This window comes from Pseudophryne corroboree, chromosome 6 (assembly GCF_028390025.1).
Source record: "Pseudophryne corroboree isolate aPseCor3 chromosome 6, aPseCor3.hap2, whole genome shotgun sequence".
Classification (NCBI taxonomy): domain Eukaryota; kingdom Metazoa; phylum Chordata; class Amphibia; order Anura; family Myobatrachidae; genus Pseudophryne; species Pseudophryne corroboree.
In genome coordinates this window covers 76,475,735-76,610,975 of record NC_086449.1, presented here as the reverse complement: position 1 = coordinate 76,610,975, position 135,241 = coordinate 76,475,735, and the positions used below count along the sequence as shown (strand labels likewise).

The 135,241-nt window shown below is 46.4% G+C and overlaps 1 protein-coding gene across 4 annotated transcripts; it reads left to right on the top strand.

Moving 5' to 3' along the window:
- The first annotated feature begins 33,081 nt into the window (after positions 1-33,081).
- RGL3 (ral guanine nucleotide dissociation stimulator like 3) lies at positions 33,082-132,355 on the top strand. 4 transcript variants are annotated; one of them, XM_063931220.1, is made up of 19 exons: positions 33,082-33,147; positions 40,781-40,966; positions 52,368-52,466; positions 61,311-61,507; positions 62,063-62,137; positions 63,122-63,303; positions 63,380-63,495; positions 91,009-91,224; positions 95,853-95,956; positions 100,331-100,415; positions 102,322-102,405; positions 105,975-106,061; positions 106,167-106,199; positions 106,280-106,401; positions 113,170-113,259; positions 122,772-122,913; positions 126,913-127,101; positions 129,546-129,660; positions 131,038-132,355. In XM_063931220.1, exons 2-19 carry the CDS (start codon positions 40,847-40,849, stop codon positions 131,127-131,129), a joined length of 2,148 nt encoding a protein of 715 aa, XP_063787290.1. In that variant the 5' UTR covers positions 33,082-33,147; positions 40,781-40,846; the 3' UTR covers positions 131,130-132,355. The 4 variants fall into 4 exon arrangements, with proteins under 4 accessions (XP_063787290.1, XP_063787289.1, XP_063787292.1 ...); XM_063931219.1 differs by having other exon boundaries at positions 33,092-33,147; positions 40,828-40,966; XM_063931222.1 differs by lacking the exon at positions 126,913-127,101 and having other exon boundaries at positions 33,092-33,147; positions 40,828-40,966.
- Positions 132,356-135,241: the final 2,886 nt, after the last annotated feature.

Here is a 135,241-nt window from a genome sequence, read left to right as displayed (position 1 = left end):
TCCAGACCGTTGCGCTGGCGGGCCACGGCTGCGTGACGTCACACGCAGCCACTGCGATTCAGAGTGCGGTGGGTAGACGCTTGACAGCGCAGCTAGGCTGTGCAGGTAGGGGGATACTTAGCGGGTGCGAAAGCATTGCCGTCGTGCAATGCTTTCGCACCAGTGCAGGGGGTAGGGCCTGACATGCTGGGCGGACTAGCCCTGTACTGGGCGCTCCCCCCTCCCCACGCATGTCAGAGAATCTAATCGTAGATGTGCTAAATTTAGCACATCTACGATCAGGTCTGAGGGGCAGATGTATTAAGTCTGGAGAAGTGATAAAGCAGTGATAAGTGCAAGGTGATAACGCAACAGCCAATCAGCTTGTATCTGTCAATTTACATATTGGAGCTGATTGGCTGGTACGTTATCGCCGTGCACTTATTACTGCTTTATCACTTCTCCAGGCTTAATACATCTGCCCCTGAATCACCCCCAGAGTTAGGCTGTGGATATAGGGCCCGATTCAGACCTGACCGCTGTGCTGCAAATTACACTGTCCTGCGATCAGATAGTCGCTACCCAGGGGGAGTGAAAATTCGTCCCGTGCAAGTGTACGCTGTGGGAGAATTTCCCTCAGTCAGCGGACAGCTGCAAAACCGTTCGCAACTCACCATCGAATGTTTTTCCCATTCTGTGCAGTCTGCGTAGCTCAATACTTACTCCTCCAGTGCAAAGAAATCAGGCTGATCAGGGCCGTCACACACCCTCCCTAAAAACGCTTGGGAAACGCCTGCCACTCCCAGAAAACGCTCAGTTACCACCCACAAACGGCCTCTTCCTTTCAATCACCTTGCGGACACCCATGCGATCGAAATTTTTGCACCATCCTGTCGCCATTTAGCGACGTGTATCAGCATTGCGGTGCATACGCATGCGCAGTAGTTCGATAAATGCCCACTGTGCAAAAGCGCACAGCAGCGATCAGGTCTGCATCGGGCCCCTAGGTAGGATGTGATAAGGGTTAGGCTGCGGGTAGGGTTAGGCTGTTTTAAGGGTCAGGTTTAGATTAAGATTACTGTAGGTTGTGGTTAGAGTTAGGTTGCAGTTATGGATAGGCTGCACTTAGGTATTGGCTGAGATTAGGTTTGGGCTGTGATTATGGTTAGGTTGTGGTTGGGGTTACACTGCAGTTAGGGATAGGCTGTGATTAGGCCGTGGTTGAGGTCAAGCTGTGGTTAGGGATAGACTTCGGCTAGGGTCAGGTTGTGGTTAGGGTCAGGCTGCGGTTAGTGATAGTCTGTGGTTAGGAATAGGATGCATTTACGGTTAGTCTGCACTTAGGGTTAGGCTGCGATTAGGCTTCGGTAAGGTTAGGGTTAGTTTACAATTATTTCTTCATCAATGTTAAACTGACGACATCCTGGCAATGTTGACATAATATCGGCATTTGATATGTCGCCCTCCTGTCCAGCACACGCTTCAATCTACACTGAAGGCTGAGGAATCTGAATTGGGTAATAAGGTGTCCTCATGTAGGGAAAGTTCATGAGGGTGCATTCCTATGGTGACCTGGGTGTAGGTGCCAGTAGGCCTGTTTGCACCTAGCGTAGGGCAGGTAGAGGTTTGCACTGATCATGATGACTAATAGGAAACCAGTCACTCGTGCTGGTACAGTCATGAAGACCAAATCCCAAGAGAACATATGGCCAGGCTACAGCACATCTACACTGTCTGCTTCCTTCTGACAGTCTGACTTAAGGGCCCCATACACTAGAACGATTTTGCTCAATTTCAGCTCAATTCGGTCATTCGGGCCGATATATAGCAGGGAAATCGTGCATTTTTGCTGTGTATCCGATCCGATGCGCGGCCCGTGAGCGTCGGGTGGACTCCTCCAGGTCGTTGGTGCTGCACTCGTTATTTGTCGTGATCAAATGGAATTGTATGGAATCGAACGGAAAAAAAGTGTGTTTTTTGTGCTCGCGATATATCGCATGCAATCTATAGTAGGAAGTTTGAAGCACCCTAATCCAGCCCATCAGATGTATCTGATGGTACCTGTGAATGCATGCTATACATCCCATGCGATATGTAGGTGCTTGACATATCCTATGTGATGTATAGCATGCTCCAAAAAGTCACATTGTACCAAATCGTTTGGAATCGTGTGTAAACACTCCCGGGAAGCTCCCGGGAGAGTTCAAGGGAAATTGCCCCGACTTCAGCCTCTAGACATATCGTTCTAGTGTATGGGGCCCTTAAAATATTGCCCCCAAAACAATTCAGATCTGATCACAGCAGCACATTTGTTAGCTAATGGGCAAAACCATGTGCACTGCAGGGGAGTGGGGGGGGGGGGGGGGGTGCAGATATAACATGTGCAGAGAGAGTTAGATTTGGGCGGGGTGTATTCAAACTGAAATCTAAATTGCAGTGTAAAAATAAAGCAGAGAGTATTTACCCTGCACAGAAATAATATAACCCACTCAAGTCTAACTCTCTCTGCACATGTTATACAGTATCTGCCACACCTGCAGTGCACATTAGCTGACAAATTTCCTGCTGCGATCAGATCTAAATTACCCCCGAAGTCTCCTCTCCCACACAATAATATGGAAGATCCAGTCCTCATGCAGATCATAGGTACCACCTGCACTATTCTGTCTGACCTACCACTGTGTGTCATTTTGAGTGATAGAGGGAGCACAATGGTGCCAGGATCAGGTAAATGATGATTCTGCACCTTCCATTACCAAGTATACACTGAAGTGCCAAAAGTCATGGGATAGGTGCCTGGTATCGTGTAGGATTCCCCTCCAGCCTGGCAAATGCAGCAATTCGACATAGCATCAGTTCCACAAGTGAATGGAAGACCTCTGGAGAGATGACCCATGCCTTCTAGATAACGTCCCACAGTCCCCTGATATTTGTAGGTGCAGGACCTTGGGTGCGAATGGACCTCTTCACCACGTCCCATGAATGTTTGATTGGGTTCATGTTGGGCGAATGTGATGGCCACACAAATCATCTGAACTCTCCAGGATGATCCTCAAACTAATTCTGGACGACTTGGGACCGATGACATCGGATTACAACTGATGCAGGTCTGACCATTTCCAAAACATCATAGTACAGTGGCATCACATACCATTACCTTTACATACTGCTATCCCATGACTTTTGGCACTTCGGTGTATACTACAGACTGAACTAGGCACTGGGCAGTGGAGAAGGGCACATAGGTTAGGAGGAAAACAGTGTTTGAGCCCCCTATTATAACAACATTAACGTCACCCAATTTCTGTCTGATTACCCTTCTAACATCCTACAGTAACCCAGCTCCTGAGTGTCTTATTAGCCATGTAACATCTTATTACAGTAACCCAGCTCCTGAGTTCCTTATTACCCCTGTTCATCTTATTACAGTATCCCAGCTCCTGTGTGTCTTATTAGCCATGTAACATCTTATTACAGTAACCCAGCTCCTGTGTGTCTTATTAGCCATGTAACATCTTATTACAGTGACCCAGCTCCTGAGTGTCTTATTACCCCTGTAACATCTTATTACAGTAACCCAGCTCCTGAGTTCCTTATTACCCCTGTAACATCTTACAGTATCCCAGCTCCTGTGTGTCTTATTAGCCATGTAACATCTTATTACAGTAACCCAGCTCCTGAGTGTCTTATTATCCCTGTAACATCTAATTACAGTAACCCAGCTCCTGAATGTCTTATTACCCCTGTAACATCTTATTACAGTAACCCAGCTCCTGAGTGTCTTATTACCCCTGTAACATCCTATTACAGTAACCCAGCTCCTGAGTGTCTTATTACCCCTGTAACATCTTATTACAGTAACCCAGCTCCTGAGTATCTTATTACCCCTGTAACATCTTATTACAGTATCCCAGCTCCTGTGTCTTATTAGCCATGTAACATCTTATTACAGTAACCCAGCTCCTGAGTGTCTTATTACCCCTGTAACATCTAATTACAGTAACCAAGCTCCTGAATGTCTTATTACACCTGTAACATCTTATTACAGTAACCCAGCTCCTGAGTGTCTTATTACCCCTGTAACATCTAATTACAGTAACCAAGCTCCTGAATGTCTTATTACCCCAGTAACATCTTATTGCAGTAACCTAGCTCCTGAGTGTCTTATTACCCCAGTAACATCTTATTGCAGTAACCTAGCTCCTGAGTGTCTTATTACCCCAGTAACATCTTATTACAGTAACCCAGCCCCTGAGTGTCTTATTACCCCTGTAACATCTTATTACAGTAACCCAGCTCCTGAGTGTCTTATTACCCCTGTAACATCTTATTACAGTGACCCAGCTCCTGAGTGCCTTATTACCCCTGTAACGTCTTATTACAGTAACGCAGCTCCTGAGTGCCTTATTACCCCTGTAACACCTTATTACAGTAACCCAGCTCCTGAGTGTCTTATTACTCCTGTAACATCTTATTACAGTAACCCAGCTCCTGAGTGTCTTATTACCCATGTAACATCTTATTACAGTAACCCAGCTCCTGAGTGTCTTATTACCCCAGTAACATCTTATTACAGTAACCCAGCTCCTGAGTGTCTTATTACCCCTGTAATATCTTATTACAGTAACCCAGCTCCTGAGTGTCTTATTACCCCATTGACATCTTATTACAGTAACCCAGCTCCTGAGTGTCTTATTACCCCTGTAACATCTTATTACAGTAACCCAGCTCCTGAGTGTCTTATTACACCTGTAACATCTTATTACAGTAACCCAGCTCCTGAGTGTCTTATTACCCCAGTAACATCTTATTACAGTAACCCAGCTCCTGAGTGTCTTATTACCCCTGTAACATCTTATTACAGTGACCCAGCTCCTGAGTGTCTTATTACCCCTGTAACATCTTATTACAGTAACCCAGCTCCAGAGTGTCTTATTACCCCTGTAACATCTTATTACAGTGACCCAGCTCCTGAGTGTCTTATTACCCCTGTAACATCTTATTACAGTAACCCAGCTCCTGAGTGTCTTATTACCCCTGTAACATCTTATTACAGTATCCCAGCTCCTGTGTGTCTTATTAGCCATGTAACATCTTATTACAGTAACCCAGCTCCTGAGTGTCTTATTACCCCTGTAACATCTTATTACAGTAACCCAGCTCTTGAGAGTCTTATTACCCCAGTAACATCTTATTACAGTAACCCAGCTCCTGTGTGTCTTATTACCCCTGTAACATCTTATTACAGTATCCCAGCTCCTGTGTGTCTTATTAGCCATGTAACATCTTATTACAGTAACCCAGCTCCTGAGTGTCTTATTACCCCTGTAACATCTAATTACAGTAACCATGCTCCTGAATGTCTTATTACACCTGTAACATCTTATTACAGTAACCCAGCTCCTGAGTGTCTTATTACCCCTGTAACATCTAATTACAGTAACCAAGCTCCTGAATGTCTTATTACCCCAGTAACATCTTATTGCAGTAACCTAGCTCCTGAGTGTCTTATTACCCCAGTAACATCTTATTACAGTAACCCAGCTCCTGAGTGTCTTATTACCCCTGTAACATCTTATTACAGTAACCCAGCTCCTGAGTGTCTTATTACCCCTGTAACATCTTATTACAGTGACCCAGCTCCTGAGTGCCTTATTACCCCTGTAACGTCTTATTACAGTAACCCAGCTCCTGAGTGCCTTATTACCCCTGTAACACCTTATTACAGTAACCCAGCTCCTGAGTGTCTTATTACTCCTGTAACATCTTATTACAGTAACCCAGCTCCTGAGTGTCTTATTACCCCATTGACATCTTATTACAGTAACCCAGCTCCTGAGTGTCTTATTACCCCTGTAACATCTTATTACAGTAACCCAGCTCCTGAGTGTCTTATTACCCCTGTAACACCTTATTACAGTAACCCAGCTCCTGAGTGTCTTATTACCCCAGTAACATCTTATTACAGTAACCCAGCTCCTGAGTGTCTTATTACCCCTGTAATATCTTATTACAGTAACCCAGCTCCTGAGTGTCTTATTACCCCATTGACATCTTATTACAGTAACCCAGCTCCTGAGTGTCTTATTACCCCTGTAACATCTTATTACAGTAACCCAGCTCCTGAGTGTCTTATTACACCTGTAACATCTTATTACAGTAACCCAGCTCCTGAGTGTCTTATTACCCCAGTAACATCTTATTACAGTAACCCAGCTCCTGAGTGTCTTATTACCCCTGTAACATCTTATTACAGTGACCCAGCTCCTGAGTGTCTTATTACCCCTGTAACATCTTATTACAGTAACCCAGCTCCTGAGTGTCTTATTACCCCTGTAACATCTTATTACAGTGACCCAGCTCCTGAGTGTCTTATTACCCCTGTAACATCTTATTACAGTAACCCAGCTCCTGAGTGTCTTATTACCCCAGTAACATCTTATTACAGTAACCCAGCTCCTGAGTGTCTTATTACCCCAGTAACATCTTATTACAGTAACCCAGCTCCTGAGTGTCTTATTACCCCTGTAACATCTTATTACAGTAACCCAGCTCCTGAGTGTCTTATTACCCCTGTAACATCTTATTACAGTAACCCAGCTCCTGAGTGTCTTATTACACCTGTAACATCTTATTACAGTAACCCAGCTCCTGAGTGTCTTATTACCCCAGTAACATCTTATTACAGTAACCCAGCTCCTGAGTGTCTTATTACCCCTGTAACATCTTATTACAGTAACCCAGCTCCTGAGTGCCTTATTACCCCTGTGACATCTTATTACAGTAACCCAGCTCCTGAGTGCCTTATTACCCCTGTAACATCTTATTACAGTAACCCAGCTCCTGAGTGCCTTATTACCCCTGTAACACCTTATTACAGTAACCCAGCTCCTGGGTGTCTTATTACCCCTGTAACATCTTATTACAGTAACCCAGCTCCTGAGCGTCTTATTACCCCTGTAACATCTTTTCTCATACGTCCTAGAGGATGCTGGGGACGACATCAAGACAATGGGGTATAGACGGGATCCGAAGGAGACATGGGCACTCTAAAGACTTTTCATTGGGTGTGAACTGGCTCCTCCCTCTATGCCCCTCCTCCAGGCCTCAGTTTTAGAAATGTGCCCAGGTCGACTGGATGCACCCTGAGGAGCTCTACTGAGTTTCTCTGAAAAGACTTATGTTAGGTTATTTATTTTCAGGGAGATCTGCTGGCATCAGACTCCCTGCTTCGTGGGACTGAGGGGGCAGAAGTAGGAAGCAAGGCCCTCATTCCGAGTTGTTCGCTCGCTAGCTGCTTTTAGCAGCATTGCACACGCTAGGCCGCCGCCCTCTGGGAGTGTATCTTAGCATAGCAGAATTGCAAACGAAAGATTAGCAGAATTGCGAATAGAAAATTCTTAGCAGTTTCTGAGTATCCCGAGACTTACTCCTACACTGCGATCAGCTCAGCCCATTTCGTTCCTGGTTTGACGTCACAAACACGCCCTGCGTTCGGCCAGCCACTCCCCCGTTTCTCCAGACACTCCCGCGTTTTATCCTGGCACGCCTGCGTTTTTTCGCACACTCCCAGAAAACGGTCACTTTCCGCCCAGAAACACCCACTTCCTGTCGATCACACTCCGATCACTTCAACAATGAAAATTCTTCGTTCGGACGTGAGTAAATCTACTAAGTTTTGTGCTAAAATACTTAGCACATGCGCACTGCGTACCATGCGCATGCGCATTTTTTCCTTAATCGCTCCGTTGCGAAAATCGGCAACGAACGAACAACTCGGAATGACCCCCCAACTTCCTAAAGAGTTTCATGGCTCTGCTTCTGGCTGACAGGACACCATTAGCTACTGAAGGGAACTGAATGATAGCCGTGCCTAGATGCTCACTCCCACAGCACGCCGTCACCCCCCTCACAGAGTTAGAAGTCAGAAGACAGGTGAGTGATAGAAGACAGATGTTCAATCAAGAAAGTGACGGCTAAAGGTACCGTGCGGCTGGCGGGAGCACAGCGCGCCATGTTGCCCATACATACACAGGCACTGCAGGGTGCAGGGTGCGGGGGGGCGCCCTGGGCAGCATGAAACCTATGGAAACTGGCATAAATAAGGGGCATAAGTTGCTGAGGCACAGTCCTACCCCCACCAGTATAAAAAATTACCTCATAAAAGCTGAGGAGAAACACACCATTGAAGAGTGGAGCGTCCTCCTCAGTCAGCCAGCACACTGCTCAGCGCCATTTTCTCTCTCTCCTCAGACTGGTCCTCCTCCACTACTGAACAAGTATCAGGGTGCAAAACAGGGGGGGAACACAGTGAATTGGCTGCTATATAATTGTGTGATTAACATTATAAAAGCGCTGAATGTCTGTGGGCATTTTGTGTTCACAGACGTGTTACTGGCGCTGGGTTGTGAACTGGCAAAATCCTATCTGTGTCCCTCTGACAGATTTTACTGTGGGTCTGTCTCCTATAAATCCCGGAGTGTCTGTGGTGTGGTTCTGCACGTGTGTGACATGTCTGTGGCAGGGAACTCTGTGGAGACATGTTAGGGACACAGAGGTGTAATATGACACCAAGAGCCTGACTGGGTGAAAGGTTACATGATAGTGTGAATCATATCAGTAAAAGGTTGGACTGAATCTCATACAGAAAATGAAAATAATCTGTTGAAGATGTGATTTTTAATAGTTCTGCCTTTCATTTGCAGGGACCTTTCTGGGTCACATACAAATTTGCACAAGTAATACAAACTGATACCGACACGGACTCTGATTCCTGTGTCGACACTAGTGATTCCAGGGGAATAGGTCCTAAGTTAGCAAAAAAAGCATTCAAAACATGTTTTAGCGATAAAGGAGGTGTTAGAAGTTACGAAGCCGTCTCTTTTACCACAAGGAGAGGGTATACTTTAGTAAAGAAGTAATGTAATTTTCCCTCCACCTCAGGTCTGATTTAACCTGAAAAGAAATTTCAGATTCCCCAAAAAAATTCAGGCAGCTTACCTTTTTCCAAAAAAGGTGGGAGTCACCCCGCATTTTAGACAGGACCCTGTCATAAAAGAGAAAAGGTGTTTCTCCTGAGAAGTTCGATAGACTTCTTGGAAAGCAGCCACTAACCCCTATTGCACACTGTAACTGAAGCCGCTGCGGGCGCTGTAATAAATCTTTTACCTACGTACACTGTCCCCAGTTAGCGTACACAATCCCGTACTGTGCATGCACTTTGTGTACACACGCCGGAATAGCCGTGCAGCTTACACTCAGTGCATACACACAGACCGACACGCTGAGAGCACGAGGCAGCTCTAGGTGTGGCAATTACACTATACAAACGCTCAACAGAAACTGAATGCGACACCAGTATTTGATTGTAAGTTGTGGTCCAAAGCAGCAACAAGTAATAATATATTTGAAAATGGGGGTTACAATAAGTTACAATATAAATGGTACAACACAATACAATTCAATCACAGAGAGAGAGTCACACCCAATGATACGTACGCTTTGTCGCTTGCGCCACCCGGATCCGGTCCCCAGTCGTCTGGCAAGACGACCTATGAGTCTTTAAAAAAGCAGAGAGAGAGAGTGACCGGCCCAGGTGCAAGGTTTATATTGTTATGCACACCAGTGCCAGCAGGAAAGTACTGGTGTCAGAACTGTTATGCACTCCAGTGTCTGCAGGAATGTACTGGTGTTTGAACTGTTATGCAAAACAGATGGACTCACAGACAAACTGGGGGATATGACATAACGTACACAGAAGGTGATAGGGTAACAAAATACACACAAAGTGAACAGAGAAGCCCAGAGGCTAAGGAACTGGGTATCTCCCTTGTATTAGAACTGCTAAGATGGAAAAAGCAAGATGTTGTGTTTTAATACGTAGAGTACCCGAAATGCTGTTGCTAAGGGCAACAGCAAAACCCTAAAGGGTTACCAACGGGTGTGGCAGTAAACTCCTTGGTCAGAGATGGAATGATAGACACAAGGAGAATCTCCACAATCCAAATTCTCACTTGCAGTGCACAGGTTTTAGCTTACTGCCACTAAACTGACCCCTGACACCTAGCACAGTGAGACAGGATTAGACAGGCAAGTCTTAGAATACAGCCGCAAACTTGCTAAGTTCACAGAGTAGTAACAGAACCCCAGCAAGCTAAACGACTGACTCCAGTCTTACTGCTAGGTCTGGATTGGCAGAGTGTAATACCAAATTCCCAGGCCTATTTGCAGTAAGCAACAAACAAATACAAAGCTACACAGTACTGGCTAACATTCATGAACTGACTAACCAACAAAGATTCAGCAGCATCTGCTTACCCTGAAAAGAGGCCTTATAAAGCAGGTGCTGTCCACGCCCCACTCAGACCTCACAGACTGTGAGCACAAAAACCAGCACCGGATCCCCTGCCGTGCACAGAGCCTATAACCACTGCACAGCAAAAGACCCGAACCGGAGTATCAGCTGCGCTCAGGTTACTCCACTAGCACTTGTCTCCCGGTTGCCATGACGACGTGGCAGCACAGGGCAGGAGACCCTAACAGTACCCCCCCTCTGACGAGGGGTCAAAGAACCCCTACCACCGGGTTTATCGGGGAACTGCGAGAAGAAAGAGCGTATCAGTCTGGGGGCATGAAGATCACAACTGCGCACCCACGACCGCTCCTCCGGGCCATACCCCTTCCAGTGCACCAAAAATGACAGCCGACCCCGAACCACCTTGGAGTCAAGAATCCTTTCAACAACAAACTCCCTCTGGCCACGTATCAGAAGAGGGGAAGGTCTTCCACTGGTAGAAGGATTACTAATCGCCCGTTTTAAAAGGGAACAATGAAATGTTTTATTGATACCCAAAGAACGGGGCAGATCTAACTGAAATGCCACCGGATTGATAACCCTGGTGATCTTATAAGGGCCGATGAACCGGGGCCCTAACTTATGAGATGGCTGTCTCAACTTCAAATTCTTGGTAGACAACCAGACGAAGTCTCCTAATTTGAAGCTGCAGGGTCTTTTCCGCTTATCAAAAACCCTTTTGGTCACTAATGACACAGACACAAGGGCTTTCTTCACTTTCCGCCAAATACCTCTAAGGACCGAAACCACAGAGGAACCACCAGGCGTGGAGTCCACGGGGTCAAAAGAATTGGCCTTAGGATGATGCCCATACACACAAAGGAAGGGAGAGATCCCTGTAGCAGAGTGAGCCGCGTTGTTATAGGCAAACTCCGCCATGGACAGATGAGCAACCCAGTCAGTCTGACACTTGGAGACATAACACCTGAGGAACTGCTCCAAGGACTGGTTCACCCTTTCAGTCTGCCCATTAGACTGCGGATGGTAGCCTGACGACAAGCTGACAGAAATCTGGAGATCGGAACAAAATGCCCTCCAGAATTTGGCCACAAACTGGGATCCGCGGTCAGAGACCACATCAAGTGGCAACCCGTGGAGACGCACAACATGCAGCATAAATAATTCAGACAGGCGTCTGGCTGATGGCAGCCCAACCAGTGGAACGAAGTGCGCCATCTTCGAAAACCTGTCAACGACAACCCAGATGGCTGTCATCCCCGAGGATTTGGGCAAGTCCACCACAAAATCCATTGAAATGTGGGTCCATGGCTTAGATGGGATAGAGAGTGGATGTAATGGGCCAACAGGAACCCCTCTAGGAGTCTTATTTTGCGCACAGATGTCACATGCCCGAACCCACTGATCCACATCCTTAGCCACCGAGGGCCACCACACCGCCCTAGATAGCAACTCCCGAGTTCTGGCAATACCCGGGTGACCTGCCGACTTCTTGGCATGGAATTCCAGGAACACTCGCTGTCTTAACCTAGGAGGCACAAACAAAAGACCTACCGGAAGGTCTGGAGGAGCCTGCTCCTGTGCTCTAAGGACTAATGATAAGAGGTCCTGGGTAATGCCCACTTTAATACATGATGGGGAAACAATGGGCAACGGCTCCTCGGTGGTCTCCTGGATTGGAGCAAAACTCCGCGAGAGCGCATCAGCCTTGATGTTTTTTGACCCAGGGCGATATGTTATCAAAAAATTAAAGCGAGCAAAAAACAAAGCCCATCGTGCCTGCCTGGCATTGAGACGCTTCGCTGACTCTAAATATGCCAGATTCTTATGGTCAGTGAGAATTGAGACCACAAACTTAGCCCCCTCAAGCCAGTGTCTCCACTCCTCGAGTGCATCCTTAATAGCCAACAATTCCCGGTTACCCACGTCATAATTCATCTCGGCAGGCGAAAATTTACGGGAAAAGTAAGCACAGGGATGAAGGCGATTATCAGACACTCCCATCTGAGAAAGCACTGCCCCAATACCCATCTCAGAGGCATCCACCTCCACCACAAAAGGACGCTCTGGATCTGGGTGTCGCAGCACCTTGGCCGAAACAAATGCCCTTTTGAGACGGGCAAAAGCCGCTTTAGCCTCACAAGACCAGTGAGCAACATCCGCCCCTTTCTTAGTGAGTGCCACCAAGGGCGCCACTATAGACGAAAATCCAGCGATAAATCGTCTATAAAAATTCGCAAAGCCCAGGAAACGCTGAAGCGCCTTCAAACTAGTGGGCTGCACCCAATCCAGGACTGCCTGTACCTTGGAACCCTCCATTTGGAAACCTTCTGGGGAGATAATATATCCTAGAAATGCGATTTGCTGAACTTCAAATTCGCACTTCTCCAGCTTCGCCCCAAGCCGGTGGTCTCTGAGTTTCTGGAGGACTAAGCGTACATGCTTCCGATGTTCCTCCAGGGAATGGGAGAAGATTAGGATGTCATCTAAGTATACAACTAAGAATCTATCCAAATATTCCCTGAGCACATCATTCATGAAATCCTGGAAGACTGCCGGGGCATTACAGAGCCCAAAAGGCATCACCAAATATTCATAATGCCCTGAGTGGGTATTAAAGGCAGTCTTCCATTCATCCCCCTCTCTTATTCGGATTAGATTGTACGCACCGCGTAGGTCAATCTTAGAAAAAATGGTGGCAGTACGAAGCTGGTCAAACAAGACCGAAATGAGAGGCAGTGGATATGAGTTTTTAATCGTGATACGGTTCAATTCCCTGAAGTCGATGCAGGGTCGCAACGAACCGTCCTTTTTACCCACGAAGAAGAACCCCGACCCAACTGGAGACTGTGAAGGTCTGATAAATCCCTTAGCCAAGTTCTCCTGAATGTACTCTGCCATAGCCTGAGTCTCAGGACGTGACAGGGAGTACAACCTGCTCTTGGGAAGCTTAGCATTTGGCAACAAATCAATGGCACAGTCATAGGGGCGATGGGGAGGTAGTACCTCTGCAACTTTTTTGGAGAACACGTCCGCAAAATCTGCATAACACCCTGGCAATCCTGGCAAACTTAGCTGCGAGAGCCTGACTGGAAGGCTCAAGCAACTCCTGAAACAATCAGTACCCCAACTAAGAATCTCCCCAGAGACCCAGTCAAATTGAGGATTGTGGGCCCTTAACCAGGGTAACCCCAACACCAATGGGGCAAAAGTACAGACAGTCACATAAAAGGACAATTTTTCAGAGTGTGTGGCTCCAATAAACAAAGAAATCTGGCTAGTGCAAGAGGTAATTTTACCTTGGGATAATGGTTCCCCGTTTAACCCACAAATCTCAATTTCCGATGCCAAGGGTACTAAGGGAACAGAGTGTTTCAGGGCGAATTGGCGGTCCATAAAAACCCCGTCGGCCCCACTGTCCACAAAGGCCTCAGTCTTGACAGTTTGACCGAGGATCTTCAAGGTCACCGGAATGATAAAAGTCTTCTTGGGAAATTCTGACTTCTGGCCTGACAGGATATTTCCCATCACCCTCAGGCCCTGAAGTTTTCCGGCTTTTCTGGGCATGATACTACCACATGACCTTTATTCCCACAGTACAAACACAACCCCTGCTGTCTCCTCCGCGTCTTCTCACGCGAGGAGAGGCGGGTAGCCCCAATCTGCATGGGCTCCTCAGAAAATTCCTCAGAGTCTGAGGTTCCCTTGGGAAGGAAGGAAATCTCAGTCTCCCTTTCAAGCCTACGCTCTCTCAGCCGTCTATCCACCCGGATGGATAACTGCATGAGCTGATCCAAGCTATCAGGCAAGGGATATTGTACCAGTTGGTCCTTTATCTGGTTAGAAAGACCTCTTCGGTACTGGTGTCTCAGGGCTGGGTCATTCCACTGGGTATCATGGGCCAACCTCCGAAACTCCGTACAGTAAACCTCAACTGGCCTGCGCCCTTGCTTAAGGATCGAAATCTGAGCCTCGGCTGAGGCCGTCTTGTCAGGGTCATCATACAACATGCCCAGTGCCGTAAAAAAAGCATCAACACTTTTAAGCGACGGACAGTCAGGCTGCAACCCATATGCCCAGACCTGTGGGTCTCCTTGTAGCAAGGAAATCACTATGCCCACCCGCTGAATCTCCGACCCAGAAGACTGAGGCCTAATCCGGAAGTATAGCTTGCAGCTCTCCTTGAAACAAAAGAACTGCGAGTGATCTCCAGAAAAACGATCCGGGAGATTTACTTTCGGCTCCTTAACCCCTGCAGGTGCTGCTGCTGCGGGAGCTCCGCCAGCAGCCTGGGAGGTGTGCATTTTAATGGACAAATCATTAAATTGTCGAGTCAGGACCTGCACCTGATCGACCACCTGTTGCAACGTATTTTGAGGGGTATGCTCCATATTCCCACAAAATTTCAACAGGAGTATTAGGCTGCTGAATATGTTATGCACACCAGTGCCAGCAGGAAAGTACTGGTGTCAGAACTGTTATGCACTCCAGTGTCTGCAGGAATGTACTGGTGTTTGAACTGTTATGCAAAACAGATGGACTCACAGACAAACTGGGGGATATGACATAACGTACACAGAAGGTGATAGGGTAACAAAATACACACAAAGTGAACAGAGAAGCCCAGAGGCTAAGGAACTGGGTATCTCCCTTGTATTAGAACTGCTAAGATGGAAAAAGCAAGATGTTCTGTTTTAATACGTAGAGTACCCGAAATGCTGTTGCTAAGGGCAACAGCAAAACCCTAAAGGGTTACCAACGGGTGTGGCAGTAAACTCCTTGGTCAGAGATGGAATGATAGACACAAGGAGAATCTCCACAATCCAAATTCTCACTTGCAGTGCACAGGTTTTAGCTTACTGCCACTAAACTGACCCCTGACACCTAGCACAGTGAGACAGGATTAGACAGGCAAGTCTTAGAATACAGCCGCAAACTTGCTAAGTTCACAGAGTAGTAACAGAACCCCAGCAAGCTAAACGACTGACTCCAGTCTTACTGCTAGGTCTGGATTGGCAGAGTGTAATACCAAATTCCCAGGCCTATTTGCAGTAAGCAACAAACAAATACAAAGCTACACAGTACTGGCTAACATTCATGAACTGACTAACCAACAAAGATTCAGCAGCATCTGCTTACCCTGAAAAGAGGCCTTATAAAGCAGGTGCTGTCCACGCCCCACTCAGACCTCACAGACTGTGAGCACAAAAACCAGCACCGGATCCCCTGCCGTGCACAGAGCCTATAACCACTGCACAGCAAAAGACCCGAACCGGAGTATCAGCTGCGCTCAGGTTACTCCACTAGCACTTGTCTCCCGGTTGCCATGACGACGTGGCAGCACAGGGCAGGAGACCCTAACATATATACCCTTGCCCAAAATACAATACAATGGGGTTGTATGCTCTCCACTGATTGGTTGGAGGGATGGTCGTTTACAGTACAGGAGAGGTCATTGGTCGGTTTGAAGAGATGGGCGATGCCTTGATCCAGGGGTGTGTACAGCTGGTCAGCTCTGGATTCCCACCGCATACCAAGTACATTATAAACACAAATATACCTTTAATCTGCCTTTGCGGATAACTATTCGCAACGACATGCGATCTTCTCCAAACCAACACCGGATTATTACTCATAATTATCCGAACACGTAGATACCATGCATGATGCTCTGATCAGTTACTGTCCCCTCGCATACTGTAAAGGTGTATAATTCCCTTGTTGTGCCTTGTAAATAAGTCAAAGTTGCATGAGGGGAAAGGGGAGACTATGTGTAATGTGTGTACTAAGTTTGGGAAATATGTAATGTGTGACAGATATTTCCATGTTCATTAGGTTACTTTGTTATGTTATCTTCAGGCAACATGATCCTACACATGAAATGACCAACCATTCTCAAGATACACACAAATATATATATATATATATATATATATATATTTATTTATAAGTGTTTCCCTGCTATTAGTTCTATCTTTCAAAGGTTTTCTAGACTGCAGGCTGCCAGTAGTTAATAATTTGCAACCGCAGGCTTGTGTGTATCTATTGGGATATTTGTCTCCCATTGTTCTGGCCCCCACCAAACGATGTCTTGTTTGGTTTGTGTTTGTCTTTCTTCACAGACCAGGGGGTCTGTTCAAATATTGGAGTGAACAAGACATTGTGTTGGAAGGATGTGCATGTTTGGTTAGATGAGTGTGTGTGTGTGTGTGTGTGTGTGTGTGTGTGTGTGTGTGTGTGTGTGTGTGTGTGTGAACAGTGACTCGACACAGGCTGGGAACTGTGGCATGTGTCTGTAATCATTTTCCATTGCAAGTAAGAATCTTTCTGTAATTGCTCATACCATCCCCGTACGCGCACTCCCGTGGGAGGCGATTGTACGCAATTTGCGAGTATGTGCACGCACGGCAGACTGAGTACATGCATGGATGCCATCTGTGTGGTGTTTGCATGTGGTGTGTGTATTGCAATATTTTTCGACTTTGACAGTCCACCCTTTGGCAGTCAACAATAACTGCCACTAATATTAATAACAGAAAAAAATATTTACATTCTATACATTACAATGGGCGAGTATGTACCTTGGAAGAGGGAGAAAAGGTCATAGGTGAGAAATGGATGGCCTAGTGTGATAGGAAAAATGTGTATGTATGAGTAACTACCTGAGGGGGATGTATCATCGTGCAGCACTAGCTTCTAGGCTTTGCGAAGTATTCATTATATTCCTTCTCATCCCGTTTTAAGGGTCTGTACATGGTCCAACAAACTCCACCGAGCTATATGATAAATGGGGAGCACATATGTGTGAGCAATTATGTGTCCCTATTATCTAATGACTATGTGTGTTTCACTAACCTAGCCCTACAGAGATGAACAGAAGACATGTAACGGCACATACAACACTAAAATGACATTTTTGGTGATTGATGAGTTGGGTTCCGGTTTGTGGATTTCTTTTTTCTGATGCTAGCCTTGGCGAAAGTGATACGCTGATCCTGGGGTCCTACCAACCCGTACTCTCCATCAGAACTCACTCCAGATCCTTGCTCGACGTCTCGGGGGCCCTCACAAAAACAAATTGTCCTGCACAAAAACAAAACCACCAGAAAAAGCCGGAATACAGTCTCTTGGGATGGATCCATTTCGTTAGGGACAATAATAGGAAGATGAGGGGGAAAAACAAAGACAAAGAGAAAGTAGTGGGGAGGTGAAAAAAGAAAAACTGGTGCGACAACCTTCCTTGATCTTTGTTAACCGTCTCTGGCTGCACCAACCATCTTTGCTCTTTCCGCTCCCTACGCTCGGGTGCCGCTCAACAGTCTGGCCTTTTTAGTTCTCATGGAATAGCTGCTCCAGCGATACAAGGTTCTCTTCACCTTTCTCCTTATCACGAGCTGTCTCCGGGTCTGCAACTTTCTTGCAATGGGACGAGTGGACCCAAGTCTCTCTTTCGCCGACCTTTAGTGCTGTTGTACTGGTCAATAAAACTTGGTACGGTCCTTCCCACCTGTCAATGAGGCAACCTGAGCGTAGAAAATTTTGAATCATCACAAAGTCCCCAGGTTCAATGTCATGACAATTACTGTTTGGTAGGTCAGGAATCACCAGCTTTAGATTTCTTTGTTGATTTCTGAGCTGCTGGCTCATCCTAACCAAATATTGCACAGTCACTTCATTATTACATTTCAAATCATCCTGGGGGTCAATCATTACGTGAGGTTGTCGCCCAAAAAGAACTTCAAAGGGTGATAGGTTAAGTGGTGACCTGGGAGTGGTTCTGATGCTGTACAACACTAGTGGCAATGTCTCTGGCCACAACAATCCAGTTTCAACCATCACTTTGCTAAGCTTGTTCTTAATAGTGCTATTCATTCTCTCCACCTTTGCGCTCGCCTGTGGCCGGTACGGAGTATGTAGCTTGCTATTAATACCCATCACTTTGCACATGACCTGAAAGACTTTACCTGTAAAATGGGTACCCCTATCACTTTCAATTATTCTAGGGATACCATATCTACACACAAATTCCTGCACAATTTTCTTTGCAGTGAACGTAGCAGTATTTGTGGCAGCGGGGAATGCTTCTACCCAATTTGAAAAGACATCTGTACACACTAGGACATATTTCAGATTCCTACAGGGTGGTAACTGTATGAAGTCTATTTGTATTACCTGGAAGGGTCCGTCCGTAGGAGGGATATGGGATGGTTCCGTCGGTATTGTCTTCCCAACATTCTTTCTCATGCAGGTAATACAAGCCATTGCCCTCCTACCTGCATGAGATGAGAACCCTGGTGCATTTCAGTATGCCCTGACCAGTTTGCACATACCTTCCTTGCCCAAGTGGGTCAGGCCGTGAGCTGCTTCCGCTAGGGCTGGAAGATATGCCTTGGGGGCCACTGGCTTACCGTGCCCATCTGTCCAGAGGCCCGAAGACTCTCTTCCATATTCCTTCGCCTTCCAGATGGACTTCTCCTGCAGGGAACACAAATCTTGCATTTCAATGAGTTGTTGTGTGCTTATTGTGTTAAATGTCATCAGTGGTGTGATGTTGGTTAGTGTGGCTGAACTTGCTGCTGCCTTGGCAGCTTCGTCTGCCCGGCTGTTACCAAGTGCCACTGGGTCTTGACTGTAAGTGTGGGCTTTGCACTTGATAACAGCCACTCTGTCGGGGTCTTGTATTGCTGATAGCAATTTTTTGATGTGGGTCGCATGCGCCACGGGTGTGCCAGCTGCTGTCATGAAATTTCTGAGGCGCCATAGGGCCCCGAAATCATGTACCACTCCAAACGCATATCTAGAATCCGTGTATATATTAGCTGACTTACCCTTGGCCAATTCACACGCTCTGGTTAGGGCGACCAGCTCAGCAACTTGTGCTGAGTGCGGTGGGCCCAGGGGTTCAGCTTCTATGATATCTCTGTCGTCTACAACTGCATATCCAGTACACAGGTCTCCCGAGTCCGTCTGTCTGTGGCAACTACCGTCAGTGTAAAAGGTAAAATCTACGCCTTCCAGTGGGTTGTCACTGATGTCAGGTCTCGCAGTGAAAGTCTGATTCGGGTATTCCATACAATCATGCGTATCAGTATCTGCACTAAATCCTCCTTCACCATCATTCTCATCCTCCACCCTTTGTGCCTGTCCAGGCACACTTGGCAGATAATTTGCGTGATTCAGTGCGCTGCATCTCTTTATGGTGATGTTTACAGGGGCCATTAGTGCTAATTCCCACTTTGTAAACCGTGCCGATGAGACATGTCTGGTTTGGGCGGAGTTCAGTAAGGCTGATACTGCATGAGGTGTATGGATGGTCAGGTTGTGTCCTAACACTACGTCTTCGCTTTTACTTACTAGCAAAGCTATCACTGCAACACTTCGCAAGCATGTGGGGAGAGACCGCGCTACGGTGTCCAACTGTGCACTGTAGTAAGCTACCGGCCTGCTGGCATCACCATGTCTCTGAGTTAAAACTCCTGCTGCGCACCCTGCACTTTCTGTACCGTATAATTCAAAGGGTTTCTCATAATCTGGCATTCCCAATGCTGGCGCTTGTGACAAGCACTCTTTTAGTCTCTCAAACGCCATCTCGGAGTCCTCAGTGTGGGAGACCCGGTCTGGCTTGTTTGACGAGACCATTTCTTGCAAAGGTAGTGCCAAAATAGAGTATCCTGGAATCCAGTTCCGACAGTACCCGCACATTCCTAGAAAAGTACGGATTTGTTGTTGGGTTTGCGGCAGAGTCATGTTGTGAATCGCTTCTATCCTATCAGCAGTGAGGTGTCGTTGTCCTTGTGTCAAGCAATGCCCCAGATACCACACCCTTTTACTGCACAACTGTAATTTATCCTTTGAAACCTTGTGTCCTGTCTGGGAGAGGTGAAGCAGCAGCTGCTTCGTATCTGCCAAGGACGTTTCAAATTAGTCAGAGCACAACAATAAGTCATCAACATACTGTATTAGCACTGAGCCATTTTCAGGTTGAAAGGATTGCAAACAGTCATGCAGTGCTTGGGAGAAGATACTTGGGCTGTCACTGAAGCCTTGGGGAAGACGAGTCCAGGTGTACTGTACTCCCCTGTAAGAGAAGGCGAAAAGGTACTGACTGTCGGGGTGTAGAGGGACAGCAAAGAAGGCAGAACAGAGATCAATGACAGTGAAGTATGAAGAGGTTGCGGGGATCTGCATCAAGATGACAGCTGGATTGGGCACTACGGGGAATTGACTCTCAACTATTTTGTTCACCCCTCTTAAATCCTACACTAGCCGGTAACCCCTCCCCCCGCTCTTTTTGACAGGGAAAATTGGACTATTGGCTGTGCTGGACGTCCTGACTAGGATGCCCTGCTGTAGCAGCCGTTCTATGACAGGGAAAATTCCTAGTTCTACCTCTGGCTTCAGAGGGTATTGGGGGATTTTTGGAGCTATCCTGCCATCTTTTAATTGTGCCACTATTGGGGCTACATTCGCCATCAATCCAGTGTCTTGTCCATCTTTGGTCCATAGGGAACCCGGTATTTGTGAGATCATTTCCTCTACCTGCGGTGGACATGCGTCTAGGACAGTAGAGTGCAACATTAGCCGTTGTGGTGTGTCTAGAATATCTTGCACTTCCTGTGCGTGGTTTTCAGGGATATCTAAAAACACGCCTTCAGGTGTACAATATATGACACATCGCATTTTGCACAGTAGGTCTCTGCCTAGTAGATTAGTCGGAGCCGACGCAGCCAACAAAAATGAATGTCTGGTTTGCAAGGGCCCAATCGTAATCTCTGCAGGTCTAGACAAAGGATACTGCTGCACTCTTCCCGTCACTCCCATAGCCGAAATGGTTTTGCCCGTGGTCAGTAAATTGGTTGGAGCTTTGAGTACAGATCTGGCCGCCCCTGTATCTACAAGAAATGGTTGTAGTGTTCCTGCTACTTTGACCAATACCTCAGGTTCATTCCCAGGGCCAGCGATCAGCTTCACAGGCTGCAGACTACAGGTGTGGCCTAACCTCTATTGGGGCCGTGGACCCACCCTTTGGGCGTTGGCGGCTATGATATGTGAGGGGGATAACGGTAAGTCTTCGGGGGCTCGCCAGTCCTCCCGTGGTGGGTACCTCCTTGTTTCCCCTCTATGCGGCTCGTACTCTCTCCTGTATGATCCCTGATCTCCTCTATGTGTATAATTACTTTGCTCGTGTTCTTGTCTAGGGGGTCTGAATTTTTGTGTGCTGTTACAATTGCTGGCATAATGCCCTTCCCTTTTACACAGATAACAAACTCTTGACTTTTTCCATGTGTCAGGGGCCTGGGGTTTTGGTCGAGTTGGTGCTCCTTCGAGTGCTTGGATGCTCATCACCATCAACCGCTCCCCTTGTGCCTCCCTGGTTTTCTGGATATTACGGTCGTGCTCCAGTGCTGATTCCCTAAGTGCAGTCACCGTAATACCCCTCCAGTTTGGCAGAGAAGTTTGCACCCTGGTTTTCAGTGCCTCCTTCAATCCCTCCATTAATACAGAGACAGCTACTTCCCTGTGGTTGACATTGTCTCTAATATCCTCAACCCCAGTGAATTTAGCCATTTCCATCAAAGCTCTGTGGAAATATTCGGATGCCAGTTCATTCTCTTTCTGTCTTATGGAAAAAATCTTATTCCATCTAACTACGGCTGGGAAATACAAACCTAGTTGTATATTGATTTGCCTGACATTCTCCTGATTGTAAGCATCAGTGAGTGGCACTTCTGCATCTAGGTTGCAGTCTGTAATAAATTTTGGATGTCAATGTTAGAGGGGAGACTCACTTGCAACACCGTCCGCCAATCTTTGTTTGTGGGTTCTTGGGAAAGTCCTAAATCTTTTATATATTTCTGGCATCCGACTAAATCCTTTCTGGGGTCAGGGAATTCTGCCATAATTGACCTCAGCTCCATACGGGACCAGGGACAGTACATTGCAATGTTCCTGATTGGGGTCACCCCCTGAGTGTCAGTTCTCCCGTTAGGGACTGCAATCACCCTAACTGGATGCAACTCAACCACATCTTTCTTGTTTGTCTCTACAATACGGGGAGTCACTGTTTCTGCATAATGGATGGTACCGTACTTACCAGTCGCCACGATCTCATTTGCCCCCTCACTGGCTGATGCGGCCACTGCCCTTGGTGGTTGGGCAATGCCCACCCTTGTGTAGTGTATGGTGGCAGCCAGGGCAAGGGCTGAGATCATGCTAGGCTCATCCTCTACGTTGCTGTAATCTTGGGGAGAAGGTAAAACAGGGTACAAGGTACAAGCGTTAGTTTTAATACATTCGCTGCGCATTTCCCTGACCTCTACCTTTGTGTCATTGGTGGTGACACTCTTCTCTCCATCAACATATGGTGGTGGTGGTGCTGTCGCATTCACGCTTCTGCCTGGTTTAAAACTTGCTGTGCGAGCAAGCTCCCTTTGCACATCCCCCTCTTGTTGCCACAAGTTTAAACAATCTGTATGCCTTACCCTTTGCTTTCTGGATTTGAGCAGGCATATTCTAATCCTTACATTTTGTAGTACCTCTGGATCAAAACTACCTATCCCAGGAAATGATGCTTTATCCCCCACAGTCATTCGTGTCCATTCATCACAAAAGGTCTCAGTGTGGGGACCATACTTCCCCCACATTACCAACCGAGCTGACCCCCTGGGTCTCAATTCTGCTGTCTGAACCCTGACTAAGGAACGTCCCTGTGTTGTGCACTTGGCTCCCATTGTGGATCCTTTTAACACGGGAAAACTTCCTAAAATGCTCTAAACACAGTAGTCTAACGGTGGAAGTCCTCAAAGTTCTTCCACTAACTTCTACTGCTCCAAATACCACGGATCCGCCCTATTTAGCAGACACGCATAGCCAGTGCAGGCCCTATTTCGGCCTATATCCCCTGGGCCTTTTGGAGTAGCTTACCGTACCCAGTGAATATCTTCCTAAAAGACAATTTTTACACAAATCACGCTTGCATGTGCTTTACACAACACGCATGATGACGAGATTTACGCACAAATATGCAAAACTTCGTATCACGTTGCGCCACGTATCGCTCACACAACCGTGCGGTGCAATCGTACCGCTTATAGACACTTGCTATCTATAAGTTGTAGGATCACTGGAGTCTTCACACTGTTCTCCAAAACAGCCGGAGTGTAATACCAAGAAAAAAAAACATTTAAAACAACAACTTCACAAAGCTTTATCACACTCTGTTGCACGTGTTCACCTAGACCGTGCTCACCAAGTTCACCGAGTTTCACCGAGTTCACCAAGTCCACCAAGCGGGGTTCAATACATTCACACCTTTTTCAGTCCACAATAACACTCTATAGTTTTCTGATCTGAAAAATATCCTTTCCTGTAAACTGATAGCTTTCCCCAGAGGTAACACACTTTATCAATGTTATTCTAATCTGCGTTTGAAACCGGATAGTTATGTGCTATTTGTAGATAAACATCTACTACTCCGCTTTAAATTGAACTATTGTGTGGTTTGTCCTTGGCGTTAGCGATCTTACGCAACTTGCGTAATTACGCAACCGCACATGCCTTTTCACGCTTGTGCGCGTTCACGTACAAAAGTGCACCCGCACTAAAACAAATCACACAGTATAAATGTGAGCGATATAAACTATTGTCGCTCACGAACACACCCCACAATTGCTCTGTTTAACCTAAAGGACTAGGCCAGAGCTGCGTTTTGTGTTCTTACAACTATATCATTAACACAGTTACTTCAAATGTATATAGCAACACAGATGTATCCGGTTTCACACAAACCTGTAAATGACCGTTATAACCTATGGCAACAATATGTGGGATGGATGCAAAGTATGGGTACGCTGTGTGCGCCTTTACGCAAGGTTACATGTGCAAAAGAAAAAAAAGAAAAAACTTTTAAATGGCTTTTTTTTCCTTTTGTACTTGCGGTTCACGCCAGCATCCCTAACCAATGCAGTACAGGCACGGTTCAGCAGCACAAGATAGCTCAACACAATATAATAATGCTAATCCACCCTTTGCTGCTGGCAAGCGCCTGCAATGTTGTGCAAAAGCCGGGTATGAGACGAGCCGGACGATATCCCCAACTGAGAAGTTCGATAGACTTCTTGGAAAGCAACCACTAACCCCTATTGCACACTGTAACTGAAGCCGCTGCGGCCGCTGTAATAAATCCTTTACCTACATACTCTGTCCCCAGTTAGCGTACACAGTCCCGTAAAGTGCACGCACTTTGCGTACACACGCCGGAATAGCCGTGCAGCTTACACTCAGTGCATACACACAGACCGACACGCTGAGAGCACGAGGCAGCTCTAGGTGTGGCAATTACACTATACAAACGCTCAACAGAAACTGAATGCGACACCAGTATTTGATTGTAAGTCGTGGTCCAAAGCAGCAACAAGTAATAATATATTTGAAAAAGGGGGTTACAATAAGTTACAATATAAATGGTACAACACAATACAATTCAATCACAGAGAGAGAGTCACACCCAATGATACGTACGCTTTGTCGCTTGCGCCACCCGGATCCGGTCCCCAGTCGTCTGGCGAGACGACCAATGAGTCCTTAAAAAAGCAGAGAGAGAGAGTGACCGGCCCAGGTGCAAGGTTTATATACCCTTGCCCAAAATACAATACAATGGGGTTGTATGCTCTCCACTGATTGGTTGGAGGGATGGTCGTTTACAGTACAGGAGAGGTCATTGGTCGGTTTGAAGAGATGGGCGATGCCTTGATCCAGGGGTGTGTACAGCTGGTCAGCTCTGGATTCCCACCGCATACCAAGTACATTATAAACACAAATAAACCTTTAATCTGCCTTTGCGAATAACTATTCGCAACGACATGCGATCTTCTCCAAACCAACACCGGATTATTACTCATAATTATCCGAACATGTAGATACCATGCATGATGCTCTGATCAGTTACTGTCCCCTCACATACTGTAAAGGTGTATAATTCCCTTGTGCCTTGTAAATAAGTAAAAGTTGCATGAGGGGAAAGGGGAGACTATGTGTAATGGCCCTCATTCCGAGTTGTTCGCTCGGTAAAAATCTTCGCATCGCAGCGATTTTCCGCTTAATGCGCATGCGCAATGTTCGCACTGCGACTGCGCCAAGTAAATTTGCTATGCACTTAGTAATTTTACTCACGGCTTTTTCATCGTTCTGGCGATCGTAATGTGATTGACAGGAAATGGGTGTTACTGGGCGGAAACAGGCCGTTTATGGGCGTGTGGGAAAAAACGCTACCGTTTCCGGAAAAAACGCAGGAGTGGCCGGAGAAACGGAGGAGTGTCTGGGCGAACGCTGGGAGTGTTTGTGACGTCAAACCAGGAACGACAAGCACTGAACTGATCGCAGATGCCGAGTAAGTCTGAAGCTACTCAGAAACTGCTACGAGGTGTGTAATCGCAATATTGCGAATACATCGTTCGCATTTTTAAGATGCTAAGATTCACTCCCAGTAGGCGGCGGCTTAGCGTGAGCAACTCTGCTAAAATCGCTTTGCGAGCGAACAACTCGGAATGACCTCCAATGTGTGTACTAAGTTTGGGAAATATGTAATGTGTGACAGATATTTCCATGTTCATTAGGTTACTTTGTTATGTTATCTCCAGGCAACATGATCCTACACATGAAATGACCAACCATTCTCAAGATACACACAAATATATATATATCTATATATATATATCTATATATCTATATATATATATATATTTATAAGTGTTTCCCTGCTACGATATCTATCTTTCAAAGGTTTTCTAGACTGCAGGCTGACAGTAGTTAATAATTTGCAACCGCAGGCTTGTGTGTATCTATTGGGATATTTGTCTCCCATTGTTCTGGCCCCCACCAAACGATGTCTTGTTTGGTTTGTGTTTGTCTTTCTTCACAGACCAGGGGGTCTGTTCAAACATTGGAGTGAACAAGACATGGGCCCTCATTCCGAGTTGTTCGCTCGGTATTTTTCATCGCATCGCAGTGAAAATCCGCTTAGTACGCATGCGCAATGTTCGCACTGCGACTGCGCCAAGTAACTTTACTATGAAGAAAGTATTTTTACTCACGGCTTTTTCTTCGCTCCGGCGATCGTAATGTGATTGACAGGAAATGGGTGTTACTGGGCGGAAACACGGCGTTTCAGGGGCGTGTGGCTGAAAACGCTACCGTTTCCGGAAAAAACGCAGGAGTGGCCGGAGAAACGGTGGGAGTGCCTGGGCGAACGCTGGGTGTGTTTGTGACGTCAACCAGGAACGACAAGCACTGAAATGATCGCACAGGCAGAGTAAGTCTGGAGCTACTCTGAAACTGCTAAGTAGTTAGTAATCGCAATATTGCGAATACATCGGTCGCAATTTTAAGAAGCTAAGATTCACTCCCAGTAGGCGGCGGCTTAGCGTGTGTAACTCTGCTAAATTCGCCTTGCGACCGATCAACTCGGAATGAGGGCCATTGTGTTGGAAGGATGTGCATGTTTGGTTAGATTAGTGTGTGTGTGTGTGTGTGTGTGTGTGTGTGTGTGTGTGTGTGTGTGTGTGTGTGTGTGTGTGTGTGAACAGTGACTCATCACAGGCTGGGCACTGTGGCATGTGTCTGTAATCATTTTCCATTGCAAGTAAGAATCTTTCTGTAATTGCTCATACCATGCCCGTACGCGCACTCCCGTGGGAGGCGATTGTACGCAATTTGCGAGTATGCACACGCACGGCAGACCGAGTACATGCATGGATGCCATCTGTGTGGTGTTTGCATGTGATGTGTGTATTGCAATATTTTTCGACTTCGACACTCCCTGCGCCTGGAATGGCTTCACTTAAGGAGCCGACAGACCGCAAGTGAATGAGGTGATTTATTGATGTGGCCAATGGGACACTACTCAAGCCTATCATTGTCTGTGAGTGGGTGAGTAGTGCTATTAAAAAGTGGTCAGAAAACTTGTCATTAGACATTGACACAATAGATGGAGACGAGATACTCCTAACGTTAGGTCATATCAAAGACGCTGCTGCGTACGTACTAGAATCCATGAAATATATTGGTTTCTTGGGATCAAGAACCGCTACCATGGCAGTATCGGCTCGGAGAGTGTTGTGGATTCGCCAGTGGAATGCTGATGTAGATTCCAAAATAAAGTATGGAGGCTCTCCCGTATAAAGGTGAGGCCTTGTTTGGTGATGGGCTGGATGCGTTAGTCTCGGCGGCTACCGCAGGTAAGAAGACATCCTTGCCTTATGCTCCTACACCGGCAAAAAAGACACATCACTCTCACATACAGTCCTTTCAGCCCAACAAATAGAAAAAGGCCAAAGGTCTCCCCTTTTTTTGCAGGTAGGGGAAGGGGAAAAGGAAAGAAATCCGCAGCGTCTCCCGGATTGCAGGAGCAGGAGTCCACCCCTGCTTCTGCCTAATGTGCAGCATAACGCTGGGGCTCCCTTGCGGGAGTCCGCTCGGGTGGGAGCACGTCTGAAACTGTTCAGCCAAATCTGGATTCAATCTGGCCTGGACCAATGGGTCTTATAAATAGTGTCCCATGGGTACAAACTAGAGTTCCGGGAAGAGAGGCAGTAACAACGACAATTCAGAAATTATGTCAGGATCAGGTCATTGTCCTGGTACCCTTGGCACAGTAAGGAGAAGGTTTTTTTATTCAAGCCTCTTCGTAGTTCCGAAGCCGGACGGCTCGGTCAGACCGATTTTAAACCTGAAAATCTGAATCTCTACCTGAAAAGGTTCAAGTTCAAGATGGAATCCCTGAGGGTAATGATTTCCAGTCTGGAAGAGGGGGACTTTATGGTGTCAGTAGACATAAAAGATGCTTACTTGCATGTTCCCATTTATCCTCCTCACCAAGCTTATCTGAGATTCGCAGTACAGGATTGCCATTACCAGTTTCAGCCGTTGCCGTTCGGACTCTCCACGGCACCGAGGGTATTCACCAAGGTGATGGCGGAGATGATGGTCCTCCTTCGTTAAAAAGGAGTCAATATAATTCCTTATCTGGACGATCTCCTGATAAAAGCGAGATCCAGGGAACAGTTGGTGCAGAACATCGCACTCTCCCTGTCAATACTCCAACAACACGGTTGGATCATGAATTTTCCAAAGTCGCAGTTGGAACCGACGACAAGATTGTCCTTTTTAGGGATGATTCTGGACACAGAAGTACGGAGAGTATTTCTTCCTGTGGAAAAGGCTCTGGAAATCCAGAAAATGGTCAAACAAATATTGAAACCAACAAGCGTGTTGATCCATCAATGCATTTGGTTGTTGGGGAAAATGGTAGCGGTCTACGAGGCCATACAGTTTGGCCGATGTCATGCCAGAGTATTCCAGTGGGACCTGTTGGACAAGTGGTCCGGATGCCACCTACACATACACCGGAAAATAATCCTGTCCCCCAAAGCAAGGATTTTGCTCCTGTGGTGGCTACACAGTTCTCACCTACTAGAGGGACGCAGGTTTGGGATTCACGACTGAGTCCTAATAACCACGGATGCAAGTCTCCGAGGCTGGAGAGCTGTCACACAGGGGGAAAGCTTCCAAGGAAAATGGTCAAGTCAGGAAGCCTGCCTTCACATAAACGTTCTGGAATTGAGAGCCATTTACAACGGCCTTCTACAAGCGGTACATCTTCAAGATCCCGTGCAGATCCAGTTGGACAATGTAACAGCAGTCGCGTACATAAACAGGCAAGGCGGAACGAAAAGCAGAGCGGCAATGGCAGAGGTGACAAGGATTCACCTCTGGGCAGAAAGACATGTTAGAGCTCTGTCAGCAATTTTCATTCCGGGAGTGGACAACTGGGAAGAAGACTTCCTCAGCAGACACGATCTCCATCCAGGAGAGTGGGGCCTCCACCAAGAAGTCTTCGCAGAGGTGACGAGCCTTTGGGGAATTCCTCAAGTAGACATGATGGCATCTCGTCTAAACAAGAAGCTTCAGAGATATTGTTCCAGGTCGAGAGACCCTCAAGCAATGGCAGTGGATACACTGGTAACCCAGTGGGTGTTTCAGTCGGTATATGCTTTCCCTCCACTTCCACTGATTCCAAAAGTTCTCAAAATAATAAGAAGAACAAGAGTTTGAGCAATCTTCATTGCCCCAGACTGGCCAAGGAGGGCTTGGTATCCAAATCTTCAAGAGTTGCTCATAGAAGATCCTCGGCCTCTTCCTCCTTGAGAGGACCTACTACAGCAGGGGCCGTGTGTGTATCAAGACTTACCGCGGCTACGTTTGATGGCATGGCTGTTTAGTGTCGGATCCTAGTCCGAAAGGGTATTCCAAAGGAAGTCATCCCCACTCTTATTCAGGCCAGGAAAAGAGTAACGTCTAAACATTACCACCGTATTTGGAGAAAATATGTGTCTTTGTGTGAATCCAAGAAGGCTCCTACGGAAGAGTTTGAGTTGGAACATTTTCTCCATTTTCTGCAAGCTGGTGTGGATGCGGGCCTTAGATTGGGGTCAATCAAGGTCCAGATTTCGGCCTTATAAGTTTTCTTTCAAAAACAATTGGCCTCCTTTCCAGAAGTTCAGACGTTCGTGAAAGGGGTTCTGCACATCCAGCCTCCATTTGTGACTCCAGTGGCACCATGGGACCTTAATGTGGTGTTGCAGTTCCTTCAATCGGGTTGGTTTGAGCCTCTACAAGAAATAGAGTTGAAGTTTCTCACTTGGAAAGTGGTGATGCTTTTGGCGTTGGCATCCGCAAGGCAGGTGTCTGAATTGGGGGCCTTCTCCAACAAGAGCCTTTACCGGATCTTCCATGAAGATAGGGCAGAGTTGAGAACTCGTCAACATTTTCTTCCAAAGGTGGTTTCCTCTTTCCACATAAACCAACCTATTGTGGTGCCAGTTGCTACTGACACGTTCACTGAGTCAAAGTCTCTAGATGTGGTTAGAGCTTTGAAGATTTATGTCGCTAGAACAGCTCGAATACGGAAAACAGAGGTTTTGTTTGTCCTGTATGCTCCCAACAAGATTGGGTGTCTTGCTTCCAAGCAGACTATTGCGCGCTGGATCAGAGGTACGATTCAGCAAGCTCATTCTATGGCTGGATTTCCATTACCGATGTCGGCGGAGGCCCATTCTACTAGGAAGGTGGGCTCCTCCTGGGCGGCTTCCTGGGGGGTCTCGGCATTACAACTTTGCCGAGCAGCTTCTTGGTCAGGGTCAAACACATTTGCAAAATTCTACAAGTTTGACACCTTGGCCGATGAGGACCTAAAGTTTGGTCAATCGGTGCTGCAGGGTCATCCGCACTCTCCCGCCCGTACTGGAGCTTTGGTATAGACCCCATGGTCTTGATGTCGTCCCTAGCATCCTCTAGGACATATGAGAAAATAGGATTTTGATAACCTTCTGGTAAATCCTTTTCTCCTAGTCCGTAGAGGATGCTGGGTGCCCGTCCCAGTGCGTTCTTTACCTGCAGTTTAGTTATTACAGTTACACAAGTTGTGTTATCTTGGTTTCAGCATGTAGCTGCAATTAGTTCATGCCTGTTGGCGTGTGTTATGTTGAATGCCATGTGTGCGGCATGGTTGAGGGTGTGAGTTGGTAGATATCTCACCACTAGTTAAGTAATTCCTTTCCTCGAAATGTCAGTCTCCCTGGGCACAGTTCCTATACTGAGGTCTGGAGGAGGGGCATAGAGGGAGGAGCCAGTTCACACCCAATGAAAAGTCTTTAGAGTGCCCATGTCTCCTGCGGATCCCGTCTATACCCCATGGTCTTGATGTCGTCCCCAGCATCCTCTACGGACTAGGAGAAAAGGATTTACCGGTAGGTTATCAAAATCCTATTATTACAGTAACCCAGCTCCTTAGTGTCTTATTACCCCTGTAACATCTTATTACAGTAATCCAGCTCCTGGGTGCCTTATTACCCCTGTAACATCTTATTACAGTAACCCAGCTCCTGAGTGTCTTATTACCCCTGTAACATCTTATTACAGTAACCCAGCTCCTGAATGTCTTATTACCCTTGTTACATCTTATTACAGTAACCCAGCTCCTGAGTGTCTTATTACCACAGTAACATCTTATTACAGTAACCCAGCTCCTGAGTGCCTTATTACCCCTGTAACATCTTATTACAGTAACCCAGCTCCTGAGTGTCTTATTACCCCTGTAACATCTTATTACAGTAACCCAGCTCCTGAGTGTCTTATTACCCCTGTAACATCTTATTACAGTAACCCAGCTCCTGAGTGTCTTATTACCCCTGTAACATCTTATTACAGTAACCCAGCTCCTGAGTGTCTTATTACCCCTGTAACATCTTATTACAGTAACCCAGCTCCTGAGTGTCTTATTACCCCTGTAACATCTTATTACAGTAACGCAGCTTCTGAGTGCCTTATTACCCCTGTAACATCTTATTACAGTAACCCAGCTCCTGAGTGTCTTATTACCCCTGTAACATCTTATTACAGTAACTCAGCTTCTGAGTGTCTTATTACCCCTGTAACATCTTATTACAGTAACCCAGCTCCTGAATGTCTTATTACCCCTGTAACATCTTATTACAGTAACCCAGCTCCTGAGTGTTTTATTACCCCTGTAACATCTTATTACAGTAATCCAGCTCCTGAGTGTCTTATTACCCCTGTAACATCTTATTACAGTAATCCAGCTCCTGAATGACGTATTACCCCTGTAACATCTTATTACAGTAACCCAGCTCCTAAGTGCCTTATTACCCCTGTAACATCTTATTACAGTAACCCAGCTCCTGAGTGTCTTATTACCCCTGTAACATCTTATTACAGTAACCCAGCTCCTGAGTGTCTTATTACCCCTGTAACATCTTATTACAGTAACCCAGCTCCTGAGTGTCTTATTACCCCTGTAACATTTTATTACAGTAACCCAGCTCCTGAGTGTCTTATTACCCCTGTAACATCTTATTACAGTAACCCATCTCCTGAGTGCCTTATTCCCCCTGTAACATCTTATTACAGTACCCAGCTCCTGAGTGTCTTATTACCCCTGTAACATCTTATTACAGTAACCCATCTCCTGAGTGTCTTATTACCCCTGTAACATCTTATTACAGTAACCCAGCTCCTGAGTGTCTTATTACCCCTGTATCATCTTATTACAGTAACCCAGCTCCTGAGTGTCTTATTACCCCTGCAACATCTTATTACAGTAACCCAGCTCCTGAGTGTCTTATTACCCCTGTAACATATTATTACAGTAACGCAGCTCCTGAGTGTCTTATTACCCATGTAACATCTTATTACAGTAACGCAGCTCCTGAGCGTCTTATTACTCCCTGTAACATCTTATTACAGTAACCAAGCTCCTGAGTGTCTTATTACTCCTGTAACATCTTAGTACAGTAACGCAGCTCCTGAGTGTCTTATTACCCCTGTAACATCTTATTACAGTAACCCAGCTCCTGAGTGTCTTATTACCCATGTAACACCTTATTACAGTAACCCAGCTCCTGATTGTCTTATTACCCCTGTAACATCATATTACAGTAACCCAGCTCCCGAATGTCTTATTACCCCTGTAACATCTTATTATACTGTAGTATCCCAGCTTCTGAGTGTCTTACTGACCACATATTTCCAAGGATTTGTTTTTTAGATTTTCTTTCTAGTTAATAAACTCTCTGCTGTTGAAAACAGTCATTGTTTTTGTGGTCTGGGAAACCATCAGAGGGGTCAGAGGAAGTGACTGTCCTCCGTACTACACCACCCTCTTCTGAGTCTGCAAAAATCAAACGGGTGGGGGTGCAGGATGTTAGAGGAGAGATCCAAGTTCAGTGGGATAGCGGGAGGAAAGGAGAGAGAAGTGAGGCAAGAAGATCCAGGGATCAAAGGTAACGGGGAATCATCTACATTTCCTGTCTGCACACCGGCTGACACAGCTGTGGCTCTGTGGGGTGTAGGGGGTATAGACTCTGTAAGGACGAGAGTGAGAGAATTACGGTGTGTGCCAGTATTCCATGGCATCCAATTTTCTATTTACCAGGTGACGGTTATAAGACCCCACAGTCCCCTATTGTCTCCCTTTAGGGTGTAATGTATAGATCTGTAGGTATAAACTTCCCAGATGTAATTGTATAGGTCCTGAATGTATAGATCGCAGCCTGATTGTGTTTGTGAGGTGCTCTGTAATGCTTCCGCTGTCTATAGTGGACTGTGCTTTATAATAATAATAATATAGATTTAAGTATTTTTGTCATGTGTCAGAAATAGTTTTGGACTAAGGGGTTCATTCAGATCTGGTCGCTGCTGTGTGTTTTCGTGCAGCGGGCGATCAGATCTGAACTGCGCATGCGTATGCACCGCAATTCGCCGGCGTTTTGGACGGCTACAAAGGGCATCACCGGTCAGCGACGGGATAGTGCGAAGGATCCATTCGCACGGGCGTTCGCAAATCGATTGACAGGAAGAGGCCGTCTGTGGGTGGCAACTGACCGTTTTCAGGAAAAAAACGGAAAAACGCAGGCGGGCTCAAGCGTTTTCAGGGAGGGTGTCTGACGTCAGCTCCGGCCCCGATCAGCAGGATTCAATCGCACTGGAAGAGTAAGTCCTGGGCTGCGCAGAGACTGCTCAAACTGATTTTTGTGCAGCTCTGCAACACATGCGATCACACACTTGCACATCGATTTTACCCTCCCCCAGTAGGTGGCGACTATCTGATCACAGGGCAGCAAAGAACGCATCACAGCCATCAGATCTGAATTAGGCCCTAAGTGCAAATGGGTAATCCGTGGTTTGTGACCTCCTGCTTCTAGTGTTGCACTTCTGCCCCTGTTTTTCAGGGAGGTGAATGACTTTGTGGGTTGAGATTGCAGTATGTGCCGGAGGGACAGGTGGGGACATTTAGCGCCTTCTCACGGAATTAGTAGGGTGGATCTGAAGAGTTGGTCGCCACGTGCAGGCTCTGTTACCTTTTGTGGGATGTGATTTTTTAAATGAGATTCAAGATCTTGAGTTAGGAGCATTTAGTGGCGCAGTGTCCCAATGTCTCCTCACTATTGTCATTATATGATTGTAGAACATAACTCAGAATATTAAAGCATACAACTAGAGATGTGCGGCGGGCACTTTGCGTGTTTTGGTTTTGGATCTGGATCCTCGCTCGTATTTTGGATCTGGATTGGTTTTGCCAAAACCACCCTTTCGGGTTTCGGTTTTGGATCTGGATGATTGTTTGGATTAAATATTAATAACCCCTTTATTTAGAGTAAATAATGGCCCTCATTCCGAGTTGTTCGCTCGCTAGCTGCTTTTAGCAGCAGTGCACACGCTAATCCGCCGCCTACTGGGAGTGAATCTTAGCTTATCAAAATTGCAAACGAAAGATTCTCAAAATTGCGATTAGAAATTTCTTAGCAGTTTCTGAGTAGCTCCACACTTACTCGGCATCTGTGATCAGTTCAGTCAGTTTCGTTCCTGGTTTGACGTCACAAACACACCCAGCGTTCGCCCAGGCACTCCCCCGTTTCTCCAGCCACTCCCGCGTTTTTCCCAGAAACGGCAGCGTTTTTTCACACACTCCCATAAAACGTCCAGTTTCCGCCCAGAAACACCCACTTCCTGTCAATCACACAACGATCACCAGAACGAAGAAAAAACCTCGTAATGCCGTGAGTAAAATACCAAACTTCTTAGCAAATTTACTTGGCGCAGTCGCAGTGCGAACATTGCGCATGCGCAATTAGCGGAAAATCGCTGCGATGCGAAGAAAATTACCGAGCGAACAACTCGGAATGAGGGCCAATATACAGCCCAGGACAGCACCACTGGACTTATATGGCAGTATCACTGGACATATACGGCAGTACCACTGGACTGGACTTATACCGCAGTACCACTGGACTGTACTTATGTGGCAGTACCACTGGACATATACGGCAGTACCACTGGACATATACGGCAGTATCCCTGGACATATACGGCAGTATCACTGGACTTATACAGCAGTACCACTGGACTGGACTTATACGGCAGTACCACTGGAATTATACGGCAGTATCACTGGACTTATACGGCAGTATCACTGGACTTATAAGGCAGTACCACTGTACTGGACTTATACGGCGGTACCACTGGACTTATACGGCAGTATTACTGGACTTATATGGCAGTACCACTGGACTGGACTTATACGGCAGTACCACTGGACTTATATGGCAACATCACTGAACAAATACGGCAGTACCACTGGACATATACGGCAGTATCACTGGACGTACATGGCAGTACCACTGGACTGGACTTATACGGCAGTACCACTGAACATATACGCCAGTATCACTGGACTTATACGGCAGTACCACTGGACTGGACTTATACGGCAGTACCACTGGACTTATACGGCAGTACCACTGGATTGGGTTTATATGGCAGTACCACTGGACTTATACGGCAGTATCACTGGAATTATACGGCAGCACCACTGGACTGGACTTATGCGGCAGTACCACTGGACTTATACGGCCGTACCACTGGACATATACGGCAGTATCACTGAACTTATACGACAGTACCACTGGTCTGGACTTATACGGCAGTACCACTGGACATATATACGGCAGTATCACTTGACTTATTCAGCAGTATCACTGGACTTATACGGCAGTACCACTGAACTGGATTTATATGGCAGTATCACTGGATTTATACAGCAGTACCACTGGACATATACGTCAGTATCACTGGACTGGACTTATATGGCAGTACCACTGGACTGTACTTATACGGCCGTACCACTGGACTTATATGGCAATATCACTGGACTTATACGGCAGTACCACTGGACATATATGACAGTATCACTGGACTTATACAGCAGTATCACTGGACTGGACTTAAACGGCAGTACCACTGGACTTATACGGTAGTACCACTGGACTTATATGGCAGTACCACTGGACTGGACTTATACGGCAGTACCACTGGACTTATACGACAGTACCACTGGACTGGACTTATACGGCAGTACCACTGAACATATATGGCAGTATCACTGGACTTATACGGCAGTACCACTGGACTGGACTTATACGGCAGTACCACTGAACATATATGGCAGTATCACTGGACTTATATGGCAGTACCACTGGACTGGGCTTATACGCCAGTACCACTGGACTTATACTGCAGTATCAATGAACTTATACGGCAGTACCACTGGATTGGACTTATACGGCAGTACCACTGGACTGGACTTATACGGCAGTGCCACTGGACTGGACTTATACGGCAGTACCACTGAACATATATGGCAGTATCACTGGACTGGACTTATACGGCAGTACCACTGGATTGGATTTATATGGCAGTACCACTGGACTTATATGGCAGTACCACTGGACTTATATGGCATCACCACTGGACTTATACGGCAGTATCACTGGAATTATACGGCAGTATCACTGGAATTATACGGCAGCACCACTGGACTGTACTTATGCGGCAGCACCACTGGACATATACGGCAATATCACTGAACTTATACGACAGTACCACTGGTCTGGACTTATACGGCAGTACCACTGGACATATACGGCAGTATCATTGGACTTATTCGGCAGTATCACTGGACTTATTCGGCAGTACCACTGGACTGGACTTATATGGCAGTACCACTGGACATATACGTCAGTATCACTGGACTTATACTACCACTGGACTGGACTTATACGGCAGTACCACTGGACTGGACTTATATAGCAGTACCACTGGACTGTACTTATACGGCAGTACCACTGGACTTATACGGCAATATCACTGGACTTATACGGCAGTACCACTGGACATATATGGCAGTATCTCTGGACAAATGCGGCAGTATCACTGGACTTATACGGCAGTACCACTGTACTGGACTTATACGGCAGTACCACTGAACATATATGGCAGTATCACTGGACTTATATGGCAGTACCACTGGACTGGACTTATATGGCAGTACCACTGGACATATATGGCAGTATCACTGGACTTATACGGCAGTACCACTGGACTGGACTTATACGGCAGTACCACTGGACTGGACTTATACGGCAGTACCACTAGAATTATACGGCAGTATCAATAGACTTATACGGCAGTACCACTGGACTGGACTTATACGGCAGTACCACTGGACTTATATGGCAGTACCACTGGACTGGACTTATACGGCAGTACCACTGGACTTATACGGCAGTACCACTGTAGTGGACTTATACGGCAGTACAACTGAACATATATGGCAGTATCACTGGACTTATATGGCAGTACCACTGGACAGGACTTATATAGTAGTACCACTGGACTTATACGGCAGTACCACTGGACTGGACTTATACGGCAGTATCACTGAACATATATGGCAGTATCACTGGACTTATACGGCAGTACCACTAGACTGGACTTATACGGCAGTACCACTGGACTTATACGGCAGTACCACTGGACTGGACTTATACGGCAGTACCACTGGACTTATACGGCAGTATCAATGGACTTATACGGCAGTACCACTGGACTGGACTTATACGGCAGTACCACTGGACTGGACTTATACGGCAGTACCACTGGACTTATACGGCAGTATCAATGGACTTATACGGCAGTATCAATGGACTTATACGGCAGTACCACTGGACTTATACGGCAGTACCACTGGACTTATACGGCAGTACCACTGGACTTATACGGCAGTACCACTGTACTGGACTCATACGGCAGTACCACTGAACATATATGGCAGTATCACTGGACTTATACGGCAGTACCACTGGACTGGACTTATACGGCAGTATCACTGAACATATATGGCAGTATCACTGGACTTATACGGCAGTACCACTGGACTGGACTTATACGGCAGTACCACTGGACTTATACGGCAGTACCACTGGACTGGACTTATACGGCAGTACCACTGGACTTATACGGCAGTATCAATGGACTTATACGGCAGTACCACTGGATTGGACTTATACGGCAGTACCACTAGACTTATACGGCAGTACCACTAGACTTATACGGCAGTATCACTGGACTTATACGGCAGTACCACTGGACTTATACGGCAGTACCACTGGACTTATACGTCAGCACAGGGACACCACCACTGGACTGATGCAGTACAACACTGCACCACTGCAATGGACTGGACTTATACAGCAGCACTGGACACATTCTATAAATAAAATATAATAATAATAATAATAATAATAATAATAATATGGCAGCAGAGGACACCACCACTGTGACTGGACTGATGCAGCACAAGACACCACCACTGGACTGATGCAGCACAAGACACCACCACTGGACTGATGCAGCACAAGACACCACTGGAATGACACATAAGACAGAGCAGGTCGCCACACCACACGGACAATGAGGAGAGAGACACGTCCTCTCGCTACACTCTTCACTGGAGTGAAAATGGCTGCGACGCACGGCTCCTTATATGGAATACAAAACCCGCGAGAATCCGTTCTGGTTTTCGAGTCTGGCGGGAAGTCCCGAGCCGGGCTCGGATCTGGTCTTGGGACGTGAAGTTCGGGGGGGAAGGGGGGGGGGGGGGGTCGGTTCTCATACAACCATCCCTGCATACAACCAATTCTCTTTGAAAGTCCAAGGAGATCCTGAATTTACAGGGGTTCTCCCGGCCTCCAAACAGAGTTATCCCTTCTCCCAGTGCCGCCCACTTCTCACCTGAAGTGGGTGGGCCGGAGTTTGGATGACGCGGTTTGCATTGAATCACATCATTCTAGACTTGTCACATGAGTTGCAATTGCAGGGAGTGGGGTTTATTTTTTTTTTTACTTATTAACAGTTTCTTACTGTCTGGGTAGTAACAGACAGTCATAGAGGCAGGAAGGCCCTGCTCGCAAGCTTACAATCTATAGGTTATGATGACAGATAGCGCTGCCTCCGCTGTAAAAGGATGCACATTTTGGTTTTAAACAACAGGGGGCGAGGACACAAAGGCAAGAATGCTGCGCACTGATTGGACAGGGCTACTCCCTCAGGACTCTCCCAGAGGGGGATAATAGAAAGTCGGTAAGAATGCATTAAAGAGATGATGATACAGTGATCAGAGCCGGCCATTACCTCTCTCCACCATACACACTTCTATTTGGTCCATCACACCTGTTAATGCATGTGCAGATTGATTTATAGAGCACAGGGCCAAATTAAGAATTGGGCAGATGGGACTATAGTTCCGGGCCTCCACAGATTTATCAAGCCTTGGAGGGTGATAAATAGCACGGTGATAAAATACTAACCAACCAACCAGAACCTAACTGTCATGTTACAGGCTGTGTTTGAGAAATGACAGTTAGGAGCTGATTGGTTGGCACTTTATCACCGTGCTAAATATCACTCTCCAATGCTTGATAAATCTGGGCTTAAGGGAGCCATTGGGGTTGATAGAGTAGGTAATGTACATACCCACACGGCACTGGCCACACCCACACGGCACTAGCCACACCCACATGGCACTGGCCACACCCACACGTCACTGGCCACACCTACACAGCACTGGCCACTTCTCTGTTTCTCACAATAGGCCCTTAAACATATTCAGCCCCAGGCCCATGTGGCTCATATTCCGGCCCTGATAGAGCAGTTCCCAAAACAATGTAGACACACTGTACGCACCCGGTGCATTTGTCAGACACATTTACAGCAATGGGACACTTTTGAGCACCCACAATTTGCACTTTCCTGCAAGTCCTATGAAACTAGGAGGAAACGCGACATTCTACAACAGAACCTGCAAAGAGGGAGGAGGGGGACTTCAGCCTACTAGGACGGGTTCAGAAGGGGTGGTATTCAGGTTGCCGGCGGCCGGCCTCCCGGCAACCAACATACCGGCGCCAGAATCCCAACCGCCGGCATACCGACATCTTTTCTCCCTCTTGGGGGTCCACGACCCCCCTGGAGGGAGAATAGATAGCGTGGCGCACATAGCGCGGCGAGCCCGCAAGGGGCTCATTTGCACTCTCCCAGCTGTCGGTATGCCGGCGGTCGGGATTCCGTCGCCGGGACCCCGACCGCCGGCAAACCATACTACACCCGTTCAGAAGGTGTGTCACCATGGGCCCGTCCACACTGTGGTGTCATAATCGGTAACATTGTAACTGACCTCAATGTTTTACCTACTGTCATAAAATTTACTGACGGCTGACAGCCCTGTCCAGGCATGGTGTTGGTGAACCGGCCACACATAATCAGAACCGTTGGGAGTTACGCTCCCTGGGTGCCATTGTATCTAATGCAGAGAGCTCAGCACGGTTCCGTCGTATGCTGGGGGGTGGAAATAAACAGATGACACAAATACAAACCAGAATAACAAAAACAGATGGACGCTGCAAAGAAAAAGCAATGTATGTAGTAACAATTGCAGTGCAGGAGTAACTGTACTAACAAACAAAGTCGTCTGAAGGTGGAGAGTTGCTTTTCAGCTTACAGTATGAATGGACCTCTTACCAGATAAAAAAAGAGCGTCATCCTGACTCTGTGTACGCGGCGGCCCACAGGTCCAGGCAGAAAGCCACTATGTTTGGGGATCCCGGATCACGCAGCAGTCTTTCCGTGGACCTGGATATGAGTTGGGGGATTGTCTTACAAGCGTATCGCTGCCTCACAAGTGAAGGAGATGATGATTCCAGACACAAGGTGAGCCTCTTGTTTCCCTCTGATGAATCTACTCCACACTGTAACCTGATGATAATACACTGCAGCATGCACAATACACACAGCGCAGGACAAGGTGAATGCAGACATATAAACATCATATTCCATGTGAGATCCTTCATAGAGCACTGCCCACCCCTTTACCCAGCTGCATGTACCAGCTCTACAGGCTATTTTACTAACCGGTATATGGGGTAGGGGTCTGGACTGCACACACTAATTTAAACATTAGAGGTGCTACCATGCTAAGACCTGTCGTTCCACACAGAAAAAAAGAGAGAAAGTGCCTGTGCACACTCTAAACATTAAGAACTGACTATCAGGACAACTATAATAAACTCTGCAATTTAATATGGAGTAAAATTGAGGTTCTTAGCATAATTTTTGCCCAAAAAATAAGGGCCCATCTACGACGGCCAGAGAGAAAATTCAGTTGCAGGAGCTGAACCTTAGAAATGTTAGGGACTCACCTGATGAGGTCACCTGGCCATGGTAGGTTGGCACATATTTTTTGGCCAAAAGTATGCTAAGAACATAAATTTTGCTCCATGTTAAATTGCAATGTTTATTATAATTGTTCTGATTGTCAGTTCTTAGTGCACCAGCATTTTATCTTTTTTTTCTGTGTTAATTTACTAAAGGGCAATAGAGAACAGCAACCAATAAGCCATCAGATTTCATTACCATGTCGCCAGTGACAAACTGGCTTACACCGAGCTGGCCGCTATTTCCCCTGGTATCGCAGCCATAAAATGTGCTCAGAAAGCTGCGATTGTGGGCATATGTAAAGCTGCAGCTATTGTAATGTCTGTGCAGGTTGGCATCAGTAGCATATGGGCAGTTTTATATCAGGCATATAACACATACTGGGGGTCATTCCAAGTTGATCGCTCGCTAGCAGTTTTTAGCAGCTGTGCAAATGCATAGTCGCCGCCCATGGGGGAGTGTATTTTCGCTTTGCAAGAGTGCGAAAGCCTGTGCAGCAGAGCACCTGCAAACACATTTTGTGCAAAACAAGACCAGCCCTGTAGTTACTTATCCTGTGCGATGATTGCTGCGACGAGTGACACGGTAATGACGTCAGATACCCGCCCAGCAAACACCCGGCCACGCCTGCTTTTTTCCAAACACTCCAAGAAATGGTCAGTTGCCACCCATAAACGCCCTCTTTCTGTCAATCTCCTTGCGTACGGCTGTGCGTTTGGAATCGTCGCTAGAACCAGTGCAAAACCACAATGGACTTCGTACCCATACGACGCACGCGCGCATTGCGGTGCATTCGCAGTTTAGCTGTTTTTTTCACTGATCGCTACGCAGCGAACAACAGCAGCTAGCGATCAACTCGGAATGACCCCCACTGTACACTTACACCTATGTTTATAACCATTTGTTTTGCTTGCTAAATACAGATAACTATATTTATTATGCTCCAATAAATAAGAAAAACGTTGCTAAAGCAAGCACACAAAGGCTTATATATCATACGCCCGAGCAACGTAAAACCAAATCATTGTCGTATCCCCAATCAGCCAATCACAAGGAGGGCAGTGCTGGCCCGTGAGAGCTTGGTTGGAGATGTGAAGGCCTTAGGTGACACCGATGGGCTTTATACCATCCAGGGCTCTAATGGTCAGCAATGGCCTGCTTTGAGGGGATTATTATAATAAAGGCGCCATTGCCATTCTTTTTGGGTGGCTGCCAGAAGATTTGTCAGTCTGTGCAGCAGACACAGCCGGATTACTGCCAAACAAGCACATAATTATACAGCAGAGAGGATGCAGGCCAGCCGGGCAATACCAGCACCCTTTTCTTAGATGGAGAGATTAGGGAAAGTCTGGGATAGGAATGTGGGGGCATTTTCTGAGCAGTGAGGAGAGCGGGGTGCACCGTGCCCCTTCCTGTCACAGTACCAGCGCCATGCTCTCAGCTGGCTGGCTGACCAGATTCCCTGTCATTGCTGGTAGAATAATGCCCGGAAATAAGGAAATTCACTGTGAGAGCTGTAAATAGGAATAGTCAGCTTATAATAACACATAACCACCACTGCCTGACTATAGTCAGTGGTGGTTCTACATTTTCCTCAGCACTTCCTCCAGCTGTGTAGTACGCGTATATTCCGTCCACATACATCATGGGTCTTCAACCTGTGGCCCTCCAGCTGCTCTGGAACTACACATCCCAGCATGCCGGGACACATTTTTGCTATTAAGGCCTGCTTAAACGGAGGCAGGGCATGCTGGGATGCATAGTTCCACAACAGCTGGAGGGCCACAGGTTGAAGACCCATGACATACATGTTCCCCTGCTATAGTATTCTTGTATAATGTATCCTCTTTATACATTTTATTATAGCAAACTACCTGGTTACCCCTGTTATCTACCCACTTCCTGAGTGTCTTATTACCCCTATAACATCTTATTACAGTAACCCAGCTCCTGAGTGTCTTATTATCCCTGTAACTTCTTATTACAGTAACCCAGCTCCTGAGTGTCTTATTACCCCTGTAACGTCTTATTACAGTAACCCAGCTCCTGCGTGTCTTATTACCCATGTAACTTCTTATTACAGTAACCCAGCTCCTGAGTGTCTTATTATCCCTGTAACATCTTATTACAGTAACCCAGCTCCTGAGTGTCTTATTACCCCTGTAACATCTTATTACAGTATCCCAGCTCCTGAGTGTCTTATTACCCCTGTAATATCTTATTACAGTAACCTAGCTCCTGAGTGTCTTATTACCCCTGTAACATCTTATTACAGTAACCCAGCTCCTGAGTGTCTTATTACCCCTGTAACATCTTATTACAGTAACCCAGCTCCTGAGTGTCTTATTACCCCTGTAACATCTTATTACAGTAACCCAGCTCCTGAGTGTCTTATTACCCCTGTAACATCGTATTACAGTAACCCAGCTCCTGAGTGTCTTATTACCCCTGTAACATCTTATTACAGTATCCCAGCTCCTGAGTGTCTTATTATCCCTGTAACATCTTATTACAGTATCCCAGCTCCTGAGTGTCTTATTACCCCTGTAACATATTATTACAGTAACCCAGTTCCTGATTGTCCTATTACCCCTGTAACATCTTATTACAGTAACCCAGCTCCTGAGTGTCTTATTACCCCGTAACATCTTATTACAGTAACCCATCTCCTGAGTGTCCTATTACCCCTGTGCCATCTTATTACAGTAACCCAGCTCCTGCGTGTCTTATTACCCCTGTAACATCTTATAACAGTAATCTAGCTCCTGAGTGTCTTATTACCCCTGTGACATCTTATTATAGTAACCCAGCTCCTGAGTGTCTTATTACCCATGTAACATCTTATTACAGTAACCCAGCTCCTGAGTGTCTTATTACCCCTGTAACATCTTATAACAGTAATCCAGCTCCTGAGTGTCTTATTACCCCTGTAACATCTTATTATAGTAACCCAGCTCATAAATGTCTTATTACCCCTGTAACATCTTCTTACAGTAACCTGGCTCCTGAATGTCTTATTACTCCTGTAACTTCTTATTACAGTAACCCAGCTCCTGAGCGTCTTATTGCCCCTGTAACATCTTATTACAGTAACCCAGCTCCTGAGTGTCTTATTACCCCTGTAACATCTTATTACAGTAACCCAGCTCCTGAGTGTCCTATTACCCCTGTGCCATCTTATTACAGTAACCCAGCTCCTGCGTGTCTTATTACCCCTGTAACATCTTATAACAATAATCTAGCTCCTGAGTGTCTTATTACCCCTGTGACATCTTATTACAGTAACCCAGCTCCTGAGTGTCTTATTACCCCTGTAACATCTTATAACAGTAATCCAGCTCCTGAGTGTCTTATTACCCGCCACATCTTATTATAGTAACCCAGCTCCTGAGTGTCTTATTACCCCTGTGACATCTTATTATAGTAACCCAGCTCATAAATGTCTTATTACCCCTGTAACATCTTCTTACAGTAACCTGGCTCCTGAATGTCTTATTACTCCTGTAACTTCTTATTACAGTAACCCAGCTCCTGAGCGTCTTATTGCCCCTGTAACATCTTATTACAGTAACCCAGCTCCTGAGTGTCTTATTACCCCTGTAACATCTTATTACAGTAACCCAGCTCCTGAGTGTCCTATTACCCCTGTGCCATCTTATTACAGTAACCCAGCTCCTGCGTGTCTTATTACCCCTGTAACATCTTATAACAGTAATCTAGCTCCTGAGTGTCTTATTACCCCTGTGACATCTTATTACAGTAACCCAGCTCCTGAGTGTCTTATTACCCCTGTAACATCTTATAACAGTAATCCAGCTCCTGAGTGTCTTATTACCCGCCACATCTTATTATAGTAACCCAGCTCCTGAGTGTCTTATTACCCCTGTGACATCTTATTATAGTAACCCAGCTCATAAATGTCTTATTACCCCTGTAACATCTTCTTACAGTAACCTGGCTCCTGAATGTCTTATTACTCCTGTAACTTCTTATTACAGTAACCCAGCTCCCGAGCGTCTTATTGCCCCTGTAACATCTTATTACAGTAACCCAGCTCCTGAGTGTCCTATTACCCCTGTGCCATCTTATTACAGTAACCCAGCTCCTGAGTGTCTTATTACCCCTGTAACATCTTATTACAGTAACCCAGCTCCTGAGTGTCTTATTACTCCTGTAACATCTTATTACAGTAACCCAGCTCCTGAGCGTCTTATTACCCCTGTAACATCTTACTACAGTACCCCAGCTCCTGAATGTCTTATTACCCTTGTTACATCTTATTACAGTAACCCAGCTCCTGAGAGTCTTATTACCCCTGTAACATTTTATTATAATAACCCAGCTCCTGAGTGTCTTATTACCCCTGTAACATCTTATTACAGTAACCCAGCTCCTGAGAGTCTTATTACCCCTGTAACATTTTATTATAATAACCCAGCTCCTGAGTGTCTTATTACCCCTGTGACATCTTATTACAGTAACCCAGCTCCTGAGTGTCTTATTACCCCTGTCATATCTTATTACAGTAATCCAGCTCCTGAGTGTCTTATTACCCCTGTAACACCTTATTACAGTAACCCAGCTCCTGAGTGTCTTATTACCCCTGTAATATCTTATTACAGTAACCCAGCTCCTGTGTCTTATTACCCCTGTAACATCTTATTACAGTAACCCATCTCCTGAGTGTCCTATTACCCCTGTGCCATCTTATTACAGTAACCCAGCTCCTGATTGTCCTATTACCCCTGTGCCATCTTATTACAGTAACCCAGCTCCTGAGTGTCATATTACCCCTGTAACATCTTATTACAGGAATCCAGGTCCTGAGTGTCATATTACCCCTGTAACATCTTATTATTACCCCTGTAACATCATATGTCGAAGGCAATTAAGATGATTGAAGATAGGGGTCACCCCTGTAATATGTTTTTTTCCCTTTTGCCATCGGGGAGACATTATAGGTGTTTAAGATGTCGTACCACTAGGTTAAGGAATAGTTTCTTCCCTTCTGTGATTGTTAGCTTGAATTCTCAACTTTGCTAAATTTTATGTGATGTATTTTATCTGGTGTATATGATATGAGAACTGCATGTAATTTCGCTATACATGTTTATGCTATAGTGACAATAAATTATTCTTATCTTATCTTATTACAGTAACCCTGCTCCTGAGTGTCTTATTACTCCCTGTAGCATCGTATTACAGTAACCCAGCTCCTGAGTGTCTTATTACCCCTGTAACATCTTATTACAGTAACCCAGCTCCTGAGTGTCTTATTACTCCCTGTAGCATCGTAATACAGTAACCCAGCTCCTGAGTGTCTTATTACCCCTATAACATCTTATTACAGTAACCCAGCTCCTGAGTGTCTTATTACCCTATAACATATTATTACAGTAACCCAGCTCCTGAGTGCCTTATTACCCTTGTAACATCTTATTACAGTAACCCAGCTCCTGAGTGTCTTATTACCCCTATAACATCTTATTACAGTAACCCAGCTCCTGAGTGTCTTATTACCCTATAACATATTATTACAGTAACCCAGCTCCTGAGTGTCTTATTACTCCTGTAACATCTTATTACAGTAACCCAGCTCCTGAGTGTCTTATTACCCCTGTAACATCTTATTACAGTAACCCAGCTCCTGAGTGTCTTATTACTCCCTGTAGCATCGTATTACAGTAACCCAGCTCCTGAGTGTCTTATTACCCCTGTAACATCTTATTACAGTAACCCAGCTCCTGAGTGTCTTATTACCCCTGTAACGTCTTATTACAGTAACCCAGCTCCTGAGTATTTTATTACCCCTGTAACATCTTATTATGGTAACCCAGCTATGTAGTCGTTATTACCATAGTAACATATTATTACAATAATCCAGCTCCATAGTACCTTATTACCCTAGTAACAACTTATTACAGAGTAACCCAGCTGTTGAGTGTCTTATTACCCCCTGCAGCATCTTCTAGCAGGGTGTAGTAAGTCTTGCCTGACCTGTATATATGGTATTTATATTTGTTGAGAGTGTGACTCAGGTTTTGCTATGAATTGTTTTGGCAACACATAAGATAAGGTTTTGTGTATACAGCAATGCAGCAGTAGGACATCAGTATAATACTTTATGTTGAAGAAAGACACATCTCCTGATGTTATATATTATACCCCTTTCACACTGCCAATGCCGAATCCCACCCGGGAATTGGAAACGGGTCCTTCCCAAGTGGGATCCGGCATTGGCCACTGCTGCTGGCATCCCTGACCCGGCAATATGCCAGGCGGGGCCATAGCGGCGGAGGGCGGAGCTGGCAACGGGGACGGAGGCGGCGCTGGGAGATGAGATCATCTCCGCGCCGCCTCTCCCTGCTGTAGTAAACGGGTCCCGGGACGCATCGACCCGGGAGCCCATTTACGCAGCCACTGACCCGGTATTCAACCCGGGTATAACACTGCTTTATTCCCGGGTTGAATTCCCGGGTCAGGCGACCCGCGATTTCGGCTATGCCGATACCGGGTTATTTGTGTGGTGTGAAAGGGGTATTATTGTGGGGGAGTCTTGTGCTGCTAATAGGGGCCTCTCCCCATGCTGTCTGCCTATATCACCACAAGCACCTGTTATGCCCCTTACCTGCTGATGCTTCTTTGAATAGATTTAACATATTCTTTAAATATAATTTGACATCCGCTTCCTGAAATCCAAAGCAAATATTGTAACTAGCTTTAGTCCACCTGCAGCCCTTGGTGCACTGCAAGTACCAGCATGCACCACTAGTTCTTGGCACCGTATCTGCAGTGCCTTGCCCAGAGAATAAAACCATTCTAGACCTTGCACTGTAACCGGAGGAACATTAATAGAAATCACATCCACTCACAGGGCTGTGAATGCAAAGAAATGTTTTCCTCTGTACTATTTGTCCACTTGTTATTTCTTATTTTCTTTTTCATCCAGTCTGCTTAGTCCGCCCCAGGACCCCCGATAAACCTCATTTACCCCCCTCAGTCACAATTTGCTCTCCCAGAGCTGCCTATTCCCACAAGAACTCCGTAACCTTGTAGTGAACTTTGTCATATCAGCAAAGCACCCTCCTACTTTCACTCATTCCTTCCCCAATCCTCCTTTCTTCCCTTCCTCCATAACTTCATCTCCCTTCTGTATCCAGCTCGACAGTCTGCTCTCTCTGCCTTCACGGCCTCAGGATCCCCTATACTCTCTGCAGAATCCCTCACTCCCACTCACTGTCTCCTCTGCTTCTCCCTTTTCCTCCTTCTTCTGCTCCTCTCCCTCCTCCCTACTTCCCTAACCTCTCCCCCCCCCCTCCGTCCCTGCTCTCCTCCCCTCTCTCCCTCTCTGGAGGGCTGGGATCTAATCCCTTGATGATATCAGTCTGAGGATTTCAAAAGAAGGAAACTTTCCACAACAGTCTGTCCACAGAGGAGAGGAGACTGTCAAGGGCAGCAGGCAAAGAAGAAAAAGCCAGAGAGGGGAGGAATTGCCCTGGCATAGAGGAGAGGTGGGGGCAAGAAGTGTGGATGAGACCTGGATATAACCATTTGTTGGATGGTTGCGAAAGGTGGAACCCAGAAGATTACAGAGAACTTGGCGGGCACTAGGTAAGAAGAGAAGGAAGACATTGAGCAGTGGGGAAGAATAGACAATTGGTGATAGATAAGAGCTAAGAGTAATGTCAAGTGGGATACAAAAACCCTGGCAGTAATCCAGGATGGTTGCAGAATCTCTCTGTGTTATCCAAGGAATTACAACAGAAGGAACACCTGGAAGCTGTTACAGATTCGCTCCGGATTTATGGGCTAATTCCAGGATGATCTCAGGATCTGCCGGCGCAATGTGTGGAAAGAGAGACTGATCCTTAGCACCACATAGTCCAAGATACTGGAGAGGTATTGGAAGCGGGAATATCCGACAAAGGATAATTGCCTGGGATTACTTGAGGATAACAAGTGTCACCATCTCCCTTTGGGAATATCTGCACAAACACAAAGAATATTCTAAAGAAGCGCAGAGAGGACCCTGCGGGATCCACTTCCCAAACCCTCCTAGTCCCCACCTCTGTCATTCTGTTTGTGTGGTCTGTCTCTCCCGCTGCCTGTCATCTGCCACTGTCTCTTCTTTCTCTCTCCTTCACCTGTCTTCTCCCCCCATTCTTAGTCCTGTTCGTGTCAGGATGGTTCCACCGGAGCAGGTGAGACTGTGCTCCTGTCCCCTGGGTCTCTCCTTGTGACGTGGAGCCTACAGGGGCATTGACAATCCAAAACAACAGAAATGTCAGACGAGGAGCAGTCCCCTGGATCCAAACCCGCTCGTGCGATGGGAAAAGAAATCACTATGGTACTCATCTTTTCCTCTCATTCTTATGTATATACTGTACAGTCTGCCCTGCAGAGCTAGCACTCTAATACACAGGGGTGCGTGTACATATCTAGGATGAACGTGAGAGAACATTCAGAGTATAGAAACCTTCCAGTTGGAGATTCTACAGTAATTGTATACAGGGAGGGAAGGTAATCTTGACCTGCAGAGCTTACACTTTAAAGTGCAGAGGCACCAGCATTATACAGGGAGATGGGGGATTGCAGGAGCTAGTGGCATACAAATAACATGCTACAGTAGCAGGGAAATAAGACTTGTCCTGCTGGGCTGACTCTCTAAAATGCAGGCAGCACATATACAATATAGTAAATGTATCAGTATATATGGAAAATGCCCCAAATACTATTAGGAATATTAGTTCTCTCCTGCAGAGCTTGCACTCTAATGTCAACAGGAACTGCCGTTAATAATAAAGGTATAAAAGATTGCTACATTATATCACACCCATTGTTGATTGTACTTGGGCTTATTAATACTATTTATATTATTGTGCAGTATAGCGCAGTAGTTACCTGTTGTGTCCGTTTTTAATGTTGATCATTGAATGGATGCGGATTGCCCTGCAGAGCTTACACTTTAGTACCTCCATTTCCTAGAAGTGTAAATCGGATTGATGATTACAAATGCATTGCTAGTATAATAAACATTATCAGGGAATTATTTTCATTGGAGTTAATACTGCCCTTCCAGTCTGTCTCTGTATTGAAAAACAATAGTTTTTTTTATTTATTTCCATCAAATAGTTTCTTTAAGTATAATATCTATACGTTAAAATATTTAACGTGCACCCATCCCTCACACACAGTACAGTCAGTCATTTTGTGGTCTGAACCAATATTCAAGAATAATGCAGCCTATCCTCTCACTAGAAACTAATGATATAATGGAGGTATGAGGCATGGTATACCTCATGCCTCTATTATATCCCTAGTTTCTAGTGAAATGATAGGTTGGATATTGGTTTAGCCAATAAATTGGATGCCAGCACTGTCTATAGGGGAAGCACAGGGGTAACTGCAGGGGAAGAGGTTGCTACAGGGCCATGAGGTAAGGGCTGTCTGGAGGTGTGTAGTATGGTATACCGGCGGCCGGGCTCCCGGTGACCCGCATACCGGCGCTGGAATCCCGACCGCCGGCATACCGACAGCGTGGCGAGCGCAAATGAGCCCCTTGCGGGCTCGCTGCGCTCACCACGCTGCGGGCACGGTGGCGCACTACGGGGGGTCGTGGATCCCCAAGAGGGAGATAAAGTGTTGGTATGCCAGGCTGTCGGGATTTCCTGCGCCGGTATACTGTGCACCGGGATCCCGACAGCCGGCAAACTGAAGACCACCCGTCTGGAGATGCCATTAACATACTCTTCCACCCCAAGACCCTCACTTCTCACCTGCTGTCCTCTCAAAAGAGAAGAGCAGAGGTCTCTTATGATCATGAGCCAGTTCGGGAGGGTCCACTTTAAACTGTGGGACAGTATATTAATGAATTGACCTGGACGAGCCTTTACATTGTGATATAGAGATTTATCAAACCTTCTAAAAGGGACAAGTGGCGGTGTTGCCATAGGAACCAGACAAATGCTAGCTATCGTTTGTCTAGTGCATTCTATAAAATGGTAGCTAAAATCTGATTGGTTGCTATGGGCAACATCTCCAGCTGTCATCTTTCAAAGGGGTCTGTTTATGCAGCAGTGAAAAGAGTGGAGAAGTGAGTCAGTGAAGAAGTTGCCCATGGCAACCAATCAGCTGCTCTGTAGAATGTTATAGTATGCAAATTATACATGTTACATCAATGCTGATTGGTTGCCATGGGCAACTTCTCCACTGGCTCACTTCTCCACTCTTTTCACTGCTTCAAGAATAGACCCTAAAGTTTTGATTCAACTCCCCCTATAGTTGCCAACTGTCCTTACTTTGCAGTGATAGTCCCAGATTTGAAAGATTTGTGGAATTCCGTGTCCCGGTTATTACATTGCTCTGATTCTATTCCCCGAATACAATTGTTATTGTCTATTATTATGCTTTGGGCTTTCTAAGTTAAGATTTTTTTCCTTTAATCCGGACATTATGAGTCTTGTAGTGCTCCAAGGTGTGATCAAAGGCATCGGACCTGGGAAATTATGTTAAAGTGTTGGCAGCTCTGGTGGCAAAGGGTTATTTAGAGGAAAATAGGAGCTAAGAGGGGGCACAGAAAATGGGGGAAGGGACACAGTGAGGGGAAACGGAACAGGGCCGGAGAGAGTACATGGAGTCTGAAACGGTGCCAGCCTCTGTAATTCAGTATATGCAGGTGATCTAAGGGCGGCCTGGGAGGGGGGAAGGGGACCTGGCTAAACCGGACAAGTGACTTTAGATTTGGAAAGATGTGGAGAATTAACCACTTACTCACCTGGAAAAGATCTGATCCCTACAGTATATCAGGACAGACCCCTTCCGATCGGGGTGGAATGAAGCCTGAATTTTGATATTTGACCTGATCCATGTTTTTATATTTATCTTGTTCTCTTCCCAGAATCCCTTGCAGGAGTGGGGAGAGGAGGTGGAAGATGGGGGTGTGTATGGAGTGACCCTGAAAAGAGTGAGAACGGAAAGCCCCTCTGCAGACATCCCGGTAATGAGCCTGAAAGGGGCCCTGGGTCTCCCGTATTTAACTTCATTCAGTGTCTGTACTCCCCAAATCTTTTGCGGAACACCCTTCTTATACCCTTATACTTCAAACGTATCCTGTCTGTACCCCATTATTATTCAATTGCAGCTGCCTACTGCCCATTTCTAGTACACCCTGTCTGCACCCTTTCGTCTGTCAAGAGCATCCTGACAGTACCCCTTTTTTGTTCAATCTGCCTGCTAGTTTATCCTGCCTGCAGCCATTATTCATCAGATATATACTGCTTCTACTTCTTATTCTTCATATTCTTCACATCTGTACCCTGCTGTTCCTCAACTGTGTCCTACCTGTACCTCCTGCCTATGCCCTGCTGTTCCTCAACTGTGTCCTGCCTGTACCCCCTTATTCTTCCTACCTGTACCCTCCTGTTCCTCAACTGTGTCCTGCCTGTACCCCCTTATTCTTCCTACCTGTAACCTCCTGTTCCTCAACTGTGTCCTGCTTGCACCCCCTTATTTTTCATATACTTCACACCTATACTCTGTTGTTCCTCAACTTTGTCATGGCTGCACCCCCCTTATTCTTCATATCCTTTTCGCTTATACCCTGCTGTCCTCAACTGTGTCCTGCCTGCACCCCCTTATTCTTCATATACTTCCTGCCTATACCCTGCTGTTCCTCCACTGTGTCCTGCCTGTACATCCTGCCTATACACGTCTGTTCCTCAACTGTGTCCTTCCTGTACCCCCTTATTTTTCATATACTTCACACCTATACCTTGCTGTTCCTTAACTGTGTCCTGTCTGTACCCCGTCTATACCCTGCTATTCCTCGACTGTGTCCTACCTGCACTCAATTATTCTTCATACTTCCTGACTATACCCTGCTGTTCCCCAACTGTGTCCTGCCTGTACCCTCTTGTTCTTCATACACTTCCCACCTATACTCTGTTGTTCCTCAGCTCTGTCTTGGCTGTACCACCTTATTCTTCATATTCTTCTCGCCTGTAGTCTGCTGTCCTCAACTGTGTCCTACCCTCACCCCCTTATTCTTCATATACTTCCTCCCTATACGATGCTTTCTCAACTCTGTTCTGCCTGTACCCCCTTATTCTTCATATACTTCCTGCCTATACCCTGCTGTTTCCCAACTGTGTCCTGCCTGCACCCCCTTATTCTTCATATACTTCCTACCTATACCCTGCTGTTCCCCAACTGTGTCCTGCTTATACACTGCTGTTCCTGAACTGTGTCATGCCTATACCCTGCTGTTCCTCAACTCTGTTTTGCCTGTACCCCCTTATTCTTCATATACTTCCTTCCTATACCCTGCTGTTCCTCAACTCTGTTCTGCCTGTACCCCCTTATTCTTCATATAATTCCTGGCTATACTCTGCTGTTCCTCAACTCTGTTCTGCCTGTGCCCCCTTATTCTTCATATACTTCCTGCCTATACCCTGCTGTTCCTCAACTCTGTTCTGCCTGTACCCCCTTATTCTTCATATAATTCCTGGCTAAACCCTGCTGTTCCTAAACTTTGTTCTGCCTGTACCCCCTTATTCTTCATATACTACCTGCCTATACCCTGCTGTTCCTCAACTGTGTGCTGCGTATATACTGCTGTTCCTTAACTGTGTCCTGCCTGCACCCCCTTATTCTTCAAATACTTCCCAACTATACCCTGCTGTTCCTCAACTGTATCCTGTCTATACCCTGCTGTTCCTCAACTGTGTCCTATGTGTAACCCCTTATTCTTAATTTACTTACTGTCTTTACCCTGCTGTTCCCCAACTGTGTCCTGCGTATACCCTGCTGTTCCTTAACTGTGTCCTGCTTGTACCCCCTTATTCTTCATATACTTCCTACCTATACACTGCTGTTCCTCAACTGTGTACTCCCTGTACCCCCTTATTCTTCATATACTTCCCAACTGTACCCTGCTGTTTCTCAACTGTCTCCTGCCTATACACTGCTGTTCTTCAACTGTGTCCTGCCTACAGCCCCTTATTCTTCATATACTTGCTGCCTATACCGTGCTGTTCCTCAACTCTGTTGTGCCTCTACCCCCTTATTCTTCATATAATTCCTGCCTATAACCTGCTGTTCCTCAACTCTGTTCTGCCTGTACCCCTTATTCTTCATATACTTCCTGTCTATATCCTGCTGTTCCTCAACTGTGGCCTGCATATACACTGCTGTTCCTTAACTGTGTTCTGCCTGCACCCCCTTATTCTTCATATACTTCCCAACTGTACCCTGCTGTTCCTCAACTGAATCCTGCCTATACCCTGCTGTTCCTCAACTGTGTCCTGTGTGTAACCCCTTATTCTTCATGTACTTACTGCCTTTACCTTGCTGTTCCCCAACTGTGTCTTGCGTATACCCTGCCATTTCTTAACTGTGTCCTGCCTGTACCCCCTTATTCTTCATATACTTCCTACCTATACCCTGCTGTTCCTCAACTGTGTCCTGCCTGCACCCCCTTATTCTTCATATACTTCCTACCTATACCCTGCTGTTCCTCAACTGTAATTCTTCATATACTTCCTGCTGCTCCTCAACTATGTCCAGCATGTACCCATAATTCGTCATATAATTCCTGCACATACCCTACTGTTCCCAACTGTGTCCTGCCTATACCCCACATTCCTAATATACTTTCAGCCTATACCCTGCTGTTGCTTAACTCTGTTCTGTCTGTACCCTCTTATTCTTCATATACTTCCTGCCTGTACCCTGCTGTTCTTCAGCTGTGTCCCGCCTGTACCACCTTATTCTTCATATACTACCTGCCTGTACCCTGCTGTTCCTCAATTGTGTCATTCCTGTACCCCATTATTCTTCATAGATTTGCTACCTCTAACATGCTGTTCCTCAACTGTGTCCTGCCTATACCCTGCTCTTCCTCAACTGTGACCGGCCTGCACCCCCTTATTCTTCATATACTTCCTACCTATACCCTGCTGTTCCCCAACTGTGTCCTGCCTATACCCTGCTGTTCCTGAACTGTGTCCTGCCTACACCCTGCTGTTCCTCAACTCTGTTCTGCCTGTACCCCCTTATTTTTCATATACTTCCTGCCTATACCCTGCTGTTCCTCAACTCTGTTCTGCCTGTACCCCCTTATTCTTCATATAATTCCTGGCTATACCCTGCTGTTCCTCAACTCTGTTCTGCCTGTACCCCCTTATTCTTCATATACTTCCTGCCTATACCCTGCTGTTCCTCAACTCTGTTCTGCCTGTACCCCCTTATTCTTCATATACTTCCTGCCTATACCCTGCTGTTCCCCAGCTGTGTCCTGCGTATACACTACTGTTCCTTAACTGTGTCCTACCTGCACCCAATTATTCTTCATATACTTTCTGCCTATACCCTGCTGTTCCTCAACTCTGTTCTGCCTGTACCCCCTTATTCTTCATATACTTCCTGCCTATACCCTGCTGTTCCCCAGCTGTGTCCTGCGTATACACTGCTGTTCCTTAACTGTGTCCTACCTGCACCCCATTATTCTTCATATACTTTCTGCCTATACCCTGCTGTTCCTCAACTCTGTTCTGCCTGTACCCCCTTATTCTTCATATACTTCCTGCCTATACCCTGCTGTTCCCCAGCTGTGTCCTGCGTATACACTGCTGTTCCTTAACTGTGTCCTACCTGCACCCCATTATTCTTCATATACTTCCTGCCTATACCCTGCTGTTCCTGCACTGTGTCCTGCCTGTACATCCTGCCTATACCCTTCTGTTCCTCAACTGTGTCTTCATATACTAGCTGCCTATACCCTGCTGTTCCTCAAGGCTGTCCTGCCTGTACCCCCTTATTCTTCATATACTACCTGCCTGTACCCTGCTGTTCCTCAATTGTGTCCTGCCTGTACCCCATTATTCTTCATATATTTGCTACCTATACCATGCTGTTCCTCAACTGTGTCCTGCCTGTACACCCTGCCTATGCCCTTCTGTCCCTCAACTGTGTCTTCATATGCTAGCTATCTATACCCTGCTGTTCCTCAACTGTGTCTTTCCTGTACCCCCTTTTTCTTCATATACTTCCTGCTGCTCCTCAACTATGTCCTGTCTGTACCAATTATTCTGTATATACTTCCTGCCTATACCCTGCTGTTCCTAAATGAGTCCTGCCTGTATCCCTTCTTCCTCATATACTTCCTGCCCATACCCTGCTGTTCCTCAACTCTGTTCTGCCTGTACCCCCTTATTCTTCATATACAGGTTGAGTATCCCATATCCAAATATTCCGAAATACGGAATATTCCGAAATACGGACTTTTTTGAGTGAGAGTGAGATAGTGAAACCTTTGTTTTTTGATAGCTTAATGTTCACAAACTTTGTTTAATGCACAAAGTTATTAAAAATATTGTATTAAATGACCTTCAGGCTCTGTGTATAAGGTGTATATGAAACATAAAAGAATTGTGTGAATGTACACACACTTTGTTTAATGCACAAAGTTATAAAAAATATTGGCTAAAATTACCTTCAGGCTGTGTGTATAAGGTGTATATGTAACATAAATGCATTCTGTGCTTAGATTTAGGTCCCATCACCATGATATCTCATTATGGTATGCAATTATTCCAAAATACGGAAAAATCCCATATCCAAAATACCTCTGGTCCCAAGCATTTTGGATAAGGGATACTCAACCTGTACTTCCTGCCTGTAACCTGCTGTTGACCTTATAGTCTCCCTGCGTAATATGCACCAGCCTGTATTTAGGAGATTATGGGCAGCACAGAATATGGATTTTGGAAGATGTAAAATGTGAATCACCCCTGGATCCTACTCTCAATTACTTATCACATCCCCGTCATTAAAGCATCACTTCCATTTTTTTTGGCCAGATTTTTGAAGGGTCAGATCTGTACCCAGTTTCTCTTCAGTCATTCAACAATATGAACAGGTCTCCCAGGGGTCATTTTGACCATCAGCTGGGGATTAGACTTATTTTTTACTTTGCCCAATTTATCATAGGACCTACCGCTGGCAATAGCATTGTTATTGGCAATACCAGTCCCATTTATCACCATGTCAGGACGTATATGCAGTGAACCGGTAAGTTAACTTGTCCCACTCTAAGCAAGTATTTCCAGGTTAGCTCATTATCACTACTTGTGCTCTCGTCTACAGATAACATGCTCCACTCCACCTAGATCACTGTGAACCTGCTCGCCCTGTCCTGTAATTTATCAATATGTCCATAACCTCACTACCCACATATCTCTCCAGCCTCTCTATCCCCTCTGTTCCTCTCATCTGTCTCTCCCTCGCCTCCTCTCTCTCTATCCCCTCTTCCTCCTCCCTCTCTATCTCCTCTATTCCTCCCTTTTTCTATATCCTCTCTCTTCCTCCATCCATTGCATCTCTTCCTCCTCTCTCCATCCCCTCTTCCTCCCTCCTCTCTATCTATCCCCTCCCTCATATCTCCAACCTCCCTCCCCCTCTCTATATCCCCTCTTCCTCCTTCCTGTCTCTATCCTATCTCTTCCTCCTCTCTCCATCCCCTCTTTCTCCCTCCTCTCTTCCTCCCTCATATCTCCTCCCTATCTCTATATCCCCTCTTCCTCCCTCCTGTCTAGGGAGGCCAATCCCGGGATCGGGATCGGCGGGATCCCGGGATTTGGGCCCAAAAATGCCGGGATTTGAATCCTGGGATTGGAGCTTCCAATCCCGGGATTCAAGGGATTACAGTGCGCATGTGCGGGAGGGTGGGTGTAAGTAATGACACTTACTATTAGGCGGGCGGCCGCGGCAGCCATGGACAAGCTGAACGCGGCAGCACTTCAAATGTAGCGCCGGCCGCCAGCCAATCAGAGCTGGCGGCTCGGCAGCCAATCAGGGTAGCTGCCGCAGCAGCGGCAGCCAATCAGGAGCCACTGCTGTGACCGCTTCCCTGATTGGCTGCCGGTCCGCCAGCTCTGGTTGGCTGGCGGCCGGCGCTTCATTTGAAATGCTCCCGCGTTCAGTGAGTCCATGGCTGCCGCGGCCGCCCGCCTAATAGTAAGTGTCATTACTTACACCCACCCTCCCTCTCGCGCCGCTACCAACCCTTCTGCGCCGCTACCTACATCCTCCCTCCCGCACCACTACCTACACCCACCCTCCCGCACTGCTACCTACCCCCTCCCTACCTCCCGCACCGCTACCTACACCCTCCCTACCTCCCGCACAACTACCTACACCCTCCCTACCTCCCGCACCACTACCTACACCCTCCCTCCAGCGCTGCTCCCTACAACCTTCACTGGTCCCTACTGCAATCCCGGGAATCCCGGGATTGACCGTTTTTCAATCCCGAATCCCGGGATTGAAAAAACGGCCCGGGATTGGCCTCCCTACTCCTGTCTCTATCCCATCTCTTCCTCCCTTCTCTTTCCCATCCCTTCCTACTCTATAGGGTAGCATCTAGTTGCCCTTCGTGGAGAGGACCTTTCCCATAAGCCCCTGGGTCCATGTCACAAACTATTTGGAATAGTATAGAATAAAATTATACAAGTGCGCAGCCAGCAGCAGCTGGTATGGGGATGGTCAGACCCCCTATAGTATACAATGTAGAAAAAAAAAAAAAATGAACCAACGCTGGCTGTAAAGATAGTGTATATACAAATTGGACGGGTTGTTTTAAAAAAGAGTCACAATTTATTCCATAAACTCATAAACAACATGGAAGGGTATATATTATTATATATTCTACACTGTGTATATATATATAATATATATATATATATATATATATATAACTTAAAATCATATCTGGAGAAACCACGAAATCCAAATGGTTACAATGGCTCCTGAGGAAGCTAGATGCTTAAAAACCAGTGAAACGCGTGGAGATTTCATTCTTCACCACCCATCCGGATCCTATTCCACTCCGTTGTACCCACTTGGATTTCGTGGCTTCTTCATTGGCAACCTTTTGGACATTGCTCCACCACTGAACTTTGCACTATAGCACTTTTTTCGCCTCAACCCTTCGGCTCACACAAATGGACTGATGCATCATCAAGGGATCATCACTTATCCATATCTGGTAAATAATATTATATTAAAGTGACTGCATTGGACTGGAGGTTGTCCTAGCCAAACATTTCTGGAACCACATAACAATATATGAGTGGATTTGATATCAAGATCCGGTACAGGGAGGTGTTCATATATGATTTTAAGTTATATATATAAATAGTGTACAATATATAATAATATATACCCTTCTATGTTTTTTATGAGTTTATGGAATAAATTGTGACTCTTTTTTAAAACAAACCGTCCAATTTGTATATGCACTATCTTTAAAGCCAGCGCTGGTTCATTTATTTTTTTCTACATTTATTTCATTCATTTATATTTTTTTCTATTTGGAATAGTAACCGGTGGCGCGCGAAGTGGAGCGAGACACCGAGCCCGCGAGGGCCCAATGGTGCATAGATAAAATGAAACCTCTAATGGTGCATCGATAAAATGAAACCTCTAATGGTGCATCGATAAAATGAAACCTCTAATGGTGCATAGATAAAATGAAACCTCCAATGGTGCATAGATAAAATGAAACCTCTAATGGTGCATAGATAAAATGAAACCTCCAATGGTGCATAGATAAAATGAAACCTCTAATGGTGCATAGATAAAATGAAACCTCCAACGAACGGAGTACGGATAAAACATTTAGGTGCTGTAAGGGCGGAAGTTATCTACTGCCCTCTCATTATGTCACTTCCAGGTCCTCATCACGAAGGGAAAATATACACAACCCTATTCTATATCCCCCTCTTCATCACTCCTTTCTCTCTTTCTCCTCCTTTCGTCCCTCCTCTCTCTCTCTCTTGCCCCTCTTTTCCTCCCTTCTCTCCCTCTCTATTGCTGTCTCATGCTGTCTGCACCTTCTCCCTCTTTAGTCATCAATTCGGCATTACTCCGATGCAGGGACAGCTGATAATAAATAGATCCAACAGTGTTCTCAGTTGAATTTGGAGAGGGATCTATGTTTCCCCGTTTCTATCCTTTGGATATTTTTCCGGTAATCACTGCTGAGCCGTTTCGCAACTGGAAGAGATTGCCTGCACTGGGAGAGGCTGTTTTTGATGAGTTTAATTGCCCAGAAAGTAAATCCAAATACAATAGCTGCAAAAAGCAGCTATGAAGAATCTTACTTTATCAGGGCTTGCCGCATTATTTATTTAATAGGCCCCTCAGACTCTCTCACTAGTCTTCCTTCTCTTTCTTCTCACCGATCTTTCTGTCCCTTTTTCTCTCGTTCTAGCCCCCTCTCTCTTCACCTATATGTGGATCATATATAGTGTTCCCTCTTCAGTTCCTCTCTCCTATCACTGACCTATGATCTGTCCCCTCTCATATCTCTCTAAACAAGACATACACTGAACATCCCGTGAGCTGCAGGGGCTGCTGGGAGGGATGCTATTGGACCTCTAGCAGGAATTAATAGCAGAAATGCCCAGAGGCTTTCATTAGGCAATGTCATCTCTAGATGGCATTGCCTATTGGGTCCGTCCAAGCGTGGAATGTTTCGGATTAATTCTTCTACGCATGAGACGTTTGTCTGCTAAACTATTCACGACTGTTCTAGTGAATGTTTTATGACTTTTCAAAGCTTATGATAAAGAAAGTAAAACATTTGCACATTTTTCTTTAAATTAAAACTTTTAATTTTTCTCCATTTTCTATAATTGCAATTGAAAAAATTTTTTTTTTTGTCTCAGTGCCAAAACAAGTGTGTCCACCTCTCTCACCCCTCTTTCTTGCTCTTCTTTCTCTACTCTTGTCCCTACACCTCGATTCTTCCCCAATATAATCTGCTCCACCTCACCCTCAGGCAAACCCATTGTCTCCTGGCTATGTCCATTATAAGACGTGTAAGGTCCGCAGCATCCGTGCTGGGACTCTGGAGAAGCTGGTGGAGAACCTCCTGGTGGAATTCCAGGGCAGCGATCCTGGGTATGTGCCCACCTTCCTGAGTACCTACCGTGCCTTTACCTCACCTGAAAAGGTCCTGGAGCTGCTGCTGGACAGGTGGGGCAACACACCCTCCTCTGGGCTGTCCTTCCTGTCTGACCTGAGATGCCTCTCTGTCCATATTTACCTCCTCTCCTTAACGTATCTTCAACTTCTTCCTTGTTTTCCGTTGGGTTGGCTGTGTCTATATCTATATCAGTGGTCCCCTAACAGTTCATGTTTTCCAGAACTCCTAGCTGGTGCACAGGTGCATTCATTACAATATGACATACTATAAAAGAACCACAGGTGGTCTGGAAAACATGAACTGCTAGGGTTCTTGAAGATGGAATTTGGCCTCACCTGGTTTATAGTATGTGGCAGAAGCTGCTACAATAATTGTGGAAAGCAATGGCATTATGTTTAGTGACCTCTCCTCTTGCTAAATTGTCCCCACTGCCTGGTATTTCCCAGTAATTCCACTCACTTTCAGTCAATCATGCACATGCTTTCATTGTCTAACTTGCAATTCACAAATGAAAGTTCATGCTTGATTGGTTAAGTTTAAGTGTATATCTGCACTTTAATGCAGTGTTAAGAATTGAGCCCCCCTGATTGTCTTTTCTTTCACAGGTGTCTGGAAAAAGTCAGTGACAAGGAACCTGTACGCCATGGAAGCTCGGTTCCAGAGACCGGAACCGTACAGAGGTCAGTATCTTAGCTCCAAGCAATGAATTTCAACACTATAAAATATTCATAATCTTAACGTGTGAGCTAAGCTATAATGTCATTTGTGTAAATAATCACTTGTAGTTAAATCTCCCTCTGTTTCAAATACACAGTGCTCAGCATACACCATGCAGGGGACTGTAACACCCCACCTCATAAACCACAGTCAGACACTTATCGCAAGCTATTTGCTTTGTGTTGCAAGCCTAGTAATTCTTACTATCTGAAGCTAGCTATGATTGTTAGTTTAAACATTTGCAATGAATCAGATCTATATAGCGTGCAGCCACACGCTACATACTGTAGATCTGCTTAGCTGCAATGGTGTGAATAAATAATTACAACTAGCTTCATATAGTTACAAATAAGCAGGAAAAAGTAGCTCCATGTGAAAAGAGTCTGACTGTGATGTATGAGGTTGAGAGTTTGAGTCCCATTTATGGTATGCTGTGAACTGTCTGTTTTAAATACATACTGTACTGTATGTTCAGGAGCCAATCAAATGAGCCTCCTCCCACCCCACTGCCCTAAATACATGAGTTGAACATTGATAAAAAAAAATTCAGATGGTGAGGAAACATTGGATCGTCCCCATTAGCCATCACAGAAACTGGGAAAAGTCTCTTTGTCTCAAAGAAAGAAGTAAATGAACTCAGATTTCTGTGTACTCAGAAACACTCTTTCCCCCTGGCATGCACTGCTATAGTGAATGCATGGGAAGCTTTTCTATATGTTTGTGGATTTTATTGCCAGGTGTTTTATAGTGGTGGTCCTAGCATTTAGTTGTTGCATGCAGAGCTGGGACCTTTGCTGATCACCTTCAGTGTAGCTGCCGTGAATGAGATCTGGCTACTGATTGGTTACTAGAATAATTATTTAGTCTACTGCTTCATTATGAGGTTCATTGATGAGGCTGACACCAGCATGCTTAATATTAGGAAATGTCATTCTCTCTCAATTTAGGGTGGTCCGTGGCCTCCTCCAGACGTGGTTAGAAAGGCACCCTCAGGACTTCCGTGACTCTCCACGTTGTCTCCAGCTTATCTCCTCTTACCTAAACCGAGACAGCCGGGAGACCCCCAGCCAGCTGCTTCGCCTCCTCAAAAGCCTAGAAGATGAGGGGACACAAGACCCCTCAGAGAAGGGTAAGGGTGGTCCATGCTGAGAACTTCCACTCCATGCGGTCTATGCATTATACTGACTGTATCTTCCTTCTATTAGAGTGGCAACTTATAACTCGGCCAGCAGAGGGAGACAGTGAGGCCTCTGGGAATACCATTACCCTATTATCATACCCGCCCCAGGATGTGGCAGAGCAGCTTACACTGATAGATGTGGTAAGTACATGTGCCATACGAGCAGTATATCAATCTTCACAACCTTCACATAACTTTAATGAATTGCCCTTCTGGCTTCACTGTGTTCAATAAAAAGGTTTGTATCATCGGGTCGGGTAGACCGCCGGTCACATAACTACATCCCGTATCATCTAGGCAGTGCTCTTATATTTTCAGTCTATGTGGATATGAGACAGAACTACTTTGTGGACAACTGGACATATCTGTGTAAAATGCCCAGGACATTGTTTATTTGTGTCATATTAAAGGGCAGTTTGGGAAAGAAATCACAGAAGTAATTTAGCAGTACATGTAATAAATATTACATGGGACCGCACACAAACTGATATACTAAAGTTGTCTGAAGGTGGAATTTTTTTAATTCTTTTAAATCTTAGTGGAGCATTATAGCCCGAAGGAGTCATAAGCAATTAGCCTGGCCCAGTGGGACGGTGGCCACAGTTCTATAACCCCGATCCACCATGATCATGTCTTATAGATGGAGGATTGTTTTCCAGGGAGTTACAATGTCATCAGAGTAGATTTAATCAAACAGAGTGGATGCCAGTTTTATGAATGTTGGATGACAACAAAAAATAAAATAACATGCTGCACCTCAATAACATAACAATTTAGGGGTACAGCGTGTAAAGAAAGAAGGTTTGGGAGGTCTACAGCAATAGATGATTATATTAAGGGGTATATTCAATAAGAGTCGGGTCCATTCCAATATGCAGTTGTCAGAATGGACCCGACAACCCCTATTCAAAGAGCGGCCAAATCCGACTGTCGGATTTGGCCGCTCCCGGTGTCTTGTCCCGCCACTGCTGTCAGTGGCTGCCGGGTGCGCTGACAGCAGCGGCGGAGGGATCTGTCAGCGTCGCCGGGAAGGGAAGGGGGCGGGGGAGAGCTGTCAGCGGCTGCCGTGATAGAGATGTCTGCGGTGGTGGGGGCAGCAGCGGGAGAGCAGCGGAGGAGGGGAGACGGAGAGGATGAGACGGGGCGAGCAGCGGCTGTATCAGAGGAGGCTTCCACCCCGCTCCAGCAAGCGGGACCTTGCTTGCTGGAGCCGGGTGGACGCTGCCGCTGGGTTCCTGCAGCGCTGCTCCCCCGTCTCCTGCTCTCAGATCCCTCATCTCAATCAGACTGTTTTTAAAGTCAGATTGAGATTGTCGGAAACGAGGCTAAAACCTGTCGGGTTCCGCAATGCACAATGCTTCCGACAATGCTGAAGCCGCCGATCAGCGTGTATTCTGACAGCATTCCGACAAGTCGGGTTTCCCAACTTGTCGGAATAAACGGGGCCCTAATGAATAGGTCGGAACCCCTTCCGACCTAAAACTGTCGGAAGCTGCTGTCTTTCCGACAAGACGGCAGCTTCAGACAGTTATTGAATTTACCCCTAAGTAAGCAACTTCTTTTCAAGAGAGGTGACTTCCGAGCAATCCCATTGTAAATGTCAGTCCTTTGAGTCAATGGACAATGAAAATTTATTGCATGAATAGACCAAGTGTTAAGGTTCCGTACACACTATGCAATATCGCATACGATCCGGCTGATTTCGACCGGTCCGTTGCGATATTGTATAGTGTGTACTCACGATACAGGATACGATCGACGTGCGATATTGCTTACGAGGGCCAACATGGCCCCACTCCTCCCCCTCGTCACAGCCAACATCGGCAAGTGTGTATGCACTTGCCGATGTCGGGGCCCCAACGCAGATGATGTCGCATCGAGCGAACATTGTTCTGATGTGTACACAGAAAGAACCCTGCTTACAAACCAACTCTTTCCCCTGTATTGGAGCTCATCAGTGCAGAAAGTCCAGCACCTACTTAGTTGTATGTCTGATCACCCGTGCTACACTTCCTGTACACAAAGGATCCCATCTATACCCCTATGTATTCTGGATCCCAGTGTCCCCTATGAATGATTGAGAAATAGGAGCAGAAAGATGATAGTATGGAGGTATACTGCACCGCACAGTAACTAAACCTAGTCTACATACACCACAGTCACACAGCTACAAATCACACTCCCTGGCATTGTTCTTGGAGGAACAGTCTTTGTGTAAGTACATACCTATACCATGCACCAACGTCCCCCGTCCTTACTACACTACAGAACGTCTGACCTGCAGATACTGCCAGTGACAATTAAGTGTGCCGATTGACATCAAAGTAATTAACAGTGCTTATTGCGCAGACGGAGCTTATTGCACTGGTGAATTATACAATGCCTGAGATAATAGTGTTCTCCCCCCACCAAGTGCCGGGCACACATAATACACTGCCCTCCAGGCGTGATGAAAGCCGGGTCTATGGAGGGTGTGCAAAAGTCTTATTTCTCTAACGTCCTAGTGGATGCTGGGGACTCCGTCAGGACCATGGGGATTAGCGGCTCCGCAGGAGACAGGGCACAAAAAGTAAGCTTTTAGGATCACATGGTGTGTACTGGCTCCTCCCCCTATGACCCTCCTCCAAGCCTCAGTTAGGTTTTTGTGCCCGTCCGAGCAGGGTGCAATCTAGGTGGCTCTCTTAAAGAGTTGCTTAGAAAAAGTTTTTAGGTTCTTTATTTTCAGTGAGTCCTGCTGGCAACAGGCTCACTGCTACGAGGGACTTAGGGGAGAGAAGTGAACTCACCTGCGTGCAGGATGGATTGGCTTCTTAGGCTACTGGACACCATTAGCTCCAGAGGGAGTCGGAACACAGGTCTCGCCCTGGGGTTCGTCCCGGAGCCGCGCCGCCGACCCCCCTTGCAGATGCTGAAAATTGAAGAGGTCCGGAACCAGGCGGCAGAAGACTTTCAGTCTTCATCAGGTAGCGCACAGCACTGCAGCTGTGCGCCATTGTTGTCAGCACACTTCACACAGCGGTCACGGAGGGTGCAGGGCGCGGGGGGGGGGGCGCCCTGGGCAGCAATGTATAATACCTGTATGGCGAAAAATACATCACATATAGCCCTTGAGGCTATATGGATGTATTTAACCCCTGCCAGACATCACAAACTCCGGAGAAGAAGCCCGCCGAAAAGGGGGCGGGGCCTATTCTCCTCAGCACACAGCGCCATTTTCCCTCACAGAAATGCTGGTGGGAAGGCTCCCATGCTCTCCCCTGCACTGCACTACAGAAACAGGGTTAAAAACAGAGAGGGGGGGCACTGATTTGGCGATATGAATATATATTAAATGCTATAAGGGAGGAACACTTATATAAAGGTTGTCCCTGTATAATTATAGCGTTTTGGTGTGTGCTGGCAAACTCTCCCTCTGTCTCCCCAAAGGGCTAGTGGGTCCTGTCCTCTATCAGAGCATTCCCTATGTGTGTGCTGTATGTCGGTACGTGTGTGTCGACATGTATGAGGAAAATGTTGGTGAGGAGGCGGAGCAAATTGCCTGTAATGGTGATGTCACTCTCTAGGGAGTCGACACCGGAATGGATGGCTTATTTATGGAATTACGTGATAATGTCAACACGCTGCAAGCCGGTTGACGACATGAGACGGCCGGCGATCAAATTAGTACCTGTCCAGGCGTCTCAAACACCGTCAGGGGCTGTAAAACGCCCATTTACCTCAGTCGGTCGACACAGACCCAGACACGGACACTGATTTCAGTGTCGACGGTGAAAAAACAAACAAAAAAAACCAAACGTATTTTCCTTTAGGGCCACACGTTAAGGGCAATGAAGGAGGTGTTACATATTTCTGATACTACAAGTACCACAAAAAAGGGTATTATGTGGGATGTGAAAAAACTACCTGTAGTTTTTCCTGAATCAGATAAATTAAATGAAGTGTGTGATGATGCGTGGGTTTCCCCCGATAGAAAATTATTGGCGGTATACCCTTTCCCGCCAGAAGTTAGGGCGCGTTGGGAAACACCCCTTAGGGTGGATAAGGCGCTCACATGCTTATCAGAACAAGTGGCGGTACCATCTACAGATAGGGCCGTACTTAAGGAGCCAGCTGATAGGAGGCTGGAAAATATCCTAAAAAGTATACACACACATGCTGGTGTTATACTGCGACCAGCGATCGCCTCAGCCTGGATGTGCAGAGCTGAGGTGGCTTGGTCGGATTCCCTGACTAAAAATATTGATACCCTTGACAGGGACAGTATTTTATTGACTATAGAGCATTTAAAGGATGCATTTCTATATATGCGAGATGCGCAGAGGGATATTTGCACTCTGGCATCAAGAGTAAATGCGATGTCCATATCTGCAAGAAGATGTTTATGGACACGACAGTGGTCAGGTGATGCAGATTCCAAACGGCACAAAGATGTATTGCCGTATAAAGGGGAGGAGTTATTTGGGGTCGGTCCATGGGACCTGGTGGCCACGGCAACTGCTGGAAAATCCACCGTTTTTTACCCTAAGTCACATCTCTGCAGAAAAAGACACCGTCTTTTCAGCCTCAGTCCTTTCGTCCCTATAAGAGTCATATCTGCCCAGGGATAGAGGAAAGGGAAGAAGACTGCAACAGGCAGCCCATTCCCAGGAACAGAAGCCCTCCACCGCTTCTACCAAGTTCTCAGCATGACGCTAGGACCGTACAGGACCCCTGGATCCTACAAGTAGTATCCAAGGGGTACAGATTGGAATGTCGAGATCCCCCTCGCAGGTTCCTGTAGTCTGCTGTACCAATGTCTCCCTCCGACAGGGAGGCAGTATTGAAAACAATTCACAAGCTGTATTCCCAGCAGGTGATAATAAAATTACCCCTCCTACAACAGGGAAAGGGGTATTATTCCACACTATATTGTGGTACTGAAGCCAGAAGGCTAGGTGAGACCTATTCTAAATCTGAAATATTTGAACACTTACAAAGGTTCAAATCCAGATGGAGTCACTCAGAGCAGTGATAGCGAACCGGGAAGAAGGGGACTATATGGTGTCCCGGGACATCAGGGATGCTTACCTCCATGTCCCAAAAATTTGCCTTTCTCACCAAGGGTATCTCAGGTTCGTGGTACAGAACTGTCACTATCAGTTTCAGACGATGCCGTTGGATTGTCCAAGGCACCCCGGGTCCTTACCAAGGTAATGACCGAAATGAGGATTCGTCTTCAAAGAAAATGGACGACCTCCTGATAAGAACAAGGTCCAGAGAACAGTTAGAGGTCGGAGTAGCACTATCTCAAGTAGTTCTACGACAACACGGGTGGATTCTAAATATTCCAAAACCGCAGTTGTTCCGACGACACGTCTGCTGGTCCTAGGGATGATTCTGGACACAGTCCAGAAAAAGGTGTTTCTCCCAGAGGAGAAAGCCAGGGAGTTATCCGAGCTAATCGGGATCCTCCTAAAACCAGGAAAAGTGTCAGTGCATCATTGCACAAGAGTCCTGGTAAAAATGGTGGCTTATTACGAAGCGATTCCATTCGGCAGATTTCACGCAAGAACTCTTCAGTGGGATCTGCTGGACAAATGGTCCGGATCGCATCTTCAGATGCATCAGCGGATAACCCTATATCCAAGGACAAGGGTGTCTCTCCTGTGGTGATTACAGAGTGCTCATCTTCTAGAGGGCCGTAGATTCGGCATTCAGGATTGGATGCTGGTGACCACGGAGGCCAGCCTGAGAGGCTGGGGAGCAGTCACACAGGGAAAAAATTTCCAGGGAGTGTGATCAAGTCTGGAGAATTCTCTCCACATAAATATACTGGAGCTAAGAGCAAATTTATAATGCTCTAAACTTAGCAAGACCTCTGCTTCAAGGTCAGCCGGTATTGATCCAGTGGGATAACATCACGGCAGTCGCCCACGTAAACAGAAAGGGCGGCACAAGAAGCAGGAGGGCAGTGGCAAAACTGCAAGGATTTTTCGCTAGGCGGAAAATCATGTGATAGCACTGTCAGCAGTGTTCATTCCGGGAGTGGACGACTGGGAAGCAGACTTCCTCAGCAGGCACGACCTCCACCCGGGAGAGTGGGAACTTCATCGGGAAGTTTTCCGCATGATTGTGAACCGTTGGGAAAGACCAAAGGTGGACATGATGGCGTCCCGCCCGAACAAAAAACGGGACAGGTATTGCGCCAGGTCACGAGACCTTCAGGCGATAGCTGTGGATGTCCTGGTAACACCGTGGGTGTAACAGTCGGTGTATGTGTTCCCTCCTCTGCTTCTCATAACCAAGGTATTGAGAATTATAAGACGTAGAGGAGTAAGAACTATACTCGTGGCTCCGGATTGGCCAAGAGGGACTTGGTACCCAGAACTTCAAGAGATGCTCATAGAGGACTAATGGCCTCAGGAGCTAAGAAGGGACTTGCTTCAGCAAGTACCATGTCTGTTCCAAGACTTACCGCGGCTGCGTTTGACGGCATGGCGGTTGAACGCCGGATTCTAAGGGAAAAGGCATTCCGGAAGAGGTCATACCTACCCTGGTCAAAGCCAGGAAGGAGGTGACCGCACAACGTTATCACCACATGTGGTGAAAATATGTTGCGTGGGTGAGGCCAGGAAGGCCCCACGAAGAAATTTCAACTAGGTCGATTTCTGCACTTCCTGAAAACAGGAGTGTCTATGAGCCTCAAATTGGGGTCCATTAAGGTTCAAGTTTCGGCCCTGTAGATTTTCTTCCAGAAAGAATTGGCTTCAGTTCCTGAAGTCCAGACATTTGTCAAGGGAGTATTGCATATACAGCCCCTTTTGTGCCTCCAGTGGCACCGTGGGATCTCAAAGTAGTGTTGGGATTCCTCAAATCATATTGGTTTGAACCGCTCAAATCTGTGGATTTGAAATATCTCACATGGAAAGTGACCATGCTGTTGGCCCTGGCCTCGGCCAGGCGATTGTCAGAATTGGCGGCTTTGTCTTACAAAAGCCCATATTTGATTTTCCATTCGGACGGGGCAGAACTGGGACTCGTCCCCAGTTTCTTCCTAAGGTGGTGTCAGCGTTTCACCTGAAACAACCTATTGTGGTGCCTGCGGCTACTAGGGACTTGGAGGACTCCAAGTTGCTAGACGTTGTCAGGGCCCTGAAAATATATATATATATATATATATATATATATATAATTCCAGGACGGCTGGAGTCAGAAAGTCTGACTTGCTGTTTATATTGTATGCACCCAAAAAGCTGGGTGCTCCTGCTTCTAAGCAGACTATTGCTCGTTGGATTTGTAGTACAATTCAACTTGCACATTCTGTGGCAGGCCTGCCACAGCCAAAATCTGTAAATGCCCATTCCACAAGGAAGGTGGGCTCATCTTGGGCGGCTGCCCGAGGGGTCTCGGCTTTACAACTTTGCCGAGCAGCTACGTGGTCAGGCGGGAACACGTTTGTAAAATTCTACAAATTTGATACCCTGGCTGAGGAGGACCTGGAGTTCTCTCATTCGGTGCTGCAGAGTCATCCGCACTCTCCCGCCCGTTTGGGAGCTTTGGTATAATCCCCATGGTCCTGACGGAGTCCCCAGCATCCACTAGGACGTTAGAGAAAATAAGATTTTACTTACCGATAAATCTATTTCTCATAGTCCGTAGTGGATGCTGGGCGCCCATCCCAAGTGCGGATTGTCTGCATTATTTGTACATAATTATTGTTACAAAAATTGGGTTATTATTGTTGTGGGCCATCTTTTCAGAGGCTCCTTCGTTGTTATCATACTGTTAACTGGGTTCAAATCACAGGTTGTACGGTGTGATTGGTGTGGCTGGTATGAGTCTTACCCGGGATTCAAGATCCTTCCTTATTGTGTACGCTCGTCCGGGCACAGTACCTAACTGAGGCTTGGAGGAGGGTCATAGGGGGAGGAGCCAGTACACACCATGTGATCCTAAAAGCTTACTTTTTGTGCCCTGTCTCCTGCGGAGCCGCTAATCCCCATGGTCCTGACGGAGTCCCCAGCATCCACTACGGACTATGAGAAATAGATTTATCGGTAAGTAAAATCTTATTTTTGATAACATTATGACAATAGCAATCACTATTATTATTATTATTTATCATTATCATTCCGTGCTTGGGTTCCACACAGATAACACACCCAGTAATTTGCTTTCATTAGTGTAATTGGTGTTTGTCATCCATATATACCCACAGGGCATCCGCAGACAGCTCTTCCTGCACCATTACCTTACATCAACTGTAGGCTAGATCTGTACATGGTATAATAGTCAGACACAACAGTGTGCTAGATCTGTACATCAAATAATAGTCAGACACAACAGTGTACTAGATCTGTACATCAAATAATAGTCAGACACAACAGTTTGCTAGATCTACACATGAAATAATAGTCCGTCACAACAGTGTGCTAGATCTATACATGTAATAATAGTCAGACACAACAGTGTGCTAGATCTGTACATGAAATAATAGTCAGACACGACAGTGTACTAGATCTGTACATCAAATAATAGTCAGACATAACAGTGTACTAGATCTGTACATGTAATAATAGTCAGACACAACAGTGTGCTAGATCTATACATGAAATAATAGTCCATCACAACAGTGTGCTAGAGCTGTACCTGAAATAATAGTCAGACACAACAGTGTGCTAGAGCTGTACCTGAAATAATAGTCAGACACAACAGTGTGCTAGATCTATACATGTAATAATAGTCAGACACAACAGTGTGCTAGATCTGTACATGTAATAATAGTCAGGCACAACAGTGTGCTAGATCTGTACATGTAATAATAGTCAGACACAACAGTGTGCTAGATCTGTACATGAAATAATAGTCAGACACAACAGTGTGCTAGATCTATACATGAAATAATAGTCATACCCACAGTGTGCTAGATCTGTACATGAAATAATAGTCAGACACAACAGTGTACTAGATCTATACATGAAATAATAGTCATACCTAACAGTGTACTAGATCTATACATGTAATAATAGTCAGACACAACAGTGTGCTAGATCTATACATGTAATAATAGTCAGACACAACAGTGTGCTAACAGTGTACTAGATCTATACATGAAATAATAGTCAAACACAACAGTGTGCTAGATCTGTACATGTAATAATAGTCAGACACAACAGTGTACTAGATCTATACATGAAATAAATGTCAGACACAACAGTGTGCTAGATCTACACATGAAATAATAGTCCGTCACAACAGTGTGCTAAATCTATATATGAAATAAAAGTCAAACACAACAGTGTGCTAGATCTGTACATGTAATAATAGTCAGACACAACAGTGTACTAGATCTATACATGAAATAATAGTCAGACACAACAGTGTGCTAGATCTATACATGAAATAATAGTCCGTCACAACAGTGTTCTAGATCTATATATGAAATAATAGCCATACCCAACAGTGTACTAGATCTATACATGTAATAATAGTCAGACACAACTGTGTGCTAGATCTGTACATGTAATAATAGTCATACCCAACAGTGTACTAGATCTGTACATGTAATAATAGTCAGGCACAACAGTGTGCTAGATCTGTACATGTAATAATAGTCAGACACAACAGTGTGCTAGATCTGTACATGTAATAATAGTCAGACACAACAGTGTGCTAGATCTGTACATGTAATAATAGTCAGACACAACAGTGTGCTAGATCTATACATGAAATAATAGTCATACCCACAGTGTGCTAGATCTGTACATGAAATAATAGTCAGACACAACAGTGTGCTAGATCTGTACATGTAATATAGTCAGACACAACAGTGTGCTAGATCTATACATGAAATAATAGTCCGTCACAACAGTGTGCTAGATCTATACATGTAATAATAGTCATACCCACAGTGTGCTAGATCTGTACATGTAATAATAGTCAGACACAACAGTGTGCTAGATCTGTACATGAAATAATAGTCAGACACAACAGTGTGCTAGATCTATACATGAAATAATAGTCATACCCACAGTGTGCTAGATCTGTACATGAAATAATAGTCAGGCACAACAGTGTGCTAGATTTGTACATGTAATAGTAGTCAGACACAACAGTGTGCTAGATCTGTACATGTAATAATAGTCAGACGCAACAGTGTACTAGATCTATACATTAAATAATAGTCAGACACAACAGTGTGCTAGATCTATACATGTAATAATAGTCAGACACAACAGTGTGCTAGATCTGTACATGTAATAATAGTCAGACACAACAGTGTACTAGATCTATACATGTAATAATAGTCAGACACAACTGTGTGCTAGATCTGTACATGTAATAATAGTCATACCCAACAGTGTACTAGATCTGTACATGAAATAATAGTCAGTCACAACAGTGTACTAGATCTATACATGTAATAATAGTCAGACACAACAGTGTGCTAGATCTGTACATGTAATAATAGTCATACACAACAGTGTGCTAGAACTATACATGTAAGAATAGACACAACAGTGTACTAGATCTATACATGTAATAATAGTCAGACACAACAGTGTGCTAGATCTATACATGTAATAATAGTCATACACAACAGTGTGCTAGATCTGTACATGTAATAATAGTCAGACACAACAGTGTGCTAGATCTATACATGTAATAATAGTCATACACAATAGTGTACTAGATCTATACATGAAATAATAGTCAGACACAATAGTGTACTAGCTCTATACATGTAATAATAGTCAGACACAACAGTGTGCTAGATCTGTACATGTAATAATAGTCATACACAACAGTGTGCTAGATCTATACATGTAATAATAGACACAACAGTGTACTAGATCTATACATGTAATAATAGTCAGACACAACAGTGTGCTAGATCTATACATGAAATAATAGTCATACCCACAGTATGCTAGATCTGTACATGAAATAATAGTCAGACACAACAGTGTGCTAGATCTGTACATGTAATAATAGTCAGACACAACAGTGTGCTAGCTCTATACATGAAATAATAGTCCGTCACAACAGTGTGCTAGATCTATACATGTAATAATAGTCAGACACAACAGTGTGCTAGATCTGTACATGTAATAATAGTCAGACACAACAGTGTACTAGATCTATACATGAAATAATAGTCAGACACAACAGTATGCTAGAGATATACATGAAATAATAGTCTGTCACAACAGTGTGCTAGATCTATATATGAAATAATAGTCCGTCACAACAGTGTGCTAGATCTATACATGTAATAATAGTCAGACACAACAGTGTGCTAGATCTGTACATGTAATAATAGTCATACCCAACAGTGTACTAGATCTGTACATGTAATAATAGTCAGGCACAACAGTGTGCTAGATCTGTACATGTAATAATAGTCATACACAAAAGTGTGCTAGATCTGTACATGAAATAATAGACACAACAGTGTGCTAGATCTGTACATGTAATAATAGTCAGTAGTGATGTGCACCGGAAATTTTTCGGGTTTTGTGTTTTGGTTTTGGATTCGGTTCCGCGGCCGTGTTTTGGATTCGGACGCGTTTTGGCAAAACCTCCCTGAAATTTTTTTGTCGGATTCGGGTGTTTTTTTACAAAAACCCCTCAAAAACAGCTTAAATCATAGAATTTGGGGGTCATTTTGATCCCATAGTATTATTAACCTCAATAACCATAATTTACACTAATTTTCAGTCTATTCTGAACACCTCACACCTCACAATATTATTTTTAGTCCTAAAATTTGCACCGAGGTCGCTGGATGGCTAAGATAAGCGACACAAGTGGCCGACACAAACACCTGGCCCATCTAGGAGTGGCACTGCAGTGTCAGGCAGGATGGCACTTCAAAAAAATTGTCCCCAAACAGCACATGATGCAAAGAAAAAAGAGGCGCACCAAGGTCGCTGTGTGACTAAGCTAAGCGACACAAGTGGCCGACACAAACACCTGGCCCATCTAGGAGTGGCACTGCAGTGTCAGACAGGATGGCACTTCAAAAAAATAGTCCCCAAACAGCACATGATGCAAAGAAAAAAAGAGGCGCAATGAGGTAGCTGTGTGACTAAGCTAAGCGACACAAGTGGCCGACACAAACACCTGGCCCATCTAGGAGTAGCACTGCAGTGTCAGACAGGATGGCACTTCAAAAAAATAGTCCCCAAACAGCACATGATGCAAAGAAAAAAAGAGGCGCAATGAGGTAGCTGTGTGACTAAGCTAAGCGACCCAAGTGGCCGACACAAACACCTGGCCCATCTAGGAGTGGCACTGCAGTGTCAGACAGGATGGCACTTCAAAAAAATAGTCCCCAAACAGCACATGATGCAAAGAAAAAAAGAGGCGCACCAAGGTCGCTGTGTGACTAAGCTAAGCGACACAAGTGGCCGACACAAACACCTGGCCCATCTAGGAGTGGCACTGCAGTGTCAGACAGGATGGCACTTCAAAAGAATAGTCCCCAAACAGCACATGATGCAAAGAAAAAAAGAGGCGCAATGAGGTAGCTGTGTGACTAAACTAAGCGACCCAAGTGGCCGACACAAACACCTGGCCCATCTAGGAGTGGCACTGCAGTATCAGACAGGATGGCACTTCAAAAAAATAGTCCCCAAACAGCACATGATGCAAAGAAAAAAAGAGGCGCACCAAGGTCGCTGTGTGACTAAGCTAAGCGACACAAGTGGCCGACACAAACACCTGGCCCATCTAGGAGTGGCACTGCAGTGTCAGGCAGGATGGCACTTCAAAAAAATTGTCCCCAAACAGCACATGATGCAAAGAAAAATGAAAGAAAAAAGAGGTGCAAGATGGAATTGTCCTTGGGCCCTCCCACCCACCCTTATGTTGTATAAACAGGACATGCACACTTTAACGAACCCATCATTTCAGCGACAGGGTCTGCCATACGACTGTGACTGAAATGACTGGTTGGTTTGGGCCCCCACCAAAAAAGAAGCAATCAATCTCTCCTTGCACAAACTGGCTCTACAGAGGCAAGATGTCCACCTCATCATCATCCTCCGATTCCTCACCCCTTTCACTGTGTACATCCCCCTCCTCACAGATTATTAATTCATCCCCACTGGAATCCACCATCTCAGATCCCTGTGTACTTTCTGGAGGCAATTGCTGGTGAATGTCTCCACGGAGGAATTGATTATAATTAATTTTGATGAACATCATCTTCTCCAAATTTTCTGGAAGTAACCTCGTACTCCGATTGCTGACAAGGTGAGCGGCTGCACTAAACACTCTTTCGGAGTACACACTGGAGGGAGGGCAACTTAGGTAGAATAAAGCCAGTTTGTGCAAAGACCTCCAAATTGCCTGTTTTTCCTGCCAGTATACGTACGGACTGTCTGACGTGCCTACTTGGATGCGGTCACTCATATAATCCTCCACCATTCTTTCAATGGTGACAGAATCATATGCAGTGACAGTAGACGACATGTCAGTAATCGTTGGCAGGTCCTTCAGTCCGGACCAGATGTCAGCACTCGCTCCAGACTGCCCTGCATCACCGCCAGCGGGTGGGCTCGGAATTCTTAGCCTTTTCCTCGCAGCCCCAGTTGCGGGAGAATGTGAAGGAGGAGCTGTTGACGGGTCACGTTCCGCTTGACTTGACAATTTTCTCACCAGCAGGTCTTTGAACCTCTGCAGACTTGTGTCTGCCGGAAAGAGAGATACAACGTAGGTTTTAAATCTAGGATCGAGCACGGTGGCCAAAATGTAGTGCTCTGATTTCAACAGATTGACCACCCGTGAATCCTGGTTAAGCGAATTAAGGGCTCCATCCACAAGTCCCACATGCCTAGCGGAATCGCTCTGTTTTAGCTCCTCCTTCAATGTCTCCCGCTTCTTCTGCAAAAGCCTGATGAGGGGAATGACCTGACTCAGGCTGGCAGTGTCTGAACTGACTTCACGTGTGGCAAGTCCAAAGGGTTGCAGAACCTTGCACAACGTTGAAATCATTCTCCACTGCGCTTGAGTCAGGTGCATTCCCCCTCCTTTGCCGATATCGTAGGCAGATGTATAGGCTTGAATGGCCTTTTGCTGCTCCTCCATCCTCTGAAGCATATAGAGGGTTGAATTCCACCTCGTTACCACCTCTTGCTTCAGATGATGGCAGGGCAGGTTCAGGACTGTTTGCTGGTGCTCCAGTCTTCGGCACGCGGTGGCTGAATGCCGAAAGTGGCCCGCAATTCTTCGGGCCACCGACAGCATCTCTTGCATGCCCCTGTCGTTTTTTAAATAATTCTGCACCACCAAATTCAATGTATGTGCAAAACATGGGATGTGATGGAATTTGCCCAGATGTAATGCACGCACAATATTGCTGGCGTTGTCCGATGTCACAAATCCCCAGGAGAGTCCAATTGGGGTAAGCCATTCTGCGATGATGTTCCTCAGTTTCCGTAAGAGGTTGTCAGCTGTTTGCCTCTTATGGAAAGCGGTGATACAAAGCGTAGCCTGCCTAGGAACGAGTTGGCGTTTGCGAGATGCTGCTACTGGTGCCGCCGCTGCTGTTCTTGCTGCGGGAGGCAATACATCTACCCAGTGGGTTGTCACAGTCATATAGTCCTGAGTCTGCCCTGCTCCACTTGTCCACATGTCCGTGGTTAAGTGGATATTGGGTACAACTGCATTTTTTAGGACACTGGTGACTCTTTTTCTGACGTCTGTGTACATTTTCGGTATCGCCTGCCTAGAGAAATGGAACCTAGATGGTATTTGGTACCAGGGACACAGTACCTCAAACAAGTCTCTAGTTGCCTCTGAATTAACGGTGGATACCGGAACCACGTTTCTCACCACCCAGGCTGACAAGACCTGAGTTATCCGCTTTGCAGCAGGATGACTGCTGTGATATTTCATCTTCCTCGCAAAGGACTGTTGGACAGTCAATTGCTTACTGGAAGTAGTACAAGTGGTCTTCCGACTTCCCCTCTGGGATGACGATCGACTCCCAGCAGCAACAACAGCAGCGCCAGCAGCAGTAGGCGTTACACTCAAGGATGCATCGGAGGAATCCCAGGCAGGAGAGGACTCGTCAGACTTGCCAGTGACATGGCCTGCAGGACTATTGGCTTTCCTGTGTAAGGTGGAAATTGACACTGAGGGAGTTGGTGGTGTGGTTTGCAGGAGCTTGGTTACAAGAGGAAGGGATTTAGTGATCAGTGGACTGCTTCCGCTGTCATCCAAAGTTTTTGAACTTGTCACTGACTTCTGATGAATGCGGACCAGGTGACGTATAAGGGAGGATGTTCCTAGGTGGTTAACGTCCTTACCCCTACTTATTACAGCTTGACAAAGGCAACACACGGCTTGACACCTGTTGTCCGCATTTGTGTTGAAATAATTCCACACCGAAGAGGTGATTTTTTTTTGTATTTTGACCAGGCATGTCAATGGCCATATTCGTCCCACGGACAACAGGTGTCTCCCCGGGTGCCTGACTTAAACAAACCACCTCACCATCAGAATCCTCCTTGTCAATTTCCTCCCCAGCGCCAGCAACACCCATATCCTCATCCTGGTGTACTTCAACAGTGACATCTTCAATTTGACTATCAGGAACTGGACTGCGGGTGCTCCTTCCAGCACTTGCAGGGGGCGTGCAAATGGTGGAAGGCGCCACCTCTTCCCGTCCAGTGTTGGGAAGGTCAGGCATCGCAACCGACACAATTGGACTCTCCTTGGGGATTTGTGATTTAGAAGAACGCACAGTTCTTTGCTGTGCTTTTGCCAGCTTAAGTCTTTTCATTTTTCTAGCGAGAGGATGAGTGCTTACATCCTCATGTGAATCTGAACCACTAGCCATGAACATAGGCCAGGGCCTCAGCCGTTCCTTGCCACTCCGTGTCGTAAATGGCATATTGGCAAGTTTACGCTTCTCATCAGACGCTTTCAATTTTGATTTTTGGGTCATATTACTGAACTTTTGTTTTTTGGATTTTACATGCTCTCTACTATGACATTGGGCATCGGCCTTGGCAGACGATGTTGATGGCATTTCATCGTCTCGGCCATGACTAGTGGCAGCAGCTTCAGCACGAGGTGGAAGTGGATCTTGATCTTTCCCTATTTTAACCTCCACATTTTTGTTCTCCATTTTTTAATGTGTGGAATTATATGCCAGTATCAATAGCAATGGCCTACTACTATATATACTGCGCACAACTGAAATGCACCACAGGTATGGATGGATAGTATACTTGACGACACAGAGGTAGGTAGAGCAGTGGCCTTCCGTACCGTACTGCTATATATACTGGTGGTCACTGTCAGCAAACTGCAAAACTAAAATGCACCACAGGTATAGAATCTAGATGGATAGTATACTTGACGACACAGAGGTAGGTAGAGCAGTGGCCTTCCGTACCGTACTGCTATATATACTGGTGGTCACTGTCAGCAAACTGCAAAACTAAAATGCACCACAGGTATAGAATCTAGATGGATAGTATACTTGATGACACAGAGGTAGGTAGAGCAGTGGCCTTCCGTACCGTACTGCTATATATACTGGTGGTCACTGTCAGCAAACTGCAAAACTAAAATGCACCACAGGTATAGAATCTAGATGGATAGTATACTTGACGACACAGAGGTAGGTAGAGCAGTGGCCTTCCGTACCGTACTGCTATATATACTGGTGGTCACTGTCAGCAAACTGCAAAACTAAAATGCACCACAGGTATAGAATCTAGATGGATAGTATACTTGACGACACAGAGGTAGGTAGAGCAGTGGCCTTCCGTACCATACTGCTATATATACTGGTGGTCACTGTCAGCAAACTGCAAAACTAAAATGCACCACAGGTATAGAATCTAGATGGATAGTATACTTGACAACACAGAGGTAGGTAGAGCAGTGGCCTTCCGTACCGTACTGCTATATATACTGGTGGTCACTGTCAGCAAACTGCAAAACTAAAATGCACCACAGGTATAGAATCTAGATGGATAGTATACATGACGACATAGAGGTAGGTAGAGCAGTGGCCTTCCGTATCGTACTGCTATATATACTGGTGGTCACTGTCAGCAAAACTCTGCACTGTACTCCTCCTATATAATACAGCTGCTCCCCAGTCCCCACAATTAGGCAGTGTGAGCACAGATATATGCAGCACACTGAGCACAGATATGGAGTGTTTTTCAGGCAGACAACGTATACTGGTGGTCACTGTCAGCAAAACTCTGCACTGTACTACTCCTATATAATACTGCTGGTCCCCAGTCCCCACAATAAAGCAGTGTGAGCACAGATATATGCAGCACACTGAGCACAGATATGGAGTGTTTTTCAGGCAGACAACGTATACTGGTGGTCACTGTCAGCAAAACTCTGCACTGTACTCCTCCTATATAATATACTGGTGGTCCCCAGTCCCCACAATAAAGCAGTGTGAGCACAGATATATGCAGCACACTGAGCACAGATATGGAGTGTTTTTCAGGCAGACAACGTATACTGGTGGTCACTGTCAGCAAAACTCTGCACTGCATTCCTCCTATATAATACTGCTTGCTGGTCCCCAGTCCCCACAATATAGCAGTGTGAGCACAGATATATGCAGCACACTGAGCACAGATATGGAGTGTTTCTCAGGAAGACAACGTATACTGGTGGTCACTGTCAGCAAAACTCTGCACTGTACTCCTCCTATATAATATACTGGTGGTCCCCAGTCCCCACAATAAAGCAGTGTGAGCACAGATATATGCAGCACACTGAGCACAGATATGGAGTGTTTTTCAGGCAGACAACATATACTGGTGGTCACTGTCAGCAAAACTCTGCACTGTACTCCTCCTATATAATACAGCTGCTCCCCAGTCCCCACAATTAAGCAGTGTGAGCACAGATATATGCAGCACACTGAGCACAGATATGGAGTGTTTTTCAGGCAGACAACGTATACTGGTGGTCAATGTCAGCAAAACTCTGCACTGTACTCCTCCTATATAATACAGCTGCTCCCCAGTCCCCACAATTAAGCAATAAGCACAAATATTTTTGCATCAAGAATTCAAGATTAATAAACGGAGAGGACGCCAGCCACGTCCTCTCCCTAACATTTCCAATGCACGAGTGAAAATGGCGGCAATGCGTGGCTGCTTATATAGAATCCAAATCTCGCGAGAATCCGACAGCGGGATGATGACGTTCGGGCGCGCTCGGGTTAACCGAGCCATACGGGAGAATCCGAGTATGCCTCGGACCCGTGTAAAATGGGTGAAATTCGGGGGGGTTCGGTTTCCGAGGAACCGAACTCGCTCATCACTAATAGTCAGACACAACAGTGTACTAGATCTGTACATGTAATAATAGTCACAACAGTATGCTAGATCTATACATGAAATAATAGTCAGACACAACAGTGTGCTAGATCTGTACATGAAATAATAGTCAGACACAACAGTGTGCTAGATCTGTACATGTAATAATAGTCAGACACAACAGTGTGCTAGATCTGTACATGAAATAATAGTCAGACACAACAGTGTGCTAGATCTGTACATGAAATAATAGTCAGACACAACAGTGTGCTAGATCTGTACATGAAATAATAGTCATACACAATAGTGTACTAGATCTATACATGAAATAATAGACACAATAGTGTACTAGATCTATACATGTAATAATAGTCATACCTAACAGTGTGCTAGATCTGTACATGTAATAATAGTCAGACACAACAGTGTGCTAGATCTATACATGTAATAATAGTCATACCTAACAGTGTGCTAGATCTGTACATGTAATAATAGTCAGACACAACAGTGTACTAGATCTGTACATGTAATAATAGTCAGACACAACAGTGTACTAGATCTGTACATGAAATAATAGTCATACCTAACAGTGTGCTAGATCTGTACATGTAAAAATAGTCAGACACAACAGTGTGCTAGATCTACACATGAAATGATAAAACTCAGACACACCAGGGTAATTTGGAGTCGTCCGGAGACCTACCCATAGAGACGTTTTAAATTGTGCGTGGAATGGGAGTTTCTCTGACGTCCTAAGTGGATGCTGGGACTCCGTAAGGACCATGGGTATAGCGGCTCCGGAGGAGACTGGGCACAACTAAAAGAAAGCTTTTGGTCTAACTGGTGTGCACTGGCTCCTCCCTCTATGACCCTCCTCCAGACCTCAGTTAGAATCTTGTGCCCGGCTGAGCTGGATGCACACTAGGGGCTCTCCTGAGCTCCTAGAAAAGAAAGTATATTTTAGGTTTTTTATTTTCAGTGAGATCTGCTGGCAACAGACTCACTGCTACGAGGGACTAAGGGGAGAAGAAGCAAACCTACCTGATTGGAGCTAGTTTGGGCTTCTTAGGCTACTGGACACCATTAGCTCCAGAGGGATCGAACACAGGACCCGACCTCGATCGTTCGGTCCCGGAGCCGCGCCGCCGTCCCCCTTACAGAGCCAGAAGCATGAAGATGGTCCTGAAAATCGGCGGCAGAAGACTTCGGTCTTCAACAAGGTAGTGCACAGCACTGCAGCTGTGCGCCATTGCTCCTCATGCACACCTCACACTCCGGTCACTGATGGGTGCAGGGCGCTGGGGGGGGGCGCCCTGAGTAGCAATATTCATACCTTGGCTGGCAAAAAAATCACAATATATAGTCCCAGAGGCTATATATGTGATAAATACCCCTGCCAGAATCCATAAAAAAGCGGGAGAAAAGTCCGCCGAAAAAGGGGCGGGGCTATCTCCCTCAGCACACTGGCGCCATTTTTCCCTCACAGCTCCGCTGGAAGGATCGCTCCCTGGCTCTCCCCTGCAGTTTCAAGCTTCAAGAGGGTAAAAAAGAGAGGGGGGGCACTAAATTTAGGCGCAGCAATATATATATATAAGCAGCTATAAGGGAAAACACTCAGTTATAGTGTTAATCCCTGTGTTATATAGCGCTCTGGTGTGTGCTGGCATACTCTCTCTCTGTCTCCCCAAAGGGCTTTGTGGGGTCCTGTCCTCTGTCAGAGCATTCCCTGTGTGTGTGCGGTGTGTCGGTACGGCTGTGTCGACATGTTTGATGAGGAGGCTTACGTGGAGGCGGAGCAGATGCCGATAAATGTGATGTCAACCCCTGCGGGGCCGACACCTGAGTGGATGGTTATGTGGAAGGAATTACGTGACAGTGTCGACTCCTTACATAAAAGGTTTGACGACATACCAAATATGGGACAGCCGGCTTCTCAGCCTGTGCCTGCCCAGGTGTCTCAAAAGCCATCAGGGGCTCTAAAACGCCCGCTACCTCAGATGGCAGACACAGATGTCGACACGGATACTGACTCCAGTGTCGACGACGATGAGACTAATGTAACTTCCAATAGGGCCACACGTTACATGATTGAGGCAATTAAAAATGTGTTGCATATTTCTGATGTTACCCCAGGTACCACAAAAAAGGGTATTATGTTTGGAGAGAAAAAACTACCAGTAGTTTTTCCTCCATCTGAGGAATTAAATGAAGTGTGTGAAGAAGCGTGGGCTTCCCCCGATAAGAAACTGGTAATTTCTAAAAGGTTACCAATGACGTACCCTTTCCCGCCAGAGGATAGGTCACGTTGGGAGACATCCCCTAGGGTGGATAAAGCGCTCACACGCTTGTCAAAGAAGGTGGCACTACCGTCTCCGGATACGGCCGCCCTAAAGGAACCTGCTGATAGAAAGCAGGAGGCTATCCTGAAGTCTGTATATACACACACAGGTATTATACTGAGACCAGCTATTGCTTCAGCATGGATGTGCAGTGCTGCAGCTGCGTGGTCAGATTCCCTGTCGGAAAATATTGATACCCTAGACAGGGACACTATATTGCTAACCGTAGAGCATATTAAAGACGCAGTCTTATACATGAGAGATGCACAGATGGATATTTGCCGGCTGCCATCTAAAATAAGTGCAATGTCCATTTCTGCCAGGAGAGGGTTATGGACTCGGCAGTGGACAGGTGATGCAGATTCTAAAAGGCACATGGAAGTTTTGCCTTATAAGGGTGAGGAGTTGTTCGGGGATGGTCTCTCGGACCTCGTTTCCACAGCAACAGCTGGGAAGTCTGCATTTTTACCCCATGTTCCCTCACAGCCAAAGAAAGCACCGTATTATCAGGTACAGTCCTTTCGGCCCCATAAGGGCAAGCAGGTTAAAGGCGCGTCCTTTCTGCCCAGAGGCAGAGGTAGAGGGAAAAAGCTGCAGCATACAGCCAGTTCCCAGGAGCAAAAGTCCTCCCCCGCTTCCTCCAAGTCCAATGACGCTGGGGCTCCACAGGCGGAGCCAGGTTCGGTGGGGGCCCGTCTCAAAAACTTCAGCAATCAGTGGGCTCGCTCACGGGTGGATCCCTGGATCCTTCAAGTAGTATCTCAGGGGTACAAGCTGGAATTCGAGACGTCTCCCCCCCGCCGTTTCCTCAAATCTGCCTTGCCAACAACTCCCTCAGGCAGGGAGGCAGTGTTAGAGGCAATTCACAAGCTGTATTCCCAGCAGGTGATAGTCAAGGTGCCCCTACTTCAACAAGGACGGGGTTACTATTCCACAATGTTTGTGGTACCGAAACCGGACGGTTCGGTGAGACCCATTTTAAATTTGAAATCCTTGAACACATATATAAAAAAATTCAAGTTCAAGATGGAATCGCTCAGGGCGGTTATTGCAAGCCTGGACGAGGGGGATTACATGGTATCTCTGGACATCAAGGATGCTTACCTGCATGTCCCCATTTACCATCCTCACCAGGAGTACCTCAGATTTGTGGTACAGGTTTGTCATTACCAATTCCAGACGTTGCCGTTTGGTCTATCCACGGCTCCGAGGGTATTTACCAAGGTAATGGCCGAAATGATGATACTCCTTCGAAAGAAGGGAGTTTTAATTATCCCGTACTTGGACGATCTCCTGATAAAGGCGAGGTCCAGGGAGCAGTTGTTGGTCGGGGTAGCACTATCTCGGGAGGTGCTACAACAGCACGGCTGGATTCTAAATATTCCAAAGTCACAGCTGGTCCCTACGACACGTCTGCTGTTCCTGGGGATGGTTCTGGACACAGAACAGAAAAAAGTGTTTCTCCCGGAGGAGAAGGCCAAGGAGCTGTCATCTCTAGTCAGAGGCCTCCTAAAACCAAAACAGGTGTCGGTGCATCACTGCACGCGGATCCTGGGAAAGATGGTAGCTTCCTACGAAGCAATTCCATTCGGCAGGTTCCATGCAAGAACCTTTCAGTGGGACCTGTTGGACAAGTGGTCCGGATCGCATCTTCAGATGCATCGGCTGATAACCCTGTCTCCAAGGACCAGGGTGTCTCTGCTGTGGTGGCTGCAAAGTGCTCATCTTCAAGAGGGCCGCAGATTACAGGACTGGTTCCTGGTGACCACGGATGCCAGCCTTCGAGGCTGGGGGGCAGTCACACAGGGAAGAAACTTCCAAGGACTATGGTCAAGTCAGGAGACTTCCCTACACATAAATATTCTGGAACTGAGGGCTATTTTCAATGCCCTAAGTCAGGCAAAACCCCTGCTTCAAAACCAGCCGGTACTGATCCAGTCAGACAACATCACGGCAGTCACCCATGTAAACCGACAGGGCGGCACAAGAAGCAGGACGGCGATGGCAGAAGCCACAAGGATTCTCTGATGGGCGGAAAATCACGTGTTAGCACTGTCAGCAGTGTTCATTCCGGGAGTGGACAACTGGGAAGCAGACTTCCTCAGCAGACACGACCTCCACCCGGGAGAGTGGGGACTTCATCCGGAAGTCTTCCAACTGATTGTAAACCATTGGGAAAAGCCACAGGTGGACATGATGGCGTCCCGCCTAAACAAAAAGCTAGAAAGATATTGCGCCAGGTCGAGAGACCCTCAGGCGATAGCTGTGGATGCTCTAGTGACACCGTGGGTGTACCGGTCGGTTTATGTGTTCCCTCCTCTTCCTCTCATACCAAAGGTACTGAGGATAATAAGGAGAAGAGGAGTAAGAACTATACTCATTGTTCCGGATTGGCCAAGAAGAGCTTGGTACCCGGAACTTCAAGAAATGATCTCAGAGGATCCATGGCCTCTGCCGCTCAGACAGGACCTGCTGCAGCAGGGGCCCTGTCTGTTCCAAGACTTACTGCGGCTGCGTTTGACGGCATGGCGGTTGAACACCGGATCCTGAAGGAAAAGGGCATTCTGGAGGAAGTCATTCCTACGCTGATTAAAGCTAGGAAAGAAGTGACCGCAAACCATTATCACCGCATTTGGCGAAAATATGTTGCGTGGTGTGAGGCCAGGAAGGCCCCAACGGAGGAATTTCAGCTGGGCCGTTTTCTGCACTTCCTACAGTCAGGGGTGACTATGGGCCTCAAATTGGGTTCCATTAAGGTCCAGATTTCGGCTCTATCGATTTTCTTCCAGAGAGAATTGGCTTCACTACCTGAAGTTCAGACTTTTGTTAAGGGAGTGCTGCATATTCAGCCCCCTTTTGTGCCTCCAGTGGCACCTTGGGATCTCAACGTGGTGTTGGATTTACTAAAGTCGCACTGGTATGAGCCACTTAAAACCGTGGAATTGAAATATCTCACGTGGAAAGTGGTCATGTTGTTGGCCTTGGCTTCGGCCAGGCGTGTATCAGAATTGGCGGCTTTGTCATGTAAAAGCCCTTATCTGATTTTCCATATGGATAGGGCAGAATTGAGGACTCGTCCCCAGTTTCTCCCTAAGGTGGTATCAGCTTTTCATCTGAACCAACCTATCGTGGTGCCTGCGGCTACAAAAGACTTGGAGGATTCCAAGTTGTTGGACGTAGTCAGGGCCCTGAAAATTTATGTTTCCAGGACAGCTAGAGTCAGAAAGACTGACTCGCTATTTATCCTGTATGCGCCCAACAAGTTGGGTGCACCTGCTTCAAAGCTGGATCTGTAGTACGATTCAGCTTGCACATTCTGCGGCTGGACTGCCGCATCCTAAATCAGTGAATCAGTGAAAGCCCATTCCACGAGGAAGGTGGGCTCTTCTTGGGCGGCTGCCCGAGGGGTCTCGGCTCTACAACTTTGCCGAGCAGCTACTTGGTCGGGGTCAAACACATTTGCTAAATTCTACAAGTTTGACACCCTGGCTGAGGAGGACCTAGAGTTTGTCCATTCGGTGCTGCAGAGTCATCCGCACTCTCCCGCCCGTTTGGGAGCTTTGGTATAATCCCCATGGTCCTTACAGAGTCCCAGGAACCACTTAGGACGTCAGTGAAAATAAGAATTTACTCACCGGTAATTCTATTTCTCGTAGTCCGTACTTGCTGGGCGCCCATCCCAAGTGCGGATTGTCTGCAATACTTGTATATAGTTATTGTTTAACTAAAGGGTTATTGTTGAGCCATCTGTTGAGAGGCTCAGTTGTTGTCATACTGTTAACTGGGTATTGTATCACGAGTTATACGGTGTGATTTATGTGGCTGGTATGAGTCTTACCCGGGATTCAAAATCCTTCCTTATTGTGTCAGCTCTTCCGGGCACAGTATCCTAACTGAGGTCTGAAGGAGGGTCATAGAGGGAGGAGCCAGTGCACACCAGTTAGACCAAAAGCTTTCTTTTAGTTGTGCCCAGTCTCCTGCGGAGCCGCTATTCCCCATGGTCCTTACGGAGTCCCAGCATCCACTACGGACTACGAGAAATAGAATTACCGGTGAGTAAATTCTTATTTTTCCCGCAGATGCAGGGTTATTCCTATTCAATTGAAGGGGAGAAAATGAGCCACGGTGATGTCAGTTGAAATCACTGCGTCTTTTTTTCTCACAGCCCCAGAACAAGTCTCGTTATTTTAAGAAAAAATTGTCGGAACTTGCTCTGGGACTACTCGGACACACCCCAATGACTAATTTAGCAATTGGAATTTCCAATTAACTTAATTAGTCTTTAATTACTCACCTTCTGAAGTGGTGTCTTCTTCCTCCAGCCTGTCGGGATCCGGTCTTCTGCAGCAGTGGTGTGTGTGAGACCCTTGTCAGGTGTGGGAACCCTGGTGTGTACAGTATGTGTGACCCCTGTGTGTGTCCTGTGTGAGCATCAGGGATAACTACACTTGGAGTAGCGTTTGTTTCAGAGTATGAATTGTGCTGATGACGTAGATTCCTATTTAAGCCTGAACTTGGTGTACAGTTCAGTTGGCAATACATTCTACTCCCATCTGTAATAGGGTACCTGGTAATCATTCATGGTATGGACAGAAAGGGGTGTACGCACTGCTGATGCTGGAGGTAGTGCAGCAATATTTTTGCTGCTGTGCAAGTCTCCCGACTATGGGGGACATTCCGACCCGTTCGCACGCAACGGTTCTTTGCTGCGGTGCGAACGGGTCGGGAATGCGGCTGCATGGCGCCCGCAATGCGACGCCGCCAGCACAGAAAGTGATCGCAGCGGCGATCAAATGAAGACTGACAGGCGGGCGGTGTTCCAGGGCGGATACTCACCGTTTTCAAGGCGTGGTGAGGCGAACGCAGGCGGATCCAGACGTTTGGAGGGCGGATGTCTGACGTCAATCCCGGGACCTTCGTCGCTGGATCCGTCGCACAGGGTAAGTAAGTCTGACCCTGGTCTTGTTTTGCAGGAAACTTTTTTAGCATAGCAGGGCTGCACAAGCAATCACAACCCTGCTATGCTAAAATACACTCCCCCATAGGCGGCGTCAAGTTGATCGCACCAGCAGCAAAAAGTTGCTACGTGCGATCAACTCGGAATGAGGGCCTGTGTCCATACAGAGTCGCGGTTGCAATATCAGGCACAACTGGTATTACATTGTGTACAGACGCTACGAGTGGGTATCTCATTTCTTGCAAACTCGGATGCACGGACGTACACAAGGGAAGGACTCTGCGTCGGCATTCTGCGTCCACCGCTGAATCAGGTCCAATGGCAAGCTGATTAGAACAAGTTTGAGAATCTCTGTTGTGGTAACCAGACCTGACGTATGATTGGCTGTATGGGTTACAGCACCAAGCTCCTGGTTATCAAATTCACCTGCCTATAGTGCTTATTGCATAACACAGCACAAATAGCTCTGTGCTTTTCAGCCACGTCTTTGTACAATTAACAGAGGTGTTTATCTTTATTGCCATGAGATATAGGGACTCATTCCGAGTTGTTCGCTCGTTATTTTTTTTTTCGCAACGGAGCGATTAGTCGCAAATGCGCATGTGCAATGTCCGCAGTGCGACTGCGCCAAGTAAATTTGCTATGCAGTTAGGTATTTTACTCACGGCATTACGAGGTTTTTTCTTCGTTCTGGTGATCGTAATGTGATTGACAGGAAGTGGGTGTTTCTGGGCGGAAACTGGACGTTTTATGGGTGTGTGTGAAAAAACGCTTCCGTTTCTGGAGAAACGGAGGAGTGTCTGGGCGAACGCTGGGTGTTTTTGTGACATCAAACCAGGAACGAAACTGACTGAACTGATCGCAGATGCCGAGTAAGTCTGGAGCTACTCAGAAACTGCTAAGAAGTGTCTATTCGCAATTCTGCTAATCTTTCGTTCGCAATTTTGATAAGCTAAGATTCACTCCCAGTAGGCGGCGGCTTAGCGTGTGCAAAGCTGCTAAAAGCAGCTTGCGAGCGAACAACTCGGAATGACCCCCATAGTGCAGAGCTGCTTTCTGGATACAATAATGTCCAGTGCACAGGGCACAGTTGAGCCAAGGGTAACACAGATAAACACAGCAAAAATTCCCTAGTGTATGAGAGTACACCTGGCCAATAAAGCTGATTCTGATAACCTAGTCTGCCTGGTGCTATACATGCAGGAATGAGGAGCACAGAAAGACAGAGCTATGGCCCTCATTCCGAGTTGTTCGCTCGGTATTTTTCATCGCATCGCAATGAAAATCCGCTTAGTACGCATGCGCAATGTTCGCACTGCGACTGCGCCAAGTAACTTTGCTATGTAGAAAGTATTTTTACTCACGGCTTTTTCATCGCTCCGGCGAACGTAATGTGATTGACAGGAAATGGGTGTTACTGGGCGGAAACACGGCGTTTCAGGGGCGTGTGGCTGAAAACGCTACCGTTTCCGGAAAAAACGCAGGAGTGGCTGGAGAAACGGTGGGAGTGCCTGGGCGAACGCTGGGTGTGTTTGTGACGTCAACCAGGAACGACAAGCACTGAACTGATCGCACAGGCAGAGTAAGTCTGGAGCTACTCTGAAACTGCTAAGTAGTTAGTAATCGCAATATTGCGAATACATCGGTCGCAATTTTAAGAAGCTAAGATTCACTCCCAGTAGGCGGCGGCTTAGCGTGTGTAACTCTGCTAAATTCGCCTTGCGACCGATCAACTCGGAATGAGGGCCTATGTTTATAGTACACTTAAACTCCTGTTGGGTCCAAATGGACAAGATAAGTAGGAATTTGTTATAACTGCTTCACCTTATTTGGCACCTAAAGGGAAGTATGGATTTTATGTCTGAAGCTAATTTCCATGGACAAGAAACCTATATATGTGTAACATAGCTCCCTCTCCCTCAACACTGTAGGACCCATCCTGATTATATGCTGTAGGCTTATGATAATTATGTTCTTGTAAATTATAGGAATAAGGTACATCAAGAATAAGCTGGTATATAGCAGTCACCAGATACATCTATCTTCTACCCCTCTGTCACAGGATCTCTTTCAGAAGTTACAGTCCTGCCACTGTCTTGGGAGTATTTGGTCGCAACGTGACAAGAAGGAAAACAGACATGTGGCCCCTAGTGTTAGGGCCACTGTTGCCCAGTTCAATGCAGTGACAGCTTGTGTGACAGCATCCGTCCTGAGCGACATCCAGCTGAAACCACAACTGAGAGCAAAAGTGCTGGAGAAGTGGATTTGTATAGCACAGGTGAGAAATGTGCATAGCTCCTCCCACCACAGGGTGACACAGGCAGGAAGGAGCTATGTGACATGGGGTCTGGCCCTCCCACCAAAGGGTGACTCAGACAGAAGGGAGCTACGTGACATGGGATCTGTCCCTCCCACCACAGGGTGACACAGACAGGAGGGAGCTATGTGACGTGGTGTCTGTCCCTCTCCCACCACAGGGTGACACAGACAGGAGGGACCTACGTGACGTGCAGTCTGTCCCTCCCACCAAAGGGTGACACAGACAGGAGGGAGCTATGTGACATGGGTTCTATCCCTCCTACCACAGGGTGACTCAGACAGGAAGGAGCTATGTGACATGGGGTCTGTCCCTCCCACCACAGGGTGACACAGACAGGAGGGAGCTGTGTGACATGGGGTCTGTCTCTCCCACTACAGGGTGACACAGACAGGAGGGAGCTATGTGACGTGGGGTCTGTCCCTCCCACCAAAGGGTGACTCAGACAGAAGGGAGCTACGTGACATGGGATCTGTCCCTCCCACCACAGGGTGACACAGACAGGAGGGAGGTATGTGACATGGGATCTGTCCCTCCCACCACAGGGTGACTCAGACAGGAGGGACCTACGTGACGTGCAGTCTGTCCCTCCCACCAAAGGGTGACACAGACAGGAGGGAGCTATGTGACATGGGTTCTATCCCTCCTACCACAGGGTGACTCAGACAGGAAGGAGCTATGTGACATGGGGTCTGTCCCTCCCACCACAAGGTGACACAGACAGGAGGGAGCTGTGTGACATGGGGTCTGTCTCTCCCACTACAGGGTGACACAGACAGGAGGGAGCTATGTGACGTGGGGTCTGTCCCTCCCACCACAGGGTGACAGACAGGAGGGAGCTATGTGACAAGGGGTCTGTCCGTCCCACCACAGGGTGACTCAGACAGGAAGGAGCTATGTGACATAGGGTCTGTCCCTCCCATCACAGGGTGACACAGACAGGAGGGAGCTATGTGACATAGGGTCTGTCCCTCCCACCACAGGGTGACACAGACAGTAGGGAGCTATGTGACATAGGATATGTCCCTCCCATCACAGGGTGACACAGACAGGAGGAACCTATGTGACATAGGATCTGTCCCTCCCATCACAGGGTGACACAGACAGGAGAGAGCTATGTGACGTGGATTCTATCCCTCCCACCACAGGGTGACACAGACAGGAGGGAACTATGTGACATGGAGTCTGTCCCTCCCACCACAGGGTGACACATGCAGGCGGGAGCTATGTGACATAGGGTCTGTCCCTCCCACCACAGGGTGACACAGACAGGAGGGAGCTATGTGACATAGGATATGTCCCTCCCATCACAGGGTGACACAGACAGGAGGGGGCTATGTGACATAGGATCTGTCCCTCCCATCACAGGGTGACACAGACAGGAGGGACCTATGTGACATAGGATCTGTCCCTCCCATCACAGGGTGACACAGACAGGAGAGAGCTATGTGACGTGGATTCTGTCCCTCCCACCACAGGGTGACACAGACAGGAGGGAACTATGTGACATGGAGTCTGTCCCTCCCACCACGTGGTGACACAGACAGGAGGGAGCTATGTGACGTGGGGTCTGTCCCTCCCATCACAGGGTGACACAGACAGGAGGGAGCTGTGTGATGTGGGGTCTGTCCCTCCCACCACAGGGTGACAGACAATAGGGAGCTATGTGACATGGGGTCAGTCCCTCCCACCACAGGGTGACACAGACAGGAGGGAGCTATGTGTCATGCGGTCAGTCCCTCCCACCACAGGGTGACACAGACAGGAGGGAGCTATGTGACATGCGGTCAGTCCCTCCCACCACAGGGTGACAGGCAGTAGGGAGCTATGTGACATGGGGTCTGTCTCTCCCACCACAGGGTGACAGACAGGAGGGAGCTATGTGACAAGGGGTCAGGGCCATCTTAACAGCAGTGTGGGCCCCTGGGCACAAAAATGCACTGGGGCCCTTACCCATCCTCCAGTGGTGGGAGGTGCTATCAGCGGCAGCTTTGATTTCCTGTGGGCGGTAGGGGGTGTTCTATCTTCCGCTCAGCATGTAGGACCTGGAGCAGTAATTTCTGCTAATTACTACTTTACTGCACAGATGGCGGGAGATGGGGCGGAAGGGAGAACACTAAACTGTAGAAGGGGGCATTGGGCTGAATGAAGGGGCCCCGGTACATGACTTCCAGGGTGGTAGGGGGTGTATAATACGCAGGGGAGGGGTGGATAGTGGAGTGGGCTTAATATTCATCATTTTCTGGTGGGAGGGCAGCTTGCTTGACTGCAGATATCTCTAGTTCCTGGAAATAGATTTCTTAGCTTTGAATGGGATAAAACACTAGAGAGTCCCTCCTGTTAGGACTCGGAGATGCTTGGGACTTGGGTATCAGAGTTCAGGAGCCAGAGCAATCCATTAAAGAAAATTAAAAAATGCATACCAGGCGTGTGGAGTTGGAGCAGGGACCAGCTGCTGGAAGGCTGATATCTCTATTTCTGGGCATAGTAGAGACAAGCTGCCAGTGTTCACCAAAAGGGGAGAATACCAGCTTTTGTTATATACCCTCATAAAAAATATAAATTAAACAGAACCCGAGATATCTGGCTGGGAAGAGCAATTAACAGGCTTGGATTGGGACCACTACTTTGAAGTAGGATATCTCCGGTTCCCCAAGTCCGATTTTCAAAAATCTGGTACCCCTGGAAAGAGGGGACCCTCAGCTATCAGTCTAGGGCCCTTATACTCCTGGGGCCCTTGGGCAAGTGCCCATTGAGCCCATACAAAAAGACGGCTCTGCAAGGGGTCTGTCCGTCACACCACAGGGTGACTCAGACAGGAAGGAGCTATGTGACATAGGGTCTGTCCCTCCCATCACAGGGTGACACAGACAGGAGGGAGCAATGTGACATAGGGTCTGTCCCTCCCACCACAGGGTGACACAGACAGGAGGGAGCTATGTGACATAGGATATGTCCCTCCCATCACAGGGTGACACAGACAGGAGGGACCTATGTGACATAGGATCTGTCCCTCCCATCACAGGGTGACACAGACAGGAGAGAGCTATGTGACGTGGATTCTGTCCCTCCCACCACAGGGTGACACAGACAGGAGGGAACTATGTGACATGGAGTCTGTCCCTCCCACCACAGGGTGACACATGCAGGAGGGAGCTATGTGACATAGGGTCTGTCCCTCCCACCACAGGGTGACACAGACAGGAGGGAGCTATGTGACATAGGATATGTCCCTCCCATCACAGGGTGACACAGACAGGAGGGGGCTATGTGACATAGGATCTGTCCCTCCCATCACAGGGTGACACAGACAGGAGGGACCTATGTGACATAGGATCTGTCCCTCCCATCACAGGGTGACACAGACAGGAGAGAGCTATGTGACGTGGATTCTGTCCCTCCCACCACAGGGTGACACAGACAGGAGGGAACTATGTGACATGGAGTCTGTCCCTCCCACCACGTGGTGACACAGACAGGAGGGAGCTATGTGACGTGGGGTCTGTCCCTCCCATCACAGGGTGACACAGACAGGAGGGAGCTGTGTGATGTGGGGTCTGTCCCTCCCACCACAGGGTGACAGACAATAGGGAACTATGTGACATGGGGTCAGTCCCTCCCACCACAGGGTGACACAGACAGGAGGGAGCTATGTGACATGCGGTCAGTCCCTCCCACCACAGGGTGACACAGACAGGAGGGAGCTATGTGACATGCGGTCAGTCCCTCCCACCACAGGGTGACAGGCAGTAGGGAGCTATGTGACATGGGGTCTGTCTCTCCCACCACAGGGTGACACAGACAGGAGGGAGCTATGTGACGTGGGGTCTGTCCCTCCCACCACAGGGTGACACAGACAGGAGGGAGCTATGTGACATGGGGTCTGTTCCTCCCACCACAGGGTGACACAGACAGGAGGGAGCTATGTGACATGGGGTCTGTCCCTCCCACCACAGGGTGACACAGACAGGAGGGAACTATGTGACATAGGATCTGTCCTTCCCACTGGTGTACTACTATATCCCGGCTGTCAGGATCCCAGCGCCCAGCATAGCAGTGCAGGGATCCCGACCGCCGGAATGCCGGAAGTGGGGCGAGTGCAAAAGAGCCCCTTGCGGGCTCATTGCGCTCACCACGCTGCGGGCACGGTGGCGCGCTATGCGTGCCACGCTATTTATTCTACCTCCAGGGGTGTCGTGGACACCCCAAGAGGGAGAATAGTTGTCGATATCCTGGCAGTCAGGATCCCCACAGCCTGGATATCGAATGCTTCCCCCTCCCACCACAGGGTGACACAGACAGGAGGGAGCTATGAAAAATGGTGCTCCAGCCAATCAGTTCCTGTCATATATGTGGAAAATGACTGTTAGAAGCTGATTGGCTGGAGCACTATCACATGCAATAAGTTTTAACTAGCTAACACTTGATAAATGGGCCTCTTTATGCCCAAAACAACCATTCCGCTTGTAACTGTCATGTATCTAGCACAGCATACGAAATGACAGTTAGCAGCTGATTGGCCGCTTTGGGCATCTTCACCATGTAATCTCTCACCAAGGCTTGATACATCTGCCCCTTTTCTTTCCCAGTATTGCAGATTTCTGCGTAACTTCTCTTCACTCCGAGCCATTCTGTCAGCCCTTCAGTCGAATTCCATCTACCGGCTGAAGCGGACCTGGTCGTCAGTGAGCAGGTATGGGTGCCCCGACACCCACCCGATGGTTCATGCTGCATTTTATTTAACCTCAGCTATGGCTGCCAGTAAGTGCTGTGAGCTCACCCACTTGGCCATCCCTGACATGAAGACTGTCTGACATAGGCCCTTATTTATCAAGCCTTGGAGAGTGATAAATTGCACGGTGATAAAGTGTCAACCAGTCAGCCTCTAACTGTCATTTTTCAAACTCAGCCTGTAACATGGCAGTTAGGAGCTGATTGGCTGCTACTTTATCACTATGCTATTTATCACTCTCCAATTCTTGATACATCTGGGCCTAAGGGCTGGATTTACTAAAGCTTCTAAAAATGAAAAGTAATGGTGTTACCCATAGCAACCAATCATATTTTAGTTATCATTTCTCTACTGTGTTCTAGAACATGATAGACAAATCTCTGTGATATCTCTATTAGGGGTGGTAGGCGTATGAGTTTGCTGATGCTGTAGTGCGTGTTTGTGATTGGCTGAGGGAACGTTGTCAGCATTATCATACTGGCCTACTATTGGCTGCCAAACGCCCCATGTTATTTATATATATATATATATATATATATATACATGAAGATCCTGCACTCTCATCTTATAGCTTCCAACATGGCGGGTGCTCCTAATAAACCCAGTCGGTCTACTCGAATAGCAGTGTTTCCACAAAGTGGAGGGTGCACTCACTCTTGTATATTAATAGTCCATACATAAAAAATACTTTTTATTGAGACTGTCAATAGTCTTATTGTCGACGTTTCGGTCTGTTTGCCGAACCTTTCTCAAGACCAGTAACACGTCGTAGTCAAATTGACATCATTCATCATAGATTAATAGTGTGTCTAAAATCAATTCCATCATCATATATAATGAACAAAGGGGGTAGCAGGTATGGACACCAAAATGAGAGTCATAAATACAGACGGTGATTGTCACGTCTCTGATCACACAAACGCTGCTACTTGGAGCACAGGGACGAACTACTCTTCCTCTGATAATTCGCTCTATGTCTTTCTACCGCCCTGTAGCTGCATCCAAGTAGCAGCATTTGTGTGATCAGAGACGTGACAATCACCGTCTGTATTTATGACTCTCATTTTGGTGTCCATACCTGCTACCCCCTTTGTTCATTATACATGATGATGGAATTGATTTTAGACACACTATTAATCTATGATGAATGATGTCAATTTGACTACGATGTGTTACTGGTCTTGAGAAAGGTTCGGTAAACGGACCGAAACGTCGACAATAAGACTATTGACAGTCTCAATAAAAAGTATTGTTTATGTATGGACTATTAATATACAAGCGTGAGTGCACCCTCCACTTTGTGGAAACACTGCTATATATATATATATATATATATATGCACATGTGTGCTTATCCTCATGTTACTAATAAAATAATTGGTTTACCTAAAACAATTAATATATGAACACAGTAATGCAGTAACCTCAACAATACAGGGGTAATATATCAGAGGTTAAGAAGACTGTGGGGTCTATGGGGGTGATTCAGAGTTGATCGCAGCAACAAATTTGTTAGCAGATGGGCAAAACTGTGGGGGTCATTCTGACCCGATCGCACGCTGCAGTTTATCGCAGCGGTGCGAACAGGTCAGAACTGCGCATGCGCCGGAGCAAGCCAGGCGGCCGAAGGCCATTGGGACGCTACGATCGCCTCTGCATGATTGATAGGCAGAGGCGGTCGCTGAGCGGGAGGGGGCGGAACGGCGGCGTTTGGCTGTCGTTTCGTGGGCACGGTCCGGCCAACGCTGGTGTGGACGGACTGAACGGGGTGCGGGCTGCAGCGGCTGCGTGACGTCACATGCAGCCGTTGCGGGCCGGGGAGCGATGAGTAGCTCCCGGCCAGTACGCTAAGGCTGCGCTGGCCGGGAGTTACTCTTGAAGGGCACAGGCATCGCCGCTGTGCGATGCTTTTGTATTTGTGCGGGGGGGGGGGGGGGGCTTTACTGACATGCGGGGCGGGATAGCCCTGTGCTGGGCGTCCCCCCGCATGTCAGTGTGAATGATCATAGCTGTGCTAAATTTAGCACAGCTACGATCATCTCGGAATGACCCCCTATGTGCACTGCAGGGGGAGCAGATGTAACATGTGCAGAGAGAGTTAGATTTGGGTGGGGTGTGTCCAAACTGAAATCTAAATTAAGGTGTAAAAATGAAGCAGCCAGTATTTACCCTGCGCAGAAACAAAATAACCCACCCAAGGGGGTAATTCCAAGTTGATCGCAGCAGGAATTTAGTTAGCAATTGGACAAAACCACGTGCACTGCAGGGGAGGCAGATATAACATGTGCAGAGAGAGTTAGATTTGGGTGGGGTGTGTTCAATCTGCAATCTAATTTGCAGTTTAAAAATAAAGCAGCCAGTATTTACCCTGCACAGAAATGAAATAACCCACCCAAATCTAACTCTCTCTGCACATGTTAAATCTGCCTCCCCTGCAGTGCACATGGTTTTGCCCAATGGCTAACTAAATTCCTGCTGCGATCAACTTGGAATTACCCCCCAAATCTAACTTTCTCTGCACGTTATATCTGCCCCCCCTGCAGTGCACATGGTTTTGCCCCACTGCTAATAAATTTGCCACTGCGATCAACTCTGAATTACCCCCCATCTGCACTGCAGGTGTGGCAGATATAACATTTGCAGAGAGAGTTAAGGCCCATACACACTTGACGATAAAATGAACGACGTCGTTCATTTCAGCCCTCATCAACGACGTCGCTCATTATATCGTCAAGTGTGTATGCATCCGACGACCACCGATGCGCGGCCCCGCGGGACGTTAACGACCCTCGCTTATCTGTGGAGCATGTATGCTCAATTTCCACTATGGTCGTTACAGACCAGAGACGTCGTTGAATGTGTATGGTGTGAAAGACCAACGACCAACGACCAAGCCACTGTTCACCAGCCCTGTTCCCAGCTCATTATTTTAATAAACTGTTCAGCTTGGATGCTTCAACGATGAATGGTCTATGGTCTTTGGTCTTTGGTCTTTGGTCGTTGGTAGTGTGTATGCTTATGTCGTTTGCTCAGCTGTTCAAGGGAAGTTCAAGGGAAGTCGTTAACGACGGTCGTTAACGATGTGTGCATCGTCAAGTGTGTATGGGCCTTTAGATTTGGGTGGATTATTGTGTTTCTGTGCAGGGTAAATACTGGCTGCTTTATATTTACAATGCAATTTAGATTTCAGTTTGAACACACCCCACCCAAATCTAACTCTCTCTGCACATGTTATATCTGCACATGTTATACTTGCAGTGCACATGGGGGGTAATTCCAAGTTGATCGCAGGAGGAATTTAGTTAGCAATTGGGCAAAACCATGTGCACTGCAGGGGAGGCAGATATAACATGTGCAGAGAGAGATAGATTTGGGTGTGGTGTGTTCAATCTGCAATCTAAATTGCAGTGTAAAAATAAAGCAGCCAGGATTTACCCTGTACAGAAATAAAATAACCCACCCAAATCTAACTCTCTCTGCACATGTTATATCTGCCTCCCCTGCAGTGCACATGGTTTTGCCCAATTGCTAACTAAATTCCTGCTGAGATCAACTTGGAATTACCCCCATGGTTTTGCTCAACTGCTAACAAATTTGCTGCTGTGATCAATTCTGAATTAGGCCCTATGTACTAAGATGTACTAAGCCTTGGAGACAGATAAAGTACCAGCCAATCAACTACTAGCTGCCATGTTACATGCTATGTTTGAAAAATGACAGGAGCTGATTGGCTGGTACTTTATCTCCCTCCAAGACTTATAGGCCCTACACACTGGGCGATAATACTCAAAGATATGAACGATCTTGTTCATTAATGAACGAGATAACGTTCATATCTTTGAGTGTGGAGGCACCAGCGATGAACGATGCGCGGCCCTGCACTCGATCATCGCTCGTTCCCCGTCGTCTGTACAGGCAGGCCAATATGGACAATCTCGTCCATATTTGCCTACACTTCCATGGAGCCGGGTGACGGGGGAGTGAAGAAACTTCACTCCCCCGTCACTGCCGCCGCCGGGTCGCCCGTATCCGCCTTCGGGCATCTCGGCGGCGGATCGCTCAATGTGTAGGGCTCATATGTACATAGATCCCTATATTTGTTATTGTCACTTATCACTGAAATGTAACAAATTTCATTGAACAGAGTCACCTGGAAGCTCCACAAATATCAAAGTCAATAAACGAGGTTACAGTTTGTAAAAGCCTCTAAGTAAATTCTTTATGCAGAGTATAAAGCATAACAAAACCGGTGTCGTACCCCAGTATTACAGTATATAGCAGTCTTCTGAAATACTCTGTTCTGACGCTGCATCTGCAAACGCCTTCTCTTCCCCAGAGACAACCTGAACATCTTCCATAAACTATCCGCCATCTTCTCTGATGATAACAATCACGAGATAAGCCGGGAAATCCTGACAAAGGTACACTGTACGTCCAGTATATGTTTACTGACTGTAGAACTGCAATATAAGTATGTGTGTGTATATATTATATATATATATATATATATATATATATATATAAAAAGAAAAAATATATCTGAGTATCGCTCCTATTTAATGGACATTCCAATAAGTTTATGGATATGAACTGAGGATGCTCTGTTAGTACCTTATATACACATACACCCACATTTGAAAAACATTTTTCATTCAAATGCAAAATAACACATTCAAAAATAAATTTTCAGAATAATTTCTGACAGAAATGTCAACTACTTTAAAAACGTCACAGAAGAATCTTATTGTCGATATGCTGTTGGCTTCAAGACAAAGAACAGCAAGGAGATAATTATCCCAAAGCAGCTATCAGATTGTATGCCCGCTCTCAAAGGAACCTTTAGACTCACCCCTATAAAGGGAGATGCATTCACATAAAGGTTTCTTTTTATCCTGCTGCTCACACTTCTTATATGGCCCAGTGGTAATCTCTTAAAATTAGAACTCACCTAGGGTGCATTTCCCTATATGCATAGAAAGGTTTCTTTTGGTCCACAAGATCATCACCATATGGTTGACATCATAGGTCCCCTTCCATATTTTTCATCCAACCAAGAATACTTCATAAAACGTTTATTTGTACATTATTATTATTATTATTATTATCCTTTATTTATATGGTGCCACAAGGGTTCCGCAGCGCCCAATTACAGAGTACATGAATAATCAAACAGGAAAACAGCAACTTACAGTTGACAATATAGGACAAGTACAGGGTAAATAAACATAGTTACATCAGCAGATGACACTGGAATAAGTATCAGGTGGCAGAAGACTGATGGATTTGGTGCAGTTGAAGATTATTAAAGTAAGAAAGGATAAGCACATGAGGGAAGAGGGCCTTGCTCGTGAGAGCTTACGTTCTAAAGGGGAGGGGTAGACAGACAGGGGTGACACAGATGGGGTACATGGAGAGTGTAGAACAAAGGGTTAGGATGAGATTTGGCTGGGTTTGGTGAAGAAGTGGGTCTTGAGAGCCCGTTTGAGGTTTTGTAGAGAGGTGGAGAGTCTGAGGGGGAGAGGTAGGGAATTCCAGAGAAGTGGTGCAGCACGTGAAAAATCTTGGAGGTAGGAGTGGGAAGAGGTGATCCGTAGGCAGGAGAGTCGGCGAGCATTAGCAGAGCGAAGAGGACGGGTGGGAGTGTAAAGGGAGATAAGGTCACAGATGTAGATGGGAGAGGAGTGGGTGAGGGCTTTGTAAGCGAGTGTGAGAAATAGTACATAAAAATAATCCATAAAAAAGAGATATACATCCAATAAAAAAAGATTCTTTAGCGCCCCCTAACACTCTAGAGATACTGTAAAGAGACATTTATCCGAGCGCTCTCCAGCCTACCATCATTATAATATATATATATATATATATATATATATATATATATACATATATATATATATATATATATATATATATGTTTCCCCTCAACACAGCAAGGACGGGGCCCATGTTGCGCTTTTCAAAACTTCCATAACTTCTGCTGTCGGCCTTCTGACTGTCGGGATCCCGACTACCAGGATCTTATTCCCATCCCGCCGTCAGGACCGTCCTTATTAAATGTCACTGTCGTTAATTGCTCTCTCATGTAAAGTACTCCTGAGGTCCCCTCCAGCCCAGTCGTGACAGTCGGTGCGGTATATGGGGAGAGCTTTCTATTATACATCAATAGTGAGATGAGCTAAAGGAACATGCTACAATAAACTAAAAGATAATTAACAGATGTATTTAATATAACATATATAAGACTCCTAATTTGACGACACCAGTCTTGCTAACAAGTTCACATGGTGGTATTGGAAAATATGATGTCTGTTTTGTGTCCCACGACAGGACGAGATTCCGCTTCGCAGAACAAACAGTGCTCGCAATGAGCCACGACCACTTCAGAGGTCGGCTTCACAGGTCCGCTCTACAGTAAGTCAGAGAAATCGCATGGCTCTTACACGGCTGCCGGCTGCTGTTGCTAAGGTGGAGCGTTTCACTGTATGTCAGCAGTGCCAGAAATCACTCTGTTATTAAGCTATCGTCTTTACCTGTTGTGAGTCTGGGACATATTTATCTTCATATTTCTAAAGACCCTACATCATGTTGCACTGCTCCATCTATGGTTCCTCATCCTTCTTACATTCTAAGCTCCCCAGTGTATGCCTATGGGGCCTATGTACCATGGGGTCTACACATCATCGGTTCCTCATCCATCCTACATTCTAAGCTCCCCAGTGTATGCCTATGGGGCCTATATACCATGGGGCCTACACACCATTGGTTCCTCATCCTGCATACGTTCTAAGATCCCCAGTATATGACTATGGGGCCTATACACCATTCGTTCCTCATCCTGCCTACGTTCTAAGCTTCTTAGTGTATGCCTATGGAGCCTAAACACCATCGGGGCCTATATACTATTGGGGCCTATACACCAACGGTTCCTCATCCTGCCTACGTTCTATGGTCCTTAGTGTATGCCTATGGGGCCTATACACCATGGGGCCTACACACCATTGGTTCCTCATCCTGACTACGTTCTAAGCTCCCTAGTATATGACTGTGGGGCCTATACACCATCGGTTCCTCATACTGCCTATGTTCTAAGCTTCCCAGTGTATGCCTATGGAGCCTATACACTATTGGGGACCTATACACCATCAGTTCCTCATCCTGCCTACGTTCTAAGGTCCTTAGTGTATGCCTATGGGGCCTATACACCATGGGGCCTACACACCATTGGTTCCTCATCCTGACTACGTTCTAAGCTCCATAGTATATGACTGTAGGGCCTATACACCATGGGTTCCTCATACTGCCTATGTTCTAAGCCTCCCAGTGTATGCCTATGGGGCCTATACACCATCGGGGACCTATACACCATCAGTTTCTCATCCTGCCTACGTTCTAAGCTCCCCAGTGTATGCCTATACACCATCAGGGGCCAGACTCACACGTTACACTAGCGTATCTGCGTGTGTAACGGGTCATTGAGTGATCACGTCTGTACTGTATTTTCTTACATGCAAAAGTCTAAACACCATGCTACACAATCACAGCAAGTACCTGTGCCCACGATACCCGGCCCCCAGGACCAATGCAGGTCCATATAAAATCAATAAGAAGGAGAAAAGTCCAGGTCATTCCCCGGCTCTAGGTACTGATCATGAGGTGCAAAGGGTATCACACAATTCTCAGATAGAGGGAAAGAGTAACGCAGCCGCACGGAGTCTAGGGTGAAGCTTTCTCTGAAGTAGCTATATACATAATAGATGATGCACAATATTACAGGACTACCTGCAATTATGACTTTAACACTCCCCCTCCTAGCCTGAGCTTATTATGCACCTCGTTTTGTATAGCGCCAACTTGTGCTGCAGCGCTGTACAGTCTGAGATATTTTATCAGCCCCTATTATTTTTTTTACCACCACCATACAAACTCACAGCCACAGGCGGCAATGCCAATCTCTTTATTTTATATAGCATGGCAGTGCCCACAGGCTTCCCCCAGGTATTATAAAACACTCCAAATTAGTGTTAATTAAATGGACACCAACGACTAATACTAATATTAAGCCTGTCCAGCATAATGACCTCCAGTGTTGCTGTGATATAGTGTGATGTTATAATTGTACAGGGTGTAATATAACTTAGGGGTTGTGTCCGCCTCCCCTTGTCCTGCTCTCTCTAACATTCATTTGGCTGTTCTGACGCTGAGGCCATTTCACTTTAAGTTAAAGTTGTGTTCCACCTTCAGACAACATGGACATTTAGGCATATGCCCTCCACTTATGTTTATTGATCCGTTCTGCATTTCTCACTGTTTGCATATTCAGTGCAATCTGGGTGCGATATTAGCGTCCAGGATTCTATTGCAATATGCAATGGTATTAGAGGAATGTATTAAAGAGCAACTGCAGGGACAGGCGGAGCCCTTTCCTGCGATGTGCTCAGTGAGCTGGCGGGGTTACTATACATGTGCAGTCCCACTGACCGCACATGCACAAGCAGCCAATTCCGGGGAGGGGTCCGGGGGGAACCTTCTGCCGGGTAGGAATGCGCTGTGTAACCCATAGGCTACAATTGGCTACTGCCATCTTCAGATGGCGGTAGCTGGGGAGGTCAATCTCCGGAATGCTTTGAGAAATCTGGCAGCATTGCATCCCCCATATAAACCTATGGAGGATGCGGCTGCTGGCGGGAATAGAGGGATCGCAGCAGGTATTGGAGATGTGTGTTGCAGTCCTCCCTACATACAGTTGGGGGATACTTAATATTTGCGGCAAACCCCCGAAAACAAGTGTTTTCAGGGGGGAATAGCCGCAAATATTGTTTGATAAATGGGCCCCATTGATTTTCCCATCACGTAGACAAGAATATTTAACTTTTTTTTTTTTGCCCTTGGATATGACACAGAACTGCAAAGTAGAACGAGCTGTGTACAAGCCAAAGAGAAGAGCTGACAGTAACACAAAAAAATCTGCCTGACAATAAGAACCATCCTTGTTGAAAAGCAAAGAAGGATGCCAGGAAGATATGGCAGCGTGCTCAGTGTACTTAGGGGGTAATTCCAAGTTGATCACAGCAGTACTTTTTTTTAGCAGATGGACAAACCATGCGCACTGCAGGGGAGGCAGATATAACATGTGCAGAGAGAGTTAGATTTGGGTGGGTTATTTTATTTCTGTGCAGGGTACATACTGGCTGCTTTATTTTTACACTGCAAATTAGATTGCAGATTGAACACACCACACCCAAATCTAACTCTCTCTGCACATGTTAAATCTGCCTCCCCTGCAGTGCACATGGTTTTGCCCATCTGCTAAAAAAAGTCCTGCTACGATCAACTTGGAATTACCCCCTTAGTACAACACTTGGCAGAAGACGACAGTAAATGAAAGGCGTCTGAAGTGTTATTACACATATATGGAAGGGGATGTGGTCAAGTTTACCTACAATCAGAATCCCGAAGGTCAAAATCCCGACATGATCAAAATACCGACATTTAAAATGTCGACAGGTCAAAAAGTCGACATGAGTTTTTCATGATTTTTTCATTGAAACCGACTTGTTGATACTTTTCCATCCCAGTGGACCTGGAGGGGGAATATAACATACCCGAAGCATGGTGAACCATGGGAGGGGACGCGTTACACTTGGACGGTGTCCATGTCAACATACACACAAAAAAATATATATGAAAAACTTGTGTCAACTTTCTGACCTGTAGACATTTTAAAAGTTGGTATTTTGACCTTGACGGGATTTTTGATCGTCGGTCAATTGTTGTCGGGATTTTGACTGTCGGGATTTTGATTGTAGGTATGGAAGCTAGGATAAGACTTGCAGCAAGAATATTGTTATATACTGTGCAAGTCTCTTCATTTTCACTTAAAGACTTTATACATCTCCGCCTTAATAAAATAAATGAAGAGAGAGAAGAATAAATTAAAGATTTCCTTATACCTTTTTCAAGGGCTATTATTTTCTTTGCAGCGACCAGCCCAGGGGACTGTGCCCTACCTTGGGACATTTCTGACAGATCTCGTCATGTTGGACACAGCCCTCCCTGACTACATAGAGGTGAGAACGGCCATGATTACTGGAAGCGCCATTCTCTATCCTATAACGCATTATTTCAGAATGATTTGTCAGTCCGCCCCCGCTGAACCTCCTTCTGTTTCACAGGGTGGGCTGATAAACTTTGAGAAGAGGCGCAAGGTGAGTCTTGTCCCGCCCGTCTACACAGATAGAAATACGGCCTCCTTGCCCCAAAAGCTGACACTCTCCCCTTTTTCTAGGAGTATGAAGTATTGGCCAAGATTCAGAAGCTTCAGCTGACCTGCCGACATTATGTCCTGACGCCGAAGCCGGAGATCTTACAGGCCTTTTATACCCATCGGCAGCTGACTGAGGACCAGAGGTGAGAGGCGCAGACACCAACCGTTTAAACCAGTGGTTCCTAGACTCTGTTCCCAAGCACTCCCAACAGTTCATGTTTTCCTGGTCACCTAGAAGGTGCACAGGTGTATTCATTACATACTGACACATTTTAAAAGATTCACAGGTGGAGCTAATTATTTCACTTGCGATTCAGTGAGGAGACCTGGAAAACATGCACTGTTGGGGGTCCTTGAGGACTTTGGCAACCACTGGTTTAAACGGCCATCTGGAAAACCATTTACTTTGGTATCTGCGGAGGTCTCTGTTTAAAATGAGGACAATGGAAAACAAAGTATCACTCAAAATGTATTTAATAGGGGCTGACGTTTGTTGCCATTTAATACATGGGGGGATTTAACAAATCTTGGAGAGAGATAAAGTTAAGAGATATAACGTATAGTGATGAGCGGGTTCGGTTTCTCGGAAACCGAACCCCCCCGAACTTCACCCTTTTTACACGGGTCCGAGCCATACTCGGATTCTCCCGTATGGCTCGGTTAACCCGAGCGCGCCCGAACGTCATCATCCCGCTGTCGGATTCTCGCGAGATTCGGATTCTATATAAGCAGCCGTGCGTCGCCGCCATTTTCACTTGTGCATTGGAAATGTTAGGGAGAGGACGTGGCTGGCGTCCTCTCCGTTATTGTTGAACTTGATTGTGCTTTATTGCTTAATTGTGGGGAGGACTGGGGAGCAGCTGTATAATATAGGAGGAGTACAGTGCAGAGTTTTGCTGATCAGTGACCACCAGTTTTATCCGTTCTCTGCCTGAAAAAAACGCTCCTTATCTGTGCTCAGTGTGCTGCATATATCTGTGCTCACACTGCCTAATTGTGGGGACTGGGGAGCAGCTGTATTATATAGCAGGAGTACAGTGCAGAGTTTTGCTGACAGTGACCACCAGTATACGTTGTCTGTCTAAAAAACACTCCATATCTGTGCTCAGTGTGCTGCTTTATTGTGGGGACTGGGGACCACCAGTATAATATTATATAGCAGGAGTACAGTGCAGAGTTTTGCTGACAGTGACCACCAGTATACGTTGTCTGCCTGAAAAACACTCCATATCTGTGCTCAGTGTGCTGCTTTATTGTGGGGACTGGGGAGTCGGGACCACCAGTATAATATTATATAAGAGGAGTACAGTGCAGAGTTTTGCTGACACAGTGACCACCAGTATATATAACAGTACGGTACGGAAGGCCACTGCTGTACCTACCTCTGTGTCGTCATTAAGTACACTATCCATCTACATTCTAATTCTATACCTGTGGTGCATTTCAGTTGTGCAGTTTGCTGACACAGTGACCACCAGTATATATAGCAGTACGGTACGGAAGGCCACTGCTGTACCTACCTCTGTGTCGTCATTAAGTATACTATCCATCTACATTCTATACCTGTGGTGCAATTTAGTTTTGCAGTTTGCTGACACAGTGACCACCAGTATACTATATATTGCAGTACGGTACGGAAGGCCACTGCTGTACCTACCTCTGTGTCGTCATTAAGTATACTATCCATCTACATTCTATACCTGTGGTGCATTTTAGTTTTGCAGTTTGCTGACACAGTGACCACCAGTATACTATATATAGCAGTACGGTACGGAAGGCCACTGCTGTACCTACCTCTGTGTCGTCATTAAGTATACTATCCATCTACATTCTATACCTGTGGTGCATTTTAGTTGTGCGCAGTATATATAGTAGTAGGCCATTGCTATTGATACTGGCATATAATTCCACACATTAAAAAATGGAGAACAAAAATGTGGAGGTCAAAATAGGGAAAGATCAAGATCCACTTCCACCTCGTGCTGAAGCTGCTGCCACTAGTCATGGCCGAGACGATGAAATGCCATCAACGTCGTCTGCCAAGGCCGATGCCCAATGTCATAGTAGAGAGCATGTAAAATCCAAAAAACAAAAGTTCAGTAAAATGACCCAAAAATCAAAATTGAAAGCGTCTGATGAGAAGCGTAAACTTGCCAATATGCCATTTACGACACGGAGTGGCAAGGAACGGCTGAGGCCCTGGCCTATGTTCATGGCTAGTGGTTCAGATTCACATGAGGATGGAAGCACTCATCCTCTCGCTAGAAAAATGAAAAGACTTAAGCTGGCAAAAGCACAGCAAAGAACTGTGCGTTCTTCTAAATCACAAATCCCCAAGGAGAGTCCAATTGTGTCGGTTGCGATGCCTGACCTTCCCAACACTGGACGGGAAGAGGTGGCGCCTTCCACCATTTGCACGCCCCCTGCAAGTGCTGGAAGGAGCACCCGCAGTCCAGTTCCTGATAGTCAAATTGAAGATGTCACTGTTGAAGTACACCAGGATGAGGATATGGGTGTTGCTGGCGCTGGGGAGGAAATTGACAAGGAGGATTCTGATGGTGAGGTGGTTTGTTTAAGTCAGGCACCCAGGGAGACACCTGTTGTCCGTGGGACGAATATGGCCATTGACATGCCTGGTCAAAATACAAAAGAAATCACCTCTGCGGTGTGGAATTATTTCAACTAAAATGCGGACAACAGGTGTCAAGCCGTGTGTTGCCTTTGTCAAGCTGTAATAAGTAGGGGTAAGGACGTTAGCCACTTCGGAACATCCTCCCTTATACATTCATCATAAGTCAGTGACAAGTTCAAAAACTTTGGATGACAGCGGAAGCAGTCCACTGACCACTAAATCCCTTCCTCTTGTTGTAACCAAGCTCCTGCAAACCACACCACCAACTCCCTCAGTGTCAATTTCCTCCTTACCCAGGAAAGCCAATAGTCCTGCAGGCCATGTCACTGGCAAGTCTGACAAGTCCTCTCCTGCCTGGGATTCCTCCGATGCATCCTTGAGTGTAACGCCTACTGCTGCTGGCGCTGATGCTGTTGTTGCTGCTGGGAGTCGATCGTCATCCCAGAGGGGAAGTCGGAAGACCACTTGTACTACTTCCAGTAAGCAATTGACTGTCCAACAGTCCTTTGCGAGGAAGATGAAATATCACAGCAGTCATCCTGCTGCAAAGCAGATAACTCAGGCCTTGGCAGCCTGGGTGGTGAGAAACGTGGTTCCGGTATCCACCGTTAATTCAGAGGCAACTAGAGACTTGATTGAGGTACTGTGTCCCCGGTACCAAGTACCATCTAGGTTCCATTTCTCTAGGCAGGCGATACCGAAAATGTACACAGACCTCAGAAAAAGAGTCACCAGTGTCCTAAAAAATGCAGTTGTACCCAATGTCCACTTAACCACGGACATGTGGACAAGTGGAGCAGGGCAGACTCAGGACTATATGACTGTGACAACCCACTGGGTAGATGTATTGCCTCCCACAGCAAGAACAGCAGCGGCGGCACCAGTAGCAGCATCTTGTAAACGCCAACTCGTTCCTAGGCAGGCTACGCTTTGTATCACCGCTTTCCATAAAAGGCACACAGCTGACAACCTCTTACGAAAACTGAGGAACATCATCGCAGAATGGCTTACCCAAATTGGACTCTCCTGGGGATTTGTGACATCGGACAATGCCAGCAATATTGTGCGTGCATTACATCTGGGTAAATTCCAGCACGTCCCATGTTTTGCACATACATTGAATTTGGTGGTGCAGAATTATTTCAAAAATGACAGGGGCGTGCAAGAGATGCTGTCGGTGGCCCGAAGAATTGCGGGCCACTTTCGGCATTCAGCCACCGCGTACAGAAGACTGGAGCACCACCAAACAATCCTGAACCTGCCCTGCCATCATCTGAAGCAAGAGGTGGAAACGAGGTGGAATTCAACCCTCTATATGCTTCAGAGGATGGAGGAGCAGCAAAAGGCCATTCAAGCCTATACATCTGGCCACGATATAGGCAAAGGAGGGGGAATGCACCTGACTCAAGCGCAGTGGAGAATGATTTCAACATTGTGCAAGGTTCTGCAACCCTTTGAACTTGCCACACGTGAAGTCAGTTCAGACAATGCCAGCCTGAGTCAGGTCATTCCCCTCATCAGGCTTTTGCAGAAGAAGCTGGAGACATTGAAGGAGGAGCTAAAACAGAGCGATTCCGCTAGGCATGTGGGACTTGTGGATGGAGCCCTTAATTCGCTTAACCAGGATTCACGGGTGGTCAATCTGTTGAAATCAGAGCACTACATTTTGGCCACCGTGCTCGATCCTAGATTTAAAACCTACGTTGTATCTCTCTTTCCGGCAGACACAAGTCTGCAGAGGTTCAAAGACCTGCTGGTGAGAAAATTGTCAAGTCAAGCGGAATGTGACCCGTCAACAGCTCCTCCTTTACATTCTCCCGCAACTGGGGGTGCGAGGAAAAGGCTAAGAATTCCGAGCCCACCCGCTGGCGGTGATGCAGGGTAGTCTGGAGCGAGTGCTGACATCTGGTCCGGACTGAAGGACCTGCCAACGATTACTGACATGTCGTCTACTGTCACTGCATATGATTCTCTCACCATTGAAAGAATGGTGGAGGATTATATGAGTGACCGCATCCAAGTAGGCACGTCAGACAGTCCGTACGTATACTGGCAGGAAAAAGAGGCAATTTGGAGGCCCTTGCACAAACTGGCTTTATTCTACCTAAGTTGCCCTCCCTCCAGTGTGTACTCCGAAAGAGTGTTTAGTGCAGCCGCTCACCTTGTCAGCAATCGGCGTACGAGGTTACTTCCAGAAAATGTGGAGAAGATGATGTTCATCAAAATGAATTATAATCAATTCCTCCGTGGAGACATTCACCAGCAATTGCCTCCAGAAAGTACACAGGGATCGGAGATGGTGGATTCCAGTGAGGACGAATTAATAATATGTGAGGAGGGGGATGTACACAGTGAAAGGGGTGAGGAATCGGAGGATGATGAGGAGGAGGACGACATCTTGCCTCTGTAGAGCCAGTTTGTGCAAGGAGAGATTGATTGCTTCTTTTTTGGTGGGGGCCCAAACCAACCAGTCATTTCAGTCACAGTCGTGTGGCAGACCCTGTCGCTGAAATGATGGGTTCGTTAAAGTGTGCATGTCCTGTTTATACAACATAAGGGTGGGTGGGAGGGCCCAAGGACAATTGCAAGATGGGTGGGTGGGAGGGCCCAAGGACAATTCCATCTTGCACCTCTTTTTTCTTTCATTTTTCTTTGCATCATGTGCTGTTTGGGGACAATTTTTTTGAAGTGCCATCCTGTCTGACACTGCAGTGCCACTCCTAGATGGGCCACTTGTGTTGCTTAGCTTAGTCACACAGCGACCTCGGTGCAAATTTTAGGACTAAAAATAATATTGTGAGGTGTTCAGAATAGACTGGAAATGAGTGGAAATTATGGTTATTGAGGTTAATAATATTATGGGATCAAAATGACCCCTAAATTCTATGATTTAAGCTGTTTTTTAGGGTTTTTTGAAAAAAACACCCGAATCCAAAACACACCCGAATCCGACAAAAAAATTTCGGTGAGGTTTTGCCAAAACGCGTCCGAATCCAAAACACGGCTGCGGAACCGAATCCAAAACCAAAACACAAAACCCGAAAAATGTCCGGTGCACATCACTAATAACGTACCAACCAATCAGTTCCTGTCGGTTTTTTTTTAGCACAGCTTGTAAAGTTTTAGAATCTACTTTCTCTCTCTCCACTTTATCTCTCTCCAAGACTTGATAAACCTCCCGCATGTTATGTTATACCTTCACGAAGTTTTAAAGACAAACTGCCACCCTCATATAAATATATTATAATCCCAAAATATAAAAACACAAACGATACTAAACAATACAGTTTAATACTAATTTACCAAATTAGTTTTCTAAGCATGAATTAAAGGAAAGTGTGGAAAAGCTTTGTATTGTGTGATAGCTCAATTATGCTGCATTCAGATCGCAAATGCCGGATCCTACCCGGTAAGAGAAACGTGTCCTTACCGGGTGGGATCCGGCATTTGCGCTCCTCTGCTGGCTTTCCGACCCGGCAATATACTGGGTCGGTTGCCATAGCAGCGGGGGGCGCAGCAGCAGCAGGGGCGGGGGTGGAGGCGGCGCTGGGAGATGAGCTCATCTCCTGCGCCGCCTCTCCCTATGCTGTGAATGGGAGCCGTGTCGCATCGGAACGGCTCCCATTCACACTGCACCTGACCCGGTATTCAACCCGGTAATAACCCTTCTTTTTTACCGGGTTGAATTACCGGGTCAGGCGACCCGCTAATTCTGCAAAGGACCTTTCCCATCGCACACTGACCCGTTTCGACACGGCAATATGCCGTGTCGATACCGGGTTTTTAGTGCGATGTGAAAGTTTGTCATTTGGGAGGGCGGATAATGTGGATGTACAGGAAAAGCAGTAGAATAACCTGTATTTAACATATCTAAATGTATTAGTCATTCTGTTCTCATATCAAGAGATCTAGAAAACCTGCACTGCTGGAAAGCCTGATCTCTGAATGCCATGTGCTAGAGTATAATAAGGATATATGTAGCTTTCACTATGTCTTTCGCACACAAACAGAGACCGGTTTATCTGCTGGTTAGAGTTTACAATTTACACAATAAATGGGTGTGACTGTTATTACTGTGTATGTGTCTAGTATTCATGGTCATATAATAGATGTATTATTATCGTTATGTTCCTACAGCAGATGTATTATTACAGCAGGTATATTATTAATTCAGATGGGTTATTACACTAAGATTTATGTTTGTGTTATAATTAATGCACCATGGTGCAATGATAACTAATGTTGCCATAACCTGTTTCAATTTATTTTGGGGTCACAGTTACCGGATTTCTCGTAGCATTGAGCCCCCTGCGGATTCCTGCCCCAATTCCCCTCGTATCCGCAGGAAACTGACCAAGAGGTTCAGCTCGTAAGTGTATATTTATTATTATTACTATAATTTATTAAGTGCCAGCAGATTCTGCAGCGCTTTACTGAAGTATATTATGGTCTCTTTCAGGTATAGTTCTCTGCCTTGACTTGCTTACCCATCGCTCCAGTCCTGTCCTTGGGTCCACTATCCATAACTCCAGTGCCCTCTCTAGGTGCACTCTCCATTACTCCTGTCCTCTTCCTAGGTCCACTTTCCATAAACTCAGTGCTCTTACTAGGTCCACTCTATAAAGCTCCAGTTCCCTCATTTGATCCACTCTCTATAGAACTAGGCTTACACTGTTTACATTAGTTCTACCTCTCACTAGGTCCACTCTCCGTACTGTAGCTCCAGTCCCCTAAGTAGGTTCATTCTCCATAGCTCCACTACCCTCGCTATGTGCCCTCTCCATATAACTGGGTCCTTTCTTCATAGCTCCAATCATCACGCTAGGTCCACTCTCCATACCTCTAATCTCCTCACTATGTCCATTCTCCATACCTCCAGTGCCCTCACCAGGCCCACTCTCCACAGCTCCAATCCTTTTAATAGGGCCAATGTCCATAGCTTCATTCCTCCTACTAGGTCCAATCTCCATACTGTAGCTCCAGTGCTCTCACTAGGCCCACTCTCCATAGCTCCAGTGCTTTCACGAGGCCCACTCTCCATAGCTACTATCCTATTACTAGGTCCACCCTACACATTGTAGATTCAGTCGTCACACTAAGTCCATTCTCCATAGCTTCTGTCTCCTCACTAGGTCTATTCTCCATAGCTCCAGTTTTCTTACTAGGTCCAATCTCCATAGCTTCATTCCTTCTACTAGGTCCAATCTCCATATTGTAGTTCCAGTCATCACCCTACGTCCACTTGTTGCAGTCCCCACACTACGTCCATTCTCCATAGCTGCAGTCCCAACACTAATCCAACTTTCCCATAACTCCAGTGCTCTCACTAGGCTCACTTTCCATACTGTAGCTACAGTGATTACACTAGGTCCATTCTCCATAGCTCCTGTCCTCTCACTGGGTCCACTCTCTGGAACTCCAGTCACCACACTAGGCTAACTCTCCATATTGTAGCAACAGTCATTACACTAGTCCTATTGCTAAGCTTGTATGATCTCACACACTCTCATTGATCAGGTTTGTGTGGACCGTGAGAGGTCCACACAGTTATCTTGAACCCTAGCCTCCTTGCCAGGTCCATACAGTGCCTAGCTCTGATACCATCCAGGCTTTTCCTCCTCCCAGTATGCTTGTCTGGTTCAGGAGGACCCAAGTTGTTGCTCAACAGACCCACTTCTTATAGGTCAATTTTGACAGGTATCTCAATGACCTCACCAATTCCTAGCGTACTGCTGGCATACTCATGAACATTGTATCTCTTTCATCCATCTGGGGATGCTGCGCACTTACTGCTGGGTTAGAGTGTATGGGTAAAGGAGTTTGGCACAGAACCTATAGAAAACTAACTCCTCCCCCCTCTAACCCTTCCCATCTCCAGCCTGACTAACCAGTACCTCAGTTTTAGTTTTGTGCCTGTGGACTACAGACACAGTTTTTTTACCTATAGCTTTTAGTTAGGTTTTTGTTGTTGTTTTATTTAGTTTTTCTGGGGTACCTAGTCCCAGTATACTGGTGGCAGGTACTGCTGGAGTGGGGTTAGTTAGTGTAAGTTATTTTCCCACTCTAATCTGCCACTGGATGGTCACCATACTTCGGACACTGGGGCTCTCTATCCGGACAGGATCCGAGGAGGCAGGGGCGTAAGTTTATAGTAGACGCCCGGAGGCGAAACAGATGATGGTGCCCCCCCAACACAGCCACATATACACACACATGTATACAAATACACATACAGCATCCATATACACACACACACATCACATATATACATATACACACACACCCATCACATATACACACACAGCCACATAGATACTGTACAAATTCACACACACACACACACACACACACACACACACACACACACACACACACACATATACATTTACACACACACAGCCATTGTCCCGACCCACCAGTCGTTAGTCCCCTCTTCGCACCAATTTCTTCCCACAGCAGCTCCTGGACTGTGGAGAAAAAGCAAGGGGAGTTAGATGGTTCTGCAGAAGGTAGCCGGGCAGCCGCGGTGTCAGCGGGAGCCTGTGTGTCAGCGGGAGGGAGCCGGACAGCCGCAGTGTCAACGGGTGGGAGCCGGCCAGGTGCGATGTCGGGGCGGGAGCCGGAGTGACTGCGGGAGGGAGCCGGGCAGCCGCGGTGTCAGCGGGAGGGAGCCGGCCTGGTGCGGTGTCAGGGCGGGAGCCGGAGTGACTGCGGGAGGGAGCCGGGCAGCCGCGGTGTCAGCGGGTGGAAGCTGGCCAGGTGCTGTGTCGGGGCGGGAGCCGGAGTGACTGCGGGAGGGAGCCGGTGTCATGGGGCGAGAGCTGGGCAGCATGGGAGTCAGCAGGAGGGAGCCCGTCAGCACGCAGAGTCTGGGGGCGGGACTCGGGAGCTGGGGTGTCAGTCGGGACAGGCGCCAGCCAACCCCACATCCCCTTTGCTCGTACAGTGTAAGTTGCTGGTGCACAGTGATGGAAGTGCACCTGAGGCAATGGAGAAGGTGCCCCCTTCACTGCTGGAGCCCGGCGGCATTCGACTCCATTGCCTCCGGTACTTCCGCCACTGCAAGGAGGCACTGATAAGGTACAGGACAGCCACAATCTGTCTTGGCAGCATTGGGCTGTACCATATATATATATATATATATATATATATATGTGTGTGTGTGTGTGTGTGTGTGTTCATAGATTTTTACTCTTGCTGTGCTTTACGTGTCAGCAATTTCCCCACAGGCCTCCCCCCCCCTTCCGGGGGTGAGCTGCGGCGCTGGGTAGCATGGGTTACTTTATCACTGCTACCGCTATCATTGCTGGCTGGTGGTACAGGCGGAGCGAGAGTGAAGGAAGGTTAATACCTTCCCGCTGCCCGCCAGACACTCTGTGTTAAAACGCGCCGCAGTCCTTCTCCTGAAGGGGAGCCGCGGCCTTTCGGATACAAGGGTCCTTCTCCTGAAGGGCATTTTGACCAGCCACGGCGGTGAAGCTAGAGAGGAAGGAAACACTTCCTGCCTTCTTAAGCCCGCGCACACATCCGCTCAGCTTCTGTGGGAGGTCTTGAGCTCCGGGCGCCATCTTCTGCAGCTTCAGTACGGGGGATGCTGCGCAGCACATTACACACACATAAAGCAACTCTCACTCTGTTCATTACAGAGGGGGATCAAGCAACAGCAAGTATATTAGTTATCATTGTGTTATTGGCTAACCTTTATATATATATATATTGGCAGAGCCTGTCACTTAGTGTTACACTCATTATCATAGTGAGGTTCACTAATAGGATAAAATTCACCCGGTTATTCAAGGGGTATATAAGGAACAATTTTTTTGGTTTTTATTACTTATTGTTCCACTGTTTAGAAATAGAAAAATGGCCAATATAAGCTGGACAAATCTGCAAAAGGGAAAACATCCTTGGTTGTTTATTTTGCCTGTTCACAATGTGGTTCAAAGCTTTCAAAAGGTACGTGCTCTGGCACACCGGTTGCGGACCAGCAGGTTCTGCAGATCAGTCTATGCCTCTGTGGGCCAAACACATGGCCAATGCCGTATCAGATTTATGTCCGTCCAAATCGGTTGCTGATTCCAGTCAGACTACCGAGGAGCCACTGTGGGCAAAAAATATGGGCAAGTGTCTCTCTGATTTAACTCAGTCTTTGAACAAGATTGTCAACTCTTCGAGCAGTTCTACTGCTGCAATACGCCCACAGCCATTACCCGCTATAACTTGTCCAGGGGAGGAGTTAGATTTTATGACCTCCCCCTTAGAGGAAGGTGAAGTAGACCCAGAGTGGGAGGATGCTTCGGCTTGGGAAGAAGAGGAGCTATCTACGAGCTCAGGTGTCAGATTGCTGATAGAAGCCATCCGTCACTCTTGATCTCCAGGATGCGGCAGTGGCGGAGACTTAATAATAATAATAATAATTGTATTTATATAGCACTCTTTCTCCAATAGGACTCAAGGTGCTTAACAGATACATAGCATAATATAGTACAGAAAATAATGAAGTACAGAACAGCTTTTCATAAAATACAGAAGCATGAATATACTAAAGGGATATTATGGAAATGCTTGAGTAAACAGGAAAGTCTTGAGTCTACTTTTGAAGGACTCTATAGTTGGGGCCTCTCGCACTGTGCGGGGTAGTGCGTTCCATAGAGTCGGAGCCGCATGACTAAAAGCTCGACCCCCAGATAAATTATGGAAGATTCTAACTATTGCTAAAAGTCCTTCAACTACAGATCGCAGTAATCTAGTGGGACAGTCTGGGGTCAAAAGCTGCTTCAGGTACCTTGGGCCCTGGTCATGTAGTGCTTTGAAACTCAGTAAGCCAATCTTGAAGATGATTCGCCATCTTACAGGCAGCCAGTGAAGGGAGTAGAGTATGGGTGTTATGTGCCTAGAACGGGGCTGGTCGGTCAACAGCCTGGCAGCTGTGTTTTGCACCAGCTGTAAGCGGTGCAATTCTTTTGCTGGGAGACCAAGGTAGAGGGCATTACAGTAGTCTAATCGAGATGATACAAATGCATGGATGACTTTTGGTAGATCATTTGAGGGAATTAAGTGCTTGATTCTGGCTATGTTCCTCAGGTGAAAGAATGAGGATTTGATTGTGGCTGATATCTGATGTTTAAGTGTCAAGCCACTATCCAGGACAACGCCAAGATTCCGCACACGATCAGTGGTTTGTAAATCTGAATCCCCGAGTGTAAGTCCAGTTGGTTGGCTATGCTGTAGTCTTGTCCTTTGATGTTGCGGTCCTATCATAAGGACCTCTGTTTTATCCGTTGTTCAGTCACAGCCAACTGGCACTCATCCACTTCTGGAGTTCAGCTAGACAGCCATTTAGGGTTGCTACTGGGTTATCAGTGCCCAGAGCAAAGGACAAGTACAGTTGTGTATCATCTGCATAGCAGTGGTAGACCAGCCCATGGCGCCTGATTATTTCACCCAGTGGGAGCAGGTATACTGCAAAAAGCATGGGGGATAGTATAGAACCTTGTTGGACACCACATGTCAATGACACTGATGGTGATGAGTATACTCCAGACGATACTCTCTGTGACTTGTCTGTGAGAAATTATTTGAACCAGCTTAGGACTGTCCCACCCAGTCCACAAAAATGTATCAGTTGCTCAATCAGAAGCCCATGGTCCATGGTATCAAATGATGCAGAGAGATCCAGAAGGATTAATATTGAACACTTTGCGGATATTTTGAAGGAGCCCTGGTTTAAACCGGACTCTCGTTTCCAGGCCCCTAAGAAATTGAGATTTCTGTATCCCTTTAAGGAGGAGGACACTAGATTTTGGGAAATGGCCCCAAAGGTAGATGCCCCTATTACACACTTGGCGAAGGCTACGGTTATTCCCTCCGTACAGTCTGTGACCTTGAAAGATCCTACAGATAGGAAAATAGAGGCAATCCTTAAATCTATGTTTGCTCTATCAGGTATTTCCCTACGTCCAATTCTCGCTGGCGCTTGGGTTCTTAAGGCCGTGGATGACTGGCTAGCACAAGTGGTGTCTGAAATGCAATCTGACGATCCGTCAGAAGCTATTCAATTAGCAGAACAGATTTCTAAAACTCTGACTTATGTAGGTGAAGCCTTGTTGGACTCTGCTGCGCTTCAGTCACGTGTAACTTCCTTGGCTGTAACGGCAAGAAGATCTCTCTGGCTTTGGGTTTGGAACGCTGACTCCGATTCAAAACAGACTTTAACAACCATGCCCTTTGAAGGGGAGTTTCTTTTTGGATCGGAACTAAAAAAAGATTATTTCAGATACTACTGGAGGCAAGAGTCCTTTTTTTCCAGTTGCCCCTCAAAAACCGAAATCCACGAAGTTTCGGTCCTTTCGTACTCAGGGAAGAGGAAGTTTCCAGTCATTTCAGGCTTTTTACAGATTTCCACGAAGAGGAGCATTCAGAGGTAGAGGAATACAGGCAACTCGTAGACCAGCTATTAAGTCTACTGACAAGCCTACTGTATGACGCTTCGAGGTCTCCGAAGGGATCACTGGTGGTCGGGGCTCGGTTACTACAGTTCAAGGATGTGTGGCTCCTGTCAAAACCAGATCGGTGGGTGACAGGAGTCATCTCCAGAGGATATATCTTAGATCTCGAGGAACCAGTCCCACATCATTTTTTCGTCACCCCTCTCCCAAGCGATCCCTCCAGGTGTCAAGCTCTCCTTCAAGCAACGGCCACGCTTTTACACAATGGAGTAATTCTTCCAGTTCCCAACCAGCAAAGATGTCAGGGATTTTCCTTGAGTCTTTTTATCGTAAACAAACCGGACGGTTCGTCCCGACCCATTTTAAATCTCAAATGCCTAAACCCGTATCTCTCTGTCCAGAAATTAAAAATGGAATCCATTCGTTCAATTATCGCCGCCATATAGCAGGAGAAATATTTGGCTTCCATAGACATAAAGGATGCATACCTACATGTTCCCATTTGGACTGGTCATCAATATCTTCTATAATTTGTAGTCGACCCTTGGCATTTTCAGTTTCAAGCTCTCCCATTCAGTCTCTCCATGGCCCCTCGAGTGTTTACAAAGACTCATGGGCCATATCGTGGCAGTACTGAGGTGTCAGGGAGTCAACATTACTCCTTACTTGGACGATCTGTTAATCAAGGCCCCATCAGAGACGATTCTTCATCAACACTTGCGACTCACAATAGACACCCTGCAGTCCTTCGGATGGATAATAAATTTCCCAAAATCGTCGCTGCTTCCTTCTCAGAAGATGATGTTTCTGGAACTCTTATTCGACACCAGGAGCCAGAGAGTGTTTCTTCCTCAGGAAAAAACCCAGGACCTACGGTCCAGAACTCGAACACTGTTACAATTACCAATGGTTTCAGTTCTCAGATGCATGCAGGTGTTAGGAAAAATCGTTGCAACCTTCGAGGCAGTCCCATATGCTAGATTTCATGCCCGACCCCTTCAAGCTCAGATTCTCAGCTGTTGGGCTCGGATGGGACGACACCTCGAATTACAGTTGTTCTGCTTGACGGTACAGACTCGTAAATCGCTCCACTGGTGGCTTCACAGCCACAATCTGACCAAGGGAGCTCCGTTCACAATTTGTATTGGATGATGGTCACCATGGAAGTCAGCCTCATGGGTTGGGGAGCGGTGTTTCAAACTCACCATTTTCAGGGACTCTGGAACAGTCAGGAATCATTGTTACAGATCAACATTTTGGAATTGCGAGCGATCCGGTATGCGCTCATTTAAATACAAACCGTGGTCCAGGGTCATCCAGTTCGGGTTCAGTCCGACAACGCCATGGCGGTGGCTTACATAAACAGACAAGGAGGAACTCGAAGCTGGAACGCCATGAAAGAGGTCACTCATATTCTCACGTGGGCAGAGCGTTGGGTTCCGGCCATCTCCACGATTCACATTCCGGGAGTCGAACACTGGGAAGCAGATTTCTTAAGCCGTCACACAGTTCACCTGGGAGAGTGGGAGCTTCACCAGGAGGTGTTTCTTACTCTAGTGTCTCTGTGGGGAGCGCCCGACATAGATCTCATGTCGTCTCGTCGCAACAAAAAGCTCCCTTACTACGGGTCGCGCACTCAGGATCCTCAGGCGACTGTAATCGATGCCTTGACAGCTCCATGGCAGTTTCAACTGGGATATGTGTTTCCACCGATTCCGCTAATTCCACGTCTACTTCAACGAATGCGGCGAGAAGGCCTGCCAGTCATTCTGGTAGCTCCAGATTGGCCGCGTCGCCAGTGGTATACTCTTCTGTGCGGCATGGTAGTCAGGGAATCTTTCCGTCTCCCTCTGCGACCGGACCTTCTTCTATCAAGGACCATGTCGCCACCCAGATTTAAATCGGCTGGCTTTGACAGCATGGTTCTTGAATCCAGCATTTGAACAGCTAAAGGATTATCTCGGCCAGTCGTACAAACGATGATTCAGGCTAGGAAGCCGGTAACTTCTGGAATTTATCACAGGGTGTGGTGTATTTACATTGCTTGGTGTGAAAAACGTGGATTGGTACCGGACCTATTTAGGGTACCTCGCCTGTTGTCTTTCCTTCAGGAGGGTCTCACTTAAAGGACAGGTCTCTGCTTTATCGGTACTTTTTCAAAAAAGCTTGGCTCTCATTCCAGAGGTCCAGAAATTTCTTCAGGGAGTACTTTAGATTCAACCTTCTTTTGTTCCCCCGGCTCCTCCCTGGGACTTGAATTTAGTTCTTACGGCTCTTCAAAAATCTCCGTTTGAACCATTGGAATCTGGAATTTCGATTCCTAACACTCAAGGTTGTTTTCTTTTTGGCCATTGCCTCAGCCAGACGTGTATCTGAGTTGGCGGCTCTTTCTTGCAGGCCGCCTTTGTTGGTTTTTCATGATGACCGAGTGGTTCTGCGTACAAAACCTTCCTTCCTTCCGCAGGTTGTGTCGGCTTTCCACCTAAATCAGGACATTGTCCTTCCAGCGTTTACTCCTTCTTCCTCCGGGGAGGATATTCATTTGGCCTTACTGTATGCTGTTAGGGCCTTACACATTTATTTGTCTCGTACTGAATCTGTTCGTCATACAGATTAGTTGGTGTTGATTGACACACCCAAACGGGGTTGGCCGGCTTCTAAGAATACGGTGGCTCGTTGGGTGACTTCGACCATTCGGCAGGCATACATATCTTCTAATGTTGCCGTTCCTGATCCAATACGGGCTCATTCGACTAGGGCTGTTGGAGCCTCTTGGGCTGTTTGCGGGGGTGTTTCTGTGGACCAGCTGTGTAGGGCGACGACCTGGTCATCCGTGCATACCTTCACGAAGTTCTACCATTTTCATACTTTTGGTGTGAAGGCTGCCTCTGTTGGGCGTCGAATTTTGCAGACAGCTATGCCGTCTGTGTCTCCCTCCTCTAATTAGCTTGCTTTGGGAAATCCCAGCAGTAAGTGCGCAGCGTCCCCCAGATGGATGAAAAAGAAATAGGGATTTTTGTTTATTTACCGTAAAATCTCTTTCTCTGATTCCATCTGGGGAACGCTGCGATCCCTCCCATATATTTGTCTGGTTTATTGGTTGTATTCTGTTTTGTCTCTTTCGGCTTGGCTAAGCGCTAACTGAGGTACTGGTTAGTCAGGCTAGAGATGGGAGGGGTTAGAGGGGGGAGGAGTTAGTTTTCTATAGGTTCTGTGCCAAACTCCTTTACCCACACACCCAGCAATAAGTGCGCAGCGTCCCCAAGATGGAATCAGAGAAAGAGATTTTACGGTAAGTAAACAAAAATCCCTATTTCAGACCACAAAATGGATATGTTATGGGTGTTGTATTACATATACTGTAGCTGTATTACATAGAGGTGTATTATGCAATTCAGTTGTTCTGTCATGTACATCTTCTCCTATGCTGCAGGTTATTACTGGGCTCGGAAGTATTTAGTCCCAAGATGAATGGTGACAGAGTATCCCCGTCAGGATCCTGCAGCAGCTGTGAGATTGATGAAGGACTTATTGCAGCACTGTGCCCTGCGGAGCCGGCCTCAGGCAAACTAACAGTGAGTGTGTAATATGATGTTACATCATGTGCTGAGCCACAGTGACAGAGCGAGGGAATGTGTGGGCCAAGGGCCTAATTCTGAGTTAATCGTAGCAGCAAATTTGTTAGCAGTTGGGCAAAATCATGGGGGTAATTCCAAGTTGATTGCAGCAGGATTTCTGTTAGCAATTGGGCAAAACCATGTGCACTGCAGGGGAGGCAGATATAACATGTGCAGAGAGAGTTAGATTTGGGTGTGGTGTGTTCAATCTGCAATCTAATTTGCAGTGTAAAAATAAAGCAGCCAGTATTTACCCTGCACAGAAATAAAATAACCCACCCAAATCTAACTCTCTCTGCAAATGTAATATCTGCCCCCCCTGCAGGGCACATGGTTTTGCCCAATTGCTATCAAAAATACTGCTGCGATCAACTTGGAATTACCCCCCATGTGCACTGCAGGGGTTGCAGATGTAACATGTGCAGAGAGAGTTAGATTTGGGTGGGGTGTATTTGAACTGAAATCTAAATTGCAGTGTAAAAATAAAGCAGCCAGTATTTACCCTACACAGAAACAATATAACCCACCCAAATCTAACTCTCTCTGCACATGTTATATCTGCCCCCCTGCAGTGCACATGGTTTTTCCCAATTGGTAACAAACTTGCTGCTGCGATCAACTCAGAATTACCCCCCAAGTGCAAAGATATATATTATTTATTCCTGGTTAGACACCCACACACCTCATACCTCCATTTCTAACCTCTCTCACATCCAGCAGAGATGGACTGGTAGCTGCGCCGGCTGCTAATTGTTATGTTTGTAATACAGAAAACAAGGGGGTAATTCAGATCTGATCGCAGCAGCAAATTTGTTAGCTAATGGGCAAAACCATGTGCACTGTGGGGCAGATATAACATTTGCAGAGGGAGTTAGATTTGGGTGGGTTATATTGTTTCTGTGCAGGGTAAATACTGGCTGCTTTATTTTGTAATTGTAATTTAGATTTCAGTTTGAACACACCCCACCCAAATCTAACTCTCTCTGCACATGTTATATCTGCCCCCCTGCAGTGCACATTGGGGGTCATTCCGAGTTGTTCGCTCGCTAGCAGATTTTAGCAGCATTGCACACGCTAGGCCGCCGCCCTCTGGGAGTGTATCTTAGCTTAGCAGAATTGCGAACGAAAGATTAGCAGAATTGCGAATAGAAAATTCTTAGCAGTTTCTGAGTAGCTCGAAACTTACTCCTACACTGCGATCAGATCAGGCCGTTTCGTTCCTGGTTTGACATCACAAACACGCCCTGCGTTCGGCCAGCCACTCCTCCGTTTCTCCAGACACTTCCGCGTATTATCCTGGCACGCCTGCGTTTTTCCGCACACTCCCAGAAAACGGCCAGTTTCCGCCCAGAAACACCCACTTCCTGTCAATCACACTCCGATCACTTCAACAAGGAAAATTCTTCGTTCGGACGTGAGTAAATCTACTAAGTTTTGTGCTAAAATACTTAGCACATGCGCACTGCGTACCATGCGCATGCGCATTTTTGCCTTAATCGCTCCGTTGCGAAAATCGTCAACGAGCGATCAACTCGGAATGACCCCCATGGTTTTGCCCATTAGCTAACACATTTTCTGCTGCGATCAGATCTGAATTACCCCCTAAGATGTTACAGGGGTAATAAGACACTCAGGAGCTGGGTTATTATAATAAAATGTTACAGGGGTAATAAGACTCTCAGGAGCTGGGTTACTGTAATAAGATGTTACAGGGGTAATAAGACACTCAGGAGCTAGGATACTGTAATCTGATGTTACAGGGGTAATAAGACACTCAGGAGCTGGGGTACTGTAATATGATGTTACAGGGGGAATAAGACTCAGGAGCTGGGTTACTGTAATATGATGTTACAGGGGGAATAAGACACTCAGGAGCTAGGTTACTGTAATAAGATGTTACAGGGGTAATAAGACACTCAGGAGCTGGGTTACTGTAATAAGATGTTACAGGGGTAATAAGACACTCAGGAGCTGGGTTACTGTAATAAGATGTTACAGGGGTAATAAGACACTCAGGAGCTGGGTTACTGTAATACGATGTTACAGGTGTAATAAGACACTCAGGAGCTGGGTTACTGTAATAAGATGTTACAGGGGGAATAAGACACTCAGGAGCTGGGTCACTGTAATAAGATGTTACAGGGGTAATAAGACACTCAGGAGCTGGGTTACTGTAATAAGATGTTACTGGGGTAATAAGACACTCAGGAGCTGGGTTACTGTAATAAGATGTTACAGGGGTAATAAGACACTCAGGAGCTGGGTACTGTAATAAGATGTTACAGGGGTAATAAGACACTCAGGAGCTGGGTTACTGTAATAAGATGTTACAGGGGTAATAAGACACTCAGGAGCTGGGTTACTGTAATACGATGTTACAGGTGTAATAAGACACTCAGGAGCTGGGTTACTGTAATAAGATGTTACAGGGGTAATAATACACTCAGGAGCTGGGTACTGTAATAAGATGTTACAGGGGTAATAAGACACTCAGGAGCTGGGATACTGTAATAAGATGTTACAGGGGTAATAAGACACTCAGGAGCTGGGTTACTGTAATACGATGTTACAGGTGTAATAAGACACTCAGGAGCTGGGTTACTGTAATAAGATGTTACAGGGGTAATAAGACACTCAGGAGCTGGGTTACTGTAATACGATGTTACAGGTGTAATAAGACACTCAGGAGCTGGGTTACTGTAATAAGATGTTACAGGGGTAATAAGACACTCAGGAGCTGGGGTACTGTAATAAGGTGTTACAGGGGTAATAAGACACTCAGGAGCTGGGTTACTGTAATAAGATGTTACAGGGATAATAAGACACACATGAGCTGGGTTACTGTAATAAGATCTTACAGGTGTAATAAGACACTCAGGAGCTGGGTACTGTAATAAGATGTTACAGGGGTAATAAGACACTCAGGAGCTGGGTTACTGTAATAAGATGTTACAGGGGGAATAAGACACTCAGGAGCTGGGTTACTGTAATAAGATGTTACAGGGGTAATAAGACACTCAGGAGCTTGGTTACTGTAATAAGATCTTACAGGTGTAATAAGACACTCAGGAGCTGGGTTACTGTAATACAATATTACAGGGGTAATAAGACACTCAGTAACTGGGTTACTGTAATAAGATGTTACAGGGGTAATAAGACACTCAGGAGCTGGGTTACTGTAATAAGATGTTACAGGGGTAATAAGACACTCAGGAGCTGGGTTACTGTAATAAGATCTTACAGGTGTAATAAGACACTCAGGAGCTGGGTTACTGTAATAAGATGTTACAGGGGTAATAAGACACTCAGGAGCTGGGTTACTGTAATAAGATGTTACAGGGGTAATAAGACACTCAGGAGCTGGGTTACTGTAATAAGATGTTACAGGGGTAATAAGACACTCAGGAGCTGGGTTACTGTAATAAGATGTTACAGGGGTAATAAGACACTCAGGAGCTGGGTTACTGTAATAAGATGTTACAGGGGTAATAAGACACTCAGGAGCTGGGTTACTGTAATATGATGTTACAGGGGTAATAAGACACTCAGGAGCTGGGTTACTGTAATAAGATGTTACAGGGGTAATAAGACACTCAGGAGCTGGGTTACTGTAATAAGATGTTACAGGGGTAATAAGACACTCAGGAGCTGGGTTACTGTAATAAGATATTACAGGTGTAATAAGACACTCAGGAGCTGGGTTACTGTAATAAGATGTTACAGGGGTAATAAGACACTCAGGAGCTGGGTTACTGTAATAAGATGTTACAGGGGTAATAAGACACTCAGGAGCTGGGTTACTGTAATAAGATGTTACAGGGGTAATAAGACACTCAGGAGCTGGGTTACTGTAATAAGATGTTACAGGGGTAATAAGACACTCAGGAGTTGGTAATGAGATGTTATAGGGGTAGTAATGAGATGATTATTGACATAACTGATAAGGACCTGTTGCAGGAGAGAACATTGCTGGAACCTTTCAACCTACCCACCACACCACTAAGAGAAGATGCAGTTGGACCTCTTTCCTCACCCCGCTCCCCAGTTTCCCCCTCCCTACCTGTATACAACCAGCAGATTGCTGATCTCTGTATTATCCGTGTCAGCATGGAGAATACTCATGGGAACCTGTATAAGAGCATACTGGTAAGATCTGAAATTCGCTGTGAATGCTGATAATACTATGTGACAGGGTAGTACATGTTACTCTGTGTAACAGGGAAGCATCGGTGTCTCTATGTGACAGGGAAGTGCCGGTGTCTCTGTGTGACAGGGAAGTGTCGGTGTCTCTGTGTGACAGGGAAGTGCCGGTGTCTCTGTGTGACAGGGAAGTGCCGGTGTCTCTGTGTGACAGGGAAGTGCCGGTGTCTCTGTGTGACAGGGAAGTGCCGGTGTCTCTGTGTGACAGGGAAGTGCCGGTGTCTCTGTGTGACAGGGAAGTGCCGGTGTCTGTGTGTGACAGGGAAGTGCCGGTGTCTCTGTGTGACAGGGAAGTGCCGGTGTCTCTGTGTGACAGGGAAGTGTCGGTGTCTCTGTGCGAGTGCATGTGTACGCCGTGCAAAAATTCTGCCAGACAGCAGACAGCTGTCAATCTGTTTGCAACTCACTCACCATCTAATGATTTTTCTAGTCTGTGCGTAGCCCAGGACTTACTCCCACAGTGCGATACAAACAGGCTGATCGGGGCCGGAGCTGACGTCACACACGCGCCCTGAAAACGCTTGCATTTTTCCTGACATTCCCTGTAAACGGTCAGTTACCACCCACAAATGTCCTCCTCCTGTCAATCACCTTGCGAACGCCCATGCGATCGAAATTTTCGCACCATCCTGTCGCTGTTTGGCGATGCGCCTGCACATTGCGGTGCATACGCATGTGCAGTCACTCGATAATCGGCCGCTGTGTGATTTCGCACAACAGCATTCAGGTCTGAATCGGGCCCAGTGTTCTTACAGCTGCCATCACTAGTACTTGGACTTACACTAACCCCATGGCGGGTGCAAAAATATCCGGCTGATACAGATGTCCCATCGCCGTTCGCACATTGTGAATGAGTGTCAGCCAAGACACTCCCAGTAGAGTTCATTGCAATAGCATGATCACTGCCCAGCCCACGTACCACCCATAAACAGCCATGGATAGTGTGGTCCAATCCGCTCTCAGGTATTCGCACTAGTGATCTCCATCCCTGTGTGGATAGTTGATCTGGCGTGTGTGCAGAAGATGCGACATCAGTGCATTTATTGGGTGTCCTCCCTCATTTCACCAGTAGGTAGTGGCGAACGTTTGGTTGGATCTTCTGATTTTGTCAAAAATCGTCTTAATCCATAACAACCCACAACCCCCCCTGTAAAGGACTCCCTGCTGTTCCCTCCCCACACCTGCTGGCCGGAGGCAAACCCTTCTATAGGCGATCCTGTATGTGAGTGACTGTAACACATTCTAGGGATGGCCACTGGAGGGCCTCCATCGATGGTACCATTAGTGCTTAGTAGCGATGGCATGAATCCACTGACTGGGAAACTATCATTGCTTTCACCAATCAATGGAGATACCTGTTTGTGCTGCACACTGACCAATCAGGGAAGAGGGGCGCAGGCTTAGCAGCGCATAAGTTGGGCTGCAACGGCCCAACATTTTTTGGTCCCTCTGTCCCGCCTGTCAGCACGTTTGTCTGTAGCCTGTGTCCCTTCATAGCATTGCATTGCAGAGTGGTTGGGGCAGGGGACTCTAGTATCCGTGGCAACTGAATAGTGACAATTTTGGAGCTATCGAATTCACCCCCCCCTGCATATTCAATTGCGGGCCATTTTCACCTGTTTTTAAGGCATTTTCGCCAATGCCTTTTCCTTTTTTTTTTAGGCAAAAAATGCCTCATAATCGTCGAAAACGGCCCGCACTATCACAGGCACAGGTGCAAAAACACGTGGATTCACCAATACACATGTTTTTTTGTTCCTGCTGAATTTTTTGCCTAGGCAAGGAAACGGCCCTGCTATTGAATAGGGCGAACCCCCATTCACCCTAAAAAAATAGCGGAAAATGCTAGGTGTTTTTTCACCTAGGCAAAACAACAGCCGTAATTGAATACCCCCCTATGTATGGTAAAAGTATTGGGAGCAGCCTAATGCTTCAGAAGCGAGGACGCCTCTCGGGAGGACCTGACACACTCCGTGTGGTGTGACAATGCAATTTTATGCCCAGTCACCTTGGGAATACTGTATGGATGGTTGTTTATACTGGGTGTAGTAGGGTATGTCGGCGGCCGGGCTCCCGACCGCCGGCATACCAGCAGCTGGGTGAGAGCGCAAATGAGCCCCTTGCGGGCCCGCTGCGCTCACCATACTGCAGGCACGGTGGCGCCACGCTATCTATTCTCCCTTCAGGGGGGTCGTGGACCCCCAAGGGGGAGAAAAGGTGTCGGTATGCTGGCTGTCGGGATTCCGGCACCAGTATACTGTACGCTGGGATCCCGACAGCCGGCAAACTGAAGACCACACGTTTATACTCTCTGCTTCTTTATTGTAATTTTACTTAGGAAAGATGAATGTCACTAATACATGTCCTCTCTACACCCCTTTATCCCGCAGCTCACCAGCCAGGACAAATCCCGGGTGGTGATACAGAGGGCGTTACATAAACATAACATAGACCTGTGCGGCCCGGACGACTTCCAGCTGGTGCAGTTATTATCAGACGGTAAAGGTGAGGATGGACACGTACAGTATTGTCACATTGGAGCTGATTTATGTGATGGCCAATGAATTCACTAGGACGGTGCCTCACACCTCCGAGGTATTCCTATTCCCTAGTGAGCCGATAGGCAGCATTCTCACAAACATTGACTGAGTTGGAATAATGGCTGACTCCGCTGGACGCTGGCAAAGGGCGCACTCTTCCGGTGTGCTGCTTTGGCTGGTGTCGGGAAGGGTCTTACGCAGTTAGGGGCCGTGTGCACATCTTTTGCCGCAGTCGCACCTGTGACATATTGCTAAACACTAGTATAAGCTCTTCCCCGGTGTATGTCTTTGTGTCTGAATGTGCAAGGACTGCGACACAACCATCAGACTCCCCATGGAAACTAGCAGGTGGTCTGTCAGATTATGGCCTCCAATATCGGGGATTATTGAGTATTGCAGTCAGTTATCGGTCACTCCCATAGCTCGTCCATGTCTGTGTGTCTGAATAGTGACCGCCCAGGGACTATTGCATTTCGTGAGTCTCAATCGGTCCTGTGACTCGGTACACTCGCATTGCGGGCCACATGCGCTGTGCGTGTTTTTAGCAACTTGGATGCATGCACAGTTGAAAAACATCCTCCATTTGCGTGAATATCGGCATTACGTGCAACCCTTAGGGGTAAATGTAACAGCCTGCAACCAGAGAGGGTACAAGGGGGGTGCGGGCAGCGCCCGAATGTCACCCTTCCCGGGGGTGACACCAAAATGCTGGTTCTTCTGCAGTGACAGGAGCCGAGTGCTGCAGAGTGACATTATCTTGCAGCACTCGGCTCCCGTCACTGAGAAGGAGCCGGCAGTACTGAAGGAGTCTCCGAGAGCAGCCCGCACGCCCCTGGAGTGAAATAATCAGGGGATTTCGTGAGGCCACGCCCCCTTTAGTGACATCAGTGGGGCTTCACTGTCTGTGAAACTACACCCCTTTTTGGAGTGCCCATGCTTTCAGCGCAAAGGGTCTCTAGGCCGCACCGGGTGTCACCAACCTCGGTGCTGTCACTGCCTGCATTTTTTTGTTACAAATACTTACTTATGCGTGAAATTTCTTAAAAACTTTTACTGCGTCTGCGTCTCAGTCCTAGCACTTTGGACCACAAGGGAAGGAGTCTGTAGCGGCATTTGCAAAATGCAGCAGAAGGGTGACCGCCAATAGACCAGCGCTGCTGCGCGCTCTTCTGCGTTCGTCTCTGAATCAGCACCCAGTGTGTTTATGCCGCGCTGCTGTAGCTCCGATACGTGTGGTGCACGTGTGGACCATCTCATTGTGTGTTTGTGTCCCTGTTATGTCGGTGCCAGTGTTCTGTAGTACCTTCCTGTATCTTACTAACCAGCATTTTCCTTATTGCAGAACTGACCATCCCGGACACCGCCAATGTATACTACGCCATGAATACATCAGCCAACTTTGACTTTGTGCTAAGGAGAAGACGAGTCAGTTGACCTTACATCCGCCAAGTCCACTAACATCCATCTCCACTATGTGCACTTTCCTGACTTAATACGCACTGCAAGATTTTTCTGAAACACCCAATAATGACATTTATTGACACTGGCAAACATTATAAAGTTGCCGGAAACCATAGCTACCAGTGCTGGAATCCATAGCAACCAGACACTTGCTGCCCTTTTCAACTAAACGATGCATAGTGGTTGCTATGGATACTGCGCCTGTTGCCTGTGCAGCAAGTTTCATAAACATCACCCAAAGTGCAAACACCCCAAATTCAGTATTATTCTGTTAAGACGTATTTATCTGGATTTTAGTTTTGCTAGATATTTTTATTTAAATGATCTTGGACACATATGTTACAATAGTGGCGACCCATGAAAAGACAACACATACAGGGGGAGATTTACCAAAGCTTGGAGAGAGATAATGGGGTCTACGTACTAAGCCTTGGAGAAAAATACAGTGGAGGGGGATAAAGTGCCAACCAATCAGCTGCTGGTATTTTTCAAACACAGCCTGTAACATGACAGTTAGGAGCTGATTGATTGGTACTTCTCTCTCCAAGCTTTGATACAACTCCCCCACATGGAGTACACACGGAGAGCTCTGCTCTGTTCTCTAGGTCAGGAGAGCTAGAGGTGGTGAAAGGACGATTGCTTTTACTGCTTATGATATTTCAAAGGATCGACCTGGATGCGGGTTACGCGGAGCCGGTGTGTGTAGATTCCTATCAGGACTGAATAAAATAGGGAAGGCACATCTAGGTATTAGTATATATAATATATGTAAATATAATGACCAAACGAGACCCCAAAACCACTTTTGAGCCAAGAGGATGCTTACGGTTATAGCTGGCTATATATAGTTTAATATGAACTAGCTGATGCCTCCTAGCTGACCTCCCAATCACCATAGAGTTACCTTGCACATCTCCACGTACTGTATGTGGAGACTCTTTTATCACGTTGTTTCCCAGTCCCCACTTGATATAGGACCACTTGTTTTGTGACCAAAGTGATTACTAATGGATTTCTCGTTAAGATATAAGATCTAACGAGGCTAATTATCTTATTTTCACTCATTATGGACCAAATAACATGAGCACTAATAATGCAATTATAAATAGTTTGACCAATAATATGGCCAACGATGGGCTTTAAAGTCCAAATAACGTGACCTCTAATTACTTGAGCCATGCAATAAAAAATAATTTTAATATGGAGTGCAGTCTCGTTGTGAAATAAGGAGTAGAGAATTTAGATAACTGTACGGAAGGGACATTGTATTGGTGGGTGGGTCTGAGGTAGTTTTACTGGAGGTAATGGTTGGGGCATCCTACTGGTGGGAGGGTCTTGGGGCATTCTACTGGTAGGAGGGTCTTGGGGCATTCTACTGATGGTAGGGTCTGGGGATATTCTCTTGGTGTCAGGGTTTGGGGGCATTCTGCTGTTCAGAGGGTCTTGTGGCATACTATTAGTGGGAGAGACTAGGGACATTCTCTTTGTACAAGGGTTTGGGGGGTATTCTACTGGTCGGAGGATCTGGTAGAATTCTACTGGTGGATGGTTCTTGGAACATTCTTTGAATTCTAGGGATATTCTCTTGATTCAAGGGTGTGAGGGGCACTTTACTGGTGATAGATTTGGGCATTCTACTGGTGTATTCTACTGTTGGGAAATACTGGGGACATTCTCTTGGGGAGACCGTCGGAGCTTTCTACTGGTGGTAGGGATTGGGAGGCATTACTGGTGCTAGGGACTAGCAGCAATCTGCTGGTGGGAAGGTCTGGGGTATTCTAAGGGTGAGAGCAGAGCCGGATTAAGGGAGGGGGGGGGCCTGGGGGTAAGGACCCCGGGTCCCCCTTTCTAAAAGGCCCCCCCACAACAGAACGGATCTCTAGCACTCCCAGCTCCCCACTTCAAAGCCATGGCGCCGCACCGCAGGACAGGGCAGCTGAGCGACGGCTCAGCTGTCCAATAGTTTATGCACAGGAGCAGCCTGCGGCTCAGTCATTGGCTAGGCACGCAGGCTGCAGGGAAGGAGGGCCTGTGATTCCAGCGGAGGTTCTGTGGCTGTGTGCGGCTTGGAGGAGATAAAGGCACCAGCTCTCCCTCTCCTTCAAGTAAGGCTGGCTGTATATACTGTATATGCTCTGTGTCATATATATGTGTGTATATTATATATATATATATATATATATATATATACACACACACACACACACATTATATATATATATATATATATATATATATATATATATATATATACACACACACACACATATATATATATATATATATACACACATACATATATATATATATATATATATATATATATACACACACACACATATATATGAATATATATACAAGCGAAGAAAATGGGAGCACTCACCAGTCTTCATTAAAGCAGAAATTTATTGTAAATTCATACCAGACAGAGCAGATGCTCTGTCTGGTATGAATTTACAATAAATTTCTGCTTTAATGAAGACTGGTGAGTGCTCCCATTTTCTTCGCTTGTGTATTATACTGGTGATTCTAACTAGATCTCCAGTTTTGGACGGCACCCCAGCAAAGAAATTTTAGAACGTGAGTGTGGACCCAACGCTTGGTATGAATATATATATATATATATATATATATATATATATATATATATATATATATATATACACACACACATATATATGAATATATCTATACACACACACACACACACACACACACACACACACACACATATATATATGTAACATATATTCGTATAATTAATCTGCCTATATCTTTATTAGGGGCCTCACTGTCTGAAGTACCCCAGGCCCCCCTATATCCTTAATCCGGTTCTGGGTGAGAGTGTCTGAGGACATTCTACCAGCAGGAGGGCGAGGGAACAATCTACTGGTGGGAGGTCCTTGAAGTCATTGTACTAGCATCAGGGTCTGGGTCTATGATACTGGAAACAGGGTTCAAAGTCATTGTATTAGCAGTAATGTCTTAGATCATTGTATCTGTGGTAAATAAATGCTCTATTTTAAAACACCTATGGATAGATGGGTATTGTGCTGGGTCAAATGAGGGCTCTTGTATGGAAAGGCCATGGAGAGAGCTAAGTACCCTTGTCCAAGCTGCTGGTGTTGGGTGGCCATTTGTATAAGTATCAAAAGTGTTATCAAAATGCGTAATAAAAACAAGGAAAAAAATAGATTTATGGTAAGAACTTACCTTTGTTAAATCTCTTTCTGTGAGGTACACTGGGCTCCACAAGGATTGGACAATGGGGTGTAGAGTAGGATCTTGATCCGAGGCACCAACAGGCTCAAAGCTTTGACTGTTCCCAGAATGCACAGCACCACCTCCTCTATAACCCCGCCTCCCTGCACAGGAGCTCAGTTTTTAGTTAACCAGCCCAATGCAGTAGCAGGAAAAGAGACGACAACGGTTAGTAGCCACATACACCACACTCTCACAACAAGAGAAGTGTCAGCGGCTAATGCCATACCAACCCAAAGAAGCTAAGTGCGTCAGGGTGAGCGCCTTGTGGAGCCCAGTGTACCTCGCAGAAAGAGATTTAACAAAGGTAAGTTCTTACCATAAATCTCGTTTTCTGCTGCGGGGTACACTGGGCTACACAAAGATTGGACAATGGGGATGTCCTAAAGCAGTTCCTTATGGGAGGGGACGCACTGTAGCGGGCACAAGAACCCGGCGTCCAAAGGAAGCATCCTGGGAAGCGGCAGTATCGAAGGCATAGAACCTTATGAACGTGTTCCCGGAGGACCACGTAGCCGCCTTGCACAATTGTTCAAGGGTCGCACCAGGTTGGGCCGCCCAAGAAGGTCCAACAGACCGAGTAGAATGGGCCGTAATGTGAGTAGGAGCTGATAGACCAGTCTTCACATAAGGATGTGCAATCACCATTCTAATCCATCTGGCCAGGGTCTGCTTGTGAGCAGGCCAGCCACGTTTGTGAAATCCAAACAAAACAAAGAGAGAATCAGATTTTCAAACAGAAGCAGTTCTCTTCACGTAGATACGGAGAGCCCGTACCACATCCAAAGACCTCTCTTTGGGAGACAGATCAGGAGAGACAAGGG

Excerpts from the sequence above, each read along its gene's own strand:
- RGL3 (XM_063931220.1), top strand. The coding sequence starts at position 40,847 with ATGTTTGGGGATCCCGGATCACGCAGCAGTCTTTCCGTGGACCTGGAT. Across the intron at positions 63,304-63,379 it reads ACAAGACCCCTCAGAGAAGG|AGTGGCAACTTATAACTCGG; the intron begins GTAAGGGTGGTC and ends TCCTTCTATTAG. Across the intron at positions 102,406-105,974 it reads CTTCACAGGTCCGCTCTACA|CGACCAGCCCAGGGGACTGT; the intron begins GTAAGTCAGAGA and ends TTTTCTTTGCAG.